Consider the following 144,179-nt stretch of genomic DNA (forward strand, 5'->3'; position numbering starts at 1 on the left):
ACTATGACGTTTTTTATGACTTTTTGAGGTCGAAAAAAAATGTGATTTTTTTTGTCCGATTTTGACGCCTTACTATACTATGACGTTTTTTATTACTGTTTGAGGTCGAAAAAAATTTTGACTTTTTTTGCCCGAAAAAAAACGCCATACTATACTATGACGTTTTTTATGACTTTTTGAGGTCGAAAAAAATTTTGACTTTTTTTGCCCAAAAAAAACGCCATACTATACTATGACGTTTTTTATGACTTTTTGAGGTCGAAAGTTTTTTTGATTTTTTTTGTCCGATTTTGACGCCTTACTATACTATGACGTTTTTTATGACTTTTTGAGGTCGAAAAAAATTTTGACTTTTTTTGTCCGATTTTGACGCCTTACTATACTATGACGTTTTTTATGACTTTTTGAGGTCGAAAAAAATTTTGACTTTTTTTGCCCGAAAAAAACGCCATACTATACTATGACGTTTTTTATGACTTTTTGAGGTCGAAAAAATTTTTGACTTTTTTTGCCCGAAAAAAACGCCATACTATACTATGACATTTTTTATGACTTTTTGAGGTCGAAAAAAATTTTGACTTTTTTTGTCCGATTTTGACGCCTTACTATACTATGACGTTTTTTATGACTTTTTGAGGTCGAAAAAAATTTTGACTTTTTTTGTCCGATTTTGACGCCTTACTATACTATGACGTTTTTTATGACTTTTTGAGGTCAAAAAAATTTTTGACTTTTTTGCCCGAAAAAAACACCATACTATACTATGACGTTTTTTATGACTTTTTGAGGTCGAAAAAAAATTTGATTTTTTTTGTCCGATTTTGACGCCTTACTATACTATGACGTTTTTTATGACTTTTTGAGGTCGAAAAAATTTTTGACTTTTTTTGTCCGATTTTGACGCCTTACTATACTATGACGTTTTTTATGACTTTTTGAGGTCGAAAAAATTTTTGACTTTTTTGCCCGAAAAAAACACCATACTATACTATGACGTTTTTTATGACTTTTTGAGGTCGAAAAAAAATTTGATTTTTTTTGTCCGATTTTGACGCCTTACTATACTATGACGTTTTTTATGACTTTTTGAGGTCGAAAAAAATTTTGACTTTTTTTGTCCGATTTTGACGCCTTACTATACTATGACGTTTTTTATGACTTTTTGAGGTCGAAAAAATTTTTGACTTTTTTTGCCCGAAAAAAACGCCATACTATACTATGACATTTTTTATGACTTTTTGAGGTCGAAAAAAATTTTGACTTTTTTTGTCCGATTTTGACGCCTTACTATACTATGACGTTTTTTATGACTTTTTGAGGTCGAAAAAAATTTTGACTTTTTTTGTCCGATTTTGACGCCTTACTATACTATGACGTTTTTTATGACTTTTTGAGGTCGAAAAAATTTTTGACTTTTTTTGCCCGAAAAAAACACCATACTATACTATGACGTTTTTTATGACTTTTTGAGGTCGAAAAAAAATTTGATTTTTTTTGTCCGATTTTGACGCCTTACTATACTATGACGTTTTTTATTACTGTTTGAGGTCGAAAAAAATTTTGACTTTTTTTGCCCGAAAAAAACGCCATACTATACTATGACGTTTTTTATGACTTTTTGAGGTCGAAAATTTTTTCGATTTTTTTTGTCCGATTTTGACGCCTTACTATACTATGACGTTTTTTATGACTTTTTGAGGTCGAAAAAAATTTTGACTTTTTTTGCCCGAAAAAAACGCCATACTATACTATGACATTTTTTATGACTTTTTGAGGTCGAAAAAATTTTTGACTTTTTGAGGTCGAAAAAAACGCCATACTATACTATGACGTTTTTTATGACTTTTTGAGGTCGAAAAAAATTTTGACTTTTTTTGTCCGAAAAAAACGCAATACTATACTATGACGTTTTTTATGAGTTTTTGAGGTCGAAAAAATTTTTGACTTTTTTTGTCCGATTTTGACGCCTTACTATACTATGACGTTTTTTATGACTTTTTGAGGTCGAAAAAAATTTTGACTTTTTTTGCCCGAAAAAAACGCCATACTATACTATGACGTTTTTTATGACTTTTTGAGGTCGAAAAAAATTTTGACTTTTTTTGCCCGAAAAAAACGCCATACTATACTATGACGTTTTTTATTACTTTTTGAGGTCGAAAATTTTTTTGATTTTTTTTGTCCGATTTTGACGCCTTACTATACTATGACGTTTTTTATGACTTTTTGAGGTCGAAAAAAATTTTGACTTTTTTTGCCCAAATAAAACGCCATACTATACTATGACGTTTTTTATGACTTTTTGAGGTCAAAAAAAATTTTGACTTTTTTTGCCCGAAAAAAAGGCCATACTATACTATGACGTTTTTTATGACTTTTTGAGGTCGAAAAAAATTTTGACTTTTTTTGTCCGATTTTGACGCCTTACTATACTATGATGTTTTTTATGACTTTTTGAGGTCGAAAAAAATTTTGACTTTTTTTGTCCGAAAAAAACGCCATACTATACTATGACGTTTTTTATGACTTTTTGAGGTCGAAAAAAAATTTGACTTTTTTTGTCCGATTTTGACGCCTTACTATACTATGACGTTTTTTATGACTTTTTGAGGTCGAAAAAATTTTTGACTTTTTTTGCCCGAAAAAAACGCCATACTATACTATGACGTTTTTTATGACTTTTTGAGGTCGAAAAAAATTTTGACTTTTTTTGCCCGAAAAAAACGCCATACTATACTATGACGTTTTTTATGACTTTTTGAGGTCGAAAAAAATTTTGACTTTTTTTGTCCGATTTTGACGCCTTACTATACTATGACGTTTTTTATGACTTTTTGAGGTCGAAAAAAATTTTGACTTTTTTTGCCCGAAAAAAACGGCATACTATACTATGACATTTTTTATGACTTTTTGAGGTCGAAAAAATGTTTGACTTTTTTTGCCCGAATAAAACGCCATACTATACTATGACGTTTTTTATGACTTTTTGAGGTCGAAAAAAATTTTGACTTTTTTTTTCCGATTTTGACGCCTTACTATACTATGACGTTTTTTATGACTTTTTGAGGTCGAAAAAAATTTTGACTTTTTTTGCCCGAAAAAAACGCCATACTATACTATGACGTTTTTTATGACTTTTTGAGGTCGAAAAAATGTTTGACTTTTTTTGCCCGAATAAAACGCCATACTATACTATGACGTTTTTTTATGACTTTTTGAGGTCGAAAAAATTTTTGACTTTTTTTGCCCGAAAAAAAACGCCATACTATACTATGACGTTTTTTATGACTTTTTGAGGTCGAAATTTTTTTTGATTTTTTTTGTCCGATTTTGACGCCTTACTATACTATAATGTTTTTTATGAGTTTTTGAGGTCGAAAAAAATTTTGACTTTTTTTGTCCGATTTTGACGCCTTTCTATACTATGACGTTTTTTATGACTTTTTGAGGTCAAAAAAAATTTGGACTTTTTTTGGCCGAAAAAAACGCCTTACTATACTATGACGCTTTTTATGACATTTTGAGGTCAAAAATTTTTTTGACATTTTTTGGCCGAAAAAAACACCTTACTATACTATGACGTTTTTTATGACATTTTGAAGTCAAAAAAATTTTTGACTTTTTTTGGTCGATTTTGACGCCTTACTATACTATGACGTTTTTTATGACATTTTGAGGTCAAAATTTTTTTTGATATATTTTGGCCGATTTCGACCTTTTACTATACTATGACGTTTTTTATGACATTTTGAGGTCAAAAAAAAGTTTGACTTTTTTTGGCCGAAAAAAACGCTTTACTATACTATGACGTTTTTTTTATGACATTTTGAGGTCAAAAAATTTTTGACTTTTTTTGGCCGATTTTGACGCCTTACTATACTATGACGTTTTTTATGACATTTTGAGGTCAAAATTTTTTTTGACATTTCTGATTTGGTCTGATTATTACAAAAGCTTATGGAAAGTGCACATGTTGCTCAAAAAACTGGAAAATTTGGCCGATTTTGACGCCTTACTATACTATGACGTTTTTTATGACATTTTGAGGTCTGCTGGATGCAGGTCTCTCGGGTGTTTTTAAAGATTGAATTACAAATATGAATCCTGACACTGAAGGTCATTTTTAGCTGCTTGTTATGTGCAGAATGGAAACCATTCGGCCTTGCATCCTTTTGAAACCAGACCAGTCACACCTTCTGGGATTACATTCAATAGGCGCAGAAACAATAGATGATGGATGATTTGGAGGAAATACATTCTGGATGTTGTTGGTGTCAGTCAGGGAAAAGTCTTAAACCTGGATGGTCATGGTCTCTGTGCAGGTTACCAGAGTAAAGGGGTGAAGTTCAGCATGTTGGTTGACTTACTACAGTTGGTTGACTACAGAAAATCTTGCCCTCTCTCAGAAGTTTTCCAGTTTTTTGAGCAACATTTGAACTTTCCATAAGCTTTTGTAATAATCAGACCAAATCAGGCTGGTTTTATTGTTGCAGGACATTAAGATGTAGTTTTCCTAATTATCATTTGATCACTGCAGAGACAAAATTTCAGTGCACCGGCATTTTTCATTAGGTTTTCTTACTTTATGATTAAAGTGTGGTTAATCAGCCTGTGCCTTTTCTGCCTCAGCTTGGGCGTCAGCCGCACTGGCACCTTCTGTCTGCTGTATGTGGCTCTGCAGGAGCTGGAGGCAGGAAGCGGGATCCCAGATCTCCCACTGCTGGTGAAGAAGATGAGACAGCAGAGGAAGAACATGCTCCAGGAGAAGGTTAATTTAAAACTACAATAGGCAGTTTTTCACATTATGACTCCAGGTGGCAGCAAATGATAATTGATTGATGAGGGTTTCATAATCCAGACTTAACCTGTTCTGCACTTCAAGGCCCGGATCAAATAAAAAATCCCAGCACACACTCCATTATCATAGCCACAGATGCATGGAGCTGAAGCAGGCAAACTGGAACTTTTTTTAAGACACAACACCCCCTAAATTCAATCAGTGCGTGTAGCTCAGTCATCATGGTAACACAGAGGAGCATACAAATCAGCACGTCTTAACAAGTTGATTATTTTTCTTCGTCTGTAACACTGTAAATATATTAAATAAAGTTAATTATTCCAAAAATAAAAATGTCACTAATCATTCATTATTATAAAAATATAAAATAAATCCAGTAGACAGACAAATGTTGTATCAAAGCCTCTTTATTTGAAAATTAGTAAAAAGTCTTGCGCTTTTTTTGTGTTACAAAACAGTAAATAAGTTACCTCCACTACTACAGCCTGTGTAGATTGTAGCCTGCTAATGAAAGGAGGAGGCTGGCGGGCAGACAAGGGGATTTACAGACTTGTTAAAGTTTTTGTGTTTTGCCACAGCTCTGATTTTTCTGACAGTGGTCTAAACTGTGAGAAATGACGTGGAATATGATTTCTCTTTGTTTAGGCAGCTGGTGGAGGGTCAGCTGTGGACCACAACACATTAAATATTTGATGTCTGCCTTTATTGTGAGGGTGCTGCCACAGGATTTTTTTTCCTGCCTTAACAACTCAAAGGAGAAAAGGATGTGAAGGCCGCATCCACTAAATCCTGATATGGTATCACTGTACAGCTGCATGAATGAAAGCAACAGGATGACAAGGTATGTTTGGAGCTGAATGGCAACAAGAAGCGTGGTTTACTGAAACAAACTGGGCAGAACCATTTTCATTGCCTGACAAAGTATTGCTGGATATAGTCTGTTGCAAGGCCTAGTCCATATGTGATGAACCAAAACATTCACAAGAAGCAAAGATTCAGTTGAAATTGCCACACAAACCCTCCCTCCCTCCTTTAAGGAATAGTTGGACATTTTGGAAAACGCTTTAATTTGCTTTCTGGTGGAGAGTTAGCTGGACGAGGAGACTGACAGCACTCATTATCTCTCTGTTAAATATGAGGTTATATACTGGTGGTGGTGACAAAAAGGCCAACTACTGGACAATATTTATTTGATGCATTTTGTTTTCCATTTTCAGGCTCAGTAGGTCTCAGTCTCTGAATTCATTCTGATGTGCTTGTTGATATATTTTTTTGTGGTGTTACTCAGTCTTTAAAAAAGGTGAGAGAAATCCCAAATATCTGATTAGTACTTTATGCAGCAACATTAAACATTCAGGTAAAGATCAGCGAGCACAGCACATTAAAATGTCTGATGATCTGTGTCTGTAAAAATGGACTCTATCATGCCTGAAAATGGAATATTGTAATGTACAGTATGTTGCCTTGTTGTTCCCGAGTGGACAGTTTCCAAGCATCGGTTTGTGCCTCCGGTGTATGTGCATACATTCATGTTACCAGTTAATGTTGGCTTCTCTGAAATATAACTAAATATTAATGTTCTGGTCATCTGAAGGTCTCTCTAGAATCTCTTCCAATCACCCGGGTGAAAAAAAAAAGTTTATTGTGTCCGCTGAATGTTAAAAAAATGTCACTTCGTTTCCCAAATTTCGAGTCAAGTTTCCTAATCAAACCAAAGATGGCTGTCGTCAGCTTCCTGGCTAGGACGCGAAGTTGCAACTTCTAGATAAAAATCATTTTTAATCGTGCCGCCGAGCGAACATTTTTTCATCCAGATGATTAGAAGAGTTTTTGATTATTCTGAAAATCACTTAAAAATAAAGGACCGATTAACTGTCTTTTAGACAAACCAATGGTAAACTCTGTTAGCTTACCGTATGCTAACATATGAGAAGCACAAACGGGCTAGCTGCACCGGTTTTCAGTGCTAAGCTAACTGTACCAGCTGCTAGCCGCTACCTGTTAGCTTGACGTTAAACGAAGTGGTTTCGATCTCCTCGTTAAACTCTCCGCCAGAAAGTGAACACGCTTTATTTTCCGAAATGTCTAACCTTAGTTTTACCTTAAATTCACATTGCTAGAAAACAGAAGTTTAAAAATAAACATAAAATCTAAAAACTTTAAGTTTTTAATCTAAACCTTTAACTCTAAAACTTTCTCGTCTACCATTTACAACAGAAACCACAAAGCTAAAACTTTAACACGGTTACAGCGCCGTGGAGAGCACAGGCTTGGTTTCTGCTGGATGCAAGTACCTCAGGTGTCTTTAAAGATTGAAGTAAAAATGTGAATCCTGACACTGAAGGTCATTTTTAGCTGCTTGTTTTGTGCAGAATGGAAACCATCCGGTCTTGCATCCCTATGAAACCAGACCTGTAACTCGCTACCTCGGCACGTCTGCAGCTGTGAACTTGGTTTGCACGTCTACTATAGTTACTGTACGTCCACTTTTCCTGTGTGTAAGCTCATGTTTGTGTAAGTGCCTAGTGTATGTGTGTGTGAGCATAACGCGTCAGAGAGGGTTAATAGTGCATTGAATTAGAGTTGCGATACGATACTGTGAAAGATTTAGTTGCTGGTTTTCTGGTTGGTTGGTTTGTCACACCTTCTGGGATTACATTCAATTGGCGCAGATACAGTAGATGATGGATGATTTGGAAGAAATACATTCTGGATGTTGTTGGTGTCAGTCAGGGAAAAGTCTTAAACCTGGAGGGTCACGGTCTCTGCACAGGTTACCAGAGTAAAGGGGTGAAGTTCAGCATGTTGGTTGACTGAGTAGACGAGCTATTAAATAATTTAACTGCGGACTATTTGTGGATTTCCACCTGTGTACAGAATTACAGTGTCATTTTTCACAGTTTTAGGATTTAGAGAAACAACTGAACACACCAAGTAGTACTAGATCATCTTTTAGATCAGACTAACTAGTCATACATCTTTCAAAGTGTTATGAACAGGTGTGAAAACCTTATTAACGCTTTCTATGGAACTTGTTAATTGGGATTCTAGCATAAGTTCAATATCTAAATTAGCGAATTAGAGAATATCACAGTCTCAAAGCTAAAGGATTTGTAGAAACTGAGCATTTCTTCCTTGTGTCCAGTGGCTGATTACTCCATGTCCCTTAAAACTGGACACTTACTGTTTATTGTCATTGTTTTGAGTTATGAATAGATCTAGGGCTGATTGAAAAGTTGATCAAGAAACTGTGAAACTGCAAATTCTATTATCCCCCCCCGTTTGGTCCCAAACCTGTTGAATAGTTTTCTGGATATGTGCACCATAAATGGACCACAACACTGCAAACTGTTTGAACCACAGCATTTGTGTAAATATTTCTATCGTATTTCCTCAAACAGTGACAGGGGGCCTTTATTTACCTCAACTGCAGAAGGTCACAGGCCTTTATCTGAAGCAGGCTTGTATCAGAGACATGTCTATATTTCTTATTTCCTCTGTTTGATAAGTATAATTGGAGACAGGCCATAACTGGAGACCCTGCTTTTAACTGACTACTCGATTTTATTTGAGGAAATACGTGTAATATTATCTTATAGCTGCATAAAACAGAGTTTTAAAAAGTGACAGTGAGTCTTTAGGTGGATATATTAACTGTCTATTTTGTCTATGTGTTGCCTTTCTTCACATTTTCACTGCCTGGCTGCAGAAACAGGTTTTAAGACAACTCCACTCAAGTTCACATCAACAACATGACAATGACCACAAAATGTACTGTGAGTCCTGATGTAGGACATAGTACAGCAAGTTCTGTCATTGTTTGCGGGCAAAATGGAAACAGTTTAAGTTTAACCAGTTAGAGGTTAACCGTGATTTACAAAAAAAAAAAAAAAAAAAAATCTCTTAAGGGCACAATTTATAAAACATAACGGTAGCCAATGTAAACATGACTTCAGCCAATGACAGCCTGTGCAGGACGACGTCAGTATTGTCATCCAAAATTCAAGCAGTTTGGAAAATGGAGGTAGCCTAATGAAGGTGTAGCACACAGGGGCAGAGTGGCCCCAGGGGCCCCTCGTACAGCATCAGTAACCCCAGAATCAGAGGCCGAAGCTGGGATAAAAGGAGGAACCTCTACCCCTACAGCCCCCAACTCCATAACAACAAACACTAAAGTGTTTCCAGTAAATATTACGAATAATCAATTTATAACCAGAGCCCCAACCCTGCCAAAGAAATAATCACCATCTTACATTTATCCCCACATTATTATATTCTTGTTTAAGAGCTGGGATTAGCCATTCATAAACAAACTGTTATTCAAAAATGTATCGCTAATAAATAATAGATTTATACATATAAAAACAGCCCCCTCTGGAGGTTTACTTTATACAGTAATCATCAGTTCTCCCTCACACGCACATTTCACTCATAACCAATCAATCAGTTTTTGTTCTCAGCAGTCTCTTACCATAAAAAGAACCTAGATTCATTCATTCAATCACACACACACACACACACACACACACACACACACTTATGTATAACTGCTTAGCTCATCCCAACAGGCTGTAAACCTGTCAAGCTCACTGTGGCTGCACGGCGGCAGCAGGAATATTAAAAAAAAAATAAGGAGACAGTTTTATCTTCCTCTCTGGGCGGGTGGGGTCCCTGTGAAGCCCCACCCGTGTCAGCAGCATAGAGGGCAGAGCCACAAAACAAACACGCGCACACAAAAAGCACAAACTGGTGACTGGTGGATCCTCTCTCAGGGAGAAACATCCAGCCTTTCTCACAACGCAGAACCTCATGACCCTCGTAAATGTCATGGTCAGAGGTCTGTCGGCCTCCTCCGATAAAATGCAGCAGGTTGCACAGTGTTCAGAATTTTCTTCCTCATTACATCCAGGCTTGTAGCTAAAACATCTCACTTTTATAAAACAACAGAACGCCTTGTACATGGAAACCGGTCTAATGATCGCCTCATCCGGGAGTCAGAAACCATAAAAGAAAGCAAAAAACTGTGGGAAAGTCGAAAGGATGAAGAGGAAAAGGATGTTCTGACTGCATGTTTTTTTTTTTTTTAGTGAGTGTTCCCACCATCATCCACTCTTGCCATCTATTCTTCCTCAGTCTAGTTTCTCCAGCACCGAGGGCACATAAACCAAGCTGAGCTCGCTGCCAAAGTCGCAGACAATGGCGGCGTTGTCGAGCACCAGAAGCTGCCGGACGCCCTGGCCGTCGCTGCTCTGGCCCAAGTAGACCGTCTGCAGCAGGTCCCCAAAGTTCAGGTCCCAGAAGGAGACGCAGCCCTGGCCCCCTGTGACTAGGAGAGACTCAGAGATCACTCCCAGACTGGCCCCGCATCCCACCTCCTGTTGAGGGGAGAGAAAGAGGTTAGTCTGACTCACAAGGAAAAGAAAAAAACAAACTTTGTGGTACACGTTTTTGTAGTTTAAGGCAACAAATATAAGATTATTTTCATTATCATTTACTCTATGAATTATGTTTCTGAATAACAGATTTTTTTGTAACCAAGAAAGTGTCAAAATGCCCATCACAAGGTCCCAGAGCTCAGAATAATGTTAAAATTGCCTGCATTTTACATCCAATATACAAACAGAAAGAGATTTATTATTAACAATTAATCTAAAGGAAAAATCATCAAATTTTCACATTTCACTATAGCTATGTGTTAGACTTACAACCTGTGACAAGAGGGGAGGACATGAAGACAACAGTCTGTATTAAAGGGTCACAAAAAAGGCTGAGAATCATTGATTTAAAGAATCGAAATCAGAAAGAACCAGAGATCAGATCTACAGTACCTGCTGTATGGAGTAGAGCTTGATCCCAGTGCTGCGGTCCCAGATACAGATGAGGTCATCCAGTCCTGAGCTGATGACACAAGAGGTGGTGCAGACCAGAGAGGTGACATCGCCGCGGTGACCGTAAACATGGCTGACCCGGCTCCCTGTCAGGACGTCCCACAGGCAGATGGCGCCGTCCTGCCCACCGCTCGCCAGGACCATCGTCTGAGACAGAGACAGCCAGACAAAATCATGCTCACAGGAGACTAAAAGTTTGACTGATACGGGTAATAATAATAACTAAAAACTAATACTTCTGTTGTGATATAGAATAGTATTAGAGGGAGGGTGTAGGGTGCACAACTGACCTGGTCTATGTAGATGGCTGTGATCCCTCCAGAGTGACCCTGCAGGGTGAAGAGGCAGCACGAGTCCTCTAGACGATAGACCTGACAAATCATCACAGATAGAGACGATTTGTAAGGACTGGACAGTAACATAACTAAGACTGTTTATTAATGTCTGTAGATTCTGTATTATGCTGTGTGTGTTTGTAGAACTAGATCTACATCAGATTTGGCAGTAAATCACCCCAGGAAGTTTTTTTTTTGCTGTTCAGTAAAAAGAAAACTGAAAAAAAAAATGCTGAAGCTCTGACTCTTGACGTCTTTAGTGTTTGTTGTACTTAAAGTTTGTGCTTGAGGATCGAGGACTCTGAAGCTAATCGAGTCTGTTACCCGGACTGTGTGGTCCTGGCTGCCAGTGACAACCCTCCCGGCGGCCGCTCGCAGCACCGTGATAGGCTTCTGGTGAGCGCACTGTATCGAGCGCGTGAGCTGGAGGCTGATCACGTCCTCGCTGCTGTAACATGGAGACGGAGGCATGCTGCTGCGCCCCGGGGCACCTGCAGGAGGAGGACATGCAGTTTTTTCAATAAATGTTCAGTAATCTTCACGTCCAGCTCCTGTTTAATCTTTATTAAACCAGAATTATCTGGGATTATGTTTGAAACATGTAAGACAGAGAACTTTCGATATCTGGGAGAGTCTGTTAAGTTGTTCCAGTCTCTGGAGTATTTGTAGTATGACTGCAAATTATGATTATTTACATTTTCCAATGAATCTGCAGATTATTTTCTTCACTGAGCGATTAAATTAATCGAATTATAAAATGTCAGAAAACTGTAAAAAGTTCCAGCAGACTCCCACTGCCCGAGGTGACGTCTTAAATGTCCAAAATCCAATGCCATTACTGGTCAAAATAAAAACATCACTACACAGATGTAATGAAACACACAGAGTTGTGCTGCTGAGTCTCACCTCTGTACTGCAGCAGACCCAGAGGTTTGTTTATCTCAACAGTGAAGAAATCTAGGGACCCATTCAGTCGAGCCGCTACGATTCTGAGAAAGAAGAGAAACGCGGAGTCTCAGGATCAAGTACAGTCATGTTTGAGAAAGTGCGGCTTAAAGTGTCAAGTGTGTTTCCGTGTGTGTGTTTGCATGTTTAACCTGTTGTTGAGGAAGGCAAGAGCTGTGATCCCCGAGACACCATCTTCATTACTGCAGAGCAACGACCCCTCCACGGCATCCCACAGCTGTGGCCACGTTAGAGTGGGACAAATGAGATTTCATTTAACGCCTGGAAGACTGCATTTTAAAATATGTATGGAGGGCGGAGGCATGTAAATCTAGACTGCCTCTTTTCAAAGTTATAATTACAGGTTTTACTTTACACACCTCCAGTTTACCACTGCTCCTCCCAGCTGCTATCAGATTTCCTCTCAGCTCCATGGCCCAGACAGAGCTTTCCCAGTCTGGCATCGCTTGCATCCCTGCCGCGGAGGCCCTCTCCTGGGTAAAGGGGCCGGATGCATCCCCTAAGCTGGGTCTTCTCTGGAGTTGAGCTCCTGAAGGTGGCGAGGAGGAGGCTGAGGAAGGAGAGGGGTAGGTAGAGGGTGAGGGGGGCTCGTGCTCTATGTAGGCGCGCTCCACCAGACCTCCAAAGTCAAACCCTCCCCTAGGTGGGGTGGAGAGGTGGGAGGGCGGCTGGCAGGTGAAGTTGGTGTCAATGAGCGGCGTGAGATCTGGCTGGTCGGTGAATAGAGTCGGCCGGGCAAGAGCTGTGCGGCGCCTCAGCGGGTAGCCCTCGTCCTCAGATAGGCCGTCACCACTGATGGAGCGGTCGCAACCTTCAGAGCCTAAACCCTCTAGCTCTGCGGCTCCACTCATGCTGTCCCAGCCGTCCCGCTGGTCCCAGCCACCACTGCTGCTGCTCCGTCTCAGCCTGAAACCGAGACAGAGTACTCAGTCAGGGTTAGCTACGAGGTCACCTCAAATATTACTGAGTGTTACTGAGAAAGATAAATTTGTATACCTGATACTATGACAGAACAATAGAGTGCAATAAACTTCAATACAAAAATATCTGCTGACGTTTGTGGTCATTTAAAAACAGTGTCACCATTTTTACATATTTAGATCTGAACAAATAAATCATACAAAAAAGAAGATGGCAACTGAAATTACTTTACTCGACAGTAGATTTTTTTTCAGGTTTGCTAAATTACAGACAAATTTAGAGGACAAAGTGACTGTCAAAGTTTATCGTGACTGACTCACCCGTGGTTCGGGATGACGGTCAGACAGTCCCCAGTCTGGGCGTCCCAAACACGAATCTGTCCGGCCAGGCAGCAGCTTGCCAGCAGCATCCCGTCACTGGCCAAACACTCGATATCCTGCAGGACAGAGAGACAGGGCATGAAGCAGGGAGTGCTGATTTCAAGATTTCAGATGTTTTCCACTACCTTGAAATAATCTAGCTGCAGTTCATAACTTTTTTTTGGCCAGCACCCTGTAACTTTGACCACCGAGTCTCATACTATTGTTTTGAAAAAAGTCTAATCTACGTGTATGCCATATTTTTTCTCTATTGGAGTCCATTCTCACCATACTGTGGCCCCTCAACAGCAGTGGTGAGATTTCGCTGACAGGTGGTGAGTAGCCATAATCGTCACAGGGCAGGTCCCCTCGGCGCCGGTGGCCGTGGGCTACACCGTTTTGTCCGTAGTTACGTGGGCAGAGAACTCGGTAGAGACAGAAGAGCAGAAGAACCAACAGGACGCCTGCCGCCAGGCCCAGAGCTGCCACCCTGGGTAGGAAGAGGGACAAAGGAGGAGCCAGATGAGGACGTATTCCTGCACCGTCACCATGGTCAACATTTCATTTTCTTCTTTAAACATTTTCAGTTCCCCATCACGACTGTTCCATGAATTCATCCCAACACAATGACTTTAATAACATACAAAATAACAGGAACTGCTCAGTCTTCTCTATCAGACCTCTTCGTAACTCATTCCAACTCCTCCCATCACATTTTAAAATCCTGTTAGAAAAAAACCCATGAGCTCATTAATTCCAACTGACATTAAGACCATAAACTATGAAAGCCTTAGACTCTGACACTTATCCGCTGAGTCTATTTACTGTCTACATAAAGTTAAAGTTAAATTCATGTTTTTATGCAAAATCTGCTGTGAGAGCCATGTTTATATGAGCACTGTTTTAGAAGTCTACAGCCTACAGCACTATAAACACTGGCTACATGTGTGTCTACAATAAAAAAACTAAAAAAAGAAAGCAAAGTGACAAATTCTCATTCACGGCAAAATGAGAAATGACAGATCTGAGTGGTCCCACCGCCTCCACCCCAAACCCAGTCCTACCATGTACTGGCAAAAGCATGGCACAGCAAATCTGCCCGCTCTACCGTTTCCAGAGGAATGTGGCATAACTGTGATGATGAAACCTGCCAGAGGAGTGTGACCTACTCCGCCTGAAATACCAGTCCATAAAAACCCGGCTCGCTGCTCTGAAACAGGGCGAGAACTACCTGATTTCAGGAGTCAGTAAAGCCTTAGGAGGGAGAGTTGCCTTCATTAGATAATTTACAGTTCAAAACAGAACAAATAGGGGAGAGAAAGGTGGGACATGAACCCAGAACTCTTCTAGTCTCTGTCTTGTCTACTGTCTGGTCCTCTTGTAGGGTGACGTTTTGAGAGCTTGCCTCTTGCCTGTTGCTGCCTGTTGCAGCCAAAACATACACAACAAAAGAAATGAGAGCGAAGGTTCGAGCCGGGCAGCTAAATAACGTCAGTAAAGCTGAGAGAAGCTGCAGACTGGGGTGATAATAATCTCTGTTCCTTGAGGCCGGAGGTGCAGATGTTGGGAGGGATGAGTTTGATTTGTGCCAGTCGAAACAAACTGAGCTTAACAAGGAAACAGCCATCCAAAGCACACGTTCACGTGTGTTCAGACCAGTTTCTACTTAACACCAGAAGGAATCAAATCTGATCTTGGCAGCGGCTGAGCTCTACCCCGTCGGGCTAGCAGCACGTACACAGAGTGAGAAATCTGAGTGTTTGAACATCAGATCATAGCACTATACTGTGATTCTGGCAGTTGAAAGCTGTGAACCCTGGAAGGTTGATCTGTTTGCTGTTAAACATTCATCTTATTGAAAAATACACAAAGACACTGCGGGGTAACGGAGGCGGGAATGAAGATTGAAAAATTGCACGACAAGAAAAGAAATAGTACTGCAGCCAAGGATTATTTTCTTTATCGATTCATGTGCTTTTTTTCTCTTTGCCATTATGCATGAGGTGCCATCAGGAGGGGATGTGACAGAGTGGTGTTGGTTAAGTGGTTTAAACACTGTCACTAAACCTGACCACTCGTTCCTCAGGTAGAAGATAACTACACGGTTTCCATTCTTTGATTTTAAGCTCATTGTTTGAGGCCTGAGGAAATTTGAGGAAATCCAGATTAACTCTCATTTGACTGTAAAAGAACTTGTGAACTGTCTGAACTTGTGAACTGCCTGAACAAAACAAAAAAACACATGTTTAAACCAGCATCTCTCACAGTGTTGCAACCTGCATGTTTGCCTTCATCACACTGGCCTTCTCTCCGTCTCAGGGTCATCTAAACAAGACATAAACTCAGCTGCCACTTCGCTGTGAAGGTCAAGACCCTGACCCCTCATCGGTTGATAACCTTCATATCTCCTGTCCAAAGATGAAATGAAGAACTTCACCTTCCACTTGGCAGTCAGGGTAACAACACACTGCCTTACACAACACTGAAGCACTAAGAGCTCAGCGAAAGCTAAACTCCAGACCCTGACACTGTGGGTGAAACAGGCAGGGAGGGATCGTGTACGGTGATAAATGTGTCATAACATATGTCAGTGGAACAGGAGACTGAACCTTAGGAACGCGACAAAACGCTGCTATAAAGTCAACAAAAAGGTGAAGTCGTTCATGTGACAAATTAATTTTTTCCTCTAAGATAAATATGATGAGATTTTCCCTTTCAGTTCACAATGAAGGATACTGATTATTGATCACGTGGAAAACTTTACTATAACTACACACACCTGAATCTCTCACCTGCAGGATAAACTGTCAAATGTTACAACGGGGCCAAATAAGTTCAAGACACATCTTGAATCGCAGGGAAAAAAAAAATTATATTTAGAAACAAGCATATTTATTTGTTCTAAAAGTTCAGAGCCTATACAAACCATCTTCTTCTGCACTGTTATGTCACAGATCACTGGTATCTTAAAAACAACCAGTTGACTAGGCTGGTCCAGTCAGCGAGAGTCAATATTGCTGAAGGCACCGATAACAAGCGCCCTCCCTTTCTCTTTGTTCTGCTTCTTTGTCTCTATTTTTGCTTCAGATAAGATAACAATCACTCCAGTGACACTTGACACAGTGCACCTCATGCTGCAGAAGGGACTTCAACAAAGGTTTCAATGTTCACTGTGCAATCAGTTCAATGACATCCTGGTGGAAAGACCCAAGGCCAGAGAACTTGAAGGTCTCTGGCCTCTGCTTACACAGCTGTGTATAAGTGTGTGTGTATTTTTTTGTCCAAATTTTTTTCCAAATATTTTTTTTTGAGTGCTTGGACATCAGCTCTATTAAGAGATATTATTAAGTACCGACATTGTACTATTTCCTCCTGCTCAGAGATCATTTCTGTTGTGATTTGATGCTATGTAAATAAAACTGACTTGACTTAGACCAGGTTGTAAAGAAAAAAAAGCCTGGTTACACTGCGAGTCAATGTGTAAAACCATAAAAAAATGACAGAGTTAAAGGAGCTGAATGTTTTTTTATAGCCACTGAACAAACAATATAAACTGAACAGAGTTTATTTCACAGTCATAAAAACTGTTATAATAAATTAAACACATTTACATTCAACTGGTCAGTGATCAGAGTATTTCAGTACTTACTGCTGTAATTCCCATTGCCATGTAGTGAGAGAGCAGTCTTTCCTGAGTCTGAATTTTACAAATAACCTCCTGTTGAGCTGCTGAAACTAACTTGTTATGTTGGATCTATGATGCACCGCTGTGACTGATGATCTCTGTCGAGACCACAAGCTCTTATGGTCACATCAGAAAGCCTGTTAAGTTTTTATATTCATGTGGAGGTGGTGCGTAAGTGTGTGTTGGTGAACTTACTTGTAAAGGGTGAGGTCGGTCTGTAGATCTGCAGAGACCTTGGGAATGGGTGGTGGAGGATGTCTTGTGTCCTGAGGGTGACGTGTCTCGATGGCCTCCTGGGGGCTCAGGTGAAGGGTGACTGGAATGACAGGCAGGATGCTGATGTACCTGGAAAGGGAAACACAATAAAGATATAAATACAGTATCAGCCAGCAGCTAAACTCTGCCATGTTATAGTTGTTGTTTGACAGTGCCTGAGAAATTGGCAATGTTAGCACTGCTGATTGTTGAGGTATAACAGAAAGAATATGAAACAGGTTACTGGTTTGTATATTTTACATCTTAAGATAGTTGTGTCATTTGATGGAAACAGTCACATTAGTGATTACTATCACTGCACAGCCTCATCTTTGCTGAGTCAAATGTCAAAGATACTAAATGTGTTTGGCTAAACTTAAAAAAGATGCATCTTTAATGATGCATAAGACATTTGTTGGAATGGTGCAGTTATAAAAACATGCAGTCTTTGTTTGCTGAGTTGTGTAAACATCATAAAGCTTCATGGAATAGCAGTAATAACACAACACATAATATAAAGATATAAACAATGTGGAATAAGCTGATTTTTCCAACCTTAAAGTGATTCAAGGAAAATTTAAAAGGGTGAAATTTAAATGAAACCATATGTTGATCTCTCTCTGTCTTCTCACGTAGAACATCTCCTCAGTCATTTGTCAACCAACACGGACTCCCTTAGGTAACTCATTTGTTTTGCGGCAAATAAAAACACTTTTTTTAAATCTTAAACTAAAGAAAAAAAAAATTCTGCACACTGTGACTGATGAGTACCAAACAGGTCTCCTGCACCACTCACCTCTTGGCTAAAGTGATGTTGTAGTAGCTGAAGAGTGATGGCCAGTGCCTGAAGGACAGTCTCCTCCAGCCCTCCTCATCCTCCGCCCCCCAGGTGATCTGAGGCACCGCAGGTGGGGCATGGGGGAGGGACCCTGCCCTGGCTGAGCCGTGGTGGCCCTGCGACTGGTTCTCGGGTATGGGAGTTGGATCTGGTGCAGGGTGGATACTGAGGGTACTGGTAGGATCTCCACCACGGAAAACAGGGGCCACACCCAGGTGGGGGGGCATGCCACCTCCTCCAGGATCTCCCAGAGGGCTTTGATCAGATACCTGTGCAGCCAGGTAGGTGCGTATCCCGGCCGGGTCAGTATAGACGAGGATGCCGATCCAAATGACCGTGCCAGCCTGGAAATGAAGCAAATGATCAGTCAGTGATGGTGGATTATCTAAGATTTCTGCTTGAGCTGCGCTGACTTTTGTTTAATTCAACTGATGATCACTGAGACCTGGAAACAACATTCCCACCTACCCTACTTTACCTTAAGAGGAATTTCTCTCATTCATTTAATTTATGATCACACTCACACACTGTAATCACAAAATACATCATCGTGGGTATCTTTAGATCATCCGGCATATTTCCTTCTTCGGCTTGTTATACTGAATTGTCACTGAACAAATGTTGATCAGATCAAATCATTTTTATTTCTATTTTATTTGGAGAGGGGTCTAAAAGAAGGTTACCTTTCATGGGTATCTCTTGAATTTAATAAATATTGACTGTTAAATGACAGCAGGCTGTACAAAACACTACAAATTTACAATCAGATTTGAATACTTCCTCTCACCATGATGATACGCTGAGCCAGGCGTGTACGGGCCAGGAAGTACACCACACGCAGCCTCTTGGGGAGCCTCAGGTTCCTGAAGGCCGGGGTCTGCAGGGTGATTGTGTGGGGGGAGGGTCGTGGTGGAGGGGGGGCCTCGCGTGGACGCAGTGGGCCTGGTTTGGGTGGAGGCAGCCCTGCTTCGGCCGGCAGGCGGCGGTTCAAGTCAGCCAGCTGGAGGTGAATGAGGTGGTTTAGAGATTTGATTTCCCGGAGTTTTTTTTTTTTTCTATTCATTTTTTTCCTTTTTTACATTTTTTTTAAGTTGTGTAGATTTGAGGCCAAACAGTGGGCAGAGTTTCCTGCCAAAAACAGCACCAGCTGATTTTAATGATTAATCCTTCCTCTCTCTGCCTGTAAATGTGCAACTCTAACAATCAATCACCAACTGTTTGATCAATTCATTGTTTAAGTAATTTATCAACAACACAAAATATTTCAGTTTCAGTTTCTCTAATGTGTTTGCTCATTTCCAGAGTTTTATGTCACTGCACACAGAATCAACACAAACACAGATTAAAAAATAAAGTCAACAGATCAATCAAAAATGAAAACAGATATTAATCACATATTTTACATAAACCACCTGCTCTTCAAAGGATTAAGGGTTTAAAGCTAATTGTATTTTTCTGTGTGTGTAAATGTAGAGGTTTATGGTTCTAATGCTCATTTCTAATGCAGCCTGGCACTGAGCTAAGCACCAGTGAAAGGCTTCAGTATGTGTGAGACAAGAAAAAACACCAACAGTGGAACAGTAAGAGGTTTTAGATGAGAAAAGCACATGTGGAGAAAACAGTAATCTGAAAAGTATGTGGTGAATGCATGTGGGCCTGTGACCGCCACCTGACCTGCTGTGCATCCTGTATCAGCTCATGCGGAAGATGCAAGTTGTTTGTGTCGGTCCCACTTTCATGTTATCTTTGTGTTCAGACTTTTGCGGTGATTGTCACACAGTTCCCCTCAAGAATAATCATAAGCCAGGCTTTGAGAAACCCGGCAGTTAATTTTACAACATTTAACATTGTTTTGAAGATTCTGATTCTGGTTGGTCCAACAGACCATCTACACTACGAGTGAAGGTTTACTCAACAGTACACAATACAGAATATTTTTTGTACCAGCTAAATGGAAAAGTCTGCACGATGCTTGGTGTTGTGCAAAGTTTGTGTGTGTATGTGAGTGTGTGAGATCTCACCTCCATACGGCGGATGTCTATAGACAGCACTGTGGTGAAGAAAAACATCTGCAGGAAGAAGTCAGACACCAGCCCCACAACAGCAAACAAACAGAACTCCTACAAAAACACAGAGACCAGTGGAGACATCAGACCACTGCACAGGCTAACCACATGTTAGCATTTCTCACTCTGACAAACCTATGCCATGAAGACTGGTTAGCTTAACACAGCAGTACCCTTTGCTTTTAAAATGCCTGGGCTTGCATCTTAAAAATGAGCAAGACAGTAGGTTTCTGCCAACAGTACACAATCTAATGTGATTGAAAATTAGTTCTCAGATAGTTCTAGTAGTTTTGTCATGTTTTACAAGTAGCAGTACACAGTTACCTGGATAGCTGGCACCAGAGTGAAATATCCAATGAGGATGATGCATAGTTCAGTGGCCATGTTCTTCATGATAGACCAGCTCTCATTACTGAGGCCTGCAGAAACAATGTGCAACATTTAGAAAACAAAGAGAAGATACTTGATATTCTCAATTTATGCTGTAGGACTCTCCAAAAGCTAAGCAAGCTACACTCACCAGCCTAGAGTTTCTTAGAAAAGAACAGAACAACTATTTGGTGACTAGTGTAACAGACAAATGTTCTGATGAGTCGGCATCTGGTAGCTAGCCTTGCTGTACCTGAGGCAAACACACTCAGCACACACTCTGTTCTCACCCTGAGCAATGCGGAGTTTGACCTCGAGGTCAACAGGTGTGGAGACCACGGACTTTGTGAGGACCAAGACGTTCTCCAGGCCGATCACCACCACCAGGTATGGAAAAATCTCCCTGCAGCGAGAAAACAGTAAAACAGCTGCAAGCTCAAAACTATGATGGAAAAAAAGTAGGAATCACTTCTGAATGTCAGGTTGCATAAACAGTGGTCTAAACTACACTAACCATTTTAAAAACAAGCGTTCTGTTCCTGTCAAAGAATCAACCATGTTCTGAATTATTTATCGATATATGACACTTGTCTGCTGCGAACATCCCCCTCTGATGAGGTGTAAAGAGAAATAAGTTTAAGAGCTGACGTTCTATAGAAGTAAGTGTATAACTGGGTCACAGAGGAGTCAGCAGCTCTGCACGTTACATCAGACGCACCCAGTAACACAGTATATGATAAATACACACACACAACCTATCACTACCACTATCTCAGCAGCCCTGTGAGTGGGGTGAACCATGAGTACGCAGTACGTCTGCATGCATAGCTTGGTTATGTTGACCTTGATGTGTATTTATGCAAATACACAAAGAACAAGCACAGCCCACAGCGGACTTGCGTGGATCTTGGCCAGTGGTTGGACAACAGTGTGCTGTTATCACGCCACGATGTCTGCTTTTTAATGATCCTCAAGTGATTGGACAACCATTAAGTGTCAATATTAGTATATCCCCGCCCCCTCACGTAACCCCCCCCCACTTCCACGCCCTGTCCCTTCTTTTTTATCCCCACTAACACACTGACTTTTAGCCAAGCTGCTGTAAACATTAACGCAGATCCATATAAAGTCAAGGCAGAGGAAGTGGGAAGTCAATAAGATGGTGTGTGTGTGTGTCATGATTGTTTGTGTGTGCGTGTGTGTGTGTGTGCGTGCGTGTGCGTGAGGACCTGTCCTTGTCTTTCTCTGAATATGATAAGAGATAATGATGAAACATTAACGACCTGTTGGGGCTGTAAATATTAACAGGATACATTTGAATGTCAGTTACAGAGGACATAAGGAGGCCTGTGACCCACAAGCTAAATTCAACTATTTTCCTGTGACTTCCCATAAATAAGTTGGAGATGAATTGTTCTATTAAGCAGTCTCATTTCCACTACAGCCAGTTTTGATGAACTGATAAAATCTTACAACCTGTGTCGAGGTGTGGCAAAGGTTTTTTGAGGTGTAGTGCTGACAGACAAACTAACAAGGACAGAGTTAAAACCTCTTTGGTAAAACTTTAGTATATAAGAAAGAAGTGGGCAGTCCTACCCTCCATTGAGTGTGGGTGTCAGCCCAAACAGTGTACACAGTCCCACAGACATGAGCAGTGAGCTGAGCACTGTGACCACAGCAGCCAGAGCCAGGCCCCACTTAGACTTCACCATGTCAATCTTACCTGCAGGGAGCAAAGGAGCCATGTTAACGACAGGACACTAAAACTATAAATACAACTGTTGCATTCAAATATTAATTCTCAAATTCCCTGGTGAACAGAAAGGAAGTGTAATTTATTGCTATGCAAAGGAGAAAAAATATTCTCCAACATGGGGGATATATATATATATATATATATGTGTGTGTGTGTGTGTGTGTGTGTGTGTGTGTGTGTGTGTGTGTGTGTGTGTGTGTGTGTGTGCGCGCGCGCTTTTTTTTGTAATTAAATTTAATTTTCCTTACAACAATATTAATTCTGTACTTGTGGTATGTGTGTGTTTGTTCCAAGAACTAATGTTTGTACTGGGAAGCTGCTGAGGTGTTAGTACAATGTTCCTGTGTGAGGATTATCCCTGCACCAGACAGGAACAACCTTGGCCCACAAACACACGTGCTCATACAAAGGTGCAGTAGGCCTGAGTCTGGATCTTTGGCACATTTCAAAGACTAAGCGATGACGGTGAAAGAAAGCAAGAAGGAAAAGAGTCATGGTGGAACAAGATACACGGGCCACAGACAGAGCAGGTGGGAGTTGGACTAACGTGTGGAGAAGTAGATGTAGGCAAAAAGGATGATGTATGTGGTGACGAGGGGGATGAGCTCAGCGATGCCGATCTCCTCCTTGAAGTGGACGTGAACCATGTGGTCGTCTCTCAGGCTGCAGTTGGCTGACGGGTGGAGCTGCTTCAGACGGGCCCGCAGGCTGCCCAGGAACCTGGATACACACAGACCTCAAGATCAGGATCATCAGCACTGCAAATGCAGCTCACTAACCGATGAACTGTATACAGCTACTGAAAGGATACTGTAGCATGATACTGATGATTACTAGTCTTTATCTCAGGTGAAATTTTGCTCAACTGGCAAAAGAAGAGAAGCTCAGACAAGCAACCCAGCACCTTAGTTAAATTTAACCTGAAGGCTCAAAGTCTAAAATGCAGCGTGAAGAGGCTAAAAAAAAGTTGTGCTTGTTAAACTAATGTCTCCAAATCTATGGGGTAATATGCTACACAAGTCACAGTAAGCATAATACACAGCCATAATGAATGCAGCGTGCAACTTCAAAGGAAAAGCAAACCAGTTAGGGATGTGTTAAGAAAATTGCATGATCCACCTTTCCTTCATGTGACACACAGCAACTCTGTGCTAAAATAAATAATACTTAAAAACAAAGACATTTGTCACAGCAGACTGCACTAAAACAGTGAAAGCTAATATTTTGTGCCACAGACAAAAAAATGTCTTTTATTTTATTTTTTTTATTTTTTATTTATTGCATATTTAACTCACCTTGCATCATAGCTGGACAACACTACAGTGATTGTGTATGTCACCACCCTCTTCCTGTTGTAATGACTGACCCCCGTGTACTTTCCAGGAACGCCAAACAGCAGGTCTGAAACACAAGCACACACACACACAAAATTAATAATTATCAGAAAACACACACACACACTGCAGCACATCAGTCCAAATAACATTTTTCTGTTGTTATATGGTCACCCATAATTCACCAGACAAATGATAGTAATGCTTTTACAGTGGTGACCATTGTTATTTTAGGGAACTTGAAAATGTGTGTGCTGATATCAGGTCGGGTTGCTGCTGTTGCCAGATTCTGATTTCAGGCCCCTAAAGATTTTGCCATAGTGAGGAGGAACATGCGTGAAAAAGAGAAATGATACCTCAGCAAAATGTTGAACTAATATCTGTGTATTTGTTCAAACTTACTCTCACAATACACTCAGTTTTATGTCTGCCCTTTTTAATCTTAATATAATTCATAGTGGGTGCCCTGTGGAGTCTGGGGCTCTCTGCCTTGCTGGGGCTGCTGGGGTGTACTGTGCAGCTTTCCCATGGCAGTGTGACTGGCCTCCCATCAACTCAATGTGAACAAGTATCAGTCTGACTGTATCTGGAAGCCAAGCTGTCCCTGACTGCAGCTCCAGAATAAGCTTCCCACCTCTAAATCACTTGAGCTGCATGGTGAGGCAGAACGCTGAGCTGGCTCTGGCCAGCCAGGGAACGGTGATTTGGTTCACTATGTCAGTGGGTAAAGTTTTAAGAGAATTCAATAAGTTCCCAAGGAATGAAACTGCTTGTTCTCTGTCAACATAAAAGCCTCTTAGTTTGTTGATACCACTAATCTCCCACCCACTACCTCCATACAATTACTCCTGTTGAATGATGGCTGACTCCTTCCAACAAGGCAGTCGAGTATAAAGGACTAAACTCCACTCCTTTTTTTTGCATCTGCATTTTAACCAACTGCACCAACCATTACTTTAATATAGACTCCATTATAATAAATGGAAATACATTAGATGAGGAGGCAACTATTTCTGAGACTAGCTGCCTCTACCAGAGGATAAAATGCCTATATTTCAGACGTGGTGGGTAATCTCATATCACGAGACAGGAATAAAGCTAAACAATGGAAAAAAAAAAACAATCTGACAACAACAAATGTTCTGTGTAATGGTAAAATCCACCAGTGTATGATGTTTACCAACACTAAGTCAAGAGTTCAAATGGGTTAATCATTTTTAGATAGACAAAGCATGATAAAGAGCATGTCATGGGTCAAGGCATGAAACACTGTACATAGGAGCACTGAAAGGTCACAAATACTCATGAACTTGGTCTTAAAACTTCATTTTCCCTCACAATGAAAAACACGAGTAGGGTTGAAGGAAGTGAAAGAAGAGTGGTTCAACCTCAACTTCACTCTTCTTGGTTTTAAGATTCAAATACGATACCTGAGTCGCACTTTCTCCCTTCGACTAAATATCACGCTTCATTTCGTCCATTAGCACATGTGCAGGCTGCGACCTGATCATCCCTACCTCGCAGTGTGGCCGAGGTGTGCAGGCCTTTGGGCTCATGTTTCTGGATGGTCTTGAGGAGGTCGGGGTCCGAGTCGAACAGCTCACGCTGGTTCTGCCAGTAGTTGCCGGGAGAAACAAGCAAGCAGCCGTGCTCTGGAAGCACCGACTGCATCCGCCGTAACCCTGGAAACAGGTCTGTCACCTGGAGACATAACGTCTCCAGACTGCGAACCCCGGAGCTGACAGAGGAGACAGAAGGAGAAGACAGAGGTGAGAAACAGATGGGAGGAGGTGAGAAGAAAAAGGAAGCAAAGACAAGCTGCTATAAACAAATCTCACAGATACCAAAAGGAGACAACATTAATCTATTAATTACCTATCAAATTTAATGCACAGTTTATTGATAATTAGACAAAGGAAGTACCAGGCCATTAATCTGGCTCTTGGGAAAAGGTTTTGGATTTGAACATCCTTCATTAGGATCAGCTGCTCTCTACAGCTTTCCAGTAAAACAACAATGTCCTACAAATCAGGACTCATATCAGTGCTTGGTACAGTACAGTAAAGATGTCAAACAGAGTAATGCAACACAGCACGTGCCTGACAAAGTCAGGGTTTACAACAGATCGATACTTGCTGGAATTCCAGTTTTTTTTCTCCATAACTCAACGTCATGGAGGTTTTTCCTTTTTTTTCACACACACCAAAGGCAAAACAGTTTTGGGCTCATGGCTTGACTTTGAATTTAAATATTTAAATACTGCTTACACATGAATAAATCAGTAATAATAGGATTTATTTAGGATTTTAATGCAGGGCTTGTAATGTTTTCTATCTGTGGTATTGCTATTTGTACTGAAGAGCTTAAGAGTGTGTCTTTACCTGTCAGAGTGGACGTGGTTGCGGATCTCCTCCAGCAAGCTAAAGACTCGGCCCAGTGGTGACCGAAACACGTCCACCGGTACGAGGCTGCTGTCCCACGGAGACACCGCTGCCTTCACCAACACCTGCTGGATGTAGGCAACCGGAGGACCCCGGTACTACAGCACACACACACACAACACACAAGCATGTAGATGTCACATTTAGATGCAGCATTAAATTGTTTTTGTGACCTGCCACTGTTTAATGACTCTATACCATAACTAAGACAGTGAAAGTTTTCTGTTTACCTGTTCACCTGCCTCAAAGGCAATAAATTAAAACTACTGCTGACAGGTAAATGAGCCATTCCTGTGTGTCTGCCTTTGGCTTTCATTCTTTATGAGCCTCCATCTTTGCAATGAGACTTGTGTGCATATGTCTCCATCTGAGAACCAGTTTTAGACTTTCAGAGTAAGAACAATTCTTCTTTAGAGACGTCAGCTTAGGGTTTAGATTCAGGTTTGAGATTAGAATTCATTTTAGGATTAGGATTCAAGGTTAAAGGATGAACAGAGTTTAAGGAATAAGGACAAAACTTATGGTTCATGCTCTCTGTTCTCCTACCCAGTCGGGCCGTTCTCCGAGGTCTCCCTGAGGCTCATGGGAAGGGACGCTGTAGTCTCGCACCCCCGTGGTGAACTCCACAGGACCCGTCCCAGGCAGGGGAAGCCTCAATAACGGATAGCTGGGAAAAGGGAGGAGGGGTTACAGTGTGAGAATTATTGAACCTGTCAAAGTGTGCTGATTCAGTCTGTCTGATACAGTCTGACAAGCAGCCAAAATATGAAAAGTATCATAATATGAAATACAGATAAAATCTTCTAAAGTCGTGAACAATAATCTAAACTATTCTACACAATTCAAATCACAGGTATTGCATATTTTCTGCTCCACTAATTCATTAAACAACAAATCAATTCATCACTATTAGACATTATTAATGACATCTAAACAAAGACAGAAGTGGAGAGTGAAAAAGAACAGACGGGTTGTTGATGTGCTCCTCTTAAACGTGAGTGTTTTAGCTTGAGGGGTTGTACCTTTGTGATGTGCGTGTGTGTGTTTTGACTATACAACATTTCCTAGAATCTGAAACCAGAGCCTCTGGCTTTTCTAGACAGATTCAGTGCTACCTGGAGAGGCCCCGCTCCCTCTTTCTCCTGGAAATGGGTGGGTCCTTCTGAAACAAGTTCGCTACTTGTTTCCCTACAAACTACTTACTTCCTCACCCTCTGAATGTTTGTGTTTGTGTGTATATGTGTGTGTAATGGTATCCAGTTCACTTTGTACCCAGAACTCCTCTGATGCGGAAAAGAGCATGTTTCTGGGTGCGTGTATGCTTTCTTTCTGCTTACTGATCATCCAGACCCACATCACAGGATTAACAGAAACACAGCTCACTCCAATCCTTCTAAAACTACAACCGTGGGAGAGTAAACTTCTGGTACTCAGGCTTACAGATCAGACTGCATGATGTCAGATCAGCCTTTACAGTAGGCGGTGGAGTCGGGACAGAGCACCTCAGGAAAACCCGTCCACAGGACTGTCTAATCTAGGACGAGTCAAAGCCAGAGCACAGTTCACTGACAGTTCACTGACTGAATTTAAGGCCGTGTTCAGACTGACGAGCCCTGTTTGACAAAAACCACAGCCTTTTCATTCATTTGAAAGGAGCCGAACCAGTGGTGAAACAGGGGTCACCAACACAGGGTCGTGGAACCATGCTCAACTGTTGCTGCAACTTAATATGACATCATCTGGCAAGGTTCTGTGTCGGCCAATCAAATACGCGCAGCACGTTCATGGTAGATTTCTTTGTAACGTCGATGCCGTGTTTCTACGGTTCACATCGTATTTGCCATAACCAAAGTACCGGTAGCTCAAATGACACGTGATCGTTTGCCAGGGCACTACCTGTTGAAAAGTGTTCCAAAGGTGGATCAAATCCTTGTTGTTGCAGGACTATTCCAGTATGTATCAGCTGCAGGCAAGTGCCTTAAAAATGGCTCCAAAACTGTGGAGCAGCTGATAAAGTATTTGCTGAGTAATTTGGTATTTGATCGATAGTATTATCAACCTCCACGCAGACAGTGAGTGGTCATTTTGTGCTCTTGTACAAATATTAATTATTTCCCTTTCAGACATTTGCTTGTCATTTGGATAGAAAACTCTCTTCCCCTCTGCTTTTTGTCCTCTCTCACCTCCCTCCCTCCCTCCCCCCCTCTCCCTGCCTCCCCCCACTCTCCAAGGTCACTGTACCTCCACAAAGGCCTCTTTTGTGTAGAGCCAGGCCCCCTCCTGACAGGCAGATGGAGGGACAGGCCTCCCATTCTCACAGGGCCATTTTCTCACAGCCCTCTGCTCTAGTCCTGCCTTAAACATCCCCGTCGTCAGGCGCTTTTCTTTTCACTTCGCCCCGGGTGGTGGTCAGCCGTCCATTTGTTCGGCACCCCTGCTGTAAGGTGCTGCAGGGATAGCACGCAGCAGGTGCATGTGTGTGTCTCAGATTGCTGAGATTGTTTTACATTGCCTTTACTTGTGAAGCCGGGCGAACTCTCTGACCTACGTTCACTCCTTTGGCCAGCGGTTTAGCAAGAGGAGATATGTGCGTGAGTGTTTGTGTCCTGGTGTCGGGGGGGGGGGGGTGTCAGTTATGTGTGTGCAGATGGCCAGTTCAAAACAGTTGAGTGTGTCTACACAACTTTTGAGGATGAAATACTGGCTGTTACACCGGTTTCAGAGAATTCTAATAGTTAGATTATACTACAAACAGAAAAGAAACCGGTTCGAACAACATATTTTTGAATCACATTGAAAGGAAAAAGTGTTCTTAGCAAACAGTGACACTTGAAGGCAGGGTGAAAAGCCGACCATCACAGAGAGGAGTGCATATTCTCAGACAGTCTCTCCTGGAGGACACTGACAGTGTTGCACTGTACACAGAAAAAGTGCAATAAATTGTTGTGTAACGAAAGGGGGGAGAAAAAAAAAGCTTGAGAGAAGTTCACACCCATCATACTTTCTCAGCTCTCCACGCAGGCAGAGAGGTCTCTGTGAGGTGGGTGTGAATGTCAGATTGTCAGGTTTGGACAGGTACAGAATTTTTCGGACATAGCTCCCTGTGATCCAATGTCAAAAAAGTGTGGAGGAAGAAGGTTTCTGACAAGCTGTTCTGATGGAGTATAATGGAGACCCAAAGACAGGCCAAAAAAAATGTGCACAACAATGTCCACAGAAACTCACATTACTCCTACACAATAATCCCCTGCTCTGCCACAGAGCCTTGTGCTAAGTATGTCAAACACTCCTTGATAATCCCCAGCAGAGCTACCTGCACTACTGCCATGTCGTGTTGATATCATCAGCTCCTCACTGATCAGAGACTCTGCCAGAAGTAGGGTATTTAGCTCTCTAATTGACATTGATTGCTTGGATCCTGAAGACACATTTTCAGTGAACTGTTCCTTTAAAAAGCTCAACAAACGAAGCTCTAAAAATGAAAACTGAGCTGAACCGGCATTTTTCCAACACAGTGTCAAATTTTAAAAGTTTCGCCAATCTGTACTGTCAGGCCCTTTTACTGTATCTGAAGGTATTATATTTTGACACGCCCCATAGATATGTTCTTTTTTTTCCATTTTTATGAAATACCTCCTGAAAATAAATTCATAGAGGTGTTATAGCATCACTACCTGTATTTCTACTGACGCTCCATATTTCTAGCAGTTTGTATCAACAGCACATACAACAACTTGCATTTAAACATTAACACAAAACCCCAGACAGAACACCTACCAGCAGGTGAGGATGCTGGCAGAGGTGAAGAGGATGATGGGTACTGGGTAGGAGGCGCACAGCAGCCCGTGGCGGTAGAAGGCCGCCGAGATCTTCTCTCTCAGCTGCTCGCGCAGCGTCATCTTGGTGGGCGGGGTCAACTCCCGGCCATTGGGAAGCACTGGGCGGCGGAGTACGTTGCGCCGCGGTGCATCCAGGGACCTGGAGGAGTAATTGAGGTTTCAATAGATCATTCTACCCAGCATCACATATAAGAGGGTATCAAGACAGTCGGCATGATTCTCAGTGTTTATACGAAACATCTTTGGGGTAAAATTTTATGCAGCCTTGAAAAAGTTATGTGATCTCTGAGTGTCGACTAGTTTTCTGCTGAGAGCCTGCTGAAAGCTGAGGGTTAATAAATACATAGGAAAACAAAACAGTAGCCTAGGAAATGGTTTTTATAAATATCATTTTGCATCTCCATGGACAAACAGGCACCACCACCCCACACACACAGAGGCTGGTTCTTATAGGGCTGCTCTGTCCTGAACACCTAATTGGTTACATACTCCACACATGCTGCTGACTACAGGCGCAGTGTGTTTTTCCTACAGACCAGCTCATACAGGGGTCACATGGCAGACAGCACTAAAACACCCAGCGCATTCATCGGCAGCGGAAAAGGTGTGGACAAATTCCCCTGTAGAAAACACGCAACTCCGGCTGAGCGACTACACTTAAGCAAACAGATGTACAAGTCTCCCTGATCAAACCTGGGTAAAAAAAAAAAAAAAAAACTGCCACCAGGTTCCCTGATAACAGCCTTTTGTTACAGGAGAGCGAGTAAATTCCATTCAGGTGGAAAACCACAGAGGGATAAGTTGGCCAAGGCGGAAGACAGTAGATTTTAACAGAGGTCCTTTAAGTATTTACTTGCAGTTGAAATGATTAGTTGATCCAAAGACTGATCCAAATTAATTTACAGCCATTTTAAAATTAATTTGTCATTTATTAGGGAAAAATGCTCACATTTGCTGGGCCTCACTTCTAAAACCCAAAGCTTTTTAATATCATTGCAAATTGATTATCTTAAGTTCTTTAAACTATTTTAAGATGTTGCTTTAATAGGAGTAATTTGAGTCTGAGTGTTTACACATCGAGGAACTCAGGAAGCCAAGTGCTTTCAGTACATTCTTTTTAAATGAGGAAGCCCTGAAACAATGCTGATCACATCTGACCTGTTTCCTCATTAGTGATGCTGAATAACGCCTGCAGCTGAAGATTTCATCACCAATCAATAAGTCAACGCTTCACCTGTTTGTTGTTGTTGTTGTTTTTGTTTTTACAGAGCCCAGGGTAACTTGTTCAAATTGCTGGTTTTATCTGACCTCCAATCTTAAACCTAAAAATATTCAGTATACTATCATTCATGACAAAGAAAAGCATCAAATATTCACATTTTATAAACTAAAATTAGCAAATATTTATAAGCTACTTGTTTGAAAAATGACTGGATGGTGATTATCAAAATAATTTACCATTCTTTTTTGTTGATCAAGTAGCTGATACACTAACTCATTATTGTATCTGTAATCAATATCATATTATAGAGAATATTTCCGTGGTTGTAATTATAAAATCATCAATTTGGACAACAAAATTTTATAAAATGATAACACATTATGTTCATAAGCCACTGAAAATCAAAGATTCAATATTATATTTTGATTTTTCAAAACTGGACACACCACTCTGACATGACTCAATTTCATTCAATTCAACACTGATTTAATGTCAACACAAGCCGAGGAAATGTGTGAACTCTTTGCCTTATGGGTGGTACAGCCCACTTCAAACAGAATCGCTCAGTCCATTTTCCATATCAGCCCAATCTCCTGTTGACTTCTCTGCTCAATCTCAGCCCTCCTCTCTCTGTTTACTCAGCAGACAGGTTCAATGCTGCCTATCCTGTTTGTAGTTACAATGTTTAACCGGCAGCACTGCCAAACTTACTGCAGCTGGACAGTATCTCATTCTGCTGATCCTTACCAACTCTCTCTTGCCTCAGGTTCTCACATGATGTCCATACGCAGCACCATATTATTTATTAACTATGCCAAAACACACAAAAAAAAACAGCTCTGTAACGTCGGCCATTACCAAACTGTATCCATCGTACAAGCCTCGCAAGGTTCTGAGACCATACCTGCTGATGGGGGACCAGGTTACCTCTCTGACTCGCGGCCGTTTATGTCCTGGCTTTTTTAGTTTAAGTGCTGCCTTGTGGTTAACATAGTGCTCCCTTCTTGATTCAGGCAAAGTGTGTGGCTGCTCGGCTCGCCCCCCCGGGAACAACGGAAACATTCCCTGGGAGGAATTCGCCTCAGGAGTCTCTTGATCTGCTGTTATAAATACACTATACAGTAAACACAGCAACGTCCCGGCAAGCTCGAACAATGGGTTCTGCAAAAATCAAAAGAGGGCTTTGAAGTAAAGCCTTTCTGCTCTCTGTTTCTGAAGGAAAGTCCAGTCTCAGCCAGGTTCTGGTCCCGCTCAGTGTTTCGCAATGGAAAACTTTCAATGGATTCCTCCATCTCTCAGCTGTCTGTCCAGTTCACTGCATGCTGTGGGGTTACGTGGGTGTAGCAGCAAGGCCTGATTTGGCAAAGGCTCAGCAGCATCTCCGTCAGTGAACTAATCTGGGATTTAGCCGATCGGAAACTCAACGAGCAGGGCTCAGGGCCTATGGCCACCCCCCACTGCTTGCCTCCTCCTCTGGTAACAGCCTTCAGGCGGTCTATCACGAATGTTGTAGCATGCCGAGACGTTCACATCTCAAAAGCATAACAAGATTGAGGGAGGCCTTAAAACCTTAAAAAAAAAAATTCACAACCAGGGCAGAAAATTGACAACAGCCACAGACTGAGTGCTGGTAAACTGTTGTCTCAGGCTGGTGAGTTTGTGTTCTCTTCAGCCACTTTGGCAGGTGCCCAGCGATTGTTTGGAAATCCTATTCTGTCTGGCCGGATGGTGTTTGTTGGCATATTCCAGCTACTATGGCTGAGGGATTAAAAATAACATTTCTGCTTCAACCCAACAAACCACAAATAAATCTTTATGACAAGAGAATGGAACATGTCTCAGTTCAAGAATGCGCTAGGCAACTAATAATCTAACAAAGAGCAGTCTATATGCCTCCAAGTGAGAAGCTAGCACACTTGCAAAACAAAAACACAGCTGCGTGACATGACACACACAGTGTTTCATATTCACATTCAAGTACAAATTCAGTTAGGGAAATCATTGTGAGTCTCTGCAGCTTAATTGGATGGTTTGCAGATTAAGGTAGATTTAAAAAGCCATATGCCAACATTACTGAGAGCCAAATGGTTCTCAGAGTTCACGGATGAACTGTATGTAAAGCTATTTCATAACGGAGACAGTACATTTACACTTACAAGACTCTAGACTGAAATGAGAGACTTGGCAAAGAGCAAAAATCCCAGCTTACCTCTTTTCAACACTTCCCAAAATGCCCAGCTTGAAGGCATCTCCAGGGTTTATAGATTCCAATGGCATAATAAGCAAGTTTCTGTATTATGCAATACATTTACATGCCCTATCTATAGCTATACATGAATTACTGCAAGACAATATACACAAACATTCGAGAGACTCTTTACGCTGCATCAGTTCTCCGTAACTTGACTGCATCAACATTCAGTGCCGTAGTTGCATAATGTGGAAGCATGCTCCTCTGATCAGTGAGGCCCATCAGCCCTGTTGTTAATGCAGAGACTAGCCCGATGTGGATGAGCAGATTGCTGCAACACAGCCTTTTACAACCAGAGCGGATGATAAAAGAGGGAAATGTCCTGTCAATCAGTAACCATACTGTAATAAGGAACGATGTGTAACAAGCAGCTCATTTCCGGCCAAGGATTTCCTTTCTCTAACGAATTCTTTAGAGAAAGTATAAGAAAATGAGCACATACAAAATATTGATTTTTTTTTCCTAATTTGATTTGATTATAATTGATTAGTTGCCATGCACATCATACGACCCTCTGTAAAAATTCAAAAGTCATATTTTTTAATAGCACATGTACTTGCCTTTACAATCTAGAGCACATTAAACTAGCCAAAATGGTGAAATAGTTATCACAAGACAGTAAACACATGCAGAGACAGTGGGGCTGATGCAACCCTGTGGCAACATCAACTGCCAAGAACAAGCTAGCACAGTGGCTCCAAAACAAGGGCCAAGGATGCCCAGGGGTCTTAAACAGGATCATCCGCACATAAATAATGTACATTTAACGTTATAAATAGGTGAGATTTTTGAAAAAACACCGTGCAGAATGAGCAATTTATCACAGGTTTACCCATCAGCAGAAATTAATTAACCGGCGGGTTAATGCAGCACCTCATCAAAAACAGTCCATTGCATTTGTCAACAGTTGTGTGGTTTAACAAGTAAAGGTGTAGAAACCACTGAGCTGGAAACTGACGCGCAGATCATCTCCCATTTCATTACATTTTCATGTTATTAAAATATCCGTAGATAATGCGCAAACAAGCTTTGCTGTTGCCCTGATTGGAGTTAATGTATTTTCATAACTAAATCCCTTTTGAGAAACCTGCTGTCAAATGTCAGCCTCTTGGCTAACGTCAATAAAAACAACCAGCTAACGTTAGCTTCATGTATCTTGCAGAATATCCCAAACCTTTAAGACACAACACTCAATACAAGTCGGAAGTAGGTAACTTGAGCCCAGGTTTGTCACTTCAGTCATCAAATTTATGAACGGCAGAACTTAACGCTACACGCACTAATTGCTGTATGCTAACATTACCCGAGTTCCCGAGTACTCGATGATCAGTACTCTATAACCAGAGCATTTTAACAAACTAAGACGCCAAATGTACGCAGTTATTTTACAGTTTTTAAGCTTACAACTAAACAACATGCAACACCCCTACAAGTGTAACGTTTTTCCAAATTGTTGCACCTTGTTACTACCGGCAAACAACTTGTGATAGCACAAACCTAAAGGCTAACACTGCTAGCACGTAGCAAGCTATCTCAACGCTAGCTACTCAACCAACACAGAGAACCCAGAAAATCAACCAGAAAATCGTATGGTAAACAAAAAAACATGGGCGTATGTGTTACGAGGAGCTTGCGTTACCAACACCTGATTAACATACCTGTCAAAGTGGAACTATGAGAATAGTTTGTAGCTAACGCTAATACCGCTGCCAAAATATGAACGCTAAAGTTAGCTTGCTTGGTACAGTGACGATGTTAAGTTATACAGTGAAGTCTGGGATGTTCGGGGCTCATATGTGTTTTGCATAAAACTTGTGTGAGTCAAGCAACTGCGACCTTGCCATAACAATGGCCACAACAACGCCTCTGTTGCTAACATTATGGGGTGTTTAAACAATCCAGCAGCACCCATGCTTTCCACCTCAACGAAGCTAACTTTCGCATCGCAGCTAATTCTAGCGGGTTGTAGCATAGCTGTTCGCACACTTGCCTGGGCAAACTTCAGAGATCCTCAAGTGTAGTTGTTGCTGAGGTCCTCCTGGGTAAACTGACAAGCAACTGCCGCGTTATTCCGTTTGTTTATGAAACAGGCTAAAAGCTACCTTGCATGCCTCGGACCTGACGCTGACACGCAGCAGCAGCAGCGTCTCAACTCTACTGGTTGTCAAACCCCACAGAGACCTCTCCACTTCGACCTCTCACCCTGCAGCGTGAAGAGCGGGGGCACAGCGCCCCCTAGCGTGGTCTGTTCACACCTGCTTATTCTTCCTCCTCATCTCCTTCTTTGTTTTTCCTTTTGCTTTCTTTCAGATTTTACGGCAGTTGCCTTCCCCGATGTTGCATTACTGCCACCCTCCGTTTTATTCCCCTTCAGTACCTATTCATTTTAAAGCCGACTTTCCTGCCCAGTCGTCCTTAAAACAGAATAACCACTTTCTCCATTGAATATTGTCTCCGCATTCTAATATACTTTTGACCTTGTCCTCCACAAGCCCTATTTTCCGCAATTCTTATTCTTAAAGTTTGTATTATGTATTGTTCTTAAGTCATCGTGTTCACAAGTCAGTCTGACAACATAATGTCCTGCATACACAAACCATGATGGTAGGACGTAATGATGTAAACGTCTATATTCAGAGTTGCTGTCACCATACAAAAACTGATTCACCCAGGCGACTGAATATACACAGTAGAATGAGTCTGTAATCTCTGGGCTAGCCTGATGTTTGTTTTCACTTCTTTTATTTGAACAGCTGAAAAAAAAAAAACATCCGAGAAGTGGGCAGCAATTCAGAGGTCTGGAACCCTGCAATCAGCTGGCACGATCACTGTGTCCATCCTCCAGACAGTCTGGTGTCCAGACTGGGTCACTGACACTAGAAACCAGCCAAATGTGAAGCTTGGCTATGGCTGGTAAATTTGTCTTATTCCCCAACCACTCCAGCAGCTAACCAACCAACATTTGTGTTGTCTGGCTGTATCAAAACATAACAGCCAGTTGTCACATGTTAAAGAGACAAAAAAAAAGTATGAGGACATTGAAAGTTACAACTATAGAACAGCAGTGGATGTCCCTCGAGCAAAGAAGGAAGCTCCTTTATCATGGAGCTTGTACTGAAAGAGTTTCTTCTGTGCGTTCTGCCCATCACCTTGTCTCCTCCTCCAACACACCTCCACCTGAAAACAAAGGAATATTTAATACATGATAAAAATGAATTATTTCACACTTCTCAAATTTGAACATTTGCTGGTTTTCACAGTACACACACCTGCCCGTGTATGTCCCTACAGTAGCCAGTTGGGAGACCCTGTACATGCAGAGTGAGGCTACACTGGTGGCTCAGGCCCTTCAGCACCTGCTCTGAGCCGCCATCATCTCCGTCATCCTCCTCTTCTTCCTCATCACAGCGTACCAGCATCACCATATTTCCCTGCAGTCACAGTAAAGACACAGTGAAAAGGGACAGAAATTTTAAGTGAGTCGTTCACCGTTAATTTGATCCTAACCATCTCCTTAGGGATCATACTGCAAGTCAATGCCCAGCAGTAAATATTTCTTGAACTCGAAGCGCTTTTGTCCCTGGCTGTTAGCAATCTAAAGGGTTTCAAGAGACTAAACCATTACCAGTTGAGATGCAGCGTTAATTTTGCACAGGTCAAAGATTTTTATGCAATCATGGTTCGACATTTGGAATCAAACCTGTAGCTGGGAGCAGACTGTGGCTCGGCAGTAGTGGCTGAAGTCCAACACGGCTCCAGCGCTCACCCCCAGACTCAGCAGAACGCTGAGATCATCCACCAGCAACACCGGGGGACCCCACGCCTCTGCCCCTTCCTCCTCACCACCAGAACTTCTAACAGTTGACTGGACAAACTCGTACAAACACCGAAGGCCGACTGTAGGATCTCTGAAGATGGAGACATAAGGGAGATGGAGATAATGAGACACAGGTAACAAGGTCTCAGACTGGTTAAAAAAGTGTAATACTGCAATATAGTGATAACAAACTAATAAAGACAAAAAAAAGTTATGTCATGTAGAAAAAAAGTGATTTTTAAAAATTGTATTGTACCTGAGGAAGTCCATGGCTTGACTTCCTGTTCCAGCTTCTTGAGGAATCAAAACAGACAATGACTCCTTCAGTCCCTCAAGAAATATCAGCTGACCTTTCTCCTTCGCTTGCGTTAGACTTACACCCTGAGAACACACAATACACAGAGAATTTTAAAATTATACATTTCCCGCCACAATTCACTGCAAGTAAAGCCAAAAGGTATCACTAAATTAGGCACTTTGTATTTGACTGAATGCAATATAAATTGTTGCAGAGATTCAAATCAATTGTTTTCCATGTTGTATGTTCTCCAGCTGACACATGTCCACTGTCTGAGGCAGACTGTCAAAATCAAATAAAGGCCTGTAAAAATATATTTTAACCTGGTGCTGATGGAACTTGCATGAATTTCTGAGTAACCAACATTAGAAGCAAGAAAACAATAATGAAAAACCCTGGTAATATATTTGTAACAAAAAAATTACCTAGCAATACAAAAGCTACTGGAAAAATAAGAACTAAGGACGGAAGTAGAGAGGATTTGATTTGTTACATCATTTTTTCTTTCCTGTATACATCCTTGTGTATACAGATAAAAAATGCATGATGACAACTCTGGTGACAGCAGAGACTCACCAGTTTCTGACTGACTGCACTGTAGTGACTGAAGGACTGCGCCAGGCCAAGGAAACACACTCTGCAGCGCGCTGAAACAGAAAAACACAGACACCAGCTGCTGATTAATTCAGACCTGAATGAAATGAAACGTCTCCTCTGTCCTGACGACTCACTGACAGGTGTTACAACTCACCTCGTAGGTAGAAAGAGAGGAAGTGGTGAATGAGAAAAGAGGCATCACTCTGTCGGTCTGACACAAGGATAAACTCTCCCTGTAGGTTCAGACAACGTTATAAACACGATTAGAAAACTAAGGATGTTCTCATGTTTCATTTTCAGGCTAAATACATCAGGATCTCACACATATTGAAATTAGCTCACAGGGCCGTGAACGTGTAATGTTACAGTGCATATCTGAATTACAAATATCACATTATTACCTGTGTGAAGCTGTCGGGAGTGGTGCTCAGGATGCTGTTGAGCTCTGTATACATGACTAACCTAACTGGGAATAGCACAAGCTGAACGGTTTATAAGTGAGCTGATATAACGTTGCACAGTAGCAGTTGTTGGAAGGAGTCACTCTAAAAGTTAGAAAATTCATGGGTATGGCTGTACCCTAAAGATTTTCTAGTTTAATCAACAGTCTTGACAGCTTATTTTATCTGCTAGCTGTTGTGCTAACGCCAGGTAGCATGCTACAAACGGATAGTGAAAATCAAACAGGAGGTCTCACTCTGAACCTAATTTCGGGTAACGTTTACAGGCAAGCCGTTTGCAACGCATTCATGCTACATTTAATCTTGCGCCCCAGACGTATTTTAACCCGATTATATTTACTCTCATCATATTTACTCAAGTCTCAGGACAAAGTTATAGGTTTTTTTCACTTTTTTGTTTTTGGAAAACCAATCAACTTAGGTCTATGGCAAAATGGTATCCATGGTGACAGCTAAAAGCCTCTAAATAGACGAACTTTGCTAGCACATGGCGACTTCTTCGTTGTGTTTCAATCGTGGTTGAGTTTCAGACAGTGCCTCCTGCTGGTGGTACTGTGTTAATGCGTAGCAGTAGTAATTGAGTGCAGCAGCGGTTCTGGAGTAGGAATTTCAGCGGTAGTAGTGGAAATAGAAGCAGTATTTTTAGGTTTAGTAGAACCAGTACAAGTAACAGTTACATTCAGGACAGTTATATGAACAGTAAACATGGTTTTTATTACTATAGAGTCAAATTATACCTTAGAGATGCCAAATCAAATCTACACTTTGTTCCTAGATTATTAGTATTTTTTAAAAAGCATCTACATTATTAGACAGCTTGCTAGTAGTCTGTTACCATTCTGTGCAAGAGTCATCTCTTTTCCTGAAGCTGAAAACTCTGAGGCAACGCTCCTAATGATGTGAAACTCATTCACAGTCACAGTCTTTTGAGTTTCAGGGATATCAATTAATTGTCAAGCTTTTTGAGGTAACTGAGCAGCAAATCTCATCTTATTTCAATTAACACGTTTTATTTTTTTTTTAAAAAAAAGGCTTTAGTCCGTCTTTTTTGGCTCAGCATTCTCCATCTGCACCAAACTGCCTCCTGCTCAACGTGTGATCCATATACATTTTGAGAAACCAGCCCTAACAAAACATTAATAATCATACTTAAATTAAAAATTTGATATCTATGTCTTTTTAGCACATGAGAATCTGCAGAATATAGGTTCTTATTCTTCGCCAGTGGAATATGTATCAAGTCATAATTTAGCAGCATCTTTCCTGACACCTTCATGTGGAATTTCTGATTTCTGTTCCAAAGAGACAGAATATTTTAATCCAGCTCTCTCGCTCGTTATTTCAAAGGGGAAGCGGTGACATTAAACAAATTATCTGCAGAGTTCACCATCTCAAATGTGGCCATATAGACACCTGATGTCATAAAAATATTTTATCACATATACCTGAAGATGAACAAAATGCGTTTGTCTCCACTTTAAACAGAGACGTACAAACCCTGCACACAAATTATCACTATTTCTAAAGTGTGATCAAATTCAGTCTGCTTCATGAAAGTCATCCATCTTACACTCATGGTTCTCGCAGAAACAGCTGACTTAAACACAAGTAAAATGGGAGATAGAAAATTAACATCTGATCATTGTTTGAATCAGCAGATGGCAGTGTGTAGCTCTCACACTTCTCAGTATCAAAGACATCAAGACTGTGAATGCAATGAATCTGCATTTTGGTCTTTAAGCATGTTTCATATTATATTACTAATACTGCAGTTTCTCCTTGAGGTCTAAGACAAAGGATCAGGTTCAGTGCAGTTCAGGTCCCATGTTGGAACAGTTACATCTAACTTGGGACCAGCAGAGCAAGCTGTATATTAACATATTATCACCATATAAAGTTACTATGGCAGATGTGTCAGCAAAGAGTTACTCATCCAGCAGACATGGAGCAACATCAGCATTCACAACTGCCTGCTGCTGTGAGTCTGAACCAAAACAGTGAGGTTCTCTGTGGGTTTGTCATTACAAGCTGCACCTTCTACATTGTACATATTCATTTGATCCATTGTTTATGTGAAAATATTGATCAGTTCAGTTTTAAAAATAAACAAATAAATTAAAAAAAAAAGCCACATTCAAAACAGGGTCATGCTGAAAAGACGTCTGAGACAATTAGAATTCAGAAAGTCGAGAAATGAGTCGCCAGCATCGAACCACAGCCCTGAAACTTTGTCTCTGCGGAAAAAAGAGCAGACTCTTCCACATGTATACGCACATCAACGTTACTTCACACTGCTGACTCAGGCATGAGCGAGGTGCGTGTACCAGGATCCGAGTACAAACACTGTGTCATGTGAGATGAGTAATACAGAACAATCCAGTGAGCTCTCATTGACTTGTTGTTTGGCAAACTGCCTGCTTCCTCTGGTATAATTGTCGGCACAGATAAACAAAGAGCACAGAAATAAACACCCGTGTTCCTGCAGCCATTATGGTCAGAGTCCCTGCTGCAACCAGAATATCTGATCCCTGCTGAAGTTTTCCTGAGCAGGAGCTTCACAACTGTCAAAACACAGTATGGTGTAATAATGCTGCAAACAAGTGAAAAGGGGATTTTATTCTCTTGCCATACACACACATATTTTTAAAATTTCAGATAAACTTCTGTTGCTTTTTGATGAATTATTAAGTTAGCATTAATAATACTAACTATTATTGTCATTATTAGATAGTATTCCAACTCAGTCAATACTCAATGCATTAAAAAAATGATTGAATATTGCCATAAAACCGGCAACATAACAACTATTGGGTATTTATTTTCAAAAACTCTTTTTATTTTCCTGAACAGGACACCATACAAGCAACGTTGTACAGGACCCCAGCTGGGTCCTGTACAACAAAATGCAAGCTAGCACCCACTTCATCGAGCCACTTTCCATGTTTGTCCCAAAGACTATATTGTCCTGGTCCAAGACAGACACTTTGAATATCTCCATGTTATGCTCCAGCTTCTTGTTTCAACCTGAGATACATATGTTGAACTATGGAAGCAAAACCCCATAGAATTTTTTTGTGAATTTAAAGTTCCCTGAATAAGAGCTTCTGCTAAACACCAACTAAATGCAACATATACATTCACAGAACCGTTTTCAAGATGACATCCAGGACAGCGAGATATAAGGGGAGCAGTCCATCAGGGGGTATAGGGGTCCAGAGTCCACGGTTTGGACCCCTGAAGCTCATTGATCATGGATGCAGGCAGTGAGCGAGTACTGATGGGGCTGCAGATAGAGCAAGGGGGGGAAGGAGGGTACATGTCGTCCTCCCACCGTAGGACTCGGCCCTTGGCTCTGCTGGGGCCATTAACAGTCTTAGCACGGGGCCCATTGGGAATTCGGGGTTTGGTTTTGGGGACCCTGTAGAGATAGACATCATAGTGGGCAAGAGGACTTCTGGAAGACATCTTAGTCCTCTTGGCGAGGTGGAGCTCCAAGTCAATGGTCACCTAACAATGCAGGAACAGACTGGTTACTGACAGAGACACACAGAAACACACAGAAAAAGAGGTACACACATCAATACCCATTGTGCATCCGATTGAAAAACACATGCTGGAGCTACAAAAAGTACTTGTTCTTGTTGTTTTGTGTCAAAACTACTGTTGTACCCAATTACTGACCTGCTCTGTAGATCGTGTTTTTGCCCTGTTCAGCAGACTGCACACATTCACTTCATTATATTTTGCGTTGATACACAGGGTATACAACACAAGCTATGTGTCATCAGTTTCTGTAATTTAATTAAACACAAATTTATTTAAGAACATTATTGAGCTTTAAAAAATAAATTTCTGTAACTGTAGTTTAGTTTAGGGAGGGCACCTCAACAAGACAGTGCCTCAAGGTTAGATCATACAAGACCAAACATCTGGAAAACAAACTGCTGTCAGAGCTTTCAGGGACCAGGCCCAAAGTTTACAAAGTCACGAGGATACATCCTCTGAGGACCATGAAGTCTGTACTTGTTGAGATATTTCAGTCTGGACCCGTGGCTGTTAGCAAGTGCCAACAACAGAAACAGAAAATCAACCTTTTTTGAATGACAGGTGATTGTTTCCACGACGACTGGTGAAGTAGTATCACCCACCCACAAATGGAGCCCAGACAAAGAAAACACTACATCACTGACAACAACAACAACAAAAAAGCAACATGCCAAGACTTAATTTTGTCTCGGGGCCTCATCATCGGATGAAGGTCCCCGCTGACGTGTCAGCAGTTGGGTCACATCAATCTCAGCCCTCCGAAGCCACTGCCATCACACTGCCATGCCGCTGCCAAATCAATCACTCATTCACCAGACATGGGGTGATGGTGATGGTGGTTTGATTGGTAATGTATCTCTAGATTTCCATCAGAAAAGAAGCCAAAGGGTCCTGTTCTGATCAGCAACATTCCTAAGAGCCTCATTAGTAAACTAGACGGTGCCAGAACGATTCATTTAGACCTCAACTCCCCCCCCTTCTCTTCTCTTTCCTTTTGGTTTCAATCCCTTCTTTTCAGGCAGCTTTGTAAGGCACACTGTGTGCTTGTGTGCGTGCATGCATGTAAATCTAAATTAAGTGTACTTGCGCAGTTTTCTTCGTGTGCATACATTTGTGTCACTATGCCTTCAGTTTTTTTTTTTGTTTGTGTGTGTATTTTTGTGCATGCTTGTAAATCCATATGTGTGTATTTTGTGTTCATCCAAGCATTTTCATGTGTGTGTTTTTGCATGCATAAATGCACGACTCTGTGTGTGCGCCTGCATCAACCAATCACGACAGCTCCTTCAGGATCCTAACACCATCATTCCACCACATCGTCAGCCAATCACAGGCCGCAGATGAATCCCAAGTCCCAGCAGGTTTGACTTGGAACAGCAGAGAGAGAAAAAAGATAGAGGAAACCTTGACTCGCCTTCACATGTTCTCTGTTTTCTAAGATTTTTTTCTTGCACCCCCTCCTCAGTACCCTTCACAAACATGTTATGCCCCAGAGAGCACTTTTTCTCCTTAATCTAGCTGCAAAGAGAGCAGGGCTGCACAGTTTTAGATAAAATGAAAATGAAAGTAAGTCAGTGCATTTGCTCAAGTACTGTGTAGAATAATTCCTAACATATTTTATGCCACTTCCTACGTCTAATACACTTCATTTCTGTCTGACGTTTACCTTTCACAGTAGCAGGTGATTCGTCCAATATTATTTTACACACAAAACATAATCAGCTAAATTATGATGTTAATGGTGTTACATATTAAACAAGTGGATCAACACTACAAGCAATAACTTTCACTTACACATACATGTGATCACTTAATGATTATAGTAAAATTATGGGGTCCTGACTGTGAAAAATCTGAGTGAAGTCATGGTGAGAACAGTGCTGTGTGTTTGTGTGTATTTGTTTGTGTGCATGTGCTATGACACAACTGTAAGTGACAGCTGGACTGATGTATGGAAGAGGATTAGAGTTGTCTGATGAGATCACAGGGCGTGACGATGAACCTAAAGTGGAGTCGAGAGCGGCTTTAATGCGCTGATATTCTACAGTTTATTTCCAACAGTGGTGCTTGAAAACTTGTGAAAACCTTGAACATTTTCTCTGTTTCTGCATAAATGTGACCGAAAACATCATCAGCTTTTCACACAAGTCCTAAAAGTAGATGAGGATAACCCTATTAAACAAATGAGACAAAAAAAATTATACATTGCCATTTATTTATTGAGGAAAATGATCTTAATATTACACACAGTATCTACCAGTGGCAAAAGTATGTGAATCTTTGCCTTCAGTATGTGGTGTGATGCCCTTGTGGAACAATAACTGCAACTAAACATTCCCAGAATCATTTTTCTCAGTAAATAAATGACCAAGTATGGGATCTTTGTCTCATTTGTTTAGTTCTGCTGATCTAGTTTCAGGACTTTTCAGGACTCAGCACCACAGTAAATGACAGTAAAGCTGCATAAGAGTCACTTAATCTGCCTTGTCCATCCACCCTTCTGTGTGTCTGTGTGTGTGTGTTTGTGTGGATGCAGATGAACCCGGAGGTCACTGAGTTTGGATCTCCGTTGCATCAGAGCGGTTTGGGTTTCCATGGAAACGGCACTCTCACTGTCTGAAGACTCGTGAAATCGCAGCCAACAGCAGATAAGTGAAAAAGAGACAGAGAGGGAAGCAGGGATGTGGTGCAAATGTTCAAAAGGTCAGCGGCCATGGAAAACGCACTCCCACAGACACACACACACTCCCACACATTCACAGACGGTCAGTTTGTCTCTCACTGCTGTGACGAGTACGGATCAACTACTTACTCAGACTAAGATTCAATTTCCATATTACACAATTTTACAGTGAAAAAAAAATTGACAATAGATACTCTACCGAAGTTCTGCTTTCTAATCTTCAGGACATGGAAATGTACCAGCAACATCTATTAGTGTCAGCGGCGATTAGCACCATGACTACACTTTTCTCTCATGTTGCATGGATGGACCATATACCAAAGCTAGCCCAGAACTGAGAATATAAATCTGTCCATTTTCATTTGACTCAAAATAAGTCTGAACATCAAATAAAATAGACAATGCCGACAATGCAACGAGTGCTTAGCACCAAAGATGAAGACAAAATATAGCAATAATACATAAAAATGACGACAATATTGTGGCTTTCCATTTTGGAGCTGCACTTTCAGATCGATTGCTGAGTATTTTTAAGAATTTATTATAGTTTTAAACTGATTTTTTATTGACCATGAACTGAGGAAACTTGCTTTACTCTTACAAACAACCACATAAAGGTTCGGTCTGTCACAGCGTTTCTCTCAGAGGGATGACGGCACCTCCCCCACCCTGCTTCGCCTCTCTCTGTTGGTAATGTAATGCCCACTTGTTGCCATGGCGTCCGCTGGTACTTCTGGCTTCACTCATTTCAGTTCGGAGGACCGTCCTTTGGTGTGTGTGTGTGTGTGTTTGAGTGTGTGCAGTCATGTGCTACTGCATGTGCCAACCTCCACAAGTGTGTGTGTATATGTGTGTGTGACAAACTGACAAGAATAAAAGAGGGCGGTAATCGCTGCTGCTGCTGTGTTAATATCTTGCCAAGTGCTGTTTCCTATTCTGGATTTTGAAAAAAAGTCTTTTCTTCTACCTTCTGGGGGTGAAATGCTCCCTTTCCCCCCCCCCTCGCTTTATTTATTTGAAAAAAGAGAAGGGCACCCAGACCTTCCCCCACCTACCAGCACCCCTCCACCCTGGGAAGGATCCCCCACAATACCGCTGTTTAACCCATTGCCTTCTCAGAATCCAATGGGGAAACCCAACAAAGGCCCGGCGGTGGTGCGGCCTCATCTGAGACCCATTCAGGGCTATTTATCATGTGGGTGAAAGTGTGTGTGTGTGTGTTGTTGTATTTCCATCCTTGTGGGAACCAGGTTGAGGTTTATAAGAGAAAACATTTTGTCCAACCCACCGTTACACAAAAGGGTTAAGACTGGACTGATGGGTTGGGGTTGGAATTGGAGCTGAAGACTTGAGACTTGGACCTGACTTAATCCTGACTGTGTCACAAACACTGGGAATTAGGACTTGGCACAGACTTGACTGCTTTAAGGATTGACCGATTTGAGACCTGATTCCCTAAAGACTTAGCTTTTTAAGTTCTGAGACGGTAAAATCCTAGAACAATAAAAGATAAATAAGACAGCGACGGGTAGGTTAATTATTTGTTGTTGGGCTTTAAAAAGGACACTGAATTTACCATTTTACTAGTCAGCCTTCAAAGACCTGGCAGACTTGGATCTTGAATTGAAATTTGCTTATGAAGACTTGTGACTGGACTTGGACATGAACTTTACTCTGCGAGATTTGACTTGAACTCATCTCAAAAGTTTCAACAGGTAAATTTGTCTTTAAGGTCTCGACTCTCAGTCTCAAATGACTTTCACTAAATGTCTTGAAAGACAAGTCTTGAGACTTGTCTTATCTTAAATCACCTAAAACCTGACTTAAACATGCATCAGATTACTTGAGACCAGAGACTTGAACTTCAAATGACGTCCGATCTGACTCGGACTCATATGAACTGACTTGAGATTAAACTTAATTAAATTTAATTTGCTCTGACAGACTTGAAACCTGACCTGGTCCAGTTTAGGTTCAGGTAAGGGACCCGTAAATACATTATGCTGTTATGTTAGTTAGGGGCCTCACAATTATGGCAGTAAAAATGTGTATATGTGTGTGTAAGAGAGTGGGAGTGATCATGAGAAGCTGACAGCTGCTTTGTGTATGTATGAATGTAAGTGTGTATATACGTGTGTGTGTGTGTGTGTTCTATTGTGCCAGTTCAGCAGCCTGAATGGAACAAAAAGTTCTATAGAGCAGAGCTGAAACATGTGTGGGAGGTGTGTGTGGCTGTGTAGACACACAAAGGGTGACAATGAGGAGTTAATTTCTATATGCCCGTGTGAAACATGGCATCAAAATTGTCCATCCAGCATCTGTGAAACTTAACAAAATAAAAACCATATTACATAAAAGAAAAACAAGTAATGACATGATGAATACATAAAACGTTAAAGTTCTATATTATACAATGATATTGTGATAAAAGTGTTGCTCTTACACTGTGCAATCTTGATTTTCTGCTGTAAAACAGTTTAAAAGCAGCACTTTTTTTCACACCATGAAGATTTTTGCAACCAAACTGTGTGTTTGTGGTTCTGTGTCCATGTATGCACGTGTTCGTATGTGTTTTTGTCGACAGCAGTTGTGTTTTTCATCACTCAGTTCATTTAGTGTATGTGCCTCCGTAAGTGTTTATTTATTTGCATTCGTGAGCATATCTGTGTGTGTGTGTGTGTCCAGCTGGAAACAGGGAAGCGTCTCTGGAGGCAGGAAACATGCAGAAGCAGCAGACTGGTTCCTGGTGTTTGTCATGATTTATGAGCTGTGAAGACAATATTCCTAAAATTCTAAGTCACATTACTGACTATCTATCTATCTATCTATCTATCTATCTATCTATCTATCTATCTATCTATCTATCTATCTATCTATCTATCTACCTCTTTCTGCACCACTTTCATGCTTCGAATGCAACAAAAAAGTGCAAAGGTGTTGTATTTCAAATGATGGGTCAAAGTACAGTAAGATTTTTAAAATTTAAATCCACATTCATCAAGTTGACAAAAAATCTTATCATGAGCTCCACTTGTTTCCTTATTCTACAGTTTTCAGCCACATTTCTATGAAATTCTGATCATATGATAGGAGCTAAACCATCTCCATGACAACTGAACCCACTCCATCTGTCAATAAAGGCCATGACATGTGGCTAAAAGCTCTGGAACAGCCAAATAAGTGGAACCTGCGTCATTTTCAAGGTCAAGAATGAACTTTAAAGCTCAGCATAATCATCATCTTGTGACAGGCAGAGGATGATATGATTCTCATAACCTGAAGCAAGACAACAAGCCTTTAACAGTAATATAATCTATGGAAAACAGCTACTTCCTGCTGCATGTAAACCTGACTGTGTGTGTATGTGTTTGTCTGTGTGTGTGTGTGTGTGTGTAAGCAGGGAAACACGTGTATGACGAGGATCTAAGAAGCTGCGTTCAAAGCCATGCAGAGAGCGTCAGAGTTCAGGGGGGAAAGATGGGGCTGGGAGGGCGGGAGTGCAACGCCGAGGAAAACACAGGATCCACAGAGGTCATGTTAAAAAGGTTTATTTCAACAACTGTCTGTATCTCGTTTGTTTATTCTCTGTTCGAAGTCCCAAAAAAGTACAAAAAAACAAAAACAAAAAAACAAGTACATCAAAGGATTAGAAATCACATCAATGAAAATCAAGACACATTGTGTTGCTTTTTTTTTTTTTAAATCAATCCAAGCAAATTTTTTTTTTCCAATATTTATACATACTCACTGGATTAGTCAGACAAACATCAAAACCTCTCAGTAGCTTTATCTTAACATTTCTTTTTTTTTTTTTTTACAATGACGTTTTACGTACGTTTTAAACTTCTGTATGATTTCTTTCTTTTTACAAAATACACCAATGCAGGCAGGGGAAGGTGTGTATGTGTGTTTACATATAAGCGTGTTTATGTTTTCATCTTTTCACTGAATATGTATGTTCACTATGTGTGTGTATGTGTGTGTGTCTGCGTGTGTGCGTGTGTGCAGGTAAGAGAGATAAGGAAGAGGAGAGTGACAGCAACAAGGGGGGGCGGGGCTGCGAAACAGGGGAGTGAGTGGATGTACGGAGGAGTTGCAAGGCGGCGGCAAGGTGAGGCTGGCGGGGGCGGGGTTACTCTCAACTTGGGCAGTGGCGGTGGTGGTGGTGGCGGTGGTGGTGTAAGTTTTTTGCAGCGGCTCAGGCTGCTTGGTGGCAGTGTTGCCGTGTCAGAGACGGTTGCAGACTGGGTTGGTTGGCTGGTACGTTGGCAGGCTGGTTGGTGGTTTGGTTGACCGGTTAGGGGCACTCGGCAGCGGACGGACGGACGGAGAGCAGGGAGGGGTTTTTGGGGGGGCTCCCGTTGCCGGTGCACCTCATCGTTTTCAGAGTTGTGTTGTCAGGTTGCTGGGTTGTTTTGTTTTTGTTTTCACATCATGTTGTTCTGCAGTGAGTTTACCTCAGAGGAGTTCTCCTCACCCAGGACCTTGTGGTTCTCGTGCTTGGGGGTCAGAGAGTTGTGGATGTTGAGGGAGTCGTCCTCCTTGGGCGGGGCCTTCACCGGGTCCTCCAGCTTGTTCTGGGAATTAGGATCATCCTACCCATGAAGGGGTGGAGGTGGAGAGGTGGGGGTAGAAAGTACAGTTAGAATCACAAAGACAGGTACGCCACTTGACAGGTAGCAACTTTGACACTGCCGATGGGTGGAAAACCAGAAAAGCAGCCCTTTGTCCCAGGAAACCATGTCCGTATTGGACAATTCTGCATTTCACACTTTACATCCAGTGCCAATGTTCACTGCCAATTTGGGAAGTAGCGTGTCCTTTAAGTGGCGAGGTGGAGGGTAACGGTGTGGGGGTTGTGTAATGGATGGGTGTGTAGTGCCTCTGACTTCCTTGCTGAAGCCTGGAGTCAGTGTTGTGTCACAGACCTGCAGTTATTACCACAGTGTTTCCTTAATCTTACCCGAGTGTTTTAGTTGCCTAACCCTAACTATTCCTTAAGCACAGTGTATTTGCCATGAGCATCATCTTTCCCATGCACAGATATTGTATAAAGCAAAAAACTTTTGAAAACTTTAGCACTGAACGTAATCGAGTGTCCAGCAGAATCATCCAACTGGTGACAGGGCTGAAACAAAGATGAACTTTGGCTTCTGAAAAATCCCAGAGCTTCGGATTTGTCTTTAAATTCATGCATTTTTTCCATGTTCCACCTTCATGCTTTAAAGAACATCACCAGCGTGTTTGCAGGTTTTAGCTCCTTAACTACAAATCTTTGCTTCACATTTCCACTAGTCATTTTTGAATGCTTGCTTTACAGTTACAGATCTTTGTATCTATTGTTCCAGGTAGCTTCTGATTTCCATTCATTTCTGTTTAGTGTTAAAATCAATCAACAAACTCATGAAACTTGCCTGCGTGGTGTACTCCATTACAGTGACTGAACTGATTTGTGTCAAGTAACTCGAGAACCCACTGAGAAATTACATGGCACAGAAATGAATGGAAACTAATGAGAAGCTGGAACAACAGAAAAATTAATTCAACTTTCTAAAACACAGCACGGCAGCAGGGTTTGGTGATTTCAAATATACTTGATTTGAAGTATAAGGGCTAAAACTAAAAGTTAAATAACTAAGACACTGGTTTGATCCTTTAGAGACCGTCAGAATGCAGCAAGATACCAGAAAATATTTGACAAAATAAAGCTGTAGCGGTTGTATTGTCACAACAAGCAAAAGCCTGTTTCAAGATCCACCATTTCAGTGGTTTGGAGGCTCCACTGTTTGATAATCATCATGCTCGACTAGCATGTTGAGTTTGGTTGAGGAGACAGCGAGGTGAACTGCATGAGCGACACAACCCACCCTCCCCACCGCCACTCCCCTGTTCAGGCAACCCAGGAAACACATGCACATCCACATGCAAGACCCTCGCAACACACCCAGTGTAATCGCTCATGCAGAAAGCCCTATCTCCCTCTGCTTCACCTCCTTTTATTTTTTCCATTTATTGTCCCAAAACAAAACAAAGCAAAACAATATTGGACACAAAAAAACTGTCCGCCCTGGCCAATTATCTGTGGGTACCACCGTCATACATACCCAAACAGTTGCTGGGGGGAAAAAAACGTGTTTTCGAGGTTTTAGTTTAAGTCATCTGAATTTAATTAAGGTCGGGGGGGAACAATTGATTGCAGAGTCCATTTTAGCTGTGTTTTTCCAGCCTCTTATCCCCATTAATATTGCATGGCATCATCGACCCTGCTGCGCCGAGGCATCCTGGGGCGTCCGTCTGTGCCTCTTTGTCAACAGCACGCCCATACAGACAGACAGACACACACACAGGCGGAGTGTGGTGAGATAGACACAGTCATTCAGACACACAGGTTGGCACATTCACACACACGTGCACACACACAAACAAACACACACACACACACTCACACACACGTCAAATTCCAGACCCTGAGGCCTGTGCCATTTACAAACACACCCTAATTGAATGTTTGCGTTTGAATTCAATGGCACTTTTAGAAAAGGAAGAGCAGTGAGAGCATTTACCCGCTGGCTGTTGGCCTAGATAGTAACTTCAGGCAGGACGTGTGGATACGTCACTTCCATGGTTACGGGATAGGGGCCCTCTGTCCTCCCGTCAGCGTGAAACTGGAAAATGTTTGTTGTTTGTTGGATTTCATTGTTGTTGTGCATGGGTGGAGGGGAGGCGGGCAGTGGGTGGGAGGCACAGAGTCACGAGGACTTTAGAGTAGGTGTCATTTTGGGGGTGTGGGAACAGAGATAAACAGGGTTCTGATGATGATGATGATGATGGAGGCACACGGACAGTTCCTAATGTCCTTTTGTCTTTCAGCGGGCTGTTAAGGGTGGAGCGAAAGTTTGCTAATAGATGTTACATGATGAATTTAGGCACCAGGCAAGAATCTTTGGGTTAATTTTAAGATACAGGCAGAAATATCATCACTGCTGAATTGTTTTACGCGAGAATGGTGCTGCTCTGTCCAGAGACACAGCAGAAGCTCTTAGAAAACACAGCACATGGGAAAAATCTCCTCCCACATATTATTCTTATTATTATGTGTAGAAATGTTTATGTGATAATAACATTTTTAGATTATTGTGAATAACAAAGACGAGATTTAAGTTAAGTTAAAAGAAAGAAAATTTACTTCGCCGGAAGTGACGGGGCTTATGAGAGATGTGGTCCTAAATTTGAGGTTGTATGATTTTATCTTCAAATCGTCCTGATCACACTGAACAGAAATTACGCCATAGTGTCAATTGACTTGACAATGACAGAAGTATATGTGTGTTAAAAATGAGAGGTGTAGCACAACGTCCTTCTTATTTGCCTGTAGTTGGAGTCACTGTTCAGACAGGTGTTCTCAGAGTTTGTGTTTTCCTCTCGATCAGTATTTTCTCTTCAGCTGTTTCCCTGCAGCTGATTAAATATGTTTTGCATTTACGGTGTTTGGGAAAGTCAGCGTGCTTAGGCACATACACTTGAGGTTAAAATATTTGTATTGGCGTGTGTGTTCATGACTGTATATTAGCCGGCCTGAACTTTGCGTGTGTGTGCGTATGAGTGTGTGTGTGTGTGTGTGTTATATACTTGTTTGTGTTTATTGACTGGCTCTTTTTCTCTGAGAATACAATATGTGTCTATATTAGATGTGTGTTTGCATTCAACAGTGTGTTTGTGTCAGGTTTGTATGCACACTGCACACGTGTTTGTGTGGAGTGCAGAGGAGTAAGAAGACGAGGTCATTATGCTGTTTGTTTGTTTGTTGTTTTTTTTAAAGGTCCTGCATAAGTCGTGCATATCACTGCAGCAAAGTGAGGAATTAAACCACTGGAGGTCAGCAAAACTAAGACTTTTAGGGGGTGTTGAGTTAGTCCTTAACAAAATCCAAAATCAGGTCCTGTTTGTCTTAAATTAAATTTCAAATGAATAAATAACAAAAAAACAGCTTTCATCTGGAATCTGGTCCCAGAATTTTCTGTTCTCCCTGCATAAAGGATCACATGAATAGATTCAGATTAAAAGGACAATTTACACATTTTTTGGGACACTTTTTTGTACACTTGCACAGCGTGCCTGGAGCGTCTGGTCTTTAGGGTCAATTAAGTTATGATCAGTCAGCCTGAGAGCCGATTCAGTCAATGGAAATGAAATCCTCTTAGAAATTACAGCCAGCTCTGCCCGCTCAATTCATTTTCTGTGTTGAATTTATTTAGTATTGACAAAAAAAAACAACAAAAAACCACAACAATTCAATTTCACCGTTTGCTGCAGAGGAAAGAATGTGGCTGGACTCTGCTGAATTACTGTGGAGGGAAGACTGAGGACAAGCAGGTTCAATCTCCTGCAGTGAATGAAACACAAAGCGTTCTGTTACTGTGTTATCGTGCAGAGATGACTGTATGTATGTGTGTGGGGCGGAAGTGGTACCACAGCTGTCAGGTGTGACAAGGTCCTCACAAGGTCAATACATTTCTGCAGCAGGACCAGTGCAGTTTTGTTTATGATTGGCTTTTAGATTTTACCACCAGGCTCTACAGCTTTACTGTGTGTTAAAGGGCAATTTCACACAACTTTCATGATTTTATCTCTGCGGGGGCTTTTTGAGACAGTTTGAACGCCAAACTAAAGATGGAGTTATTTTGTGAGACTTGGCAAAACTCCCTCTGCAGGAGATCATCATCACTAATAATATGTTCATGTGTTCCTTTAAGTTGTTTTGTTTTTATTTATTTGGTGGGTGGAGGTAGGACTCGGACTGGACTCGGTCCACTGGAACTTGAGAAAAGGTGATTGACAGGGCCACAGTAACAATGAGAGAGCTGTTTGGGAAGGTGAGAGAGGTGGGGGCGGGACTATCTGACATTTGGGATTTGGTCTTACCTCACAGTCGGACTCCTCTTTGGTCTTACACTCCCAGGTGTATCTGCTCATGGTTTTCTGAGGGGAGGGGGATGGGGCAAAGGGTTATACTCCTCAAAACCATTCAAGGCATCCTCAGAGAAAGACAAGACAGAGACGGACAGCGAAAGACAGAGGATGAAGAGAGATTGATCGAAGTGGACAGAAAGAAAGAAGGTGAGTGGGAGGGGCGGCAGATCAGAGACGATACAGAGAGATTAAGTAGCAAGAAAGATGGAGAGAGAAGGAGGAGACAGACAGGAAGAGATAGAGGCAGACAGATAAAATAGACAGAGAGAGATTGAGTGTCGGAGACCAACAGTAGGAGACTTCCTTTCAGATGACAGCTGATATTCCCAGCTGGCTACAGTGTCTCTGAGGTAACACAGGCTCTGTTCAAACACAGACTCTCTGGTGCTGCCTGGCTGTTATTCTGCATTACCACAGTAAATACAGCTTTGGATATTGCTGCTGAGGTTCTGAACCATAGTGACACAGACACTGGGCTGTTAGTTTGGAGGGGAGTTGGGGTTATTTGCTTTATTAGTGAATGTATTTTAGGGAAATGGGTTGGTATGGTTTTTGGTTTTTGGAAGCCCGTGTGTCTCGATGAGTTTTGTATGTGGTTGGAAAATGTGTTAGAAAAATAAACCTGGGTTGAATAGTAGTTGGAAATATTTCTGTTCTATTTGTTTTAGGTTAAAATGGTTGAAGAGAAAGGCAAAATAAATCACACCTGGACCTGGAAAACCAAAAGAGAGGTCATCGATCGATGCTTAAACACCTTCTTCTGACTGAATTAATTCATTTATAGGGTTGGATTTCAAAACTACTCACTCTGGATCAATATCCAGTCCATTTATCAAATTCAAATCCTTTCAGTGGTCTCACTGAATCTATTTAAGTGTACCCTTAATAAATTAGCAACGTAAATAATTAACGTTAGTAACAGCTCGAGCCTGCAACCTGAAAAAAGATGTGTAATGTTGCTAAACTAACTTTCACACACCTTATTTTTCACAAGTTCCTTGTTCCAGATAGTGATGGTCCAGATTCAGCTCTGTTAAGCTTTAATTATCAATATGCATGGAACCACAGCACTGAAATTAGCTGCTGCACAACAAAAACACACAGCCCACTCGTTACAGTGGAGTGGTGTAACAGAGTGATGCTTCTTTCTTTAACAAACAATCTTTGGCTGAGCACACACAGAGACGACACGGACATTAGCCAAATTTCATTTTGGTGTCTTTATAAGTTTATTAGTTACGGCTGATGTATAAAAAGGAAAAAGCGATGGTCACAGCTGGCTAAAGATGAGAACACTGCTTTTTGCTTTTTGAGCATTTTCTTCCTCATAAATCATTTATGAAGCTGAGTTTTTTTTTTTTTTTTTGAAAATCTACAAACCTGCTTTGTTTGCGAGCCTGAAGTTTTGCCTTTCTTTGCACACTGGTACATTACTGCCATCAGCTGATCAGAGAGATGGCATGAAACTGACTGTACGCATGGCATCGGCCACATGTTCCTCATGTGTGCGTGTGTATCCTCACACGTGATACAAACAATACAGGGAGCTGCTCATCAAAACACAGCATCACTAGTGGCCAGAAACCTTTGAGTGTGAGTGTAAAACAAACTATCTGAAATATTTACAAATGCTATTCAATCCAGTGGACGAGCGGCGATTTCAGGGCCTGTTAAACATGGGCAGTATAAAGTTAGCAAGTTGACATTTTAGAGATGTTGTTAGAAGGTGATGACGGGTGTTTTTTTACTACTGTTTTACGATTTCTTGTCTGTCAGGGTAGTGAAAATGGTTTTTAACTGTGGTTACAATAAGTATATGACATGCTTTTCCTCTGTAGAAACGAGAAATATAAAAAAAAACTGTTGAGCTACGATGAAAGAAATGAGGATTATAGAGAAACAACTAGTTGCTGTGGCTTTACCAGTGAACAAAACTACTGATGGAGTTGTTAGAGGGTGGTACCACATCTTAAAGACACTGAAATTTCAAATGCAAATGAAAACAAAACAAACTCTACCTCAGTTGTAGCACTAGAACTACCCATGCAGCTACGACTGCGCCGACTCTACTAGCTACCCATGCTTCGGTTAGTGAGGCACCTGTCGGCTCTCTGCCGCCACCTGCAGGCAGCAGTGAGGTGTTGCATCTCAGATGTTTATCCTGATTGTCCCGACCTTTTCTCATAAATCTCCCGCACCTTTAGCTTACCTGCTTGTGACATCAATCCTGCCCCCCCCCACCCAGAGAACCAGATTACCATTCGGACCAATCATAACAGTCCCTCCCACACCCCCCACCCATTTTCAGGATAAACAAGTAAAGCAGAACATTTTGTTAAAAGTACAGACTTGTAAACAAATAGCAAAGCAGAGCTGCAGTGGCTCACATGGCCACTGGATGGCACATGTTAGCGAAAGAGCGGCCATGCCATGACACACTGATGCAAGAGGTGATCAGAGAGAGAGAGCAGGTCAGAAAGACACAGGGTGGGGAGGAGGTCGCAGCAAAGGACTGTGGGAGTTTTCTCGTACAGAGCTCAGGTTAAAGCCAGGCCGGGTTGCTACCTGCACCAGTGTGTAAATGTTTAGTCTGCATAGTTTCAGCGGGTATTTAACCTCTAACCCCAGCTGTGTTAGTGCCCTGATTCATCCACTGAGCTCATTTATGCTGCATCTGCTCGTTGTCAGCATGTAATCATGTGTCAAAACAAATTAGTGGGATGTTGTTTGACGTCCTAAAAATAACTGGTTGAGGATTAAGACTTGATTTTTCTAAACACTTTCACCTTTACATTTAAAAAAATAAAAAACAACAGCAGCTGCTCGCTGTACAAAACCTGAACTCATTCTACGTATGGTCATCTCTTGTGTGTGTGTGCGTGTGTGTGCGTGCGTGTCACCTTCCTAACGGGATCAATAAGCAATAAACCAGGAAACTAAATCAATAAACACGATGAAACTCTGAGGCTCGACAGCCGTTGTGTCGCCATGGTAACAGGTTGCAAGGGTCCAGTCTCTCCTCAGGCGCTTGTTTCTTATGAGGCGTTACAGTATACACCAAACCTCCTGCCAGGGCACGCACACACACACACACACACACACACACGCACACTAACAGGCTGAGAGAAGAAGAACCTAAATTTGTGCAGCAGAAAATATTTTTCTCCATCGTTTTCGTTGTCGTACTACAACAAAAACGATGTCTGTCTACAGTGTCTCTGTGGACATCCATCTACCATTCCTCCCATCTCTTGCATTCAGATTTCACCCACCACCAGAGAAAACTCCCACCATCCGTCCTCACACTTTGACCCCACCCGTCCCCCTCCTTTATGTTTAGCACCTCGGAGTATCGGAGTATACTCATGCCCATGCATTAGAGGGAGAGTCAAGGAGCCCGGGCTTGGGGGGTAGGGGGGGATGCAGAAAAAGGGGTGAGAGAGAGAGGCGAGAACCACGTTACCTGACAGATAATGTTATCATAGTAAGCCAATGCACGGGCATGAGGGACGTTAGGAGGGGTGTCGCACAGTTTCCTTACATTTGGGTGGGAGCCCTCAGCGATGGTGGACAGCGAGAAATTATCATTGTGCTGCTCCGATGAAGGCCGGTACTTACTGCTGGGTGTTGGAGGATGGAGGAGGGGTGGAGAGGGAGGAGGAGAGGATGTAGAGAGGAAGATGAACAACAAGTGGAGGAAAATAAACGAGGTGAGGTGTGAAGTAGAGGGAAAAAAGTTTCAGGGAAGTTTGAGGAAGAGAGTTGGAGAGGAGGCGAAGCAGGAGAGAGGGAAGAAATAAAAAGATTGTAGGGAGGTGAAGAAGAGGAGGAAAGGATTTGGGAGATTTAGAGCAGAGATGGATGGAAAGGAAAAGTGTGTAGAGGTGAAAAAAGAGGAGAGGGACGATGTGGAGAAATTAAGGGAACATGAGGGGGGAAGAGGACAACAGAGAATTTGGAGATTTAAAGTGGAGCAAGGTGGTGGAAGGTGAAAAGGGAAAGTTAACAGAGAATATTGGACATTTAGAAGACGCACATGATCACGAGGGGAGACACAGAAGATGAGGAAAGAGGGGGCCAGTAAAAAGAGTAAAAGAGGGGAATTACGGAGGACAGATAATAAAAAAAAAGGTTTGGAGTGGAAGAGTGTGAGCCAGTTTGAGGATTTGAAGAAGATCCAGGAGGATGAAGAAGGAAGAATAATGAAGAGTTAGGAAGAGATGGAGGAGAAACGACAACATCACAGCAGGTGATGATCCAAAAAGTGAGAGAAGAAAAAAAGACAATGGAGACAACCCAAAAGGACAAAGATAAAGAGATGAAAAAAATAAACAAAGAATGGACAATGAAACAAAGGGGAAGAAAATGAGAAGGAAGAGATTAGAAAGGACAAAAGAGGGCGAGAAAAAGGACAAATTTAGGAAAAAGATTATATAGTTAAAGAAAAGACAGAAAGAAAGAGTTGTCAGAAAAAAAGGAGGGGGAGAAAAAAAGCAAGAAAGCAGAATTAGTTTGACAGCAAGTTTACGTCTTCTGTTTGTGAATTAGCAAACAGAAAAATAAACAGACAAACATTTTATCTGTGATGCAACAAACTAAGAACAAATAGTTTCATTTTCAACCGTTAAATTTAGATGACCTGGTTTTTACGTGTCTCTAAAATGAGCTTCTAACAGGTATTAATCGGAAATGTTCAAGCGCTCACTCTGTAAAATGTTCAATCGTTCAATCAACTTTGTGTTTCTCAGATGTTGGACTCAACACGGTGGCGCACTGGGGATTGATCACAGACAGTGTCATTCATCATCTAATCTGATCAATGGGACAGTCTCCTGAAAACCTGTTGAACTACTTTAAAACAGGCAAAACAAACACACTTTCTTTTCATCTCTTCAGCGAGGCATCGAACTTTGGGAGCTCCCATCCGACTGACTTAGACTTAGCTCTTTGAATTTCGTCCTCTTTCTTCTTCGTCTCCGACTTCTCAAAGGGAAGAGATGTTAAGTCTCAGGGACAGAATAGGACGATAACTTTGACAAGTGTTTTAGTTTTGTCTCCCCTCTCTCGTTAAACCTTCTTGTCACGTATGAAACAGATGTCATTTGTCCCCTCACCAAATAAACCTTTACTTACATTTAAAGATACAAAAAGACAGACACTGTCTTCACTGCCCCCATCACACACTCTAGTTAAAGAGGCTGTGATCAACTGCCTGCTCAGAACGTGCCCGTCTCTCTGATCCACGTGATCATCTATATTTATAATTCATGAACGCCGTGTCAGGACAATCAGAGACGAGATAGTAACGAGACGGAAACAGACAGAGAAATTTGTTCCACCACCATCAAACTCTAACAACAGAAACCAGCTTTGGACCTCTCACTCTGCTACACTCTGCTGCCCTCACCCTACATCACCCCCCTGTACAATGGCAATTTGCAGTGGTTTTTCTACAGATTAAAAAAACTGTTAATTTAACATGTTAATTTGTGAGATTTAGAAACACTGAAAGGTGGTTCATGTTACCTTTGGACACAGCTGTGTCCCCCTGTTTTCAGTCTTTGTGCTAAGCTAAGTTAGTCAACTGCTGGCAGCTTCACAATCACCGTAGAGATATGAGAATCCAACAAGCCCTCAAAATTAAACTACGAAATTAGCTGTTTGTCCAACACAAGAATTTTCTGACAGGATAATTGTAAATGTCTGTGACGTCTGAAAGCATTAAAAGTCTCTCAGCTTAGGGGACCTTCACTGTCACAGTTACAGTAAATGGGGTTAAGGAATCATGGTCGTGTTTAAAAGAAACCAGCGTTGCCTGTAATTTAGAGGAAGTGTGAAACAGCAGCGTTCAACCTTTTTTTTTATGCATCCATCCACCCCGATCTGCTGTCTCCGCTGTCTTTATGGCTCTGTATCAACGTCCCCCGACTCCTGACTTCATCATAATCACAGCTGCTCGAGAGCTTTTGTCATTTGAATGTAAACGTAAATTCATGCAGCCGCGACGAACTTAACGCACAGAGTATCTCGGTGTCAGGAGCTGCACTGATTTAAGCTGCTGATTCAGTCAGTGATGATGGTGATTCAGTTCAAATTTAAGATTCAGTCAAAGACTTTTTTTTTCTAACACCTCTAATTTCAGGGACTTTATACCGAACATTTACATAACAGAGAAAATCAAAATTCCGTTAACAGACTGATGAAGCCAGACGTGATACAGATTCTGAGATGTCTCATAACGAGGAAGCATCCATCTTTTCCTGCCTCCCTCCTTCAGTCGCTTTTTATTTTCTCTCTCCATCTTTGACCGGGATGTTGGGTCTGATCTCAACTGCGGCAGAGAAGCACTGCGACTGCAATTACCCACAGCAGATGGGGGAGTGTGGGAGTCTCATGTATTCATGAGCCTTGTCAGCAGTGCACACACACACACACACACACACACACGCTCCTCTGAATGTGTCATGCTGAGCTTTTTTCTCTCTTATTCCTCCTTCTTTCACTTTCTCTTTCCCTCTCTCCTCTCCCTCCTGCAACAGTTCCTCCTTCACTCCCCCCCTCCCCCATTTCATTCTGCCCTCCTTTTTACTCCTCTTATCTGTCACCCTCCCCCTCCTCCTCCTCCTTCTCCACCTCCTTCTCCTCCACCTCCTTGTCCACCTCCTCCTCCTCCTTCTTGCTCTTCTTCGATTTCTTTTAGCCGACCACTTGATGAGGCTGTGTTGTCTCTTTTGTGCTGCAACCTGCTGCTACACACACACACACACACACACACACACACACCCCTCAGGTCGCACAGCTGTATGTAGGTCAACCCCGCCTCCCTCTGTTTCTCCCTCCCTCCCCCCACTCCTGTTCAGACTGCCCTACTTTCAGCTGGATCCAGAGTACCAATGACATCACCCTTTTCTCCTTTTTTATTCATTTCTGCTTGCTAGCATTACAGCTGCTACTGACAACACCAGTGTCCCTCCTCACCCTCATCTTCATCACCCATAATCTCCTCCACCGTGACTGGCACGTTAACCTTCCCGGTCGAGGTAAAAATAGAACTGGTGAGGGATTCTGGTGTTGAGGATTTGGCGCTTTGGTTCACATTTGCATCCACGGTGCTCGATCGCCGGGCTGCTGCTCATCCACGACGACTCTGTTGCTAGGGAGATTGCCGCTAAAGCACCGGCACTGGCAAAGCCGAACCAACCCCGCCGCCCCTTTTATGTTCAATCCAGCACTTCAATCAGTCTGTCACTCTCGCTCTCTCCCTCACTTATTCAATCCACGTCCCTCTGACAGTCCTGTATATTTCACACATAAGGTTCTCCAGGGTTCTTTAATGGTTCTGTGGTTGGGGTTCAAACTGGTATGTCTTGATTCTGAGAACCATTTGATAATATTAGAATGCCTTATCATGTACAGGTCTGCAGATCAATAGCTTTCAGTCTCAATAGTGATCATGTGTTGCCGAGTTTGACTAAATTCCACATTTCACAAAGATCAGCAAAAATAAAAACTGAAGGAAAAACTAACACTATTGTGAATTTTGGGTGGAAATTTATTTTTAGTTAGAGCTGAAAGATCCAAAAATGAGGAGAACAGGGATGAGGAGAACTTCAAATGGTTCCTTTCATTGCTGATGTTTCTGAAGAACTGTTCCTTCTGACATCATGAACATCATATACAGAACTATTTGAACTTGATGCTATAAACGTAACATCGAGGATATTTACAGCAACGTTTGAGCTTGATAGTGAACAAAACTCTTGAACCATGAAAACCTTTATTCTGTTTTATATTTTTTCCCCACTGCACCATTAATGCACAGAACCATTTACTTTCTACAGAACAAATGCAAAATGTTTTTACAACACTAAAGGTTGTATATGTAACCAGTGGAGCTTGATGCTGTGATAAAAGTCCTCAGTGCAAAAGCTCACGAAGCTGTAAAACCCTAAAGAATCCTGTCCTGGTTCCTTCACTGAACCCTGTTCCTCAGCGTACACCATCTCGTCTCCCTCATCTGTCTTGTCATCTAATTTTCCACCGGCTGGACGACATCAGCTCCCTGTGCTGCCCACCCAGTTTGCTCTTCCTCCTCCTGCATTCCATCATTGTCTTCCTCACTTGCTCACTATAAACCTCAGATACATCGAAGCCACCCCCCCGCCACACACACATCCCTCTATCAGGCTGTTCCAGTCTCTGTCTCCTGTCTTTGTCACCCCTCCCCCCATCTCCATCTTCTTCTGTCTCACAGACCCTCCTCATCCTCCCCAGTCTCCTCTTCCTCTTGTTCCTTATCGTCCTGTTTATCCATGTTTTTTTTTTCACCTCCGTTCCTTCCTTCCTGCCCGTTTCTCTGTTCTCTGACTCAGACTCTCATGTATTACCATTACGTTTGAGTGACAGTGCTTTTCTGAAAATAGGAAATAAAAAAATGGAGCAGGCGATCCTTGAAAATCCCAGAGGATCACACTCAACATTTTCTACTGTTTGGAAGGTATTTCCAAAAAATCGTTAAGTGTTTAAAGCTTAAAAATCTTTCCTATTGTGAAGGAGAGAATTTTTTTTGCGAGTAGATGGTTAAAGGAGGCTTTGGAGATTCTGGAAATAACTTAAAAACACTGAAAAATGTTATTAAATGACCTTCTAGGCTTTCCAAAGATTGAACTTTTTTAAGAAAATCAGATGCTGTAAAATTTAACAGCAGCAGAGATCACTGTTTTAGATCAGTGAATATTTTGAACAAGATACAAAGAGTAGAAATATGAAAATCTATTTCCTCCTCCTGTTGTGGTTGTGCAGTTGCCAAAATAACTCTACAGCAGCTGATAAGCACCAGGTTCAGTTCCTATCATACGACCTTGAGCACGGCACTGAACCGCTTTCGCTTCAGTCATTCTGAGTCATTCTTCCAGGAACTTGAATTGACAACTCTGAGATGAAGTTATTGTTGTGAAAAATAATTCCTGTGTTCGTGGCACAAAAGCCTGAACAGTCTCATCCTTCTCTCTCTTCCTGTGAAGGACACGTGCTGTTGTTTACTCCTCACGCCTTTATTCCTTTGCTGTTTCCCCCAACTCTCAAGCGTGACATTTTACGAAAGGTATCCAAGCTTGTCCCTGTGAGTGACTTCAGCTCTGCCGTGGTCATCAACTGCCTCATTTCCACACATTTAAACAGCTATTAAATAGCAAAACACTGCCCATTTAATTAAGATTAAAGCCCGCTGAATTAAATTGGCTTTGTGTTATTATGGGTGTGGAATTTAAAGCTGGAAGATTTTTTTTTTTAGAAAAAATACAACTGAAACAATTGTGTTGTAACAGAAGCTAACAGGTTCCCAAGATAAATCCAAGGAGATGAAAAGGTGATTAAAATGATAAGAAATCAAAATGTATATTGCTGTTGCAAAGTTACACAGACTTTTCTCTGACTTTCTTTTGAATTTGATAACGTGCTTGTGACTTTGTTCGGTGGGGTCACAATTTTTAACGTGAACAAACCAAAGAGCCTTTCCAAACATCAAAAATGTGTTTGTTGTTTACTTTGGGTTCCACGTGCGTCTGTTACAGACCGCCTTTCCCAAACCTTTCTCTACAGGAAGTTTCCCAAACCGGAGGGAAAAGCTGGTAAGTCCCACATCCGTGAAAAACTCTTTTTGGAATTTAAGCAAGGATTCCTTTCGATCAATTGGATTGACTGAATTGAACACGATTATGTGTCACATGCTCATTCTATTTATACTTCTAAACTTTCTGTCTCTAAGACTTATTTCTAGACTCCGCTGACGTATTGATTGAATTTCAGTGAGAGCTTAGAGCTGTTGATTCCGAGGCCTCGGCCTGCTTCAGATTTTATTTCTACCAAACTTCTTTTCCCCTCTGCTCTCTCTTTATCGACCCGTCTGTCTGTGTCATTCTCTAAACTTCACACTAAAAACAAGTCAGGGCAGCAGTTTGGCCCAGAGGCAGCGCCAGCCACAGAAACAAAGCTCTCTGGTTCGGTCTTTAAAATTGATGGGGGTAATGTACCACAGCCAAGACTCAGTACCTTCTGGGTAACTGATAATAAATCTGCCCCGTCACAATGCCTCTGAACATGGCACCGAAGACTTAACTTTTTAGTTTTGTTCGATTGATCTTTTAAACTTAGACAAATGAATCCACTGATTCAAAGACGAGTGTGACGCCTGCAGGGCACACAAAAACAAGATCTTGACAGATGTAGTTTCATTGGGGTTTCTGTATTTTTTCATCAGAAACTTGCTGCTTTGTGGGAAAGGAAAGGTCCTACATCTTTCTTTTTCTTTAAAATCCCTTGTTAGCCTTACATAAATCTAAGAAATACGAGCCAAGGTACAGCCTGACAGAAAGAGACGACAGATAATTGATAACTACTGAGAATACTTTCATGCCTTTTCTTTTTGAATTTGAAATGAATCGTGCTTCCAAACTCGATTAACTCCTTCCAGTTTTTAAATGATGCTTTCACTTGATTTTTTGTGGCGCCTCACCTGCGCTTGCGCAGCTTCTTGTTCTCCGTCTTGAGCACGTGGAGCTTCTTGGCAAAGCAGACGATGATCATGAAGAGCAGCAGGACCACCAGAGCCGAGGCGCCCACGGCCAGACACATCACCTGGAACTCTGTCACCACCGACTCGCAGCGGGCACCCTTGTGCCAGATGTAATCCTGGACGTTACATCTGAGTCAGAGACCGAGAAATAGGAGTGGACAGAGAGAACGGAGAGAGAGAGGGGTTGGAAGGGATAAAGATGGAGAGAAAAATCGGCGTTTGAGGAAAGAAACAGAGCAGAACAGAATGGTAGATGACAGAGGAAAAGTTTTGAAATTTGGAGACATCGCCGAGAGGAAAGAGGGAGAATGAAAAAGTAAGAGGTGTGAAATAAAATGAGGAATGAGCGCAGAGGAGGAGGGGAAAGAAAACAGAGAGAGAGAAACAAAAGAAGAAACGGTTAGTGGGCTTCTTGTGATGCTGAATTGTGTGTAAGCATGCATTCATAGCTAGGACATATATTTGGGCTGTAAGCATCGTTTAACAGTCAAGTATGCTTTGAACGTTCAGGATTTCCTCTCTGTTCCTCATTATCTTTAACTGCTCTGGTGCGGAATCTAAAAAGCTCTTCATATGTGGCTCAACATGTTGCGTGTTACATAAATCTTTAGTGTGATGGTGAAGTAATCGACTGCGGGCACGTTAGCAGGATGAGGGCCGACGGATTTTGAGTGACGTTTTATTCAAAAAAAGGATAATGTCACCACTTTGTGTGTCTGAAAATAGAAAATGGGGGGGAAAAAGGGCCGGGGGCGATTTTCTGGCTATAAACACACTCGCTGTCATATACAAACACAAACAGAGACTCTGTAAAACACACACATGCACACTCATAAAAGACATTTGTGCCTATAAGATCTAACACAATGCATATGTACATCCACGTGTATGTACATCATGGGCACATCAGAATCAGAAAAACTTTAATGATCCCTGCAGGGAAATTGCTTAATGTGGACACACACACACACACACACACACACACAGAAAAACTCACACAGCCGCCATCTGAGTCCCAGACTCCCTCCATAGCCGTCTGGCAGAGTACGGTGTCCGCCCGGGGACATAAACGACAGGCAGATGGCTTTGTCTACAGACTGTTTGGCAGTGTAAAACGGCAAATCTATTTCACCACTTAATGAGACTGAAACGCTGCTGAGCGACGCTGCCTCGCTGTCACATGAGTGGAAAAATGTGTGGCTGTGCATTTTTCTGACTCTGTGCCCACAGGAGCCGGTTTTAAACTATAGATGAAAAGACCTCAGCTGATTATGATGATGGCCTGTGTGTGGATAGTTTTACATTATGGGAGATACCTTTATCTTCTGTCTTGCTGAGTGTTAAATGATTGCCAGGTGGCATCTTGCTTCGGTGTATTTTTAAACTTTGGACTGATTCAGGCTAACTGTTTCCCCCGTTCCCAGTCTTTATGCTAAGCTAAGCTAATGAACTCATTCATGTCATCCAGGTCTCAGCAAGAAAGCAAATATGAGCAAACACGCGTTTCCTAAAATGTCGAGCTATGCCTTTAGATCTGCTGATGGGATAATTGCATGAATAAGCAGATGTGCATAAAGCTTGGTGATTGTAGACCCCCCCCCCCCCCCCCCCCCCTATACACACACAGAGATGAGGGAGCAGAAAGTGAATGGAGGTGTCGGGGTGTCAGGGCGTACGGCCGCTCCTGCTATGCCCTCTCCATGCTAAGCAGGCTCCTTTCACCGGCCGACTTCCTGTATCCTTCCTGAATCCTTGATGCTTTTTTTTTTTTGCCAGCTGAAGGGAAACAAGGGCAACAAGCCAGGAGACATTTTGAGTGTAAGTGTGAAAGAGTGAGAGCGATGATGCTTTATACCACATTTTCAAGGAGACTTCGATGCACTCAACCATCCTGCGTTCGTACAAAGAGGAGGTTTATGTAAGTCAGGGTTGGATGGAGGGGGAGGGATGCAAATGGAGATGGGGAGAGAGAGAAAGAGCGGGAGGTGCATAAAGATGACGGCGAGCAAGCGAGTGAGGATGTGCTGGTCGCCACGGCAACCCAGCTGAGCGACAAACGCAGCAGATGTGGCGCTGACATGTCATTCCATCACACGCACGCATCCTGGTGCAGCCGTTCAGAGGGACACGTCGCGTTTCAGCGGCTGGTGTCCGTTTCTTTTCTTTCTTCCTCTCTATTTCTTTGCTCCTCTCCATTTTTCCTCCCTCCCGCCCTCCCATCTCCCTCCTCTCTCCTTCATCCACCTCTTCCCTCCTGCACTTTGCCAAGCGCCTCCAGCTGAATCACGTCTCTGCTTTCAGTTTGTGCAACTGATTTTCTTTTTTCTCTTTCTCTGACATTAGGAGGAAAACACAGCAGTTCAAGGTGAATGTTTTATGAAAGGTTTATAAATAAAAGCTAGTGCTACCTGTGTATGCAAAGCCGGGTGTTTCTTATTTCTCTAAGTCACAGAGCTCCACCACTGTCCAAAGACCCAGACTAAGAGTCTACTCTAAAAACTATTGTCAGGCTGTGCTTAGGTGCTATGAGGAAAACGCTAACATGAGTATGATAACAGGATCAAAATGACAGCACTAACATGCTGATGAGGAGCAGCTGTAATGTTTACAAGCATGTTAGCATGATATCATTAACCAGACAACTTAGGATGATGGGAGTGTCACTAGTGTGAGCTGATCTGTGACTGAAAGGCCCAAGTTTGGGGAAATAGCCACGCTGTCAAAGCTATGAGGGCTGCAGAACACCGAATGAGGATCAATCCGCAGCTGAAAATAGTCCCCAATAAATGTACAATTTACGCCTGTTTGAGTTACATTTGCTAAAACTACAGTGCCCAGCTGTTTTGAGAAATTACAGCCTTTTTTAAAAGTTAAATTACATTCTGCTGTTTTTCTAAGATTTAAAATGACACATGGGGGTCTGACAGCAGCAGGAAAGGAAAGAAGGCCAGACAGTATAAATAAGACATTGCTGGCTCTGGTCTTTTCATGTAATTTGTCAATAATATAAAAAAAAAAACAGAATGACATTAGCCTTATCCATTGAGACTTCTGGAACATAGTTTAACAAACTGACACAAGAGGAAATATTTCTTGGCTGAATTTTAAAGCCAGTCTTTAAGAGTGGATTTCCTTCCCCAGAAGTCTCATGTCCAGGGCAGCTGCACAGAGCAGAAATGACTCCTCGCCAGAGACAAAAAAAAACTTCTCCTGTCAAACCTTTGTTTAACGTTAACAGCACTGACTCCTCTCTGGCTGAGGTGTGTGGACCCACTCTGTCCCCCTATAAAACCACAGCAGAGCTTTTTCCTCCCCAACCCGCTATTATCTCCATTGCTGTGGCTCAACACAGCTGCTTTTAAAGCAGAGTCGCGGCCCAGCGGGAACACAGAAGAATTAGAATCGAGGTGGCCAGAGCCACATTACAATGAGCTAACAAATCCCCTCAATATTTACCTGATTAGGCTGGCCCGCCGGGGCGACAGAGGGAAAGGGAGACAGAGAAGGAGCGAGAGAGTCTTTAATTTAACTTGCAAAGGGTGACAATGGTGCAGATGTGGCTGTAGCCCTCTAATAAGACCCCCTGTTGGTTTTGATGAGAAGTAATGGAGGGTGTAAAGGGATGAGATTGGGTGGCTACTGAGGAGACGGGCAGAGGAGGAGAGGGAGGTGTGCAAGGTCAGTTCAAGACAGAAGGATCGGCCGGTGTAGGTCCAAAGGCCGGCAGAGTGGTGGGTATTTCTAGGAACTGAAAATACTGACAATGTGCAGATTTGCTAAGAGCAAGAATTGTACAGATGTTGGCACAAAAAAAAAAGCAGTTACATTTAGTGTAACCTGAAGTTTTGCAGATTTCAGAATTGGCCAATTTTGTCTGATGATCTGATGGTGAAACTGAGCGCACCCATAACTGGTGCTGGCAAAATCCCTCACTGGGAAAGATAACTGTCCAATGACCTGACTCACTGTGTTTCTTTGTAGTAATGTTGTTGTGTCCCACATCTCAACAACTTAATGAGTCAAATGTACAACACAGCTAGTTTTAAAAATTAGTTTAATTTAAAAAATTATCTTTTCCGTGGCGCTGGCAGTCAGAAACATTTTACCTCTGCCAGGGAAGATTTGTTTTCTGTGTTTTTGTCCCATTTTTGTATGTGTTGTGTTTGTTTGTGAACAGGATGAAAGATTTCAGTAAAGTTTTCTTCACAGTCATCTAATTGTGTTATTTTAATGACGGAAAATGTTTGGAAATTTTTAATCTGCCTCAAAATAGGCGGCACATTTCCTTCAAAACTGTTTTGGAAAAATCTTGCTAACTAACAAAGACTTAGGCAAACACATCACAACTCCTTAGCGGAAGTTCCTTGGTGGAGGTCCTGTATGTGATCTGTCAGCCTACATGTCTGTTTGTAAAGGGAAAGCACATTTTCCATATGGACTGAGAACAAGCTGAGGGGAGAAACATATTTTAACAAGGTCTTTGGAACGGCAGAGGAAGAACAGCCAAACAGAAGGCCGGATCTAAAAGAGCTGCATGTGCACTGACAGGAGAGGGCACAGCAGGGTGTTTACTGAATATTTTAGCATAAATCCTATTTTTGCATTAAAACAACACTATCTTTAAACATTTCTTCCTTGAAGCAAAACACATTTTCTTATGCAACAGCTGCAAATAGTGAGAAGGAAGGAAAAACCGGGTTACCTCTGCAGCACCCAGAGAGAGGTGGATGACAAAAGGCCAGCAGAGGACAGGAGAGGGTACAGCTTCTGTCACCAGCTCAGGCTGTAAAACATCAGCTTTGATACTTTCTCAGAAACAAAACCTCATTTGAGTTTCTTTGCTGAACAAAAGCAAACTTTCTCATTACACCGAGGGCTTTGGGAGGGGAAGAGGAACCGCGGGTCAGGCTGAGGACAGGATTAAAAAACTGGATTTGATTTTAAAATACTGACAGAGAAGAGGAGGAGAGACTGTGGACACAGAGTTTGATCTCATCTGATTAGATGGCTTTATGGGAAATTTAATGAAGGAGGACAGAGGGTAAAAGTTTATAGGTTTTTTGTTTTAACAAGAAAAATATGCCTGACTGGATTAGAATGATGTAAAGTCAATATAAAATAGCTGTGTGACTTCACAGATTCAGAGACATCACTGATAATTGTCCCCTCCACATTATTAGACATGAACTGTGTTTTTTCTTTTATTTTCTCAATCTTCTTTTTTTTTAAAAATGTGAAATTCCAGATAGGTTTGGTGCATTAGGCCTATTATATTCAAATTAAACAATATGAGATGGGAACACTCTGCGCTCTTTGGTTGAACTGCTCACAAACCATAAACATATGCAACCTGTTACAAGGGTGGTGAGTGGGCACTGCTTTGCCTAAAAAGCTCCCAAACCTAAAACAGTCTGCAGAGCATTACAATGGTTTTACACCATGATTGGCATTTGGCATCTGCGACATCTTTAATGGTATCACAGGGGCTTTTACCAACCAAAAGTCTTTTATGAATAAGTCAGCAAATTAAAATAAAAAAAATGGAGCCTCCACAGTATTTCATTTAATGTTTTATGCTTTGTTGCATGTTCTTTTCCTGCTTTAACTATATGTTAAAGACATTTTCCACCATAGTAAACAATTAAGTTGAATTCTATTTTATTTTTCTATTATATTCTATTTTAATGTTACCATAAAATCACTGCATGCTCAGACTGCAGGCACTGTAAACTCTGGTCCATCTGAAACACACATGTAATTGTATTATTTTAGGTCAGAGGCTTTTTGTCTTTCATCAGCTGTACTCTTAGGTTTGCCAGAGGCATCCAGTCCCCTGCACCACATTCAAAACAAACCAGCTTAGATAAAATATCACTACATCGGCTTCCATTATGCAGATGGAACCATTATAACCTCATTAGCAGGCACAGTGGGAAGAACACTGTTCCATTCAATCAGTCAGTAATGCTAAATCCCTTGATTTGATGACGACATAATCTGTGGCCTCCATTTTGCATTAGAAGAACCTGACCAATTCAAACCGTGGTCATAACGTTTAGATCATTTCAGACATTTTCTCAAGTGAAGTAGTTTGTTTTCCAGGGTCTGGGCCAAATGAGAAAGTAACAGGAGATCTGTGTTTCTATAGGAGCTCCCGAACGGTGAAAACGCTGCAGTTCCTACAGTCCAATAAAATCCAAAGATACACACAGCAAGTTAAAAAAGCGAGGCAGGAAAAACACATTCTGTTGGTACACACTTGCCTCCTGTTTACGCCATCCAAAACAATTATTTTCATTTTACTGGGGAGCAAAATTTAAACACCCAGTTTAGTACATTTCTGTTTGCTCGTCACATTTGCATTTACATTTTCTGCAGAGTCGTCTGTCTCTGCTGTCAACAGACTGTGCTCAGTGCTAACCTTCATGCTATCATATACAAAGAGAGGCTGGTTGATGCTGCAAATGACTCCCTCCGCATGGATCTGTGGTGGCGACTGAAACCAAAACCTATTTAAATAAACCCCCCGAGTCCCCGGAGAGCACTCACAACACCATAAACTGCAAACCAATTACCAGTATGCAGATGTGTCCCATGCCTGCAGTTACCACAACCATCAGCCATCGAGGGGATGAATCCACTGAAAGCACCTCGACTTCTGACCCTGACAGGAAAACAGCTTATAAGCACTGAAGACGCTCAGGAAGGCAGATACATGGATTCCTCCTGAGACACTTAAATGATGAAAAATAAAGTGGATATTGGTCAGTTAGTGCGTCTTTAAAAAAAAAAAAAAATCATTAAATTTGATGGACAGATCAGCCTTTGAACTTTGTCCCACCAAAATTTATTTCTGCGAAATTGTGGCCCAAAATCAGTTAATTTCAATCGGATGACTGTGATCAGAGGATTTGCTCTCAGAGACAAAGAAAATTTATGCAGTGAAATCACACTGAAGTTATTATATTAGCTGTGTCTTATGAATCACGATGTCACCGAGCCTCCAGCAAAACCAATTTTGTGAGTAGGCGCGAATCAAAAGCTGCTCTGTGGTCCAGAATCATACGAATGGAACAATTTTTTTTATTCTCAGATCATTTCTAACTTACATCAGAGCAGCCTCACTGCTTTACCTTGCTGTGAAACCAGACTCTAACTTCTATAATAAGGTGTTTAGGTGCTTTGTTCCAGCTTTTCCAGGATTTTGCTGAGGAACAGAAGGTTGGAAATTGGTCTGTATTTGATTAAGCTACTTGAGGCCAGAATAATCCTTTTTTTTTTTTTTTTTGTAGTTTTGAAAATACTTGGTAAATGACCAGTTTTCAACCGAGGAACGGTTGCAAACAGAAACCCAGATCAGCCGACAGCCAGTCTAAGACGTTAGTGAAGAAACTGGTTAGACGGGGATCCAGGTCACTGAATTCTGAGCTGAATTTAGTCTGAGTGTTGTAACGATATTTCTGGTGACAGAGCTGCTTCATCGATTGCTTTGCCAGTGTTTGACTTAGACGTACATTTTATGTATTGTTGTTAAATGTCCAGTATCTATAAGGACAATAATTATAATCAAAGTTTAAATTGTCATTTACTAAACTCTACTAGTGTCTGGTTGTATTTTGTGATCATACCATTTGTTTCAGCTCAAAAAAACGCACCACAACTCTGGTCCTTCTGCATATTGACGAACCTGGCTCACACTATTTCCTCTTTACTACTCTTTCAAAATAAAAGCTCAAGACATGGTTTAATGCAGCCTGTTAGAACTGCCCACATAAAGATTAATAAAAACCCAACGACTCTGTCATTGTTTGCATGTGTGTGTTCATCAAAGTGTGCGTATGTGCAGTGAACCAAGCTGTCCAAAGTTATCCTGCAGTACGACGACGGCCGCAAAAAACAAACTTGTGCGTGTGAGTGCAGTCAACAATTGAATACGTCAGGCCAGACTACCTTTGGCAAAAACAAACCGTGTCTGTGTGTGTGTGTTTTGTCCTGGCTTTCTCAGCAGTCATAAATCTCCTGTGTGTTTGACCTCTGGCCTGATTCCATGACCCCACGCTCTTTGACTTGGAAGTGATCCCTAATACACCAATAATCCTGTGTGTGTGTGTGTGTGTGTGTGGGTTTGGGGTTGTTAGTTGTGTGTTTGAGTGTGTTTCCATGATGTGATCGTGAAATCTAAAATGGATACAAACTGCTGTTGGTGCTCAAAGCTTCCCTTAATTACATCAAGCTGCAGGACACACACACACACACGTAAATTCGACCTGGCTCGCCCGAGTCGTTTCCATACTGGCAAGAGTTATAAAGTTCTGAGTCACTCAGTTTCTCTTCTCCACTTTCTCCACCTCCTCACTTTTTTTCTGTCCAGCTCTCACTCTCCTCTTTCTCTCAGTCTCTCTTTCATTTCCTGCTCATCGTTTCTCGATCTCTTTTTCTCCCGATCACTCTTTCACTCCTTTTAATTTCCCTCCCTGGCTCTTTCTCTCAGTATCTGCATTTTTCTCTCATAAACAGTCAGAATATAAACACCCTCCCTGTTGTGCTTTCTTTCTGTTTCCCTGACACACACCCTCGCTCCTTCCCTCCCTCCTTTTTCTCATCTGTTTCTCCGAATATGGTCTTTAGTCCTGCAGCTCTAGAGGAGGGAACGATTTATGATGCTAACACTGTCAGATCCCATCACTCAGTGAAAAGAGAGATGCAGGAGATAGCATGTGCTGTAGCAAAACTAACAACAGACACTATGTGTCACGGCTTGTTTGGTTTCCAGTTCGCAACCTATACTTCTTCCACTTACAGCCACGCGTAACGTTAGCCTATACGCCACTCTCTGACGGCACTATGCTCCTTTTTTTTTTGCTTCAAATTTGCTGCAACTGTTGCCATTTATTTAAAAAACAGTCATTTCAGACACAGTTTAAGCCCACTGCTGTTCGAAAAAACAAAAAATGTTGAAGCAGTGAGTAACGTATTAGCAGCCACAGTGAGAAAGGAAGCCTTCCCAGGCCTGCAGGTACGTATTTCTGTCTGTAAGAAAGACAAACGTCAGGCTGCTCTGAGGTCAGTTAACATGCACTTCAAAGGGTCGTGTGTTTTACTGCAGAGGGCTAAAGGTCCAAACATTCATCCTGCTGTAATCGAATTGGCCTGATGTATGAGGCAGCTTCAGATCAGCCGCACGCACCAACACGCACATGATCTAACAGCTTCACATGTACACGCAAACTCAGTCACGTGTGTAATCAGACACACACATACAGAGGAACATATCGGTCCTCATCTGTGCCAGGGTTCCATTGACCCATATTGCTGCTTTTGCCCAGCAGTCAAACGCCTCTCAGTAACTCTCCAGCCCTCGCCTGACTCACTCTCTGGAGGTTCATCGGTGCTACTATCTGCTGACGGGGGTCCAAAATCTGCCCTAAATATCTGGATCACGTTGTCCGCTTAGCAAGAGTTTTTCAGCATCGCTGCGAGTGTCGCTCCACTTCCCTCTCAGTCGATAACACTTATAATCTGTTGATCTGATACAACAGCGGTGATTATTTCTGCATCCTGCTCGGCCACTGACTCCTCCAAATACTTATAACAGCTCCTTTCTCAATTGATCTGTGTTTTTTAATGAGATCCAATCCATGTTAAATCAGATTTGTATCTCGAAAGTAGTTAAAAATCATTAATGTTAGCGTTAATCACTATTGGGTGTGTTTGCACGTAGAAGGAATCTGGCAAATTGAAAATTTTAATTCCAATTTATTGATCCTCACACTTTGCTGCAAATTCAGTTCATTAAAAATTAACTGGTGCCATCAGTGGATCATTCTTATCCATATCGACTTTCGTGAACTTTGACACTCTGAAACTGTGACTATCGGCAAGCTAGCTCGCTCAGAGAGTTATTATAGAGTTAGCAGCTCGCCAGCTAGCCCTTGACGCTGTGGTCCGCTGGATATAACCTTGAACTGAGGTCATGGGGTCACAGGTGGTGGCCCGGGATATAAATCTCAGGCTCTGTTATTTTAGAGCGGGTAAATCTGGGCTGTGTAGATGTTGTTGCTTTGGTTCAGACTGAAATGTCTCTGGTACTTCAGTGTGTGTGTGTTTGTGTGCACATAACAGTGTTTACAGTGTCAGTCAGTGTAATATTTTCTATCCATCAGCTCCAGTCAGGAGGCTGACCCCCTCTGTGCATAAATTTGCATGATAAGCTGTGCAGCTGTTCACTAATTGGACGTCTCTCCCCGCTGATTGGTTGGTTCATTCATTTCATGATTATGGGGAAATGTAATGTAAAATCGCAGCTTTTCAGAAATGAGAAATCTATGTTTATGTGATCGACAGCACCAACACACGCTAATAAAAACAAAAATCACCCCCCGAGCTGACATTGTCATCAGTCTGAGATGTTTACACTTTTCCAGATGTGTTTTTTTTTTTTGTTTGTTTTTTGGTGATAAGCTGGCTGCTACCAGACGACTGTGGTGTGTAAATTGTTTTCTGTGCCTCTCACAGGATGGATCTCTTCCTGCACAAATGCTGACCATCAGTTCAAAATGGCGGCTGAACGTGAAACGGGAACCTTTGAGCTCTGCTCTACAAGTAAGAAAACTACTGACATCCTAATCCTATTGAACAGTTTCTCAGTCGTAGCGTGTGTGGTTTGCTTCTTGTGTTTAGATAAGGATGGTAGCTTTTTGAAAAATTATGTAATATCTGTTTATTCAATTACTGTTTATTCAAGTTATGTATTTAGAGCCTGTTATGAACATCATTCGCTCTATTAGGGTGGATTTTACAAATTTTGGAGCATAATAGAGGAACAGAGAGGAGGAGGTTATGATGATATGACTCTCACTGCAGATCGTACAGGTTTGTATTCCATTCATTATGCTGATTATTATGAACAACATTATCAGTATTAGAAATCGGACAAAGTACGCATCTTTGTCACATCTGTAGCAGCTCTAATCCTGAACCCAGCATGCTGATATGATGTTTTGTTTTTTTTTAAACTCGAGTGTAGCTGTTCACATCACAGATCGGGACGTTTTAATCCACAGATGTGCTGTGATTGTTGACTTTCAGATGCACCGGTAGAGGACTCACATTGAGCTGAAACTACTCTGTGGCTTACACCATATTTTATATCTCATATCTCTTAATCCCTCTGACTTTTGACCTCCACCCAGATTCATCACCACGACAACCCCATCGGATCGAGAGTCCGAGGGAAGTCATTACTGCAGTTTGTGGTTAAAGCCTGGAAAGTAAGTCATATATATAGTAATGTTTATGGACGTGCACAATATGAAAATAATATCACTATGAGGTTCAGTGTGTGCTTACAGGTGACCTAGTTTGTCAGTGAACATTGAATTTCAGTTTCTGTGCATTTGTTCATGCTTATGCTCATTTTATTGTGTGTCTGTGTGTGTCTGCGGACAGTTTGCATGACTCCAGCTCTCACAGGGGAAAACCAAATCCCAGAATACGGCCTGGCAGACGAGGGGACATTTCCTCGTAAAGGCTCTTGTTTAAAACAACAATAACGTGCTGGTTTCTATTCTGCACTGAGCTTTTCCACATGGTCCTGACCAGAGAGCAGCTGACAGAACATTTTTACATACCAGGACACGTTTATTGTTAATTAAACATGCAAATGAGTGACCCTCATGAAGTCTACAGCAGCTGCACATGAAAACAGTTTTTTAATTCTTTTAAATCTTTTTTTTTAGACAAGCCAGCTCGGTTCCAAGAACGGCAAAGTTCGCTTGTCCACCACAGTATCAATAATATATAATATGCTTTCGGATTGGACTTAGTTGTGACTCTATGGGATCTGCAAAGTTGAGGACTATACATTGCAGACTGGCAGTGGCTTGCTTTGGGTGAATGTGTTTGTGTTTATGTCAAGTCATACCTGCAGAAGACTCCCATGCCCTCCAGCAGGTAACACTGTCCCCCGTTGAAACAGTAGTTCGGCAGCATGTCGCAGGGCGAGCGGCAACTTCCGTTCACCATCTGGTAGCCCACGCGGCATCCACCCAACCCATCTGATCCGTCCACCGGTGAGGCTGCTGGAGGAGCCGCCACAGGGATGTTTGGTACCGGAGCCCCTGCACCAGGAAATCCCGCCCCTGGGACGAAGGAGCCAGACCCTGGGCCTCGGGGCCTGGAGCGAGCCGGAGACCCAGCAGACAATCGGAGGTCTTCGTCGCTCTCATAGACGTCAGTTGTGGTGCTGTATGTGTACTCATCAGCAGTGGGAGACACGCCGTCCTCGTAAGGTGTGAGGTAGTCATAGTTGTCAGGCATCGCCCAGGAGGTGGGGTCTCCACCCTGCAGCTCATGGGCCAGTGATGAAGGGGAGGGCGGTGCCAGGTTCAAGTTTCGCCCACGAGAGGAGGGGTCGAAGAAGTCAACATGGAGGACGTCGGGGTTAGACGGGTTGGTGGCGGCTGGGGGTGGGGCAGTGGTGGTGAAAAGGTGGTCCAGGTCAAGCACAGCTGTGTCCTTGGCGTGGATCCAAGGCGGGTCGGTGTGAGGGAGACGCTCCTCCTCCTCATCCTCCTCCTCCTCCTCCTCACCCTCCTTGACATCCTGTTTACGAGGGTTGCTAGGCAACAGAAGCTCCGTCTCAGCCGAATCAGGGCTGAGCTGAGGTGGGGCTGCCACACCAACTTCCTCCGCCACAGGAACCACCGATTCATCGAACATGCCGCTGCTCTGCTCCTCCTCCTCGCCGGCACGGGGGATACGGCCCGCCCTAGGGGTCACAGTGTTGATTGTGTCTGGACTGGCCGAGTTGCTCGTGCCAGTTACCGCCACGGCGATCTCATTGGCCTTGACAGGTCCTTCCTCCCCGGTAAGAAAGGAGGTAACGTTGGCTGTGCTGTCCGGCTCAGTGACGTTGGTCCCGACAACATTTCCTGCAAACACACGAAAAAGGTTTCTTAGAACAGCGACATGAAACAAAGATCTAGGGTCGGACTCAGACCAGAGATGTTCATGGTCAGTGTTTTTAATCCCTAGGCCATCAGGACATCTCTGTACTCAGGTTTGAAAAGCAAATAATAGATTTATAACCCATCTCATACCTACTGGACAGAAGCAGCATTCATTATTACTCCGCATTATGAACTTTTGTGAAGGTGTAATCATTGTAGAGCTTCGCGGACCAACCCTGAACACAGATGCACGAAAACCCCCACTACTGCCTGAGTGAAGGCAAAAAACCCACAGAGATTTCATCTTCTCAGAAGGAGAACGAAGTCTGGAAAGCGGTGAGTGAACTGCAGTAAATTTAATGAGGTGAAAATGGTATCACTCTAAAAACAGCACACAGTTTGTATCGATCAGCTCAAGAAAAAAACTTTTAGTCCTCAAATGGGCCTGTTACAGGACCACAGGGCTTTTTAAGGGAGATGTCTACAGCTGGAAATCAGCTGGTCTAATATTGTCTCATACTGACTCTGAGACACTACATCAACGATACAGATTAAAAGTGACTATGGCCGGAAATACCATTGAAAATGCATAAAACGTTTAAAAAATACTAAAACGTGAGTTTTGTGCATTTTAAGAGGAAAGCATGAAAACCCAGTTAAAACAATAAACCAACTAAGACGACAAAGATGCCTGTTAAAATGCAATAAAAGGGTAAAGAAGAAATCCAGTTGAATCTGAGATTGAAAAACAGTCGAAAACAGTCGAAAATGTTGTTGTGTGCAACCAGCAGTCAAAGAAAACGCTGACCCCACACAAACCACAGTGACATCAGAAAATGCAGCAACCATCACTATGAAAAATTCAACAATCAAGGGGTTGAAAATAACCTGGCTGGGGACAGAGAGGTGAAAACAGCACTGTGGTTTCCTGGCAGCTCATTCTCAGTAGCAGTAAAGACATTTGAACTAACCTCACTGGTACAAAATGCACGTGTATGTTCTGATATCTAATCCAAACTCATCCCTGAAAAACTGGGCCTAAAATCAGATCACAGGAATTAAAAAATGTTTCCTAACTGAGTGGTATCTTGATCAAATAGGAATATTAGAAATGATTGGCTAAAAATAACAATAAATAAATTAATTCAATAAATAAAATACACTGGGCTGTTGGATGCAACATCTGCTGTTGTTTATATCTAGACTATAAATACAAACACACACATACGATCACCAACTGGTTCAGTTCACTCCATCCACACACCAGTGGTCCACTGCCACACACTGACGTCACAAACTAAAGTCTTTTTTTTTTTATTATGTGATGGACAAAGGGGGCTCACGGAGTCTGGCATCGAACAGGAGGGGGTGAAACAAATTAAAACGAGACCTGATTGGCCGTATACTTATCCCCTGTTCGATTACTTCATCCGAGAGCGGCTCGTTGAGTCATGCAAAAAGCTGCTTTACGGCCGCTCCCCCCTTTGGATTAAAGGAATAATTCACTAATGTACTTGAACGGCGAGGAGCTGGGATTAGGGATTATGTGGTTGGAGAGGAGAGGGATTTGGGAGACTTTGGGGGTGCCCTGCAGGGGGGGGGGGGGGGTGTGTGGAGGAGACGCAGACAAGAAGGCAGATCAACAACTGTAAGAAAGCTGTAAATATGTGACAGTTACACTGAGCAGACTGCTCATCTTACAACAATCTACTGAAAGCAAATCAAACTGTTTTTTTTGTGATTTATCTTTTTATTATCAGCAGTTTCCCTGAAGTTACTAAAGTCTGTCTAAACTGCTACAAGTACTGTCCTTGATTTTCATTGACATCACAAATATAAACTTAACTCAGCTGCTAATGATGTAGATGGGACAGATGTGTTAGCCGCTGCTTATCGGTGAGGTGCTAAATAACTGCTCCACCTGTACAGAAATCGGCCAATAAGAAGCGAAAACAGAACTGCAGTTCAGCCTGATCATCAAACTAAAACAAATCCACGTAGTAAACAGATGAAGGAGCCCTCCTGTGGGACTGCATGACACATTCCTTAATTGCAATCAACACAACACTTATTCTAAAACAGCTCTATGCCTGCACTGTCGACCTGAGAGCAGCTCCATGTTGGGCAGACGCTTCTGTTTACACTACTTTGTCAGTTTTAAGAGCTGAGAAGAAGAAAATGCAAATTCCATCTTGATTGCAATGAAGGAATACGTCACCTAATGCACCAGTATGGCTCTTCGATGTGTTTTCAGACGATAATGGAGCTCTGTGGCACAGAAACACAAGTCATTTTAATGTTAGCTGATATAACTTAGACGATACTCACTGCCGAAACAGATGCAGTAAAAAAAAGTGACAGTTATATAACTGATATCATAATATTATTCAGAAATTGGTGTTTAATATGCACAAGACTAAAAGGTCCTTCTTCAGGACACACTTATCTGAGAGAATAAAACCTTATCTACTTATCTTTCGTAATGAAAAGATAAAATACCACAAGCTTTATCTTTTAATATTCGGTTAGTGCTCTTATCTACACTCATTAAAAGGGTTCACATCCCATTTATGTGCCTTGTTTAGGACATGAGTACATTCATGTCCCAGTAGTTGAGGGGGGGTGATCACCGACGTGCATAAGGAGCTTTGGTTAACAGCCTCCACCAAATGGCATATGTGAGGATATTTGTGAGGATCTTTGCTGACTGAAGTTAAGCTCAGATCGCGACCCTCCAGAGTTTTAATCTCTAAATGTCTCCTCAACACTCGGCGAGGCTCCATTTACATGACCAGCGGTTTATTACTTATTATGACCTCCACCAAACTTTTATGACTTACATGACGTGATGTCTGATACGGGAACAAACGGACAAAAAGAGGCACACACCCTCTGACGGTAACGAGCCACAATAACAAATAACTTCATCACTTAAAAACTCCAGCTCCCCGAGAGATCTTCATACAAGCTGCCTCATCTACGAACCATGACGCAGACTGTATCAGCAAACCGGGGCTGTTGCAGTTTGTGTTCAGCACCTGAAACTCTGAGGCTTTGGATAGATTTCAAACAACCCTCAGAGCCTCTGTCTTTGATTCTGAGGAACTGACATGAAAACCTGATATTTGCCACAGCAACATGAGCACAGAAACTCCAGATCCAGCACTGTGGGCTCTGCAATGCTGAAATAAACTAAAACATATAGGTGAGGTCTGCATGGGAGATACTGGCTCAGCTTCTCTGGACTCACTAGAACAACATATGTTGCTGCTGCATTTGGCCTTGTGACAGCCTGAGTGTTTCCCTCAGAATCTGTGGTCAGTGTCCCCCTTGAGAAAGACAATTCACCATCACAGCTCATCGGCGTCCAGCGTTCCAGTAAAGAGGATCGTTGTGAATGTGTGAGCAGGACGTCACGAGTGCAAAGAAAATCCTTCCTGAATAATAAACAGGAACCAGCAGATATACTAAACCAAAATAAACCGATGCACATGGATCCATGCTTGTTACGGCTGCATCCACACCCTCCTGTCATCATTAGGTGTGAGGCTGTCACTTTAGCTGCGAGGTGTTTGACAGGTGGAAAGCTTCGGTTTATTGAAGGTTTTGTTTTCTGGCGCTGCAGCGGCGAGCTGCGTCTTTGAAGCCGGGGTCATTCTGGGGCTAATCCTTCCAGCAGCCCCACAATCCACCGCTGTTTAACACATCAACCAAACAGCCTGGGATAATGTGCCAACACCACGCTCACACACACACACACAAACGCACAAAAATAGGCTTTACTGTAACTACACAAAAGCATCGTACACACTAAATGCTTGATGCTCACCAGGAAATTAGGATTTAAGACGGCAAATGTCCGCCACTCTCTTTCACACACATAAAAACAATCGTACTCCCCTTCGTTTGCTTTATCTCTCTCACACTCACACACACACACACACACCTGACAGCAGCACACTCATTAAATGGCAGTTTGTCCGCCTGAAAACTGTTTGGGTGAATCTCCTGGGAAAACCAGTCAGCCTTCAACACAACCTCCTCCTCCTCCTCCCCCTCCTCCCCCTGCTGCTGCTGCTGCTGATGCAACAAGCCTGATGAATACAAACTGTGCAGTCTGGAGAACAGACAGTAATGGCTGCCACACAACCAGACAGATTGACAGCGGGTGATGAGGAGAGATGGTAACGAGGGACGGGGAGAAGTGACACATCACGACAGAGGGAAGAAAGAGGAAGAACCAGAGAGAAAAATCGAGGGAGGACGAGGAGGATGTGACAAAGTGAGGGATGGAGAGAGATGGTGAAAAAGACAGAGAGAGAATGACAGAGCGAGGAGGGGAGGTGCTTTAGGTCTTTGGCAGACTTGGACTTTTACTCTCACTCTGCCGGTCTGTCTGTAGCCGAGGGGAAAACACTTTACGGTGATCTGCTATCACTGGCCTCAAATCTCACGCTGCTTCAGCCGGGTTATGTTACAGGATGAAACTCTTCCTAAAGGCAGCTGCTGATGCTTGTGCTGGTTTGTGAACTCTTGCATCTGCCAATGTGAGCATCTGTAATTGCATCCCTGCATTTTGCAGATGGACAAATCTGAAATACTGTGATCTGCAGATGTGCTAAGTCAGTGTCAGTGGCTGGCTCTCTGAATCATCTCTGAGTCATCGTTTCATCCTTATATCATATTTTTATTTTACGAGCTACTATGAGATGGTGACACACGTGCACCCTTTTTAATTTCCAGCTCTAATATGAGGCTTCAAACCTATGGTATATTCTCCAAACACCACCAGCAAGAGTGAATCTGCAAATCTGCCACAGCTCACAGCACAACCAGAAACACATGAGTGAATCTGTCAGACGCAGGAGCTTCAGGGAAGCCTGAAAGAGAGGGACAATATTTACAGAGACTGGCGACAAGTGTGATCAAGCCTTTAAACATTGTGCAGAGAAACATCTTCCAGCACTTATCACCTTATTACCATAAACGCTGTATAATATCGTGGACGTAATTTTCGTGAAACGAGCCTCAGGCTATTGACAAGACATCATGAGGCCTGGACACCACTGCTTCATTGCTGGCATTTACTTAAAGTCCAAAGAGCCAAATTTTGAACAAATGAGGGCGTAGCCTGGATGGAACAAGTGAGCAGGAAACCGCCACTGCTGAGGGTGAGTCACCTGTCAATCAAGCAACCCTCCATCCATCCTTTTCGGTCCCTTCAATACAAACTGGGCATTTTCAAGTCACCATCTGTCTGTGATCAGAGCAACTACATGTGTATCTGAAGGTACTTTCACAGCGGCTGCAGCATTAAGCTGTGGCTTGGCCCGAGGGAGGGCAACTATTTCACGCATCAGCCGTGAAATCTGGTACAGACACGTCGTGGTGGCCAAAGGGTGAATCTTTATGACGTTTCCTTTGTTGCCATCATGAGGCTAACATTTGTGGTTTTTAGAGAAATGTCTCAACAACTATTTAATGGATTCCCATGAAATTTGGAACAAATATTCATGTTCCCCCGAAGGTAAGCCGTTCCCCTGACTTTTCATCCAGCTCCATCATTGGGTCAAAATCTGACTTGTCCTATACTTTGGTTTATGTCCACATATCAGCGAAACTAATGACACCAAAAGTGACCCCACATTTCAAAGCCTGTAATCAGGAGCAAAGAAAAAAAAATCTACAAATTACAAATCACTCACTGCCTTGGCATTTCATAATAAGACACACATACACTTTACACATGTACATGTACAGGTACACATATTAGAACACACACAAACTATGTGAACTCAGGCAGTTGCAGGAAAAGCTGCAGAAACCTCAGTGGTGTCAGTCTGCCAGAGTCCTCACTGTGCATCTCTGGACTGAGCTCCAATTAAGCAGAGATGTCTCCCTTTCACCACCTCGTTAGCCTAATTGGATTAACGAGGGAGAACCTTCTGATGGACAGCTGGTTTAGGAGCAACGCGGCGACTCTGTGACAGCTCGAGAAAGTAAGCTCTGCATCACACCAGTGCACAGCAGCTTCGTTTTCTAGTCGCTCTGAGACACTGCAGTTATTGTAGAAAATACACAGTCCATGCAGAATGAAGTGATGTGTGTCTGTCAATTATTGTTTGATTATTAGTTTTCACAAAATGATTAAAGGAACCACAAGTCAAGCATAATAAAGTACAAATGCACCAAAGCAGCTTTTGTGTGACCAATGTTTCTGTGACTTAATGAGAGAGAACAAGGATGATTTACTCATCGGCCGTCGTAAACAGTCCATAATGTTCTAATACGACACATGAGAGCGATCAATGAGCCAATGAGTGACGCACTGAGTCGTGATGTTTGTTGTCATGGTGAACAGTTTCAGTAAATATGAGTGCAAATTTAGCTTTTCATCGGAAAATCCAGTTCTGAATCTTCAGATCAGTTTAAAGTAACGAGAAAAAAAGAACTAATGTTTTCTATCTCACTGAGGCCCTCGTGTTTTTCAAATTACACCGTACAGAGAGGCTTTAAATAAATTCAAGCCCCATGTGTCATGAAACTCAATCATCAGATAATTCCTAAAAGGCTTGTTTTGGAGAGAGATTACTGCTGGTTATGACCGACACCACAATGTTGGAGAAAAGATAAAAGGACCCAGAAAACGTAGGACAAGGACAGTAACATGAGCATAGTTTCCTCCTAACTGTAAACCTGTGGGAGGGAGAATAAATTCTCTAAATGAATGAAAGTTGATAACACAGTCAGAGGGAAAAGTTTCTGATCTGCCTGGTTTCAGCAACAGGAATTCAGAAGCGACTTGATGCATTCAGTCTTCTCTGGAGCTGAAAACACAGGATATAAGATCATCTTCATGGCATTATTCTAAGCCAGTTTGGACAAAAAGTCCTTCTAAGTTTAGAAAAAAAACAACAAAAAACTGAACATCAACAACTCCATGACAACTCAGCAAACATCCATCTGCTGATGAAAATCTTGTGATGTGACCAAAAGCTCCAGAGTAGCTACTAATTTGACTATGAGACTGTTTCTAATCAGCTGTTTCCAAACTGAAGTATGAACTTTGAACCGCAGGTTTAAAAAAGGTCACTTTTTACTGGTGACTTTTACTTCTGAGGTTCTGCCCACGGTTCAGTTGAACTTTAGTATTTAGTACCTGCTGAATTTGATCAGAAACGTATCTTAACCCGACCGGAGTCTTTTAAAGAAGAAAACAGTCTCGGATTCGGTAAAAGATTAATAACTTTGGAAATTAGATTTTTTTTGTGTGTGTGTGGCACAAAGTGCCAATTAGTACTTTGAAAGTGCAAGCCTCGCTGAACCAACAATGGTCAATGTCTTTTATCCAATTAGAGCCACAGACCTGACAGACCAGACATCAGCAGGCAGGGTCGGGGTCGGGTCGAGTCAGGACGAGTCGGTTCAGGGTTTCAGACCCAGTCTGGGTCCAGGACCGACCAACTGAGACCCAAATGAGACATGGCCAACAGAATAAAGGACACTTTGTTTGTTTCCCTCCCAAATTAGATGAGATAATCAAACAGTATTACATAAGGAGTCTCCTCACACTGCATGTCTGTGCTGTGGATTTGTTTATGTTCATGACTTTGAGTGTGTGTTTGCGCGTTGTCTCTCTGCCAGTATAACCCACTGGTAATTGGAGTGGTTTCCAGCTCCTCTGGTGAAGGGTGTGGATGGTCATAATGAGAGGAGTTTGGCTTTGGCTGTGTGTGTGTGTGTGTGTGTGTCAGGCTGATTTGTTTGGGGGTGACGGTGCCTCAAGGCCAAGTGCTGTTAGCCTGTGTTGGCGAGCCGCCGACCCTCAGGCTTTGCCTTTTGTTTAACCCAGATCAGTTTGTAGAGGGGGAGCCACTAAACCACCCACAGACCCGGGGGACTCTGATTGGCTGTGACAGACTGTAAAGAGAAACCTGATTGGTTCTGACAGTTAGGGCCCGCCAGCCAGTTTGGTGACCCAGACGGGCGAGAGAAGGGGAAAGGTCGGACACTGGCAAACAAACAAAAGCTTACAGGCTCCTGTAGGAACAATATGTTCAATCTTGTTGTTGGTGAAATCTCCATAAATATGCTTTCATGTCTCTAATTACATAACGTGTGATTTCCCACAACGATATAGTCAGTACAAATAACTCTCAGCTCACATTTTCCACACTGAGCCTTTAAACACGCCACTGTTTAAAAACACAACGCCAGCTCTCAAAAACCAGATCTGACTGAAACTAATTTCCAGAGTTTTCCGAGTATTCAAGAAGAATTCGGTGTTCAACCCTGAAAAAAAGTACCTGAAACTGCATTTATGCAGACATGGTGTCTGTGTGGACCCTCACTGAACCTCACTGGCATCGACATGCGATAAACTTTACGTCACATGCACCCTCGTGGACTGTGTGGACACAGACAATGCAATGAAAGAATAACATCTACACACTGACTCCAAAACACAAAGTTAACCACAGAGTTAAGTAAGCAAGTGTGGTCTGAACGTGTCTCTGTCTTCGTCCAGACAACTGCTTCAGTCACTTTGAATCCACACACGAGTGCAACACTATGAAAGCCTTCTACAACAGACACAGAGAGAGAGAGAGTCTGAAAGCTTTTAATCTCACTAAATTTAACATATTAGATTGTTTGTGTTTCCTTAAATGTTCAAATGAATGAAAAAAAAATCTGTTGTCTGTTTGTGGCAGTTAATCAGCGGCTCTTCTGTAAATGTACTTTAATAAAAGTCCAAGATCACCGCAGTTTTTTGGAGAAAGAAAAAAAGATTCACCTTCACTGTGGCTGGTTCCTGTGTTTTCTGATAGCAGGTGGGGATTCAACACACAGGAGGGAAATTTTTATTACTGTTTATAAAAATGGCCGCACTGAGCGGAGATGAAGTGGAGGGAGTGAGAACCTCTTTAACTCATTCTCATTGATTTCAGCATCAAATACACGAGCCTCAAGAGAAACACACACACAGACACACACACACACCATTCATCTCCTTCCTTGTTCCCACACTCACTCACTCTAATGAATAAGACGTGGCTTTTTTATCTTTACTCAACGCTGTTCATTAATATCGATATAAAGAGGAAATGCACGGCTCCGCATTCGGCTCTAAATCAAAACCTCTGCATCGATCTTCCACCAGCCGCTCTCACTCTCTCCTTCTTTCACTCGTCCTTTTCTCTTTATTGCCCCCTCTGTCTTCCCATCTCTTCACCTCCTCTTCATCTCCCACATCTTATTTCACTAATTTAATTTTTCATCCCTCCATTTCTTCTCTTTCTACAGGCATTTCTGTCTCCATCTCTCCCGTCTCTCTCTTTTTTTTTCCCTCCTTCCATCACATAAATCCTTTCATTTATGACTCCACAGGTGGTGGGATGGAGGAAGGATGTGTTGCCGTGGAAACGGCCTCAGCCTTGCTAGAGCCGCTGCGGTGCGACAAGATCTGCATCCGCACACGTCAAACCCACAATCGAGCACACAGGGACACACACACCTAATAATAATGTGTTTATCTTTGTAGGACTGTGGTTTTATGAGATTGAAAAATGTGATACTGTGCAATTTCTGTTTGTGTGTGTGTGTGTGTGTGTGTGTGTCTGTGTCTGTGTGTAAGTGCATGCATACTATATGTGTGCATCCGTGCATCTACATTCAAGCAGTTTTTCTCCTCCCTTGTGACCTGATTTAGAACTATTAAAATTTAAGTGTGTAGGCATAAATGTGTTTTCCACTCTTACACATACACACACACACACGCACACACACACATACACACACACACACACACACATACACACACACACACACACACACACACACACACACACACACACACACACACACAATCTTCCCATTTCCCTAATTAAGTGTTTAGTCTAAGACTGTTCATGTAAATCAAATGAAATTTGTCATGTACAACATGCATGTATGTTGCATGCATGTAAGGGTGTCAATTAACTAATCAGTTACTTTAAAAATAACTTGAGCTCTAATGATCTTTTTTATTTTATTCTGTTCTGTTCCGTCAGCAGCAAAGCACAGAAAACAGCATCACACAAACCAGATAAATCCACTTGTATAATTATCTGTCCTCCTGCTGAACCTGGTGTGTTGCCATGACAGGTGTGTGTGCGTTTGTGCATGTGTGTGTGTTCACAGAGGGTAGTGATGGGTGGACTGAATGCTAATGTGACAGTCTGCAGCAGAACAGGGCTTGGGAGGAACGAGGAGCATGCACGGCCCGACGGTGAGGAGAGGCGAGCTCTGGCACGAGCATGAACTCAATGACTCGTTTCAGGAAGGACACACTGTCACACACGCACACACACACACACACAGTCTAGCACCTACACAACACACCAACAAACACATAGATGGAAAGCAAACTTACTGCAGCACACATTAAGACAGGGAGACAGGTGCAAGCCTACGCACAAACAAAAAGAAATGCTCTTGTTCCATCTTCAGTCTTTTTTCCACCTTTTGTCTCTAAGGCACACACACCGCCTACAAGAACACACACGCACACACACACAAACATGTAAAATACTGTTCAAGGGCACCCAGAGTTTGAGAACAACGCCAACTCAGCACTGCCAAAATAAAAAAAAACACACACACACATACTGTATCCTAATTGTTTCGTCTTTGAGCAGGAAGGACAGAAGCAGCTTGTCACCGTCAGACTGCTTATGAAAGTTTGTCAGGTTGCCTGACGACCTTCTCCACCTGCAGCACAATCTGGACGACCACCGCCAAGGACAGAGACAACGACATCACAAACAGCTGTCGCACCTGTGAGTCAGAGCTGCAGCGAAAAAACACACCTGGGCGCTGACACGGAGGAGAAACGCCGGCACAAAGGGACGGTCACGTCTTGGACGACCTTGTGGGAAATCTGACATTTAAGGTGGCGCCACGAGTGAAATCAGATTTTAATGTTAAACGGAGAGACAGTTTCCCTCAAGGAAAGGTCTAAAAAAACAAACAGCATTACAGGGAGCTCTAACACCTGGTTTCTGTTCATTCAGCAGCGTTTGCTCATTTACTCTGTGTTTACGTGCAAACTTATATCCTTTTTGTTGTGAGTGCATGTTTAAACATCATGTTGTGGTTTTTGGAGTCTAAAGTCGAGACAGTACAATCAGTGTGTTAGTAATAAATAATGAGACACTAAAATCCCTCACATTGCAACCCAGGACAGGAAACAGAAGAAACTGACGAACTGGCAGAGAAGCTCCAAGACACATGAAAACAAGGTAAAGCTCATGACAGGAAATCAACAGAAGATCACATTTCATTCTAGGTTTTCTGTTTCAGACAGTTTTAACTGTGAGTGAAGCTTCTGAGTTTTAGTTACACACTCAAAACTGTGAAAAACAAACCTAATGCTTGCACAATTTTCACCTGCAACACGCAACCTGTGTTATTAATTAGTTGCACGAGAACATTTGCACCTCAGAGGATGTTAGAATGAAAACACAGACCCACATACAGAACAGTAGGCTGTGTCTGCTCTCACAAACACACAGTAACACAGAGAGAAACCAGCAGCTGGTTGGGTCAAGCCTGTGGCCACCTACGTATGCTAATGTTGGCCTGCAGGCAGATCCAGGTGGGAGGATATTACAAATGAGATTAGGATCACTTAGTTTCCCAACAAACACATTTATCTGGATGAGAAACCTAATAGCCACCGCTGATCCCAATTTAGTGCCGGGAGAAAAGTTTCTGTCCGTACTCGTTCTTCATTTCACATTTAGCATTTCAGCTTTTGGAGGCTGAATCCAAAACAGCTTGTTTCGTCTATAAACGGCAAGAAAAAGTTTTGACAAACGGCCAAATAAAAAAATCAAAGGTGATCAATTTACAGTGACATGAAACAGAGAAAAGCAGAAAATGAATGAACGAGAAGCGGAAACTGGTAAATGTGAGCAAGTTTTATGTGATTAAACACTTCAATTAAATGTTTAATTAGTTTACTGTATATTTACTCGTTTCAGGATGAATCATACGTGACTGGCTCAAGCTACATGGGAGAATATTATTATCTAATCGTACATGATCATCAAAAAAAAGTCAGTATTCAGTCTGCATTATTGCTGGCAGGATATTGTTTTACTCAGACGTCACTAAAACACCTCAAAGCCAAACTGATTTCAGCGTTCCAGAAGAATCTAGATTTGTTTCTAGCTTTCTCTCTGTTAAAGTAGGTTGCTTTAAATCTAACAACATCACAGAATAACTGTTATCGGACTGAAACCACTGATTCAACCACTGCATCTTTTCTTTTGCTGTCACTCTGCTAACATGATTGCATGTTGCTGCTAATTACTCCGCTCGCTGGGGCCCTGATGGCCTCAGCCGCCTGACGTGTGTGCATTTGCAGTGGCTTGACGAAGCGCCACACATCGTTCCCGGCTGATCTGCGTGTCCATCACTCACTCTCTCCCCGGACGTCACAAGCATCAAACAGCTAACGTACACAGAAGAGCCGAGGCTTTGCGCAAAACAACAAATTGCTTTCTCTGCTTTCTGTTGGAACAAAGAGCAATTAATTTGTTCGACATACTACAAATGTTGCTGGAGTTTTTGACCTCTGTACTTTTTCCATGCACCTTCTAAACTTGTGCTAAAAATGGATGGACTGTAAACGACACACAGTACGACTCTGGAGACACACTTTCTCCTAAAAGGCCTCAGCTTCCTTCTGTCGCGCAGCAAACAGCACATCTGCTGGAAATCAAACACTCTGCACAGCACATGAAATCATTATGCAGGAATAATGGATACAGCAGTAAAATGATGATATCATCTATAAATTACAGCTGGTAATGATGGACTACACCCACTGCCAGTGGCTTTGGACACACACATGCACAGACATGCAGTCAGTAGATGCTGAGCCACCACAGTGTGCCAAAATCCAACCAACATTTTGAGCCTTAATGAAATTCAAAGCGCAAACACATTATGGCGGCGATATGAACACACTGTTCTGCCAGTCAGTGTCAACGGATGTGTGTGGTTTCCATGGAGACCAAGAGGAGGAAGATGAGAGAGGGGAGAACAAGTGCAAAGCCATTGTTCACCATGCCAACAACCAGAGCTCTGGGCGATTTTATGATTGTTGAGGGGGAGTGTTTAGGTGTTTTTTTTTTTCTTCCATACACTGTGAGGCTGGATTGGGTTAGTGGAGTCATGGAGGGAGGATTTGGCTTGAAGACTGACCCACCACACATCAAAGATATTCTGTCAGCTAGCAGATATGTGTCAGCAGGCCATAGGAGAAAAGAGAGCGAGGATGAAGGGAGAGGAGAAGAACACGGGAGAGGCTGTACATCCATGAGCCTCAGCGCAACAACGAGAAACCATTACTCCATCAATCACCTATCTACCAGTTAAACCGCACGTGGGGGGGGGGGGGGGGGGGGGGGGGGTGATGAGAGAGGAGAGACGGCGGCGTATCATCTATATTAAACACACAGAAGAAGGAGGAGGATTGCAAATGGCCACCGGAGAAAAAGTGGACAGGAAATGAATGACGGCATTCTGGTCGTCTGTTCAGTTCAGGGCAGTTGGCCTTGATCGTCTGAGCATCATGCACAGATGTGGGGCAAGCTGCTGCCTCCACACTTCACCGGTGAAGCGAGAAAATATCTGTGTGCATGTGTGTGTGTGTGTGTGTGTGTGGGGATGGCGTGTGCATGCATGGGTGGAGGGTTAGCCCTGGGTTGTTTTAAAGGATCTGCACCAGATCTGCCAACCTCTTTTTGTTACATGTCCACCTGAGACTGAGCCAAATAAGAACTCTGCTGCAGCTTTGATGAACGGGGACAAAGATACTCCTCAAAGGAAATTTGAGTTTAAGATCCTCACATGTTATTTTATTATTCTAATATCCCACAGTAATCCCTTCACACATTAAAAATCTACACCATACAAACACAGCTGTAAGCCGTGCTCGTGGTGTGGCTCTACAGATGTCACCAACTGAAATATTTCAACTGCTATCGGATGGATTGCCCAGAACTTTGGTTCAGACATTCATGTTCCCCTCAGGAGAGCTGGAAAGTACAACCAGCAGCGAGCAAGTCTTTTACTGAGTCCTAAAAGTCTTTTTTCTTAAAAAAAAAAAAAAAAACAAGAGAAAAAATCTGCTTGTGTGCTGAATTTCAACCTCTTTCCTCTGCAGATGGATTTGTTGTCTTTATTCCAGTGCAGCAGCCTGAATTACTCCATCTTATTTCAAAATACAACATAAAATATATTTCAAAAAAGCTGATCTGTAGCTGAAACTGGTTGAAAAATCTTTCTAGGGGATGTTTTTTTTTTTTTTGGCTCAATAGTTAAAACATCCTGGATAAAAAGGGGATTTCTTGAAGTGCAAAAGGAACATTCTTGCCCTTGAGCAAAGCACAGATGTGCTTTGCTCAAGGGCAGTTCCTTAGATAAGACCATGCAGGGGGGCTCGTTGAGACTATTGCTCCAATATCCTGTGATATTCCTGTGCAGGTTTATGGGTTTGATGCAATATTTAGTTGCATCTTTAAAGGAATCGTTCAACATTTGGGGAAATGCACTTATAGTCACCGTGAGGACGCAAGTTAACCAGCCACAGCTCCAGAAAGCCATTTTACATTTCGGTTTTAGTAAAGGTAAAAGAAACGAGACATAAAGTTGAACTAAAGAGGTATGGGCAGGACTTTTTTTTTTTTTTTACAGAACCAGGCTAGCTGTCTCCCCCTGCTGCCGGTCATTGTGCTAAGCTAACATACCATCTGCTGGCTGTAGCTTCATACTGAATGCATTCATCTTCTCCTCTAACTCTCAAGAAAGCAAACTGGCAAATATCCCAAAATCTGAACTGTTCCTTTCAGGGAGCTAAGGACAAATATTCCCCACAGTTACCTCACGTTCAAATGCATTTCACTGTCTGCACAGGCCTTTAAGAACCAGTGAGATGCTCTCATATCTTACATTCCTGCAAGGCATCAGGGAACAAGGGGGGGGGGGGGGGGGGGGTGGGGGGGGGGGACAAAAAAAAACGAAAATAATAATAGAAAGAAAAAAAACACTCATGTCCAATAAATTCTGGGGAAAACTGGAGCAAAGGCTGATGACTGAAAAGACATAATCTTGCCAGTGTGCAATAAAATTAGATTTGGCTCAGATGTGCAGCTGACAGGGAACATTGCTCTTGGATGTTCCACTGATGTGAGTTGTTTTTCCTTTAGAAAGCTTCCAGACGGGTTTTGTTTTTTTTTTTTTTTTTTTTTTGGACTTCACCTTGCAATCACGCCCCATGAATTTCAGCCAGCGCGATGAAAAGAATCAGCCAGATTATATTAGATTATAACGCCAGACTGGTTTCATCTCGTGCACGCTCCTGCATTATTAATCTGACAGTAATGTAGCCCGCCATGCGCAATGAATCTCAGACAAAGAGACACAGAAAGCGAGAGAGAGAGCGAGAGAGAGCCTCGGTGTCTTTTTTAATGTTTACTCGGGTGATTTTTTTTCTCTCTGTGTGTATCAGAATGTCCGTTCAGATCCCTTCATGAATTATTCATCGGGTCCCCCAGCCCTAATCCTCGCCTTTGTGTCGCTGTAGTGCCAGTGCGCCTCCAGCGATCCGGTTTCCAGCATCGGCTGGACGCTGTCACTGTCACAAATGTCTATAATTTCTCCCATAATATTCCTACAGTGGCTTATAGTGTGTCTGGAATACACGCTGTGTTGATTTAGTGACCTGATTTTGCTGTGATTGCCTCCTGAGATGCTACTGTAATGTCCTGTAGGTGTTAAATGGTATTTTTTAATCCTCCAATGATCCATAATGACTTATAATGTCTGCAATACAAAGCACTGGGCTGACAGTGACCTTATTGTATATTCATATCATGTCTTGCGGTGTTTATACTGACCCCATTGTTACCTCCCCTCTGGTGTCTCTATAGTGATCACAGGGACTTAGCTTGTGTCTTTATAGTGACCTAATTTTGGTTTATGCCATTTTTTCCTGCTAAGGCATCTCTGTAATACTCCTGCAGGAGCGTGCTGTTCAATAACGACCCTCCAGCGGTTTAATCATGACATCTGTGTCTCCGAGGCGTCGATATAAACTCAATTTACTCAGTTTGTTATTTGAATATTCCTGTGACATTCCTACAGAATGATATCAAGGAAATATCTTCCCTAGTAACCATAAAAACAGATGACACATTCTCCAAAAAATTCTATTTATTTTGGTTTGCAGTGACCAGGAAATGTCGGGGCCAGTAAGGTGTTCAGAATAATGTCACCAAATTTAACTAACCAATGGACTAGCAATACCAGTTGAGTGTTAAGTGCTTCCTAACCTACAATCCGAGCCTCACTGACCTCCTTTCTGGCTGCCCTGTGGGAGTGTGTTTAGGTACCCTGAATCCACAGAGAGGACATGCTGCTGCAGCCAAAAACCATGAAGCAATAAATCTGGACGTTTTTGCTCGATCGAAGTGCAAAGTGAAGGGCAGTTTCTTACCGCGGACAGACGGCGGGATCAAGTGCAGAGCCAGGACGCACGACAGCAGCGTTAGTCTCCAGCATCCCGTGCAAAAGCTCGCCTCCTTCCCCTGCATCCTCGCCGAGCAGTGATAGCCTAAGATGATCGGGCGAAAAAGACAGAAAGTCCCTGATCTAAAAATGGTAATAGAGTTCAAAAAATGTTGCAAAAAGTAATCCGGACAAGTGGGTCTGTTGATTTGCGTGCAGTCTAGACTCCAGCCTCCCTGCGCTTCTCCTCCATAGCCGCTTGGTCTCAGCTGTCTCCTCGTATCCGTTGCCGTTTCACACGCTCGGTTCAGTTAAGCACACTGAGGTTGGTTACGGCTCCATCGCCACAGAACAGTGGTCGGAGGTGGCGATGCGAGGGTGGGGTGGCGGCGGTGGTGGTAGTAGTAGTGGAGGCGGGGGGTGTGCGACTGGGGGCGCAGACGCACGCCGTGGCTCGGCTTGGCTTGGTTTGGCTCGGAAAGGGCCGGTGCTTTGGGCACTTTGTGGCTGAGAGGGAAACAAACGCACGACGGAGTGCGGCGCGCTCAGCAGTCTTCTCCTCCTCATCATCTGGGGAGGGGAAAAAAGGATTGTCGATGCCCCCCCCCCATCGTCTTCATCCCTCCTCCCTTCCCTCCCTCCCTCATCTCCCCCTTCTCCCTCCCTCATCTCCCCCTTCTCCATCCTTGCCTTTCCTAAAACTTTTCCTACTTTTTTGTCCTTCAAATCCCGCATCTCTTCCTCTTCCTCAGACTTTCTGTCCTCCTCCCTCTTATCCAGACAGTTCTCCTCCTTTTCCTCATCACTTTCTTTATCTTCCAAGACTTTTTTAACCTACTTTCCCAGTATGATTCTTTTTTCTTTCCTGAAAGCTGATTTCCCATAATGTCTTCCCCCCCCCCCCCCCCCCCCCCCCCACACACACACACACCATCTCTCTCTCTCAAAGACTCTTCCTTCCTCCTCCTCTTCTCTTAGTTCTTGTCTTCTCTAAAATCTCTTCTACTTGTTCATCCTTCAAAGCTTCCACCTCCATCTTTACCTTTTCCTATTTTTTTTCTACTTTTACATTTCTCTTTTCCTCAGTCTTTGTCTCCTCTCCCCCTTTTTCAGAGATATTCTTGTTCTCTTCTTTTTCACTTCATCGTCCAAGATTTTTTCAATCTTTTCCTCTTTTTTCTGCCAGAAAAAAAGCAGATGTTTCCCCTTCTCCATAACTTTTCCTTCTACCCTCCCCTCCTTATTCTCCTCCGCCTGTTTCCTTTCACTAAAACTTTTCCCTGCTTCTCAGAATCTTTCCTTCTCCACCTTTGACCCCCTCTTCTCTCTATCCTTTCCTTTCCTATGATCTTTCTTACTTTTTATCTTTCCTTTTCCTCAAACTCTTTGTCCCCCTCCCCCTTTTCCAGAGACATTTCTCCTCCTCTTCCTGTTTACACTTTGTTCTTCATCTCACACCACATTTAACTTTTAACATCCTTTCCCCTCCAGAAACCTTTTTTCCTCTCCTCTTTCCTTCTGGTCTCTCCATCCTTGCTCCGCTACCTCCTCCCACCTGCTCATTCGAAAGACACTTCCTACTTCCTCCTCTCTCCATCCCTTTTTTTTACCTTCTATTTCATCCAGAAAACTTTTATCATTTTGCTGGCACATTGTCAAAGACGTTTCCCTATCTTTACCTCCTCTCTTCTCCTCCTTTCATCCTGCTTTTCCCTCAGACTGTTCCTCCTCTACTCCCAAGCTTCCCTCCCTTTCTAGAAACACATTCCTCCTCGTCTTCTTTCCTCCCTTTTTTCTTTTTCCTCCTCTCAGACTCAAACTTCTTCCTCCTACACTTTTCACCATCTCTTCCACCTTCTCTCTTTCCCAAAACTTTGCCACTCCTCCTCCTCCTCCCTTCCCTCCCTCCTCCTTTCACAAAGCTTTCCATCATTTGCTATTCATCTGAAAGTGTTGATCTCAATGGGAGTGCACACACTCGGGCCACTTCCCTCTTTCTTTCTATTTTTTTTCCCCCAAGGGAGAGCTGTCTATTTTGAAGGAGATTAACTTCCATTCATCTCTCTCTGTGAGTGTCGGAGGGGATGAGGCAGTTTGAGATTATGTAAAAAAAAAAAAAATAAAATGAAAATAAGTAAGTGTGGTATCTGATGCCGTCAAAACAACCAGCTTTGTTTAATGGTGTGACACAGAGAAGCAAACAAAGGGGCGGAGGAGGAGGAGAGTGTGGGGGGTGTCTGGATGAAAGGGGGGCATTGGAGGGGTAAATGGGGGGATATACATGGTGATGAATGCCCAAGGGCCCTGGGGGTAATGATGGTGGTGGGGGTCGTGGGCATTCTTCCACACACACACAAAAAAAAAAGTATAAAGGAAGAGCGAGGGGCAGTGCAACAGGAGATGTTTTGTGTGGATACATGTGTGTGTCTGTATTTGCATTTGGTTGTTTATGTGTACATGGAAGCAGCAGAAATGACAAGTTTAAAAAAAAAAATGTAAAAAAGAAATCCAAATGTTTAGCAGAACAGAAAATGTGTTCAGCAAATTGTGGAAAGTAGGTCACGAGGACAATTTGGTGGCTTCCATTTAAATAATATAAAATATGACCCGTCTTTTCTGGCAGGGAAACGTTTCGGGAGCACTGTATGAACAATGTGTAACCTTCCTAAAAAGCACTGCCAAAAAACCCTGAATAAGAGCTTCACCTGTCCTCTCTCTTTCTGCCGCGTGCACAGACCCACACAACCATTGCTTTGTTCATTATCAGCACAATAAGATTACAGACAAGTCACCAACCCTCCTGCTCACTTCTGATCACTTTATCTGATTTCACTGGACCAGTGGTGTAGTGGTCCATGGAGAAGTGGCTATACTCAATTTTATTTTATTTATTTATTTATTTTTTTAAAGTAGTCTTAAAAAAAAAAAAAAAAAAGCCCTTTCAGAAAACAGGGACATGTAAGACTACTCTATTAAGTTTACCCCAAAATCCGTCATTTCTACTTGCTCACTATTATAAAATGATCATGACTTGATTAGGAGCAGTTTGTAGTTACTACTGGTCACACAAGCAGCCTGGATAAATGTAAAATGTATTTATCATGAGGCAAACATGGTGTTTCAGTTATTTTTGAACATTTATTTAAATAAAATACTTCAAATCTGAAGTTGACTGCATCCTCGTTCGTATTACATCTTAAATAAAACACACAAATCATTCTCTTCCAAACATCAAAACCAAACAAATAAACTCAAAAGTGCACTGTCAGAAAACTGAAATAAATTATTTGGTTTTCAGTAGTTGAACACTATTTTAGCAATGTCTCCCTTTCTTTTCATTGTTATCTGTCCCTATACAAAATAAGACAACCTGATTAGACCGCAACATTGTTTTAGGCCGAATCTTAACTTACTTAAAAATCAACTACCAGCCAGGCTACTTTAAAATTAACCTAGATCATGTAGGTTAGTTAGGGCTAAGTAACTTGGCTAACGTTACAATTTAGACCTTTACAATAACAAACGAGCTTCATAAACATTGAGATAATCAGTTTCATCTAACATTACAGTCTGGTATGAAATTCTTGCAAACTGGGTTGATTAAACACTTACTGAAACCCAACAATGGCGAGGTTTCCCCTCATTATCCCAATCTAGCTAGCTTCAGACTAACGTTAGCATAACGTTAGCCTTTCATAACGTTAGCCGACTCGCACAGTTTAACTATTGGCGACAAAATCTCTTCTCCTCTAAATGTGCAGTCATATTGCCAGTAAAACAATGATTCATTTGGAAACCACCTTAAAACTTATCTCAGAATGATGTCTTCCATCAACTGGGGTGGCACACCGCCACCTGTTGTCTGCCGTTAGCGTCAAGTGGCACTGGCACCTGAGGCTGAGGAGGGTGGGTCATGACTTCACCATCCTTTAGGAAAAAACTTACTACTGGTCACACAAGCAGCCTGGATAAATGTAAAATGTATTTATCATGAGGCAAACATGGTGTTTCAGTTATTTTTGAACATTTATTTAAATAAAATACTTCAAATCTGAAGTTGACAATGCATCCTCGTTCGTATTACATCTTAAATAAAACACACAAATCATTCTCTTCCAAACATCAAAACCAAACAAATAAACTCAAAAGTGCACTGTCAGAAAACTGAAATAAATTATTTGGTTTTCAGTAGTTGAACACTATTTTAGCAATGTCTCCCTTTCTTTTCATTGTTATCTGTCCCTATACAAAATAAGACAACCTGATTAGACCGCAACATTGTTTTAGGCCGAATCTTAACTTACTTAAAAATCAACTACCAGCCGAGCTACTTTAAAATTAACCTAGATCATGTAGGTTAGTTAGGGCTAAGTAACTTGGCTAACGTTACAATTTAGACCTTTACAATAACAAACGAGCTTCATAGACATTGAGATAATCAGTTTCATCTAACATTACAGTCTGGTATGAAATTCTTGCAAACTGGGTTGATTAAACACTTACTGAAAACCAACAATGGCGAGGTTTCCCCTCATTATCCCAATCTAGCTAGCTTCAGACTAACGTTAGCATAACGTTAGCCTTTCATAACGTTAGCCGACTCGCACAGTTTAACTATTGGCGACAAAATCTCTTCTCCTCCAAAATGTGCAGTCATATTGCCAGTAAAACAATGATTCATTTGGAAACCACCTTAAAACTTATCTCAGAATGATGTCTTCCATCAACTGGGGTGGCACACCGCCACCTGTTGTCTGCCGTTAGCGTCAAGTGGCACTGGCACCTGAGGCTGAGGAGGGTGGGTCATGACTTCACCATCCTTTAGGAAAAAAATGGAAACAACCTGGCTCACAGATATTATTGAATGGTGCGCATCAGGGGGATTTAGAAGTGGGTATACGCAATGCTGGCTGAAAAATAAGTAGGTATACGCCGTATACCGCCGTATACCCTGGACTACACCACTGCACTGGACGACACTGTGATAGAAACGTTAGCTGGCAGCCATGTTGGCACAATAACACTGTTTTGTGAACTTTCATTCTGTGGTACATTTTCCTAAGCTGAGTTACTGTCTGGCAGGAAACAGGGTGTGAATGATCCAGAGGCTTGAGGTCTTCTGTTAATAATACAACAACTCTGACGTCCACTGGACACACAGACACACACATACTGTACCCGGACGTCAGCCTAATTCTGTCGGGCAGTTTGTCGTTTTCCAGTATTTTGGGGTTAATTCCTCTTAAAGCTATCATGTCCTATTCAGGGTCGCGTGCTGTTGTTGTGACAGTCCAGGCCAAATGCTTTGGTGATATCAAATTGGGGACAGTGCTCATCAACACGGGGATTAGGGCCATTTAATCTCTCCTGTTCACCCCCAAAACATAAAGACCCCCTGGCTCCCTGGCTCTGCAGCACTGAGGGAATAAATTATGACAAGCTACCCCAGGCACACCAAACAAACACCACATCTCTGATCACCTGCTCCTGTACCTTCTCTCCTCTAGTTGCCCTGCTTTTATAACACAAGCAACATATAATAATAAAAATCCTTTCTAATAAAGCTGAACAAACAGCCTGACCTGTCACTGTCAACAGCAAAATTTCTGTGATTTATTGCTTTTCTACAAATGGAATTTCATTGTTTCTCACATCAAGTGTACAAAGAATAAAAAAGTTCCTTTTGAAATGGGAAAATTAAAAAGAAAAAAAAGCTGTTTTGTGAACAGCAGGGTCCATTATTTTGATCTGTGAAAAGCTCTGAAGTAATTTTATGGATCGTGTTCTTATTTTCGCATTAATTCTAAGCACTTGCTACCTTGCCATATTTCTGTATCAGTTTGCCAGTTTACTGCTGCACAGGACCTCTCATATTGTCAGAGCACAGTAACCTACTAATCAAACTACTCACCAGTGTGAATTCAATGTGGGTCCATTGCTCACAGTCCTAACAACTGGAGCATTCTTGAAAGAACACAATACAGTCAATCTGCTAAGTGTGTAACAGGCGACCCGGGGTTATTTTATGACCTATATCTCTATATGTGCAGACTAAATTGCATCAAGTCTCATTAGTTTGCTCTCGAACAAATACATGGTAATAAGAGAAGAATCTGGCCTTGGAGCTTGATTCATAAGGACGCTGTTTGCTGCACATATGTCCTGGTTTATTATTAAAGGGTAGGTTCTCCTGAGACCTGTTTTACCCAACCAGGGCTTTACAGTGAGAATAAGAAGCACTACAGGTAACTCTCAACAGACCACAAGGGACAATGGGCATGTCCTATTAAACCACATCTCTGCAGGACTTCCATTGTCTACAAATAACTGTGTCCAAACAGCCTCATGATGGTGACGCAGAGTTAAACTGCAAACTAAGAGTTCTCTGGAAGGTGAAGCGTATAAAACAGTAACCTGATCAACTCTGAAGCAGATCTGCTGAGATGATTCATCGTCTGAGTCTAAACAGTGACACTTGCTGACTTAATCTTGGTACTGCATGTATATGGAAAGATTACTGTAAACACAAAACCTGACTCACTGGTCATCTCTCATATTTTGAGTATGAGACACAATTGATTTATTTCACAATAATAATAATATAAATTATTATAGACTTTATTTATTTAGTACCTTTCTTAGCAAAGTTACAGAGTGCAAATAAAAACAAACTGATCATAAAAAAATGAAAAAATATATAGGTGGGACAATAAAACCCTGCAACAAATTAAATATTTATTAAACCTTTCCAATAGAGTCAAGTTTCAAGAAGGGATTTACAAAACTTTACGGATGTGGCCTGATCTCAACAGGTGATCTCTTCCACAGTGTCGGGGCTCTAACAGCAAACACCTGGGGCCTCGTGTACTAACGGTGCGTAAGCATCAAAATGTTGCCTACGCCATTTTCCACGCACACGTCGGGATGTACAAAAATCAACTGTGCGTGGATTTCCGCGCACCGCGACACCACCTGCAGTCACGTGTCTGCAGCAGGTGAGTCTGATGACGTGACTACTAGCTGCGGTTAAGACGGCGTCTTCACTGCATGTGCCGTGTGACGCAATAAAGACATCAAAGGCGAACTGATATAGAGAACTAATATATATATAAATATATATATATAGTCCCTCTCCTGCTTCAGACTTTAAACCACTGGAAACAAACACAGAGCGCAGCGGATAATCACTTATTACTTCACATCTTTGTACAAACACGTTCTGTCCCAAAATGCCAATTCTCATTTTGGGTTTCATTGTTGGTAACCTGGTCACCAGAGCTGCCAGGAAATTCTTTCAAAAGATGAACCAGTACAGGAAGAAGAGTTCACTACCATATGCAGCCCGCCCATCATTCTCCAGACGGATACTGAATCAAAGCAGATTGCATCTAAATCTCTTTCTGCCCATATCTGTCTGTCTAGCCCTGTTTCTGACACAGAGGAAAAAAAAGAAACAGAGGATAACACTGGAAATGAAAATTCACAGTCAGATGACGTAAGCCCCCCCAGTGCCCCAGAGAAAAAAAAATTCTAAGGTGCAAATAGGAGCTGCTGTTGTCACTGGAGGGGCCGCTGTCATGGGAATCTTAGCGATTTATCCCAAAGCCCAAAAAGCTGCTTTGGCTACTGGACAACAAGTAGCAAAAAAACTGCCCACAGGACGTGGAGGAAGACAAGGTGTTGTCTCCGTTCCGGAAATGGTACATTGTCACTGTGATTACATGCGTCCTGAAAAGAATAGAAAATGTCTTTTCAGAAATTCCTGCTTCGTTCTCCAAGCTAAAATCACTTGCAGAGGATCTTTCCACAACACATTCACTACAAGAAATACTGCCAGATTTTTCATGTATGGCACGACCAGAGAGTGCACCCAGTCTTTCCAGGCTATGGTCAAAAATTGTAGGTGAATGCTCTAGGGTGCACTCGCAAATTCTTTATGCTCTTTCTCTGGGACGAGCACAAATTGGAACCTTTTTACGCCGGGCCTGGACAAGACAAATACAGGTCCTTGGCATGGTCCAAGAGAGACTTTCCACACTCACAGATGAAACTGAACCGGTTTCCAGCTGGAAAGAGGCTCTTAACAATTTCGTAGCAAAAATACTGTTTAACATTTACCTCATACTAAGACGTATTTTCCCTTCGTCTTGGTATAAGGTGCTTGGTAGACTCGCACCAGATATTTTTTCCCAAGGTTGGTAGTTCAGGTCTGTGTGTGTCAGTTTGTTTGTTTTTTTTATTTTTTTTTATTTCACTCTGTTGTACAAACACGTTCTGTCCCAAAATGCCAATCCTCATTTTGGGTTTCATTGTTGGTAACCTGGTCACCAGAGCTGCCAGAAAGTTCTTCCAAAATGCTGGTGTAGTAGTGACCAAAGATGAACCAGTACAGGGAGAAGAGGTCACTACCATATGCAGCCCGCCCATCATTCCCCAGACGGATACTGAATCAAAGCAGATTGTATCCAAACCTCTTTCTGCCCATATCTGTCTGTCTAGCCCTGTTTCGGACACAGAGGAAAAAAAAGAAACAGAGGATAACACTGGAAATGAAAATTCACAGTCAGATGACGTAAGCCCCCCCAGTGTCCCAGAGAAAAAAAAATTTCTAAGGTGCAAATAGGAACTGCTGTTGTCATTGGAGGGGCCGCTGTCATGGGAATCTTAGCGATTTATCCCAAGGCCCAAAAAGCTGCTTTGGCTACTGGACAACAAATAGCAAAAAAACTGCCCACAGGACGTGGAGGAGGACAAGGTGCTGTCTCCGTTCCAGAAATGGCACATTGTCGCTCTGTCATTACATGCGTCCTGAAAAGAATAGAAAATTTGTTTTCGGAAATTCCTGCTGCGTTCAACAAGCTAAAATCACTTGCAGAGGATCTTTCACTACAAGAAATACTGCCAGATTTTTCTTGTATGGCATGACCAGAGAGTGCATCCAGTCTTTCCAGGCTATGGTCAAAAATTGTAGGTGAATGCTCTAGGGTGCACCCGCAAATTCTTTATGCTCTTTCTCTGGGATGAGCACAAATTGGAACCTTTTTATGCCGGGCTTGGGCAAGACAAATACAGGTTCTTGGCATGGTCCAAGAGAAACTTTCCACACTCACAAAATGCCAATCCTCATTTTGGGTTTCAATGTTGGTAACCTGGTCACCAGAGCTGCCAGGAAATTTTTGCAAAATGCTGGTGTGGTAGTGACCAAAGATGACCCAGTATAGGGAGAAGAGTTCACTACCATATGCAGCCCGCCCATCATTCCCCAGACGGATACTGAATCAAAGCAGATTGTATCCAAACCTCTTTCTGCCCATATCTGTTTGTCTAGCCCTGTTTCTGACACAGAGGAAAAAAAAGAAACAGAGGATAACACTGGAAATGAAAATTCACAGTCAGATGACGTAAGCCCCCCCAGTGTCCCAGAGAAAAAAAAAAATTCTAAGGTGCAAATAGGAGCTGCTGTTGTCATTGGAGGGGCCGCTGTCATGGGAATCTTAGCGATTTATCCCAAGGCCCAAAAAGCTGCTTTGGCTACTGGACAACAAATAGCAAAAAAACTGCCCACAGGACGTGGAGGAGGACAAGGTGCTGTCTCCGTTCCAGAAATGGCACATTGTAGCTCTGTCATTACACGTGTCCTGAAAAGAATAGAAAATTTGTTTTCGGAAATTCCTGCTGCGTTCAACAAGCTAAAATCACTTGCAGAGGATCTTTCACTACAAGAAAAACTGCCAGATTTTTCTTGTATGGCATGACCAGAGAGTGCATCCAGTCTTTCCAGGCTATGGTCAAAAATTGTAGGTGAATGCTCTAGGGTGCACCCGCAAATTCTTTCTGCTCTTTCTCTGGGATGAGCACAAATTGGAACCTTTTTATGCCGGGCTTGGGCAAGACAAATACAGGTTCTTGGCATGGTCCAAGAGAAACTTTCCACACTCACAAAATGCCAATCCTCATTTTGGGTTTCAATGTTGGTAACCTGGTCACCAGAGCTGCCAGAAAATTTTTGCAAAAGATGAACCAGTACAGGAAGAAGAGTTCACTACCATATGCAGCCCGCCCATCATTCCCCAGACGGATACTGAATCAAAGCAGATTGTATCCAAACCTCTTTCTGCCCATATCTGTCTGTCTAGCCCTGTTTCTGACACAGAGGAAAAAAAAGAAACAGAGGATAACACTGGAAATGAAAATTCACAGTCAGATGACGTAAGCCCCCCCAGTGTCCCAGAGAAAAAAAAAATTTCTAAGGTGCAAATAGGAGCTGCTGTTGTCATTGGAGGGGCCGCTGTCATGGGAATCTTAGCAATTTATCCTAAAGCCCAAAAAGCTGCTTTGGCTACTGGACAACAAATAGCAAAAAAACTGCCCACAGGACGTGGAGGAGGACAAGGTGCTGTCTCTGTTCCAGAAATGGCACATTGTCGCTCTGTCATTACATGCGTCCTGAAAAGAATAGAAAATTTGTTTTCGGAAATTCCTGCTGCGTTCAACAAGCTAAAATCACTTGCAGAGGATCTTTCACTACAAGAAAAACTGCCATATTTTTCTTGTATGGCATGACCAGAGAGTGCATCCAGTCTTTCCAGGCTATGGTCAAAAATTGTAGGTGAATGCTCTAGGGTGCACCCGCAAATTCTTTCTGCTCTTTCTCTGGGATGAGCACAAATTGGAACCTTTTTATGCCGGGCTTGGGCAAGACAAATACAGGTTCTTGGCATGGTCCAAGAGAAACTTTCCACACTCACAAAATGCCAATCCTCATTTTGGGTTTCAATGTTGGTAACCTGGTCACCAGAGCTGCCAGGAAATTTTTGCAAAATGCTGATGTGGTAGTGACCAAAGATGACCCAGTACAGGGAGAAGAGTTCACTACCATATGCAGCCCGCCCATCATTCCCCAGACGGATACTGAATCAAAGCAGATTGTATCCAAACCTCTTTCTGCCCATATCTGTTTGTCTAGCCCTGTTTCTGACACAGAGGAAAAAAAAGAAACAGAGGATAACACTGGAAATGAAAATTCACAGTCAGATGACGTAAGCCCCCCCAGTGTCCCAGAGAAAAAAAAAATTTCTAAGGTGCAAATAGGAGCTGCTGTTGTCATTGGAGGGGCCGCTGTCATGGGAATCTTAGCGATTTATCCTAAAGCCCAAAAAGCTGCTTTGGCTACTGGACAACAAATAGCAAAAAAACTGCCCACAGGACGTGGAGGAGGACAAGGTGCTGTCTCCGTTCCAGAAATGGCACATTTCGCTCTGTCATTACATGCGTCCTGAAAAGAATAGAAAATTTGTTTTCGGAAATTCCTGCTGCGTTCAACAAGCTAAAATCACTTGCAGAGGATCTTTCACTACAAGAAAAACTGCCAGATTTTTCTTGTATGGCATGACCAGAGAGTGCATCCAGTCTTTCCAGGCTATGGTCAAAAATTGTAGGTGAATGCTCTAGGGTGCACCCGCAAATTCTTTCTGCTCTTTCTCTGGGATGAGCACAAATTGGAACCTTTTTATGCCGGGCTTGGGCAAGACAAATACAGGTTCTTGGCATGGTCCAAGAGAAACTTTCCACACTCACAAAATGCCAATCCTCATTTTGGGTTTCAATGTTGGTAACCTGGTCACCAGAGCTGCCAGAAAATTTTTGCAAAAGATGAACCAGTACAGGAAGAAGAGTTCACTACCATATGCAGCCCGCCCATCATTCCCCAGACGGATACTGAATCAAAGCAGATTGTATCCAAACCTCTTTCTGCCCATATCTGTCTGTCTAGCCCTGTTTCTGACACAGAGGAAAAAAAAGAAACAGAGGATAACACTGGAAATGAAAATTCACAGTCAGATGACGTAAGCCCCCCCAGCGTCCCAGAGAAAAAAAAAAATTCTAAGGTGCAAATAGGAGCTGCTGTTGTCATTGGAGGGGCCGCTGTCATGGGAATCTTAGCGATTTATCCCAAAGCCCAAAAAGCTGCTTTGACTACTTGACAACAAGTAGCAAAAAAGCTGCCCACAGGACGTGGAAGAGGACAAGGTGTTGTCTCCGTTCCGGAAATGGTACATTGTCACTGTGATTACATGCGTCCTGAAAAGAATAGAAAATGTCTTTTCAGAAATTCCTGCTTCGTTCTCCAAGCTAAAATCACTTGCAGAGGATCTTTCCACAACACATTCACTACAAGAAATACTGCCAGATTTTTCATGTATGGCACGACCAGAGAGTGCACCCAGTCTTTCCAGGCTATGGTCAAAAATTGTAGGTGAATGCTCTAGGGTGCACTCGCAAATTCTTTATGCTCTTTCTCTGGGACGAGCACAAATTGGAACCTTTTTACGCCGGGCCTGGACAAGACAAATACAGGTCCTTGGCATGGTCCAAGAGAGACTTTCCACACTCACAGATGAAACTGAACCGGTTTCCAGCTGGAAAGAGGCTCTTAACAATTTCGTAGCAAAAATACTGTTTAACATTTGCCTCATACTAAGACGTATTTTCCCTTCGTCTTGGTATAAGGTGCTTGGTAGACTCGCACCAGATATTTTTTCCCAAGGTTGGTAGTTCAGGTCTGTGTGTGCCAGTTTGTTTGTTTTTTTTATTTTTTTTTATTTCGCTCTGTTGTACAAACACGTTCTTTCCCAAAATGCCAATCCTCATTTTGGGTTTCATTGTTGGTAACCTGGTCACCAGAGCTGCCAGAAAGTTCTTCCAAAATGCTGGTGTAGTAGTGACCAAAGATGAACCAGTACAGGGAGAAGAGGTCACTACCATATGCAGCCCGCCCATCATTCCCCAGACGGATACTGAATCAAAGCAGATTGTATCCAAACCTCTTTCTGCCCATATCTGTCTGTCTAGCCCTGTTTCGGACACAGAGGAAAAAAAAGAAACAGAGGATAACACTGGAAATGAAAATTCACAGTCAGATGACGTAAGCCCCCCCAGTGTCCCAGAGAAAAAAAAATTTCTAAGGTGCAAATAGGAGCTGCTGTTGTCATTGGAGGGGCTGCTGTCATGGGAATCTTAGCAATTTATCCTAAAGCCCAAAAAGCTGCTTTGGCTACTGGACAACAAATAGCAAAAAAACTGCCCACAGGACGTGGAGGAGGACAAGGTGCTGTCTCCGTTCCAGAAATGGCACATTGTTGCTCTGTCATTACATGCGTCCTGAAAAGAATAGAAAATTTGTTTTCGGAAATTCCTGCTGCGTTCAACAAGCTAAAATCACTTGCAGAGGATCTTTCACTACAAGAAAAACTGCCAGATTTTTCTTGTATGGCATGACCAGAGAGTGCATCCAGTCTTTCCAGGCTATGGTCAAAAATTGTAGGTGAATGCTCTAGGGTGCACCCGCAAATTCTTTCTGCTCTTTCTCTGGGATGAGCACAAATTGGAACCTTTTTATGCCGGGCTTGGGCAAGACAAATACAGGTTCTTGGCATGGTCCAAGAGAAACTTTCCACACTCACAAAATGCCAATCCTCATTTTGGGTTTCAATGTTGGTAACCTGGTCACCAGAGCTGCCAGGAAATTTTTGCAAAATGCTGATGTGGTAGTGACCAAAGATGACCCAGTACAGGGAGAAGAGGTCACTACCATATGCAGCCCGCCCATCATTCCCCAGACGGATACTGAATCAAAGCAGATTGTATCCAAACCTCTTTCTGCCCATATCTGTCTGTCTAGCCCTGTTTCTGACACAGAGGAAAAAAAAGAAACAGAGGAAACACTGGAAAATGAAAATTCACTGGAAATGAAAATTCACAGTCAGATGACGTAAGCCCCCCCAGTGTCCCAGAGAAAAAAAAAAAATTCTAAGGTGCATTCTAAGTGTTGTCTCCGTTCCGGAGACAACACTTACTTAAACTCTAGCATTAAAGAGAAGCATTAAAGACAGTAACATAAAGAAATGACAAAACATCATATCCAGTTTATTTATAACTTTGGGCCACTTTTCTGTGCTGTCCAGTTAATCCAGTGTCTTACTGAACAGTATTTGCCACTTAGGTGGGAATAAATGCTTTCACCCCTAGGCTGGAAATTATTAATCTAAGGCCCACATGATGACAACACCTCAGGCGGGAAAGGAAAAACTCCCAAATTGAGAAAAATGTGAAAAAAAAAATTCCGGCCTCTTTTAACACTACAACATAGAGGAGTGGCGTTAACAGGAGGGAGGCCAGCTTCTCTTTTTATAAGTAGCTCTCCCAGTATCTCCTCGTTACAAACCCTTGGCTCAAAGGGAAGCAACACAACAAGTACACCAAAGTACATAAAGTTTACTACATTTATTCAATCAAAAAGAGGGGTTAACAAAAGAAAATATGTGGAGTGAGGAGCAGGCCCTGCTGCTAGGCCATCTGCAGCAGGAGGTATGGGGGAGAGAGAGAGAGAGAGTGGGGAAGTGTGGCAGGTTTTTATAGGCCACCCACACCTGCAGATAATCACAGGTGCCTCATGGGAGTCTACCTGAAAGAGAGAATAAAAAAAGAGAAAAAGAGACACACCAGCTACAAGTACACAGCCTGTAACACCCCCACTCTTAAAAATGGTTGCTCAAAGGCAACCAACCCAATAGTAAACAATGCAACATAAAACTGCTTATGACCTGGAAAGGGCATCCGCCAAGACATTATCCTGGCCACGAATGTGGCAAAACTTCAGGTCATACCCTTGCAAGAACAAACTCCACCTCATCAGTCGCTGATTGGAACTGCGCATACTGTTGATGAACACCACTGGGTTATGGTCAGTGTAAACCAACAGGGAGGTACCTGAAACATAAACATCAAAATGCTTCAAGGCCAGAATGAGTGCTAAGGCCTCCTTCTCATGGTGACACTGTTTGATTTTTAATAGTTTTTTTGAAAGGCAACAGGTTTGGGAGATTGCCCTTTCTTCCTCAGAGCAACCCAATCAGCAATCACATGCCCAGAATTTTTACAATAGAAACAAAGCCTCTCTGATGTGGAAACAAAAGAGGACTTTTTGGACCCTGAGCTCGGCACAGGAGTTTGTTTTGAAGGTTGCAACTTGGGAAGCGAGCTCCTCCCCCTACTCTGGGGGGGGGGGGGGGTCTGGCCCACAAAACTGGTTTTGTGAGTGAGGACAAACTCATCAGCAAACACAGCAGCTTGATCCAATGTTATCACCTTCTGTTCATTTAAATACACACAGGCAGTTTCTGGCACACAGTTCTTAAATTCTTCAAGCAAAATCAGCTGTCTGAGTTGTTCTTTTGTGTCAACTTTCTGAGATGTACCACCTATCAAAGAGATTTCCCTTCTCTCTAGCAAACTCAACATAGGTTTGCTTATCAGATTTAACATGGCTCCTGAAGCGCTGACGATAAGCCTCTGGAACCAGTTCATATGCTTTAAGTATAGCTTCTTTAGCCAAGTCATAATCAGAACTCTGTTCTAAACTCAGGGCAGAATATGCCTCCTGAGCTTTTCCCACAAGGACACTCTGTAAAAGCAGTGTCCATGACTGCTTAGGCCACTTTGATGTAAGGGCCACTCACTCAAAATGAGGAAAATAATGCTCAACATCCTTTTCACAAAAAGGAGGAACTAGTCGTATATGACTGGCTACGTCAAACTCAGGTTTACATGACAAAGAAGCATATTTTAATTCCATCTCTTTCAGAAGCCGTTCATGTTCCAACAACATTTTCTTTTCCTTCAGCCTAAGTTGATCCTGTCTTTCCTCCAGTTCCCTTTCCTTTAAAGCCAGTTCCCTGTGTCTCAAATGGATAGCAGCCTCTGACAACACTGGTGATTTAGGCATCACAAATTCGACCTCTGGACGAGGGGGTGGCTTTAAAACCCCTCTAACAACAAGCACCTGCTTAATAGTGTCCTTAATGTTCATTTTTAACTTCTTAACCTCACTAGAAAGCTCAATCTCATAGGTAGAAGCAATCTGAAGAAGTTGTTCTTTACTAAACTCTTCAAGCAGCTCTTCACTAGGCTGTTGAAGAAAAGTATCAAGTGTTGCCATTGTTTCCAACAAATTTGCTTAACAACTTCAAATTAAAAAAAATTGGCGAAAAGATAAGTGAATAAGCAAAACTAATAAATGGGGCACTAAAACAACCACTGCTGCTCAATTAACTTAACATACACAGTCTGGGTCCAAGGTAAAAAAAACCCAACAGACACAAAAGGTGGCTAGACACAGAAGAAAATGGCTGTGATGCCATACACTAACAAAGGCAAGCTATTACCCATCAGGCTATGAAAGCCACACCCAAAAGACTACCATGCCCCTCAAGCAAGGACACAACCTGCTGGCAGTCAAAGCTAAATCAAAAACACCAAGAAAACTCAGGGTAATTCTCACCTACAGAAGTTCACACTAGAACACACTAGCCACTCTAGGATTAGGATCACGGACCCAACACAGTACCAAAAAAAAAAAACACAACACTCACCTAATCCTACACAAATGCTCACTCTCCCCTCCTCCCAGAAAAGAAAAAAAAAGAATATATATATGGTAAGTATGATTGTTAACTGCTTCTCTCGCACTTCAAAAAACAATAAGAAAAAATTTATGTAAATTCAAAGAGAGCAAGCCCTGGAAACCTGCCTAACAAAACTTAACCTGACTATCTTCTGAGGTTACCAGGCCCGAGGCGACTTTAAACGCTGAACTCGAGGTGCCATAGTGAACCTAAAAAAGAGAGCTCACCACAGCCTCGAAGCGTGCCCCCACCTGGGATAGCCTCGAAAATAAAAAAGGAAAAATAACAAAAGAGTGAACCGTTGGAAGGACTAATGTCCAGCTGGGACACTCACCCTCTCTAACCAGGGAGCTCAAAAATTGATGCCCAAAGCGATACTTGAATTTATCAAAATAAAGCATGTCAAACAATCATACTCACCAAACAAAAGGAAAGCCAACAACAAGGAGGGACACACAAAGCTGTAACACTCCACCAAGTAACAAAACAAACACTTATGATCTTAAATCAGAAAAATTGGACGAGCCCCCATTATGTTACAAACCCTTGGCTCAAAGGGAAGCAACACAACAAGTACACCAAAGTACATAAAGTTTACTACATTTATTCAATCAAAAAGAGGGGTTAACAAAAGAAAATATGTGGAGTGAGCAGCAGGCCCTGCTGCTAGGCCATCTGCAGCAGGAGGTATGGGAAAGAGAGAGAAAGTGGGGAGGTGTGGCAGGTTTTTATAGGCCACCCACACCTGCAGATAATCACAGGTGCCTCGAGGGAGTCTACCTGAAAGAGAGAATAAAAAAAGAGAAAAAGAGACACACCAGCTACAAGTACACAGCCTGTAACACTCCTCCTCTCCTCTGTGTAACACATTTAAGCTGCACTGGACGAGCATTTTATCTTTGTTCCACCTGTTCAGGATATACTACTGACTAGTTTTCTCTTCTTCCTCTCTGGTGAGTCGGTGCGTTGACATCTGCATAAACCAAACCAAATGTTGTTTGAATCTCTTGAACTTTAACAGTAAAATTTCATCATCACAGACCAGTTAAGTGACACCTACCTAATCCCAGTGTGCGAAGCCATGAAAGCGGGCCCATGTCCTTTTCCTCTGAGGCTCAACTTTGGCCGAGCTGGATGTGGCCTCAGTTGCAGCCTCTTCAGAGTTTTTAAGTGACTCTAACAAGAAAAAGGAAAAACATGATCATATTGTACTTACAAAGTTAGGAAAACTTCCTATTTCCAAATGTGTCTATTTTAAGGTGTTCACATATTGCAAGTCAGAGTCTGAGTTTTAATGTGAATGTTCTGTTAACTGCTTCTATTATGTTTAGACTTTCAACGATTTCGATTTAGTTTCCAGGACTTTCCATTTGTTCTTAGGACATTATTATTATATTGCCGCTCTTCTGATCACGGCTGCTTGCCCTCGACTGCATTTTGGATTGGGTCTAATAATCCTATATTATATATTTGAATGGGACGGGGTCTCCAGCATTTTGGACCACCACTCTATCTGCTCCGTTGCTAATCTGACCTAAAGACATTTTCTGGTTTACTAAATTGAAGCCAGTTGAATACGTGAGTCTGTTGCTGAAAGTGAGCCTACCTGTGGTTGTCTTGTTTAAATCAACCTTCATCCTCTTTCTCTCTAGCGGACCACTCTCTGGGCTAAAGCACAAACCGAGTACTCTTTGAATCTCTTCAAATTTAAGAGTTTCCGTCTATTTTAACATGTAAGTAGAGAAAAATCAGAAGAGGATGGTTGTAAGAACAGAAGTACTGGCAGTGCTGGTGGAGGCCTGCACGTTCAGCCGTGGCTGCTGGACTGACTGAACAGCAGACCCCCTGTTACCCGAGCTCAGACTCTGATCCCGACAGACCTCCATAACTTCACAGCACAATTTCACGCTGGAAGAAAATCAACAATTGACTAAAGCACTTACATCCATCCACAACACTGGAGAGATTCTAAACACAGCATCTTAATGTAGACTTACTAGAAGCTGTGGGGGTAACTCTCTGCAAGGTCACTCATGGTGATGATAGGATCCTCAAGAAGGAGGCTGGGTATTATCCGTTTACTGACGTTCAGATGAAGCATCTGCTTCAGCAACTCCACAAAGCTCTCTTGGTCTTCAGTTTCTGCTGCGGTGTCTTCATCTGAGAGATGTATGGCTGGTTTGAGGTTTCAGATATACTGCAAAATCATTGACTATATGGCCTTAATACATGTCCATATCGCCATAGATCACTTAAGCTTATCGTCAGAGCTTCTTACATCACACATAAACACCAATTTAATCTTATTTTGTATCTTAAGTAACACATTCACTTCCAGTTGGGTATACTTTGCTCCTAACTTATTGCATTTTACTCTATAGTCCCTATACCATGAACTGTATCACTTAACTACTGCTTTTTAACATTTTTAACACTGTACCTTTACATGAAATGTATTGCTGCTCTTGTGTCTGTTTTAACTGTATTCTATTTTAAACTCACACAGTTATTTACATTTTTAACAATAACCCATGACATAAAACTCACACATGAATTACAAGAAGGTATCCTTAAATGTCGCTGTTCTTTAGGCTTTAACAATACCACCATGTATCACAACAGCATTTCTGGTACTTGGTAATAAACCCACAAATATGCACATTCCACGACACATGAACCCAGTAAATGTCTGATTGCACGAAAAAACGTTTCATAAATGTATTTGTATTTAGTACTCAAATAGTTCCTTATACTGCACCGTTCACTGGTTTGAGCTAGATCATTAAACGTGATCGCAGGTTGGTCTTAATGTTCTTTAGATGTGAGAAGGACTGCTCACATGCATGAGTACAGCAATACTCACACGCTGCAGTGTGTGGTATGTGACGGGAAGCACGTTCCAAGTTTTGACAATCAGCTGGTCAGCGGGTTGAACTTTTTTCCCCACTTGTTTTTTGCTCGCCATCTCTGCTTGCTGTCGTGCCAGTCTTTCCAAATCTTAATTCGGTGACTTGAACGTATTCACCCACATGTCTGAGGCCTTCAGATCAGCAGCTTGTAGCTCAACGGAGACACCGGGGATGTAACTCGGGTCGGCGCTGTCCGCTGCACACTCGTGCGGATGGGTGATGAACTTAAAAAGACGAGTGCGCTCACGAAATTCTCCAAAGCGCGCTTAGAATGGCTGCAGGAGATTAGATGTGAAGGCCGCTAGCTGCTGATGATCAAGATGTTAAGCAGGGTCGCTCGCTGTGCATGCATCTTTAAACTCTCCTAGTTTTTCAAAGTGTAGTTAACGACCTTTCCGTTTCCCACAACTGCTAAAGCACCAGCAAAGCTAGCCGAATTTTAGTCACCTTGGTGGGGACTCCAAACACGGAGTTGCTGCTGACTAGCTTGCACTCTGCACAGTAGCTCTTGACATGCTTTCTTCCTGCTGTCCCCCGCAGGATATTTCGATGCAAATGTAGTATGGCGTGTGTCGAAGTGCCGCTTTATATTTGACCGTTTCATCGATGCAATTTTATCATTGCATGTTAGACACACACCTGTTCTCTCCACAAAGGCGAATTCCTCTGTCCATCCCTGCTGAAAAGTACGATACTCCTCACCTTTTTTTCTTTTAGCCATCTTTTTCGATAAAAGGGTTTCTGCAATTAGCTAGCTGACTACTTGATTAAAAGGACGGAAGTTTACTTCCTGACCTCACAACCACCCGTGTACTTTACATTATCCAATAAAAATTTGGTGTTGTCCCGGAGGACAGCTGTGATTGGCTCCAGCCATCCGCAACCATGAACATGAGCGGTAGGAAATGAATGGATTACGTGACATACATGAGAATGTTTTATATTTTTAACGTTATTAGTATTTTTTTTTTTTTAATTAAAGATTTGTCTGCGAGCCAGATGCAGCCATCAAAAGAGCCACATCTGGCATATTTTTCATTATTATTAATAATACTTATTATTAATACTGATTCTAATGTTATCAATAATTTTCATTCATAATAATAACAAGAATTAAAGCTGTGTCGATAAAATCGATTCTCCTATTCTCATTTTATTTTGTAAAGATCGATTCATACGTGCTCGCGTCATCGAATTCACTCATGCGCGCCTGGTGTGAAGCTACCAGACAATGAACATGGCGTCAGACAGTACGCAGTACTTACTGTCCGACGTAATTTAGTAATGCCCAAGTTTGCACTTTTTTATTTTTAACGTTAACTAAGCATTGCTTACTGTCCGACGATGTTCATTGTTTGGTAGCTTCACACCACGCGCGCATGCGTGAATTCGATGGCGCATGCGCATGCGCATGCCAATTCACACCACGCGCGCATGCGTGAATTCGATGGCGCATGCCTTTGTGACGTCACGGGGGACAACAAAGGCACAACGATGATGTCACTCTTGTAATGATGTCACTCTTGTGATGACATCACTCGTTCAGATTTCAAAAGTCTATAAATAGGACCCAATGTAACAGCAGAAAATCACAGGGCCTTTGGGTAAACTGACGAGATTACTATGACAGACAACTATTATAGGGTGGCTCTAGGAGCTGCTGCTGTCATAGGCGTCCTGGCAGCTTATCCAGAGGTCCGACAGGCTGCTTGGGCCCGTTTGTCCACGTGGTGGGAACGACTGTTCACAGCACATGGACAAGAAGGACAAGGTGCTGCTGAGCCAGGAAATCAATATTATGACTTGATTATTTGGGTAATTTTAAGCATCCTGACTCGCGGCAGAGGGAGAAGAAGGCGAAACAACTGATAACCTCCCACAGCCATCAATGCATCATAAAAAATAAAAAAAAATTTAAAAATACAGACATATGCCTCTTTCTCGTTTTTCTCCAACCAGACATTTTCTATGTGGCTTCCTCTCAACAACTTTAAGTGCAAAACAAATTATTTCTATTAGAATTAAATAATGCAATTCACTTACGTTATCAGTTTGTATAAGCACATCATGCAATCATGCAATGAAATATTAATCATGAAAAAAAGCAGGTTAAAGTAGCTTCTAAGCAGGTGTACTGAAACCTTTGACTTTCACTTTATATTAGCGTAGCTCCAGTGCAGCGCAAATGATATTTTAGACTCAGTGAAGTGGTGCGAAAGCATGTGATCTGAGCTTTACACTGCTGTGGTACTCAAAATATTTTCCCAAGGTTGGTCGGTCAGGTCTGTGTGTGTGTCAGTTTGTGTGTTTTGGTTTTCATTTTTTTAAACCCCAAGCAGGCAAAAATGGATGAATGCAGCGTCTTCAGGTAGCTTCAGAGGGACTCTTTTTGAAGGATTTCTGCCTACCTTTTAAAAATTAAATTCCGTTATACATGCTATCTGGAGTTAAACTTTCCTCTATCATCTTTAGCCATCAGCGAGAAGATTAGCATTAAAGAGAAGCATTAAATACAGTAAAATAAAGAAATGACAAAACGTCATATCTAGTTCATTAGTTTATTTATAACTTTGGGCCACTTTTCTGTGCTGTCCAGTTAATCCAGTGTCTTACTGAACAGCATTTGCCACTTAGGTGGGAATAAATGTTTTCACCCCTAGGCTGGAAATGATTATTAAATTTGTTATTAATCTAAGGCCCACATGATGACAACACCTTCCTCAAGCGGGCAAGGAAAAACTCCCAAACTAACATGAAAGATTGGAAGAAACCTTGGGAAGGATCACACAAGAGGAAACCCCCTTCCAGGGTATGTTTAGTGGGCAGCTGTAAATTAAAATTGAGAAAAATGTGAAAAAAAAAAAAAGGCAACACTACACTTTTAACACTACAACATAGAGGAGTGGCGTTAACAGGAGGGAAGCCAGCTTCTCTTTTTACAAGTAACTCTCCCAGTATCTCCTCCTCTCCTCTGTGTAACACATTTAAGCTACACTGGGCGAGCATTTTATCTTTGTTCCACCTGTTCAGGCAATACTACTGACATCCAAATATGACTGCCACTTGACGCCATCCTGGTCGGTGAAGCTGTCCTCTTATTCTTGTCACTCTGAGGTTACGTCCGTGGCAGTCTGGATTAAGGCACAGATGAAAGTTTGTCTAAGTCTCAAAAACACCAGCATGATGTGACGCCTACCTGTTGCTGTGTGTCCTAACTCACAACCTCTCTGAGGCCAGTCAAGTGACACCCACCTAATCCCAGAGTATGAAGCCATGAAAGTGGCCCATGTCCTTTTCCTCTGAGGTTTAACGTTGGCCGAGCTGGATGTGGCCTCAGTTGCAGCCTCTTTGGAGTTTTTAAGTGATTCTAAAAAGAAAGAGGAAAAACATGACGTTATAATGTTGACAAAGGAAAGAACTGGTCATATACACTAAATAAATACGAATGAAATATCTCCTGATATGGGGCAGATTCAGAGTTTCACCATGCTGCTTTGTCAGTGTCAGAATGGCAACGCACATAAAATATTATCTCTTAATTTCACATCAGACTTAAATATATATCCACTGAACTAATTTAAAATAAGCTGCATGCTGTTGCACAGATATGTCTAAATTCAAACGTAACTTAGTTTACACAGAGGGAGAGTTAAGATGTAATTTGATGTAGCAAACTGTGCTGCTACAGGTGAACCTACCTTTGCATGACTTCAGCTTGGGTTCAGTTTTCTCTTCTTCCTCTCTGGTGAGTCGATGCGTTGACGTCTGCATAAACCAAACCAAATGTTGTTTGAATCTCTTGAACTTTAACGGTAAAATTTCATCATCACAGACCAGTTAAGTGACACCTACCTAATCCCAGTGTGCGAAGCCATGAAAGCGGGCCCATGTCCTTTTCCTCTGAGGCTCAACTTTGGCCGAGCTGGATGTGGCCTCAGTTGCAGCCTCTTCAGAGTTTTTAAGTGACTCTAACAAGAAAAAGGAAAAACATGATCATATTGTACTTACAAAGTTAGGAAAACTTCCTATTTCCAAATGTGTCTATTTTAAGGTGTTCACATATTGCAAGTCAGAGTCTGAGTTTTAATGTGAATGTTCTGTTAACTGCTTCTATTATGTTTAGACTTTCAACGATTTCGATTTAGTTTCCAGGACTTTCCATTTGTTCTTAGGACATTATTATTATATTGCCGCTCTTCTGATCACGGCTGCTTGCCCTCGACTGCATTTTGGATTGGGTCTAATAATCCTATATTATATATTTGAATGGGACGGGGTCTCCAGCATTTTGGACCACCACTCTATCTGCTCCGTTGCTAATCTGACCTAAAGACATTTTCTGGTTTACTAAATTGAAGCCAGTTGAATACGTGAGTCTGTTGCTGAAAGTGAGCCTACCTGTGGTTGTCTTGTTTAAATCAACCTTCATCCTCTTTCTCTCTAGCGGACCACTCTCTGGGCTAAAGCACAAACCGAGTACTCTTTGAATCTCTTCAAATTTAAGAGTTTCCGTCTATTTTAACATGTAAGTAGAGAAAAATCAGAAGAGGATGGTTGTAAGAACAGAAGTACTGGCAGTGCTGGTGGAGGCCTGCACGTTCAGCCGTGGCTGCTGGACTGACTGAACAGCAGACCCCCTGTTACCCGAGCTCAGACTCTGATCCCGACAGACCTCCATAACTTCACAGCACAATTTCACGCTGGAAGAAAATCAACAATTGACTAAAGCACTTACATCCATCCACAACACTGGAGAGATTCTAAACACAGCATCTTAATGTAGACTTACTAGAAGCTGTGGGGGTAACTCTCTGCAAGGTCACTCATGGTGATGATAGGATCCTCAAGAAGGAGGCTGGGTATTATCCGTTTACTGACGTTCAGATGAAGCATCTGCTTCAGCAACTCCACAAAGCTCTCTTGGTCTTCAGTTTCTGCTGCGGTGTCTTCATCTGAGAGATGTATGGCTGGTTTGAGGTTTCAGATATACTGCAAAATCATTGACTATATGGCCTTAATACATGTCCATATCGCCATAGATCACTTAAGCTTATCGTCAGAGCTTCTTACATCACACATAAACACCAATTTAATCTTATTTTGTATCTTAAGTAACACATTCACTTCCAGTTGGGTATACTTTGCTCCTAACTTATTGCATTTTACTCTATAGTCCCTATACCATGAACTGTATCACTTAACTACTGCTTTTTAACATTTTTAACACTGTACCTTTACATGAAATGTATTGCTGCTCTTGTGTCTGTTTTAACTGTATTCTATTTTAAACTCACACAGTTATTTACATTTTTAACAATAACCCATGACATAAAACTCACACATGAATTACAAGAAGGTATCCTTAAATGTCGCTGTTCTTTAGGCTTTAACAATACCACCATGTATCACAACAGCATTTCTGGTACTTGGTAATAAACCCACAAATATGCACATTCCACGACACATGAACCCAGTAAATGTCTGATTGCACGAAAAAACGTTTCATAAATGTATTTGTATTTAGTACTCAAATAGTTCCTTATACTGCACCGTTCACTGGTTTGAGCTAGATCATTAAACGTGATCGCAGGTTGGTCTTAATGTTCTTTAGATGTGAGAAGGACTGCTCACATGCATGAGTACAGCAATACTCACACGCTGCAGTGTGTGGTATGTGACGGGAAGCACGTTCCAAGTTTTGACAATCAGCTGGTCAGCGGGTTGAACTTTTTTCCCCACTTGTTTTTTGCTCGCCATCTCTGCTTGCTGTCGTGCCAGTCTTTCCAAATCTTAATTCGGTGACTTGAACGTATTCACCCACATGTCTGAGGCCTTCAGATCAGCAGCTTGTAGCTCAACGGAGACACCGGGGATGTAACTCGGGTCGGCGCTGTCCGCTGCACACTCGTGCGGATGGGTGATGAACTTAAAAAGACGAGTGCGCTCACGAAATTCTCCAAAGCGCGCTTAGAATGGCTGCAGGAGATTAGATGTGAAGGCCGCTAGCTGCTGATGATCAAGATGTTAAGCAGGGTCGCTCGCTGTGCATGCATCTTTAAACTCTCCTAGTTTTTCAAAGTGTAGTTAACGACCTTTCCGTTTCCACCAACTGTTAAAGCACCAGCAAAGCTAGCCGAATTTTAGTCACCTTGGTGGGGACTCCAAACACGGAGTTGCTGCTGACTAGCTTGCACTCTGCACAGTAGCTCTTGACATGCTTTCTTCCTGCTGTCCCCCGCAGGATATTTCGATGCAAATGTAGTATGGCGTGTGTCGAAGTGCCGCTTTATATTTGACCGTTTCATCGATGCAATTTTATCATTGCATGTTAGACACACACCTGCTCTCTCCACAAAGGCGAATTCCTCTGTCCATCCCTGCTGAAAAGTACGATACTCCTCACCTTTTTTTCTTTTAGCCATCTTTTTCGATAAAAGGGTTTCTGCAATTAGCTAGCTGACTACTTGATTAAAAGGACGGAAGTTTACTTCCTGACCTCACAACCACCCGTGTACTTTACATTATCCAATAAAAATTTGGTGTTGTCCCGGAGGACAGCTGTGATTGGCTCCAGCCATCCGCAACCATGAACATGAGCGGTAGGAAATGAATGGATTACGTGACATACATGAGAATGTTTTATATTTTTAACGTTATTAGTATTTTTTTTTTTTTAATTAAAGATTTGTCTGCGAGCCAGATGCAGCCATCAAAAGAGCCACATCTGGCATATTTTTCATTATTATTAATAATACTTATTATTAATACTGATTCTAATGTTATCAATAATTTTCATTCATAATAATAACAAGAATTAAAGCTGTGTCGATAAAATCGATTCTCCTATTCTCATTTTATTTTGTAAAGATCGATTCATACGTGCTCGCGTCATCGAATTCACTCATGCGCGCCTGGTGTGAAGCTACCAGACAATGAACATGGCGTCAGACAGTACGCAGTACTTACTGTCCGACGTAATTTAGTAATGCCCAAGTTTGCACTTTTTTATTTTTAACGTTAACTAAGCATTGCTTACTGTCCGACGATGTTCATTGTTTGGTAGCTTCACACCACGCGCGCATGCGTGAATTCGATGGCGCATGCGCATGCGCATGCCAATTCACACCACGCGCGCATGCGTGAATTCGATGGCGCATGCCTTTGTGACGTCACGGGGGACAACAAAGGCACAACGATGATGTCACTCTTGTAATGATGTCACTCTTGTAATGATGTCACTCTTGTAATGATGTCACTCTTGTGATGACATCACTCGTTCAGATTTCAAAAGTCTATAAATAGGACCCAATGTAACAGCAGAAAATCACAGGGCCTTTGGGTAAACTGACGAGATTACTATGACAGACAACTATTATAGGGTGGCTCTAGGAGCTGCTGCTGTCATAGGCGTCCTGGCAGCTTATCCAGAGGTCCGACAGGCTGCTTGGGCCCGTTTGTCCACGTGGTGGGAACGACTGTTCACAGCACATGGACAAGAAGGACAAGGTGCTGCTGAGCCAGGAAATCAATATTATGACTTGATTATTTGGGTAATTTTAAGCATCCTGACTCGCGGCAGAGGGAGAAGAAGGCGAAACAACTGATAACCTCCCACAGCCATCAATGCATCATAAAAAATAAAAAAAAATTTAAAAATACAGACATATGCCTCTTTCTCGTTTTTCTCCAACCAGACATTTTCTATGTGGCTTCCTCTCAACAACTTTAAGTGCAAAACAAATTATTTCTATTAGAATTAAATAATGCAATTCACTTACGTTATCAGTTTGTATAAGCACATCATGCAATCATGCAATGAAATATTAATCATGAAAAAAAGCAGGTTAAAGTAGCTTCTAAGCAGGTGTACTGAAACCTTTGACTTTCACTTTATATTAGCGTAGCTCCAGTGCAGCGCAAATGATATTTTAGACTCAGTGAAGTGGTGCGAAAGCATGTGATCTGAGCTTTACACTGCTGTGGTACTCAAAATATTTTCCCAAGGTTGGTCGGTCAGGTCTGTGTGTGTGTCAGTTTGTGTGTTTTGGTTTTCATTTTTTTAAACCCCAAGCAGGCAAAAATGGATGAATGCAGCGTCTTCAGGTAGCTTCAGAGGGACTCTTTTTGAAGGATTTCTGCCTACCTTTTAAAAATTAAATTCCGTTATACATGCTATCTGGAGTTAAACTTTCCTCTATCATCTTTAGCCATCAGCGAGAAGATTAGCATTAAAGAGAAGCATTAAATACAGTAAAATAAAGAAATGACAAAACGTCATATCTAGTTCATTAGTTTATTTATAACTTTGGGCCACTTTTCTGTGCTGTCCAGTTAATCCAGTGTCTTACTGAACAGCATTTGCCACTTAGGTGGGAATAAATGTTTTCACCCCTAGGCTGGAAATGATTATTAAATTTGTTATTAATCTAAGGCCCACATGATGACAACACCTTCCTCAAGCGGGCAAGGAAAAACTCCCAAACTAACATGAAAGATTGGAAGAAACCTTGGGAAGGATCACACAAGAGGAAACCCCCTTCCAGGGTATGTTTAGTGGGCAGCTGTAAATTAAAATTGAGAAAAATGTGAAAAAAAAAAAAAGGCAACACTACACTTTTAACACTACAACATAGAGGAGTGGCGTTAACAGGAGGGAAGCCAGCTTCTCTTTTTACAAGTAACTCTCCCAGTATCTCCTCCTCTCCTCTGTGTAACACATTTAAGCTACACTGGGCGAGCATTTTATCTTTGTTCCACCTGTTCAGGCAATACTACTGACATCCAAATATGACTGCCACTTGACGCCATCCTGGTCGGTGAAGCTGTCCTCTTATTCTTGTCACTCTGAGGTTACGTCCGTGGCAGTCTGGATTAAGGCACAGATGAAAGTTTGTCTAAGTCTCAAAAACACCAGCATGATGTGACGCCTACCTGTTGCTGTGTGTCCTAACTCACAACCTCTCTGAGGCCAGTCAAGTGACACCCACCTAATCCCAGAGTATGAAGCCATGAAAGTGGCCCATGTCCTTTTCCTCTGAGGTTTAACGTTGGCCGAGCTGGATGTGGCCTCAGTTGCAGCCTCTTTGGAGTTTTTAAGTGATTCTAAAAAGAAAGAGGAAAAACATGACGTTATAATGTTGACAAAGGAAAGAACTGGTCATATACACTAAATAAATACGAATGAAATATCTCCTGATATGGGGCAGATTCAGAGTTTCACCATGCTGCTTTGTCAGTGTCAGAATGGCAACGCACATAAAATATTATCTCTTAATTTCACATCAGACTTAAATATATATCCACTGAACTAATTTAAAATAAGCTGCATGCTGTTGCACAGATATGTCTAAATTCAAACGTAACTTAGTTTACACAGAGGGAGAGTTAAGATGTAATTTGATGTAGCAAACTGTGCTGCTACAGGTGAACCTACCTTTGCATGACTTCAGCTTGGGTTCAGTTTTCTCTTCTTCCTCTCTGGTGAGTCGATGCGTTGACGTCTGCATAAACCAAACCAAATGTTGTTTGAATCTCTTGAACTTTAACGGTAAAATTTCATCATCACAGACCAGTTAAGTGACACCTACCTAATCCCAGTGTGCGAAGCCATGAAAGCGGGCCCATGTCCTTTTCCTCTGAGGCTCAACTTTGGCCGAGCTGGATGTGGCCTCAGTTGCAGCCTCTTCAGAGTTTTTAAGTGACTCTAACAAGAAAAAGGAAAAACATGATCATATTGTACTTACAAAGTTAGGAAAACTTCCTATTTCCAAATGTGTCTATTTTAAGGTGTTCACATATTGCAAGTCAGAGTCTGAGTTTTAATGTGAATGTTCTGTTAACTGCTTCTATTATGTTTAGACTTTCAACGATTTCGATTTAGTTTCCAGGACTTTCCATTTGTTCTTAGGACATTATTATTATATTGCCGCTCTTCTGATCACGGCTGCTTGCCCTCGACTGCATTTTGGATTGGGTCTAATAATCCTATATTATATATTTGAATGGGACGGGGTCTCCAGCATTTTGGACCACCACTCTATCTGCTCCGTTGCTAATCTGACCTAAAGACATTTTCTGGTTTACTAAATTGAAGCCAGTTGAATACGTGAGTCTGTTGCTGAAAGTGAGCCTACCTGTGGTTGTCTTGTTTAAATCAACCTTCATCCTCTTTCTCTCTAGCGGACCACTCTCTGGGCTAAAGCACAAACCGAGTACTCTTTGAATCTCTTCAAATTTAAGAGTTTCCGTCTATTTTAACATGTAAGTAGAGAAAAATCAGAAGAGGATGGTTGTAAGAACAGAAGTACTGGCAGTGCTGGTGGAGGCCTGCACGTTCAGCCGTGGCTGCTGGACTGACTGAACAGCAGACCCCCTGTTACCCGAGCTCAGACTCTGATCCCGACAGACCTCCATAACTTCACAGCACAATTTCACGCTGGAAGAAAATCAACAATTGACTAAAGCACTTACATCCATCCACAACACTGGAGAGATTCTAAACACAGCATCTTAATGTAGACTTACTAGAAGCTGTGGGGGTAACTCTCTGCAAGGTCACTCATGGTGATGATAGGATCCTCAAGAAGGAGGCTGGGTATTATCCGTTTACTGACGTTCAGATGAAGCATCTGCTTCAGCAACTCCACAAAGCTCTCTTGGTCTTCAGTTTCTGCTGCGGTGTCTTCATCTGAGAGATGTATGGCTGGTTTGAGGTTTCAGATATACTGCAAAATCATTGACTATATGGCCTTAATACATGTCCATATCGCCATAGATCACTTAAGCTTATCGTCAGAGCTTCTTACATCACACATAAACACCAATTTAATCTTATTTTGTATCTTAAGTAACACATTCACTTCCAGTTGGGTATACTTTGCTCCTAACTTATTGCATTTTACTCTATAGTCCCTATACCATGAACTGTATCACTTAACTACTGCTTTTTAACATTTTTAACACTGTACCTTTACATGAAATGTATTGCTGCTCTTGTGTCTGTTTTAACTGTATTCTATTTTAAACTCACACAGTTATTTACATTTTTAACAATAACCCATGACATAAAACTCACACATGAATTACAAGAAGGTATCCTTAAATGTCGCTGTTCTTTAGGCTTTAACAATACCACCATGTATCACAACAGCATTTCTGGTACTTGGTAATAAACCCACAAATATGCACATTCCACGACACATGAACCCAGTAAATGTCTGATTGCACGAAAAAACGTTTCATAAATGTATTTGTATTTAGTACTCAAATAGTTCCTTATACTGCACCGTTCACTGGTTTGAGCTAGATCATTAAACGTGATCGCAGGTTGGTCTTAATGTTCTTTAGATGTGAGAAGGACTGCTCACATGCATGAGTACAGCAATACTCACACGCTGCAGTGTGTGGTATGTGACGGGAAGCACGTTCCAAGTTTTGACAATCAGCTGGTCAGCGGGTTGAACTTTTTTCCCCACTTGTTTTTTGCTCGCCATCTCTGCTTGCTGTCGTGCCAGTCTTTCCAAATCTTAATTCGGTGACTTGAACGTATTCACCCACATGTCTGAGGCCTTCAGATCAGCAGCTTGTAGCTCAACGGAGACACCGGGGATGTAACTCGGGTCGGCGCTGTCCGCTGCACACTCGTGCGGATGGGTGATGAACTTAAAAAGACGAGTGCGCTCACGAAATTCTCCAAAGCGCGCTTAGAATGGCTGCAGGAGATTAGATGTGAAGGCCGCTAGCTGCTGATGATCAAGATGTTAAGCAGGGTCGCTCGCTGTGCATGCATCTTTAAACTCTCCTAGTTTTTCAAAGTGTAGTTAACGACCTTTCCGTTTCCACCAACTGTTAAAGCACCAGCAAAGCTAGCCGAATTTTAGTCACCTTGGTGGGGACTCCAAACACGGAGTTGCTGCTGACTAGCTTGCACTCTGCACAGTAGCTCTTGACATGCTTTCTTCCTGCTGTCCCCCGCAGGATATTTCGATGCAAATGTAGTATGGCGTGTGTCGAAGTGCCGCTTTATATTTGACCGTTTCATCGATGCAATTTTATCATTGCATGTTAGACACACACCTGCTCTCTCCACAAAGGCGAATTCCTCTGTCCATCCCTGCTGAAAAGTACGATACTCCTCACCTTTTTTTCTTTTAGCCATCTTTTTCGATAAAAGGGTTTCTGCAATTAGCTAGCTGACTACTTGATTAAAAGGACGGAAGTTTACTTCCTGACCTCACAACCACCCGTGTACTTTACATTATCCAATAAAAATTTGGTGTTGTCCCGGAGGACAGCTGTGATTGGCTCCAGCCATCCGCAACCATGAACATGAGCGGTAGGAAATGAATGGATTACGTGACATACATGAGAATGTTTTATATTTTTAACGTTATTAGTATTTTTTTTTTTTTAATTAAAGATTTGTCTGCGAGCCAGATGCAGCCATCAAAAGAGCCACATCTGGCATATTTTTCATTATTATTAATAATACTTATTATTAATACTGATTCTAATGTTATCAATAATTTTCATTCATAATAATAACAAGAATTAAAGCTGTGTCGATAAAATCGATTCTCCTATTCTCATTTTATTTTGTAAAGATCGATTCATACGTGCTCGCGTCATCGAATTCACTCATGCGCGCCTGGTGTGAAGCTACCAGACAATGAACATGGCGTCAGACAGTACGCAGTACTTACTGTCCGACGTAATTTAGTAATGCCCAAGTTTGCACTTTTTTATTTTTAACGTTAACTAAGCATTGCTTACTGTCCGACGATGTTCATTGTTTGGTAGCTTCACACCACGCGCGCATGCGTGAATTCGATGGCGCATGCGCATGCGCATGCCAATTCACACCACGCGCGCATGCGTGAATTCGATGGCGCATGCCTTTGTGACGTCACGGGGGACAACAAAGGCACAACGATGATGTCACTCTTGTAATGATGTCACTCTTGTAATGATGTCACTCTTGTAATGATGTCACTCTTGTGATGACATCACTCGTTCAGATTTCAAAAGTCTATAAATAGGACCCAATGTAACAGCAGAAAATCACAGGGCCTTTGGGTAAACTGACGAGATTACTATGACAGACAACTATTATAGGGTGGCTCTAGGAGCTGCTGCTGTCATAGGCGTCCTGGCAGCTTATCCAGAGGTCCGACAGGCTGCTTGGGCCCGTTTGTCCACGTGGTGGGAACGACTGTTCACAGCACATGGACAAGAAGGACAAGGTGCTGCTGAGCCAGGAAATCAATATTATGACTTGATTATTTGGGTAATTTTAAGCATCCTGACTCGCGGCAGAGGGAGAAGAAGGCGAAACAACTGATAACCTCCCACAGCCATCAATGCATCATAAAAAATAAAAAAAAATTTAAAAATACAGACATATGCCTCTTTCTCGTTTTTCTCCAACCAGACATTTTCTATGTGGCTTCCTCTCAACAACTTTAAGTGCAAAACAAATTATTTCTATTAGAATTAAATAATGCAATTCACTTACGTTATCAGTTTGTATAAGCACATCATGCAATCATGCAATGAAATATTAATCATGAAAAAAAGCAGGTTAAAGTAGCTTCTAAGCAGGTGTACTGAAACCTTTGACTTTCACTTTATATTAGCGTAGCTCCAGTGCAGCGCAAATGATATTTTAGACTCAGTGAAGTGGTGCGAAAGCATGTGATCTGAGCTTTACACTGCTGTGGTACTCAAAATATTTTCCCAAGGTTGGTCGGTCAGGTCTGTGTGTGTGTCAGTTTGTGTGTTTTGGTTTTCATTTTTTTAAACCCCAAGCAGGCAAAAATGGATGAATGCAGCGTCTTCAGGTAGCTTCAGAGGGACTCTTTTTGAAGGATTTCTGCCTACCTTTTAAAAATTAAATTCCGTTATACATGCTATCTGGAGTTAAACTTTCCTCTATCATCTTTAGCCATCAGCGAGAAGATTAGCATTAAAGAGAAGCATTAAATACAGTAAAATAAAGAAATGACAAAACGTCATATCTAGTTCATTAGTTTATTTATAACTTTGGGCCACTTTTCTGTGCTGTCCAGTTAATCCAGTGTCTTACTGAACAGCATTTGCCACTTAGGTGGGAATAAATGTTTTCACCCCTAGGCTGGAAATGATTATTAAATTTGTTATTAATCTAAGGCCCACATGATGACAACACCTTCCTCAAGCGGGCAAGGAAAAACTCCCAAACTAACATGAAAGATTGGAAGAAACCTTGGGAAGGATCACACAAGAGGAAACCCCCTTCCAGGGTATGTTTAGTGGGCAGCTGTAAATTAAAATTGAGAAAAATGTGAAAAAAAAAAAAAGGCAACACTACACTTTTAACACTACAACATAGAGGAGTGGCGTTAACAGGAGGGAAGCCAGCTTCTCTTTTTACAAGTAACTCTCCCAGTATCTCCTCCTCTCCTCTGTGTAACACATTTAAGCTACACTGGGCGAGCATTTTATCTTTGTTCCACCTGTTCAGGCAATACTACTGACATCCAAATATGACTGCCACTTGACGCCATCCTGGTCGGTGAAGCTGTCCTCTTATTCTTGTCACTCTGAGGTTACGTCCGTGGCAGTCTGGATTAAGGCACAGATGAAAGTTTGTCTAAGTCTCAAAAACACCAGCATGATGTGACGCCTACCTGTTGCTGTGTGTCCTAACTCACAACCTCTCTGAGGCCAGTCAAGTGACACCCACCTAATCCCAGAGTATGAAGCCATGAAAGTGGCCCATGTCCTTTTCCTCTGAGGTTTAACGTTGGCCGAGCTGGATGTGGCCTCAGTTGCAGCCTCTTTGGAGTTTTTAAGTGATTCTAAAAAGAAAGAGGAAAAACATGACGTTATAATGTTGACAAAGGAAAGAACTGGTCATATACACTAAATAAATACGAATGAAATATCTCCTGGTATGGGGCAGATTCAGAGTTTCACCATGCTGCTTTGTCAGTGTCAGAATGGCAACGCACATAAAATATTATCTCTTAATTTCACATCAGACTTAAATATATATCCACTGAACTAATTTAAAATAAGCTGCATGCTGTTGCACAGATATGTCTAAATTCAAACGTAACTTAGTTTACACAGAGGGAGAGTTAAGATGTAATTTGATGTAGCAAACTGTGCTGCTACAGGTGAACCTACCTTTGCATGACTTCAGCTTGGGTTCAGTTTTCTCTTCTTCCTCTCTGGTGAGTCGATGCGTTGACGTCTGCATAAACCAAACCAAATGTTGTTTGAATCTCTTGAACTTTAACGGTAAAATTTCATCATCACAGACCAGTTAAGTGACACCTACCTAATCCCAGTGTGCGAAGCCATGAAAGCGGGCCCATGTCCTTTTCCTCTGAGGCTCAACTTTGGCCGAGCTGGATGTGGCCTCAGTTGCAGCCTCTTCAGAGTTTTTAAGTGACTCTAACAAGAAAAAGGAAAAACATGATCATATTGTACTTACAAAGTTAGGAAAACTTCCTATTTCCAAATGTGTCTATTTTAAGGTGTTCACATATTGCAAGTCAGAGTCTGAGTTTTAATGTGAATGTTCTGTTAACTGCTTCTATTATGTTTAGACTTTCAACGATTTCGATTTAGTTTCCAGGACTTTCCATTTGTTCTTAGGACATTATTATTATATTGCCGCTCTTCTGATCACGGCTGCTTGCCCTCGACTGCATTTTGGATTGGGTCTAATAATCCTATATTATATATTTGAATGGGACGGGGTCTCCAGCATTTTGGACCACCACTCTATCTGCTCCGTTGCTAATCTGACCTAAAGACATTTTCTGGTTTACTAAATTGAAGCCAGTTGAATACGTGAGTCTGTTGCTGAAAGTGAGCCTACCTGTGGTTGTCTTGTTTAAATCAACCTTCATCCTCTTTCTCTCTAGCGGACCACTCTCTGGGCTAAAGCACAAACCGAGTACTCTTTGAATCTCTTCAAATTTAAGAGTTTCCGTCTATTTTAACATGTAAGTAGAGAAAAATCAGAAGAGGATGGTTGTAAGAACAGAAGTACTGGCAGTGCTGGTGGAGGCCTGCACGTTCAGCCGTGGCTGCTGGACTGACTGAACAGCAGACCCCCTGTTACCCGAGCTCAGACTCTGATCCCGACAGACCTCCATAACTTCACAGCACAATTTCACGCTGGAAGAAAATCAACAATTGACTAAAGCACTTACATCCATCCACAACACTGGAGAGATTCTAAACACAGCATCTTAATGTAGACTTACTAGAAGCTGTGGGGGTAACTCTCTGCAAGGTCACTCATGGTGATGATAGGATCCTCAAGAAGGAGGCTGGGTATTATCCGTTTACTGACGTTCAGATGAAGCATCTGCTTCAGCAACTCCACAAAGCTCTCTTGGTCTTCAGTTTCTGCTGCGGTGTCTTCATCTGAGAGATGTATGGCTGGTTTGAGGTTTCAGATATACTGCAAAATCATTGACTATATGGCCTTAATACATGTCCATATCGCCATAGATCACTTAAGCTTATCGTCAGAGCTTCTTACATCACACATAAACACCAATTTAATCTTATTTTGTATCTTAAGTAACACATTCACTTCCAGTTGGGTATACTTTGCTCCTAACTTATTGCATTTTACTCTATAGTCCCTATACCATGAACTGTATCACTTAACTACTGCTTTTTAACATTTTTAACACTGTACCTTTACATGAAATGTATTGCTGCTCTTGTGTCTGTTTTAACTGTATTCTATTTTAAACTCACACAGTTATTTACATTTTTAACAATAACCCATGACATAAAACTCACACATGAATTACAAGAAGGTATCCTTAAATGTCGCTGTTCTTTAGGCTTTAACAATACCACCATGTATCACAACAGCATTTCTGGTACTTGGTAATAAACCCACAAATATGCACATTCCACGACACATGAACCCAGTAAATGTCTGATTGCACGAAAAAACGTTTCATAAATGTATTTGTATTTAGTACTCAAATAGTTCCTTATACTGCACCGTTCACTGGTTTGAGCTAGATCATTAAACGTGATCGCAGGTTGGTCTTAATGTTCTTTAGATGTGAGAAGGACTGCTCACATGCATGAGTACAGCAATACTCACACGCTGCAGTGTGTGGTATGTGACGGGAAGCACGTTCCAAGTTTTGACAATCAGCTGGTCAGCGGGTTGAACTTTTTTCCCCACTTGTTTTTTGCTCGCCATCTCTGCTTGCTGTCGTGCCAGTCTTTCCAAATCTTAATTCGGTGACTTGAACGTATTCACCCACATGTCTGAGGCCTTCAGATCAGCAGCTTGTAGCTCAACGGAGACACCGGGGATGTAACTCGGGTCGGCGCTGTCCGCTGCACACTCGTGCGGATGGGTGATGAACTTAAAAAGACGAGTGCGCTCACGAAATTCTCCAAAGCGCGCTTAGAATGGCTGCAGGAGATTAGATGTGAAGGCCGCTAGCTGCTGATGATCAAGATGTTAAGCAGGGTCGCTCGCTGTGCATGCATCTTTAAACTCTCCTAGTTTTTCAAAGTGTAGTTAACGACCTTTCCGTTTCCACCAACTGTTAAAGCACCAGCAAAGCTAGCCGAATTTTAGTCACCTTGGTGGGGACTCCAAACACGGAGTTGCTGCTGACTAGCTTGCACTCTGCACAGTAGCTCTTGACATGCTTTCTTCCTGCTGTCCCCCGCAGGATATTTCGATGCAAATGTAGTATGGCGTGTGTCGAAGTGCCGCTTTATATTTGACCGTTTCATCGATGCAATTTTATCATTGCATGTTAGACACACACCTGCTCTCTCCACAAAGGCGAATTCCTCTGTCCATCCCTGCTGAAAAGTACGATACTCCTCACCTTTTTTTCTTTTAGCCATCTTTTTCGATAAAAGGGTTTCTGCAATTAGCTAGCTGACTACTTGATTAAAAGGACGGAAGTTTACTTCCTGACCTCACAACCACCCGTGTACTTTACATTATCCAATAAAAATTTGGTGTTGTCCCGGAGGACAGCTGTGATTGGCTCCAGCCATCCGCAACCATGAACATGAGCGGTAGGAAATGAATGGATTACGTGACATACATGAGAATGTTTTATATTTTTAACGTTATTAGTATTTTTTTTTTTTTAATTAAAGATTTGTCTGCGAGCCAGATGCAGCCATCAAAAGAGCCACATCTGGCATATTTTTCATTATTATTAATAATACTTATTATTAATACTGATTCTAATGTTATCAATAATTTTCATTCATAATAATAACAAGAATTAAAGCTGTGTCGATAAAATCGATTCTCCTATTCTCATTTTATTTTGTAAAGATCGATTCATACGTGCTCGCGTCATCGAATTCACTCATGCGCGCCTGGTGTGAAGCTACCAGACAATGAACATGGCGTCAGACAGTACGCAGTACTTACTGTCCGACGTAATTTAGTAATGCCCAAGTTTGCACTTTTTTATTTTTAACGTTAACTAAGCATTGCTTACTGTCCGACGATGTTCATTGTTTGGTAGCTTCACACCACGCGCGCATGCGTGAATTCGATGGCGCATGCGCATGCGCATGCCAATTCACACCACGCGCGCATGCGTGAATTCGATGGCGCATGCCTTTGTGACGTCACGGGGGACAACAAAGGCACAACGATGATGTCACTCTTGTAATGATGTCACTCTTGTAATGATGTCACTCTTGTAATGATGTCACTCTTGTGATGACATCACTCGTTCAGATTTCAAAAGTCTATAAATAGGACCCAATGTAACAGCAGAAAATCACAGGGCCTTTGGGTAAACTGACGAGATTACTATGACAGACAACTATTATAGGGTGGCTCTAGGAGCTGCTGCTGTCATAGGCGTCCTGGCAGCTTATCCAGAGGTCCGACAGGCTGCTTGGGCCCGTTTGTCCACGTGGTGGGAACGACTGTTCACAGCACATGGACAAGAAGGACAAGGTGCTGCTGAGCCAGGAAATCAATATTATGACTTGATTATTTGGGTAATTTTAAGCATCCTGACTCGCGGCAGAGGGAGAAGAAGGCGAAACAACTGATAACCTCCCACAGCCATCAATGCATCATAAAAAATAAAAAAAAATTTAAAAATACAGACATATGCCTCTTTCTCGTTTTTCTCCAACCAGACATTTTCTATGTGGCTTCCTCTCAACAACTTTAAGTGCAAAACAAATTATTTCTATTAGAATTAAATAATGCAATTCACTTACGTTATCAGTTTGTATAAGCACATCATGCAATCATGCAATGAAATATTAATCATGAAAAAAAGCAGGTTAAAGTAGCTTCTAAGCAGGTGTACTGAAACCTTTGACTTTCACTTTATATTAGCGTAGCTCCAGTGCAGCGCAAATGATATTTTAGACTCAGTGAAGTGGTGCGAAAGCATGTGATCTGAGCTTTACACTGCTGTGGTACTCAAAATATTTTCCCAAGGTTGGTCGGTCAGGTCTGTGTGTGTGTCAGTTTGTGTGTTTTGGTTTTCATTTTTTTAAACCCCAAGCAGGCAAAAATGGATGAATGCAGCGTCTTCAGGTAGCTTCAGAGGGACTCTTTTTGAAGGATTTCTGCCTACCTTTTAAAAATTAAATTCCGTTATACATGCTATCTGGAGTTAAACTTTCCTCTATCATCTTTAGCCATCAGCGAGAAGATTAGCATTAAAGAGAAGCATTAAATACAGTAAAATAAAGAAATGACAAAACGTCATATCTAGTTCATTAGTTTATTTATAACTTTGGGCCACTTTTCTGTGCTGTCCAGTTAATCCAGTGTCTTACTGAACAGCATTTGCCACTTAGGTGGGAATAAATGTTTTCACCCCTAGGCTGGAAATGATTATTAAATTTATTATTAATCTAAGGCCCACATGATGACAACACCTTCCTCAAGCGGGCAAGGAAAAACTCCCAAACTAACATGAAAGATTGGAAGAAACCTTGGGAAGGATCACACAAGAGGAAACCCCCTTCCAGGGTATGTTTAGTGGGCAGCTGTAAATTAAAATTGAGAAAAATGTGAAAAAAAAAAAAGGCAACACTACACTTTTAACACTACAACATAGAGGAGTGGCGTTAACAGGAGGGAAGCCAGCTTCTCTTTTTACAAGTAACTCTCCCAGTATCTCCTCCTCTCCTCTGTGTAACACATTTAAGCTACACTGGGCGAGCATTTTATCTTTGTTCCACCTGTTCAGGCAATACTACTGACATCCAAATATGACTGCCACTTGACGCCATCCTGGTCGGTGAAGCTGTCCTCTTATTCTTGTCACTCTGAGGTTACGTCCGTGGCAGTCTGGATTAAGGCACAGATGAAAGTTTGTCTAAGTCTCAAAAACACAAGCATGATGTGACGCCTACCTGTTGCTGTGTGTCCTAACTCACAACCTCTCTGAGGCCAGTCAAGTGACACCCACCTAATCCCAGAGTATGAAGCCATGAAAGTGGCCCATGTCCTTTTCCTCTGAGGTTTAACGTTGGCCGAGCTGGATGTGGCCTCAGTTGCAGCCTCTTTGGAGTTTTTAAGTGATTCTAAAAAGAAAGAGGAAAAACATGACGTTATAATGTTGACAAAGGAAAGAACTGGTCATATACACTAAATAAATACGGATGAAATATCTCCTGGTATGGGGCAGATTCAGAGTTTCACCATGCTGCTTTGTCAGTGTCAGAATGGCAACGCACATAAAATATTATCTCTTAATTTCACATCAGACTTAAATATATATCCACTGAACTAATTTAAAATAAGCTGCATGCTGTTGCACAGATATGTCTAAATTCAAACGTAACTTAGTTTACACAGAGGGAGAGTTAAGATGTAATTTGATGTAGCAAACTGTGCTGCTACAGGTGAACCTACCTTTGCATGACTTCAGCTTGGGTTCAGTTTTCTCTTCTTCCTCTCTGGTGAGTCGATGCGTTGACGTCTGCATAAACCAAACCAAATGTTGTTTGAATCTCTTGAACTTTAACGGTAAAATTTCATCATCACAGACCAGTTAAGTGACACCTACCTAATCCCAGTGTGCGAAGCCATGAAAGCGGGCCCATGTCCTTTTCCTCTGAGGCTCAACTTTGGCCGAGCTGGATGTGGCCTCAGTTGCAGCCTCTTCAGAGTTTTTAAGTGACTCTAACAAGAAAAAGGAAAAACATGATCATATTGTACTTACAAAGATAGGAAAACTTCCTATTTCCAAATGTGTCTATTTTAAGGTGTTCACATATTGCAAGTCAGAGTCTGAGTTTTAATGTGAATGTTCTGTTAACTGCTTCTATTATGTTTAGACTTTCAACGATTTCGATTTAGTTTCCAGGACTTTCCATTTGTTCTTAGGACATTATTATTATATTGCCGCTCTTCTGATCACGGCTGCTTGCCCTCGACTGCATTTTGGATTGGGTCTAATAATCCTATATTATATATTTGAATGGGACGGGGTCTCCAGCATTTTGGACCACCACTCTATCTGCTCCGTTGCTAATCTGACCTAAAGACATTTTCTGGTTTACTAAATTGAAGCCAGTTGAATACGTGAGTCTGTTGCTGAAAGTGAGCCTACCTGTGGTTGTCTTGTTTAAATCAACCTTCATCCTCTTTCTCTCTAGCGGACCACTCTCTGGGCTAAAGCACAAACCGAGTACTCTTTGAATCTCTTCAAATTTAAGAGTTTCCGTCTATTTTAACATGTAAGTAGAGAAAAATCAGAAGAGGATGGTTGTAAGAACAGAAGTACTGGCAGTGCTGGTGGAGGCCTGCACGTTCAGCCGTGGCTGCTGGACTGACTGAACAGCAGACCCCCTGTTACCCGAGCTCAGACTCTGATCCCGACAGACCTCCATAACTTCACAGCACAATTTCACGCTGGAAGAAAATCAACAATTGACTAAAGCACTTACATCCATCCACAACACTGGAGAGATTCTAAACACAGCATCTTAATGTAGACTTACTAGAAGCTGTGGGGGTAACTCTCTGCAAGGTCACTCATGGTGATGATAGGATCCTCAAGAAGGAGGCTGGGTATTATCCGTTTACTGACGTTCAGATGAAGCATCTGCTTCAGCAACTCCACAAAGCTCTCTTGGTCTTCAGTTTCTGCTGCGGTGTCTTCATCTGAGAGATGTATGGCTGGTTTGAGGTTTCAGATATACTGCAAAATCATTGACTATATGGCCTTAATACATGTCCATATCGCCATAGATCACTTAAGCTTATTGTCAGAGCTTCTTACATCACACATAAACACCAATTTAATCTTATTTTATATCTTAAGTAACACATTCACTTCCAGTTGGGTATACTTTGCTCCTAACTTATTGCATTTTACTCTATAGTCCCTATACCATGAACTGTATCACTTAACTACTGCTTTTTAACATTTTTAACACTGTACCTTTACATGAAATGTATTGCTGCTCTTGTGTCTGTTTTAACTGTATTCTATTTTAAACCCACACAGTTATTTACATTTTTAACAATAACCCATGACATAAAACTCACACATGAATTACAAGAAGGTATCCTTAAATGTCGCTGTTCTTTAGGCTTTAACAATACCACCATGTATCACAACAGCATTTCTGGTACTTGGTAATAAACCCACAAATATGCACATTCCACGACACATGAACCCAGTAAATGTCTGATTGCACGAAAAAACGTTTCATAAATGTATTTGTATTTAGTACTCAAATAGTTCCTTATACTGCACCGTTCACTGGTTTGAGCTAGATCATTAAACGTGATCGCAGGTTGGTCTTAATGTTCTTTAGATGTGAGAAGGACTGCTCACATGCATGAGTACAGCAATACTCACACGCTGCAGTGTGTGGTATGTGACGGGAAGCACGTTCCAAGTTTTGACAATCAGCTGGTCAGCGGGTTGAACTTTTTTCCCCACTTGTTTTTTGCTCGCCATCTCTGCTTGCTGTCGTGCCAGTCTTTCCAAATCTTAATTCGGTGACTTGAACGTATTCACCCACATGTCTGAGGCCTTCAGATCAGCAGCTTGTAGCTCAACGGAGACACCGGGGATGTAACTCGGGTCGGCGCTGTCCGCTGCACACTCGTGCGGATGGGTGATGAACTTAAAAAGACGAGTGCGCTCACGAAATTCTCCAAAGCGCGCTTAGAATGGCTGCAGGAGATTAGATGTGAAGGCCGCTAGCTGCTGATGATCAAGATGTTAAGCAGGGTCGCTCGCTGTGCATGCATCTTTAAACTCTCCTAGTTTTTCAAAGTGTAGTTAACGACCTTTCCGTTTCCACCAACTGTTAAAGCACCAGCAAAGCTAGCCGAATTTTAGTCACCTTGGTGGGGACTCCAAACACGGAGTTGCTGCTGACTAGCTTGCACTCTGCACAGTAGCTCTTGACATGCTTTCTTCCTGCTGTCCCCCGCAGGATATTTCGATGCAAATGTAGTATGGCGTGTGTCGAAGTGCCGCTTTATATTTGACCGTTTCATCGATGCAATTTTATCATTGCATGTTAGACACACACCTGCTCTCTCCACAAAGGCGAATTCCTCTGTCCATCCCTGCTGAAAAGTACGATACTCCTCACCTTTTTTTCTTTTAGCCATCTTTTTCGATAAAAGGGTTTCTGCAATTAGCTAGCTGACTACTTGATTAAAAGGACGGAAGTTTACTTCCTGACCTCACAACCACCCGTGTACTTTACATTATCCAATAAAAATTTGGTGTTGTCCCGGAGGACAGCTGTGATTGGCTCCAGCCATCCGCAACCATGAACATGAGCGGTAGGAAATGAATGGATTACGTGACATACATGAGAATGTTTTATATTTTTTAACGTTATTAGTATTTTTTTTTTTTAATTAAAGATTTGTCTGCGAGCCAGATGCAGCCATCAAAAGAGCCACATCTGGCATAATTTTCATTATTATTAATAATACTTATTATTAATACTGATTCTAATGTTATCAATAATTTTCATTCATAATAATAACAAGAATTAAAGCTGTGTCGATAAAATCGATTCTCCTATTCTCATTTTATTTTGTAAAGATCGATTCATACGTGCTCGCGTCATCGAATTCACTCATGCGCGCCTGGTGTGAAGCTACCAGACAATGAACATGGCGTCAGACAGTACGCAGTACTTACTGTCCGACGTAATTTAGTAATGCCCAAGTTTGCACTTTTTTATTTTTAACGTTAACTAAGCATTGCTTACTGTCCGACGATGTTCATTGATTGGTAGCTTCACACCACGCGCGCATGCGTGAATTCGATGGCGCATGCGCATGCCAATTCACACCACGCGCGCATGCGTGAATTCGATGGCGCATGCCTTTGTGACGTCACGGGGGACAACAAAGGCACAACGATGATGTCACTCTTGTAATGATGTCACTCTTGTAATGATGTCACTCTTGTAATGATGTCACTCTTGTGATGACATCACTCGTTCAGATTTCAAAAGTCTATAAATAGGACCCAATGTAACAGCAGAAAATCACAGGGCCTTTGGGTAAACTGACGAGATTACTATGACAGACAACTATTATAGGGTGGCTCTAGGAGCTGCTGCTGTCATAGGCGTCCTGGCAGCTTATCCAGAGGTCCGACAGGCTGCTTGGGCCCGTTTGTCCACGTGGTGGGAACGACTGTTCACAGCACATGGACAAGAAGGACAAGGTGCTGCTGAGCCAGGAAATCAATATTATGACTTGATTATTTGGGTAATTTTAAGCATCCTGACTCGCGGCAGAGGGAGAAGAAGGCGAAACAACTGATAACCTCCCACAGCCATCAATGCATCATAAAAAATAAAAAAAAATTTAAAAATACAGACATATGCCTCTTTCTCGTTTTTCTCCAACCAGACATTTTCTATGTGGCTTCCTCTCAACAACTTTAAGTGCAAAACAAATTATTTCTATTAGAATTAAATAATGCAATTCACTTACGTTATCAGTTTGTATAAGCACATCATGCAATCATGCAATGAAATATTAATCATGAAAAAAAGCAGGTTAAAGTAGCTTCTAAGCAGGTGTACTGAAACCTTTGACTTTCACTTTATATTAGCGTAGCTCCAGTGCAGCGCAAATGATATTTTAGACTCAGTGAAGTGGTGCGAAAGCATGTGATCTGAGCTTTACACTGCTGTGGTACTCAAAATATTTTCCCAAGGTTGGTCGGTCAGGTCTGTGTGTGTGTCAGTTTGTGTGTTTTGGTTTTCATTTTTTTAAACCCCAAGCAGGCAAAAATGGATGAATGCAGCGTCTTCAGGTAGCTTCAGAGGGACTCTTTTTGAAGGATTTCTGCCTACCTTTTAAAAATTAAATTCCGTTATACATGCTATCTGGAGTTAAACTTTCCTCTATCATCTTTAGCCATCAGCGAGAAGATTAGCATTAAAGAGAAGCATTAAATACAGTAAAATAAAGAAATGACAAAACGTCATATCTAGTTCATTAGTTTATTTATAACTTTGGGCCACTTTTCTGTGCTGTCCAGTTAATCCAGTGTCTTACTGAACAGCATTTGCCACTTAGGTGGGAATAAATGTTTTCACCCCTAGGCTGGAAATGATTATTAAATTTATTATTAATCTAAGGCCCACATGATGACAACACCTTCCTCAAGCGGGCAAGGAAAAACTCCCAAACTAACATGAAAGATCGGAAGAAACCTTGGGAAGGATCACACAAGAGGAAACCCCCTTCCAGGGTATGTTTAGTGGGCAGCTGTAAATTAAAATTGAGAAAAATGTGAAAAAAAAAAAAGGCAACACTACACTTTTAACACTACAACATAGAGGAGTGGCGTTAACAGGAGGGAAGCCAGCTTCTCTTTTTACAAGTAACTCTCCCAGTATCTCCTCCTCTCCTCTGTGTAACACATTTAAGCTACACTGGGCGAGCATTTTATCTTTGTTCCACCTGTTCAGGCAATACTACTGACATCCAAATATGACTGCCACTTGACGCCATCCTGGTCGGTGAAGCTGTCCTCTTATTCTTGTCACTCTGAGGTTACGTCCGTGGCAGTCTGGATTAAGGCACAGATGAAAGTTTGTCTAAGTCTCAAAAACACCAGCATGATGTGACGCCTACCTGTTGCTGTGTGTCCTAACTCACAACCTCTCTGAGGCCAGTCAAGTGACACCCACCTAATCCCAGAGTATGAAGCCATGAAAGTGGCCCATGTCCTTTTCCTCTGAGGTTTAACGTTGGCCGAGCTGGATGTGGCCTCAGTTGCAGCCTCTTTGGAGTTTTTAAGTGATTCTAAAAAGAAAGAGGAAAAACATGACGTTATAATGTTGACAAAGGAAAGAACTGGTCATATACACTAAATAAATACGAATGAAATATCTCCTGGTATGGGGCAGATTCAGAGTTTCACCATGCTGCTTTGTCAGTGTCAGAATGGCAACGCACATAAAATATTATCTCTTAATTTCACATCAGACTTAAATATATATCCACTGAACTAATTTAAAATAAGCTGCATGCTGTTGCACAGATATGTCTAAATTCAAACGTAACTTAGTTTACACAGAGGGAGAGTTAAGATGTAATTTGATGTAGCAAACTGTGCTGCTACAGGTGAACCTACCTTTGCATGACTTCAGCTTGGGTTCAGTTTTCTCTTCTTCCTCTCTGGTGAGTCGATGCGTTGACGTCTGCATAAACCAAACCAAATGTTGTTTGAATCTCTTGAACTTTAACGGTAAAATTTCATCATCACAGACCAGTTAAGTGACACCTACCTAATCCCAGTGTGCGAAGCCATGAAAGCGGGCCCATGTCCTTTTCCTCTGAGGCTCAACTTTGGCCGAGCTGGATGTGGCCTCAGTTGCAGCCTCTTCAGAGTTTTTAAGTGACTCTAACAAGAAAAAGGAAAAACATGATCATATTGTACTTACAAAGTTAGGAAAACTTCCTATTTCCAAATGTGTCTATTTTAAGGTGTTCACATATTGCAAGTCAGAGTCTGAGTTTTAATGTGAATGTTCTGTTAACTGCTTCTATTATGTTTAGACTTTCAACGATTTCGATTTAGTTTCCAGGACTTTCCATTTGTTCTTAGGACATTATTATTATATTGCCGCTCTTCTGATCACGGCTGCTTGCCCTCGACTGCATTTTGGATTGGGTCTAATAATCCTATATTATATATTTGAATGGGACGGGGTCTCCAGCATTTTGGACCACCACTCTATCTGCTCCGTTGCTAATCTGACCTAAAGACATTTTCTGGTTTACTAAATTGAAGCCAGTTGAATACGTGAGTCTGTTGCTGAAAGTGAGCCTACCCGTGGTTGTCTTGTTTAAATCAACCTTCATCCTCTTTCTCTCTAGCGGACCACTCTCTGGGCTAAAGCACAAACAGAGTACTCTTTGAATCTCTTCAAATTTAAGAGTTTCCGTCTATTTTAACATGTAAGTAGAGAAAAATCAGAAGAGGATGGTTGTAAGAACAGAAGTACTGGCAGTGCTGGTGGAGGCCTGCACGTTCAGCCGTGGCTGCTGGACTGACTGAACAGCAGACCCCCTGTTACCCGAGCTCAGACTCTGATCCCGACAGACCTCCATAACTTCACAGCACAATTTCACGCTGGAAGAAAATCAACAATTGACTAAAGCACTTACATCCATCCACAACACTGGAGAGATTCTAAACACAGCATCTTAATGTAGACTTACTAGAAGCTGTGGGGGTAACTCTCTGCAAGGTCACTCATGGTGATGATAGGATCCTCAAGAAGGAGGCTGGGTATTATCCGTTTACTGACGTTCAGATGAAGCATCTGCTTCAGCAACTCCACAAAGCTCTCTTGGTCTTCAGTTTCTGCTGCGGTGTCTTCATCTGAGAGATGTATGGCTGGTTTGAGGTTTCAGATATACTGCAAAATCATTGACTATATGGCCTTAATACATGTCCATATCGCCATAGATCACTTAAGCTTATCGTCAGAGCTTCTTACATCACACATAAACACCAATTTAATCTTATTTTGTATCTTAAGTAACACATTCACTTCCAGTTGGGTATACTTTGCTCCTAACTTATTGCATTTTACTCTATAGTCCCTATACCATGAACTGTATCACTTAACTACTGCTTTTTAACATTTTTAACACTGTACCTTTACATGAAATGTATTGCTGCTCTTGTGTCTGTTTTAACTGTATTCTATTTTAAACTCACACAGTTATTTACATTTTTAACAATAACCCATGACATAAAACTCACACATGAATTACAAGAAGGTATCCTTAAATGTCGCTGTTCTTTAGGCTTTAACAATACCACCATGTATCACAACAGCATTTCTGGTACTTGGTAATAAACCCACAAATATGCACATTCCACGACACATGAACCCAGTAAATGTCTGATTGCACGAAAAAACGTTTCATAAATGTATTTGTATTTAGTACTCAAATAGTTCCTTATACTGCACCGTTCACTGGTTTGAGCTAGATCATTAAACGTGATCGCAGGTTGGTCTTAATGTTCTTTAGATGTGAGAAGGACTGCTCACATGCATGAGTACAGCAATACTCACACGCTGCAGTGTGTGGTATGTGACGGGAAGCACGTTCCAAGTTTTGACAATCAGCTGGTCAGCGGGTTGAACTTTTTTCCCCACTTGTTTTTTGCTCGCCATCTCTGCTTGCTGTCGTGCCAGTCTTTCCAAATCTTAATTCGGTGACTTGAACGTATTCACCCACATGTCTGAGGCCTTCAGATCAGCAGCTTGTAGCTCAACGGAGACACCGGGGATGTAACTCGGGTCGGCGCTGTCCGCTGCACACTCGTGCGGATGGGTGATGAACTTAAAAAGACGAGTGCGCTCACGAAATTCTCCAAAGCGCGCTTAGAATGGCTGCAGGAGATTAGATGTGAAGGCCGCTAGCTGCTGATGATCAAAATGTTAAGCAGGGTCGCTCGCTGTGCATGCATCTTTAAACTCTCCTAGTTTTTCAAAGTGTACTTAACGACCTTTCCGTTTCCCACAACTGCTAAAGCACCAGCAAAGCTAGCCGAATTTTAGTCACCTTGGTGGGGACTCCAAACACGGAGTTGCTGCTGACTAGCTTGCACTCTGCACAGTAGCTCTTGACATGCTTTCTTCCTGCTGTCCCCCGCAGGATATTTCGATGCAAATGTAGTATGGCGTGTGTCGAAGTGCCGCTTTATATTTGACCGTTTCATCGATGCAATTTTATCATTGCATGTTAGACACACACCTGCTCTCTCCACAAAGGCGAATTCCTCTGTCCATCCCTGCTGAAAAGTACGATACTCCTCACCTTTTTTTCTTTTAGCCATCTTTTTCGATAAAAGGGTTTCTGCAATTAGCTAGCTGACTACTTGATTAAAAGGACGGAAGTTTACTTCCTGACCTCACAACCACCCGTGTACTTTACATTATCCAATAAAAATTTGGTGTTGTCCCGGAGGACAGCTGTGATTGGCTCCAGCCATCCGCAACCATGAACATGAGCGGTAGGAAATGAATGGATTACGTGACATACATGAGAATGTTTTATATTTTTTAACGTTATTAGTATTTTTTTTTTTTAATTAAAGATTTGTCTGCGAGCCAGATGCAGCCATCAAAAGAGCCACATCTGGCATAATTTTCATTATTATTAATAATACTTATTATTAATACTGATTCTAATGTTATCAATAATTTTCATTCATAATAATAACAAGAATTAAAGCTGTGTCGATAAAATCGATTCTCCTATTCTCATTTTATTTTGTAAAGATCGATTCATACGTGCTCGCGTCATCGAATTCACTCATGCGCGCCTGGTGTGAAGCTACCAGACAATGAACATGGCGTCAGACAGTACGCAGTACTTACTGTCCGACGTAATTTAGTAATGCCCAAGTTTGCACTTTTTTATTTTTAACGTTAACTAAGCATTGCTTACTGTCCGACGATGTTCATTGTTTGGTAGCTTCACACCACGCGCGCATGCGTGAATTCGATGGCGCATGCGCATGCCAATTCACACCACGCGCGCATGCGTGAATTCGATGGCGCATGCCTTTGTGACGTCACGGGGGACAACAAAGGCACAACGATGATGTCACTCTTGTAATGATGTCACTCTTGTAATGATGTCACTCTTGTGATGACGTCACTCGTTCAGATTTCAAAAGTCTATAAATAGGACCCAATGTAACAGCAGAAAATCACAGGGCCTTTGGGTAAACTGACGAGATTACTATGACAGACAACTATTATAGGGTGGCTCTAGGAGCTGCTGCTGTCATAGGCGTCCTGGCAGCTTATCCAGAGGTCCGACAGGCTGCTTGGGCCCGTTTGTCCACGTGGTGGGAACGACTGTTCACAGCACATGGACAAGAAGGACAAGGTGCTGCTGAGCCAGGAAATCAATATTATGACTTGATTATTTGGGTAATTTTAAGCATCCTGACTCGCGGCAGAGGGAGAAGAAGGCGAAACAACTGATAACCTCCCACAGCCATCAATGCATCATAAAAAATAAAAAAAAATTTAAAAATACAGACATATGCCTCTTTCTCGTTTTTCTCCAACCAGACATTTTCTATGTGGCTTCCTCTCAACAACTTTAAGTGCAAAACAAATTATTTCTATTAGAATTAAATAATGCAATTCACTTACGTTATCAGTTTGTATAAGCACATCATGCAATCATGCAATGAAATATTAATCATGAAAAAAAGCAGGTTAAAGTAGCTTCTAAGCAGGTGTACTGAAACCTTTGACTTTCACTTTATATTAGCGTAGCTCCAGTGCAGCGCAAATGATATTTTAGACTCAGTGAAGTGGTGCGAAAGCATGTGATCTGAGCTTTACACTGCTGTGGTACTCAAAATATTTTCCCAAGGTTGGTCGGTCAGGTCTGTGTGTGTGTCAGTTTGTGTGTTTTGGTTTTCATTTTTTTAAACCCCAAGCAGGCAAAAATGGATGAATGCAGCGTCTTCAGGTAGCTTCAGAGGGACTCTT

General features: G+C 42.0%; 3 protein-coding genes across 9 annotated transcripts; all 3 read right to left on the reverse strand.

Moving 5' to 3' along the window:
* Positions 1 to 5,189: 5,189 nt before the first annotated feature.
* Positions 5,190 to 35,735, reverse strand: LOC121185626 (SREBF chaperone). Of its 3 annotated transcripts, none has more exons than XM_041043893.1 (23): positions 35,314 to 35,735; positions 29,789 to 29,989; positions 26,558 to 26,678; positions 25,952 to 26,109; positions 25,088 to 25,308; positions 23,532 to 23,637; positions 22,784 to 22,956; positions 22,077 to 22,203; positions 20,771 to 20,883; positions 20,436 to 20,530; positions 20,067 to 20,165; positions 18,833 to 19,045; positions 18,004 to 18,389; positions 17,148 to 17,297; positions 13,556 to 13,757; positions 13,229 to 13,344; positions 12,347 to 12,893; positions 12,119 to 12,204; positions 11,928 to 12,010; positions 11,346 to 11,512; positions 10,977 to 11,057; positions 10,627 to 10,833; positions 5,190 to 10,173 (listed from the first exon to the last, which is right to left on the reverse strand). In XM_041043893.1, the coding sequence occupies exons 2-23, from the start codon at positions 29,908 to 29,910 to the stop codon at positions 9,928 to 9,930; spliced, it is 3,819 nt and encodes a 1,272-aa protein (XP_040899827.1). In that variant the 5' UTR covers positions 29,911 to 29,989; positions 35,314 to 35,735; the 3' UTR covers positions 5,190 to 9,927. The 3 variants fall into 3 exon arrangements, with proteins under 3 accessions (XP_040899827.1, XP_040899826.1, XP_040899825.1); XM_041043892.1 differs by lacking the exon at positions 35,314 to 35,735 and adding an exon at positions 33,282 to 33,348; XM_041043891.1 differs by lacking the exon at positions 35,314 to 35,735 and adding an exon at positions 31,977 to 32,104.
* Positions 35,736 to 36,087: 352 nt separating this feature from the next.
* elp6 (elongator acetyltransferase complex subunit 6) lies at positions 36,088 to 38,690 on the reverse strand. The gene is made up of 7 exons (XM_041044855.1): positions 38,437 to 38,690; positions 38,190 to 38,268; positions 38,015 to 38,085; positions 37,397 to 37,521; positions 37,024 to 37,231; positions 36,593 to 36,754; positions 36,088 to 36,500 (listed from the first exon to the last, which is right to left on the reverse strand). Exons 1-7 carry the CDS (start codon positions 38,488 to 38,490, stop codon positions 36,375 to 36,377), a joined length of 825 nt encoding a protein of 274 aa, XP_040900789.1. The 5' UTR covers positions 38,491 to 38,690; the 3' UTR covers positions 36,088 to 36,374.
* Positions 38,691 to 48,522: 9,832 nt separating this feature from the next.
* Positions 48,523 to 94,253, reverse strand: cspg5a (chondroitin sulfate proteoglycan 5a). 5 transcript variants are annotated; one of them, XM_041044716.1, is made up of 6 exons: positions 93,765 to 94,253; positions 76,192 to 77,200; positions 64,209 to 64,397; positions 57,237 to 57,312; positions 53,648 to 53,704; positions 48,523 to 49,320 (listed from the first exon to the last, which is right to left on the reverse strand). In XM_041044716.1, exons 1-6 carry the CDS (start codon positions 93,859 to 93,861, stop codon positions 49,153 to 49,155), a joined length of 1,596 nt encoding a protein of 531 aa, XP_040900650.1. In that variant the 5' UTR covers positions 93,862 to 94,253; the 3' UTR covers positions 48,523 to 49,152. The 5 variants fall into 5 exon arrangements, with proteins under 5 accessions (XP_040900650.1, XP_040900649.1, XP_040900653.1 ...); XM_041044715.1 differs by having other exon boundaries at positions 57,237 to 57,315; XM_041044719.1 differs by lacking the exon at positions 53,648 to 53,704.
* Between the last annotated feature and the right edge of the window lie 49,926 nt (positions 94,254 to 144,179).

Source organism: Toxotes jaculatrix, chromosome 8 (assembly GCF_017976425.1).
Source record: "Toxotes jaculatrix isolate fToxJac2 chromosome 8, fToxJac2.pri, whole genome shotgun sequence".
NCBI lineage: Eukaryota > Metazoa > Chordata > Actinopteri > Toxotidae > Toxotes > Toxotes jaculatrix.

Coding starts and splice junctions, on each gene's coding strand:
- cspg5a (XM_041044715.1), bottom strand. CDS start 93,861: ATGCAGGGGAAGGAGGCGAGCTTTTGCACGGGATGCTGGAGACTAACG. Junction 57,316..64,208: donor AAGAAGCTGCGCAAGCGCAG/GTGAGGCGCCAC, acceptor TCCAACACCCAG/CAGTAAGTACCGGCCTTCAT. Junction 49,321..53,647: donor AAGAGGAGTCCGACTGTGAG/GTAAGACCAAAT, acceptor CTTCATGGGTAG/GATGATCCTAATTCCCAGAA.
- elp6 (XM_041044855.1), bottom strand. CDS start 38,490: ATGTATACAGAGCTCAACAGCATCCTGAGCACCACTCCCGACAGCTTC. Junction 38,086..38,189: donor CCTCTCTTTCTACCTACGAG/GTGAGTTGTAAC, acceptor TTTCTGTTTCAG/CGCGCTGCAGAGTGTGTTTC. Junction 36,501..36,592: donor GTAGGGACATACACGGGCAG/GTGTGTGTACTG, acceptor CTTTGTTTTCAG/GTGGAGGTGTGTTGGAGGAG.
- LOC121185626 (XM_041043893.1), bottom strand. CDS start 29,910: ATGACGCTGCGCGAGCAGCTGAGAGAGAAGATCTCGGCGGCCTTCTAC. Junction 12,205..12,346: donor GGAGCAGTGGTAAACTGGAG/GTGTGTAAAGTA, acceptor ACGTGGCCACAG/CTGTGGGATGCCGTGGAGGG. Junction 11,513..11,927: donor GGGTCTGCTGCAGTACAGAG/GTGAGACTCAGC, acceptor CTCCTCCTGCAG/GTGCCCCGGGGCGCAGCAGC.